General features: G+C 40.7%; 1 protein-coding gene across 1 annotated transcript; it reads right to left on the reverse strand.

Moving 5' to 3' along the window:
• Positions 1–7473: 7473 nt before the first annotated feature.
• Positions 7474–95141, reverse strand: DPYS (dihydropyrimidinase). The gene is made up of 10 exons (XM_025394391.1): positions 94755–95141; positions 79136–79294; positions 75230–75409; positions 72134–72323; positions 57054–57210; positions 55479–55620; positions 51756–51898; positions 20749–20956; positions 9227–9357; positions 7474–7878 (listed from the first exon to the last, which is right to left on the reverse strand). The coding sequence occupies exons 1-9, from the start codon at positions 95016–95018 to the stop codon at positions 9241–9243; spliced, it is 1560 nt and encodes a 519-aa protein (XP_025250176.1). The 5' UTR covers positions 95019–95141; the 3' UTR covers positions 7474–7878; positions 9227–9240.
• Between the last annotated feature and the right edge of the window lie 22250 nt (positions 95142–117391).

Genomic DNA, 117391 nt, shown 5'->3' on the forward strand with positions numbered 1-117391 from the left:
AGACTTCATCCAGCAAACAACTCTCTCTCTCTATTATAATACTAGTTTTGAGGAATAAACACTTTCAGTTTAAGTTTGGTTTTTGTGAAAACAAAGTTCCAAAACATTTATATCTTTAGAAGAGTGTTGCAGAAGTGTTTTATTCCAATGATTGTTGACATCTCATTCAGCAGTAATTAACTCAAATAATATATTTGGGGAGACTGGAAGTCTTATAGTTTAATTGGCTCATGAGAAAACTGGAAAAGAAAACAGCAAGGTCTATTTCTTAAGTGGTTTCATAAATTACCTGAGGAACAAGATTGTGCTTCGGTGCACCTCAATGGTTAAAATAAGAAATCACTCTTTTTTTTTTTTTTTGAGATGGAGTCTCGCTTTGTTGCCCAGGCTGGAGTGCAGTGGTGTGATTGTAGCTCTCTGCAGCTCTCAACACCACATCTAGCTAATTTTTGTATTTTTAGTAGAGATGGGGTTTTGCCATGTTGGCCAGGCTGGTCTCAAACTCCTGGCCTCAAGTAATTCACCTGCCTCAGCCTCTCAAAGTGCTGGGATTACAGGCATAAGCCACTGTGCCCAGGCAGAAATCACTCTTTAAGCCAGTGTATTAGTCCTTTCTCATGCTGCTAATAAAGACATACCCGAGACTGGGTAATTTATAAAGGAAAGAGATTTAATTGATTCACAGTTCTGCAGGGCTGGACAGGCCTCAGAAGACTTAGCAATCGTAGTGGAGGGAGAAACAAACACATACTTTTTCACATGGTGACAGCAAGGAGAAGTGCCAAGCAAAACGGGGGAAAGCCCCTTATAAGACCATCGGATTTCGTGAGAACTCACTCATTGTCATGAGAACAGCACGAGGGTAACCACCCCCATGATTCAATTACCTCCCACCACACATGGGGATTATGAGAACTACAATCCAAGATGAGATTTGGTGGGGACACAGTCAAACCATATCAATCAGGGAACCCACAAAAGTAAACAGGAGGGCAATAGTCTATCGCTATTGGCTGAAGAGTTTGTTTTGTCTTTCAGTTTTAGTGTTGTAATTGTAGTATTGAGCAGCAGTGGCCATCAGGTGTAACTCAGAGGAGACTGGAAGTTTCTAAGATGACATCAGATGGTTTCGTCCTGCTTTGATGTAGAGCAATAAGGCAGTCAAGCTCAAAGAAATAATAGTAGCTGTCATTGATTGAGGGCTCACTTCGTGGTCAGGGCAATGTTAATTGCTTAAGTCTTAGTTAATTCTCCCTCAAAACCAGGAGTAGGTATTATTATTGCCCCATTTTACAGATGAGACTCGTGAGGCTGAGCAAATTTAAGTAATTTGCCTAAGTTACACAAGTGGTAAGTGACAGAGGGAAGTTTTGAATCCAGTCAGTTTGATTCTAGATTTTGTGCTCTGCACCCTTCCCTACACCGCCAGTCGCACCTCCTCCCACGGAGGTGAAGACCGGGAAGCTGAGAGGGGAGCTGTAACTTGCACGAGCCCCACAGGCAAATGGTGCAGAGCCGGGGCTAATGCCGGGTTTCTGTAGTCAAGCCCACTCTGCATCATGGGAAGTGCCCCTGGCAGAGGCGCTGATGGGCATGGGACAGCCCAGGAACAGCGTGTCCTCATTGACTCTGCTTCAAGTTCAGTTTCCGGATGACTGAAGGGCCGGCGTGACCAGGCCCCCACTGGTCTGTAGCACTTTCTCGGCAGCCGAGCGACCCCCACCAGGAGAAGCAGCCCACTCAGAGGCCCTTGGCACCATGGGTCTCTCCCACCCACCGCTCGCCAGCCTCCGTTTCCCACCTGTGCTCTTGACTTTGGTTTCAAAAGGGAAAAACATCAAATTTGGATTCAATTCTCTTAAATAAGATGTTTAAAAGAAAACAAAACAACCAACCTTCAGGCTGCTCCAAGAGAGACGTCCGTACTGAATGCTAGATATCTCATAAGGAATCAAGTCTGAGTCCATGATAACTGCCACTGATTTCAGAAAATCATTTCTTATGCTTTGGCTTTTTATGTATTAGTAATTGGAGAAAGTTTTTAGCAAGACTGTAGAGATGAGATGATACACTTTAGTGATATTGGCTTGGAAACTGTTTACTGAAAAGACTTAATACAGCTTGGAAACTCCTTTCCGTGTCATCCTGTGTAGCCTGAAAAGTTACAGTTAAAGGACCTCTCCGTGCCTCAGTTTCACCATGTATAAAGTGAGAATAATCTCAGTGCTTGCCTCATGTTGTTGGTGGAAGGATCATGTGAACTAATGTTTGTAGAGGGTTTGGGGCTCATTAGGTGAGCCCTTAATAACTGTGAGTTCCTGATATTTTCTCCTGGGCTCTAATGATGTTCAGGTTCTTTTTTCTTCTGAGTTCTAATGATGTACATCATTCAGGAGAGGGTTATTTCCAAAGTCTTGACTAACAGATACATTAGAGGGGTGATGTAAAGTCAAATGGACCAGAATTCATCTCCTGGGCCACCCACTGACCTGCTGAGTGCCTCTGGGCAGTTACTCAACCTCTCTCAGCCTTCATTTTCTCATCTGTTAAATAATAATAATATAAAATAATAATAATTTGTTAATATTAATAAAATAATAATGATTATTAATAATATTGATGAAATAGTAATATAATATATAATAAACAATATAAACATAATATATAATATATAATAATATAATATATAATAAATAGAATAATAATATAATAAATAATATATACTATATTATTTATATTATATATAGTAATATATTATAATAATATATATTATTATATAATAAATAATATTGTATAATAATATATTAAATATTATATAATGTATAATAATATCATTTATATTATAATATAATATTTAATAATATTATATAATATATTATAATATATTAATAATTAGTTATATTATTATACAATATATAATTAATAATTATATTATATAATATATAAAATAGATAATAGATAATACAACACATTATATATATAAATATATAATAAAATAATAGTAATAATATTGCCCTCATAGAGCTGCAGAGACAATTAAATGATGGCATCTATACAGACCTTAGCACAAGTGTGGGCACCTAATAAGGGCCTAATAAATATTATCATTAAGACTCTATTGAGCACATTTATAAGTTTTATTAAAGAAAAAGCTAAGGTCCTATGTGCTTGTGAAGACTGCATCCTGTCAAAAGGCAAAAAAACCACAAAAACTGACAAACAAACAAAAATATAAACCACTGCTTGAAAACACCCTGAATGCTTTTTCACTCCCGCAGCTGGTTGTGCAAGCTCGCCTAAGCCCACAGTCTCAGAAGGCCACTCCCCAGTGCCATTTATATTTTTACAATCACCATTAACACTAGGATGGCTCTTAAGACAAATGGAGTCCTGACCCCTGGACACAAATAATGATTTGTAGTAGTGCTACTTTTCTTTCATGAATTATTCCTCTCCTCCTCCTCTGTCATCTTCTGTTCCCAAGGTTAATTCATTCCCTCATTAAGGATTTACTGAGCACTTCTCTGTGCCACTCCCTGTGCAAGGCATTTGAGGACCAGTGGCAGCCAAACTAAGGAGTTTGCTTCTGTGTTTTATAAACAGTTGGTGTTTAATAAATGATGGACGCTCTGTGTTTCTTTTTTTTTTTAATTTTAACTTGTCCACATATATTCTCCAAAACGAAGTAAAGGGAGAAAGTGCATTTGACAAAAATAAACCTAATTAAATATTTGCCTTCAGGGGGCTCTGTATTGGATACATGGGAATGAAAAGAGTGGCAGTCGTAGTAGGGCAAGAGAAGGAGACAAGGCTGAATCTGTGGGAGAGCTGGGGCTTTGCATGTGCCATCCCAATGTGTCCTTTCAACCATCCCGTGAAAAAGAGGTATGATTAATTACTCTTACTTTTTCAATAGAGAAACTGAGGCTCAGGAAGTTTGCCTATCTTGCTTAACTGGCTCTTGTGACTTTAAAGCCTCTGACAAGTTCTTAATCATTCCCCTGTAGGATACTGCACCATGTATAGAGAGAAAGGAGAGAAAACGGCCTGCTGTAGTTGGCCTGGATGCTGACACTGGGACCTGCTGCACCTGCACGGGTCACTTGAGAGTGAGGCTCTACCCATTCCCCTATTTCAGTCTGCACTCCTACTCAGACAGCTCACAATGCCAGCGCCTGGGACCAGGCCCACTGACCCTCTCCAGGCCCGCCTGACGCCCTCACCCTGTGCCTGGGCTCACTCATCCTTCCCATTCTTGGCTTCCGTGCTTCTGCAGCTGCCAAAGGAGTTGGAACTACAAAGCATGGTGAAATTCCCCACAGAAGGAGAACAGTTGACTTTGGCAGTCTCTGGGTAGCACATCATTTATTAACTCACTGCATGGTTGTTAACACAGTTATCATAGCTAGCACTGTTGACCATACAGTCTCGGCCTCATAATCTTCACGGCGTCCATGTGTATTGGGCAGATACCCTTATCATTCTCCTCTTACAAATGAAAAAATGGAGGCTTAGAAAGATCAATTAATTTACACAATGAAAAGGAGCTCAGCCTCATTAGCGCTCAGGAAATGCAAATTCAAACTTCAATAAGATCCCTTTTACATGGATCTGAATGGCAAAATTAGTAAATTGGACAATATCTGATATTGATGAGAATGTGGAGCAACAGAAACTTGTACACTCTCTTAATGAGGGCATAACTCACCACTTTGGAGGACAATTTGCCAGTATTTAAGTCAGGTGAGAAAGGGCCCACCTTAGGATTCACCAGTCCCACTCCCCTGTGCTAAAGGCATGTGCCCTGGAGGAGCTGTCACACATGTCCATGAGGAAATCTGCACAGAATTGCCTATGACAGTGTTGTTTGTGATAGCAAAGAATGGAAACAATCTAAATGTCTTTTAAACAAGAGAATGCCTAAATAGATTGCGGTGTGGTTATTACCATGCAATCCTACACAGCAATACAGTAAATAACCAGAACTAGGCCTATGAAAACAACTCCCAAACATGTTGACCACAAAAAAGCAGGAATCAAGACAATACATACTATGTTGTGCTTTTGTAAGATTTCACCACATGCAACAGCAGTCCCCAACCTTTTCAGCAACAGGGACTGGTTTCATGGAAGACAATTTTTCCACAGACTGGGGGTTGGGAGGGATGGTTTCTGGATAAAACTGTCCCACTTCAGATCATCGGGCATTAGATTCTCATAAGGAGCACATAACCTAGATTCTTGCAAGCACAGTTCACAATAGGGTTCGCCCTGTGAGAATCTAATGCTGCCGCTGATCTGACGGAGGTGGAGCTCAGGCAGCAATGCTTGTCCGCTGCTCACCTCCTGCTGTGCACCAGTTCATGGCCCAAGGGTTGGAGACCCCTGACATACAAAACAATGCTTAGAAATATGTACATACATAGCAAAGGTATAGGCTGGGTGCAGTGGCTTATGCCTGTAATCCCAGCACTTTGGGAGGCCAAGGCAGGCGGATCACTTGAGGTCAGGAGTTTGAGACCAGCCTGACCAACATGGTGAAATCCCATCTCTACTAAAAATACAAAAATTAGCTGGGTGTGTTGTGGGGAGCCTGTAGTCCCAGTTACTCAGGAGGCTGAGGCATGAGAATCACTTGAACCTAGGATGTGGAAGTTGCAGTGAGCTGAGATCAAGTCAGTGCACTCAAGCCTGGGTGACAGGGCGACTCTGTCTCAAAAAAAAGAAAAAGGTATAAATGATGGACACTGGAATAAAACAGCAGATCAGGACACTGGTTACCCTGGGGAAGGAAGGGGCAAACCATAGGGAGACAAACACAGGGGACTTCAACCGTATTGCTGAAGTTTTATTTTCCACACTGGGTGATAGGTTCAGAGATGTGGTTGTGTTAATTTTGATGCCTTTTGTATGTTTCAATAATCTCGTATTTCAGTTTTAAAAATTTCTCAAGGCCTCATCGTTAGTCAATAGAGGAGCCAAGTTTAGGGTCCACCATGAACACATGGTTCCCTCCCAATCCATCACAATACCTAGCGGAGGAGGGAGGCAATGGAAGGGGAATATGGAAAAGGAATGTTACTCATTCCACCTATTCTTTCTGCAGACCTTAAAAATGCAATTGGTTAATGACAAATCTTTCACTGCATAGTGAGGCAGCCTTGAAAACTATGGTATTAAATATTAATAGCTTGAATTATGTTTTTCTGTTGCTTTGTATTATTATTTAGACCTATCTTTGCATAAAAATATTGCAACAAAATCTAATAAAAGCAACAAAGGGATTTCCACATTCATTTCAAATGTCTTTATTGATGCAGAATCCTATAGCTATTTCATTCTCCCACACAGATCTATCAAATAGATAATGACCTGCGCTCTCCATTTAAAGCAGCCTTACACTAAAATGTTCTACAAAGTTTGTCCCTATTTTGTTGAGAGTTCTCACTAAATTTATGAATTTGAGAACTGAACAGGAACTCCTTCACTTCCTCCCTTATCTGAATATTAATAAATATCCATTGAATACCCATCAATTGCATGGTAGTCTGCTAGATGCTGCTGAAATAGTAGTGAGCCAGACAGGCCCTGTCCTGAAGAAGCTTTCAGTTTCCTAGAGGAGACAGACAAGTAGAACAGGTGTTATAAGGCAACAAGATAAGGCATGGTGATGGGTGTATGCTTGGCCTCCTACGGAGGAGCATGTCAGATCTGGGTAAGACTCTTAGTGGGGTGCTATTTCAGCTGAATACCAAAGGATGAGTGGGAATTGACTTCGGGGTAAGAAAGCAATTTATATATTCCTTTTGAGAGGATTCAGTAGTCTTATTGTAGACTTCCCATTGTCAACCGAAGTAGAAGAGAGAAATAAATATTTTAAAGTATCTCTTAACCTGAGAAAAAAGAGCTGTAGTTTGATTGAAACAGAAGGATTTTCTTCAGGTGCAGCTCACTGTCCTTTCTCTGTGTGCTCAAAACAAATCACAATTGGGTAAACTGAATTTCTACTACCCTTTGTTAAATGTACAAATATACTCCTAAGTGAGTATGTTGGGGGCAGATGCACCTGCAAGGAGAGCATAATCACCCCAATTTTATTCCCTGTTTTAAAAATCCTGCTTGACCTAGTTACCCAGGAGAAGAAATCTAATCTTAGCTTCTCTGCACACACAGAAGGATCATACCATAGACTAGGAAGTGTAGGGGAAGGAAGGTATTAACGTAGCATCTTTCAGCCATGCTGATTCCATTTAATTCCCTCAAATCCCACATTCATCATTGTGATTGGATAATTTGCCTTGGACTTATTTTAAACTTGAGCATCTAATTTGATTAGGTGGGATTTTCTGAGACTAGATTTCCAAAAGTTGCTGAAGAGACATGGCCAGGAACTCATGCTCTCAAATGAAAACCAACCTCCTAGAATCTCAATCCCACTAGATAGAAGGAGACACAAATAAATCAGATAAGATGTAAAACGAAGATCTCAATGTTTATTAATTACAATAAAAAGTAAAATCACAGAGCTTTTTTAAAACTAATGTAACCATTTTTTTAAAAATGAAACTATTTAAACAAGAAAATGATTTTTAAAAATTCTAAGAACTCTAGTACAAGCAAAGATGACATTTTAAAGTATCATCAATGAATTTCCACACAGCTTTTCCATCACAACAATATACATTTATACCTTCAATCTTATGCAGCAACAAAGACACAGTGAGAAAGACAGCAATTGCTTCTGAAAGAAAATCAAAGAAGTCTAGAGCGGTGATTTTTTTCTAAAGGATCCCAGGGAGTCGAATAAGGCCTGCTTCTCCATGGGTTGACAACGTTTGGCTGTGAAAGGAATGGCAGCCTCCTTTCCTCTGATTTTACCTTTGAAGAGAATGAAAGGAACTCACTGTAACATTCTCCCTCACAAAGAGATGCAGAATTCAAACCGAGCCCCCAAGAAATGCTATAATCAAAGTAAACACTAATCCTGCTCCTATAAATGTCATTAATAGCATGTTACAGCATTCAATCGCATTTCTTTCTCTTACTAATCTTTCCCTGAATTTTTAACAAAATCATCCTGGATTAGAAGAATAATTCTGGTAGTCTGAAAATGACAAAAAGGTTGAGACCTTGGGCTAGATAGTCTTGTTAAACACACACCGTTCAATAATGAAAGAACATGGCATGTAGCACAGACGGCTTTGCCATTCAAGCCCTCATTATCCAAATCCCTGCAGGAACAGGATTTATGCAGGGAACAAGAGGTTGTCAAAATGTGAAAAGGTGCAGTGCTTCAGTATGTAGAAAGCCAGACCGTTGTCAAACTGTGCCTCTCATTAACACAAATGTCTAACCAGGTCCATTAGGTCAACCTCTGGGGTTAAGTCTTGTGCAGATGGCCACATGTTGAAATGTCTGAAAACATATCACACATAAAAAAAAAAAAAAAAAATTAAGAGTCTAGCAAAATTGCAAAACTGGCAAAACATGTAGATTTCATGAAGTTAGTGGAAGTGATATTAGGGAGATGCTAAAATTACAGCAAAGCCACTGTTAAATGGGGATCTGAGAGAGCAGGACCAGAAGACAACTGAAGAAAGAAAATTGACAAGGATGATGATACTAGACACTTCAGAAAAGAAAGATCAGCCTGTCAAAAGACAGAGAAAACTGATGAAGTGCTCAAATACTTTTGCAAAAATGACTGTATCTGTAATATTATTTCCAGAACTAATTGTGAAATAATCAGATACTATCGAAGAATTTTCCTGGAGGATTATACCCCCTAAAGCAACATTTTATTCATTTTTCATTTATTCTAAATTGTAGAATACCGTTGTATTTACAATATGAATATTCGTTTCACCAGATAAGGTCCTAATCCATTTGTAAATTTTGACCATGAGATTGTACTCCCTGTCTTAAGTAGTTCCCTCTGTATGTTATCAGCCTCCTTACTGCATCTTGCTCATAGTTGATTCCCCAAGGCTGTATTGAATGTTTCCTAACATCTCAAAGAATGACTCTCTAGCAAGCCCAAGGCCTACTACAATCTGGAAACCTTATCTAAATGCTTTGCTTTGATCAGTCGTCCCTGGGCTCAATTGTCCTTGAGTCTTAGATCACTGTGAAGCATCTGACCTTGGTCTCTTCAACTCTTATGAGGAGAGATGCTAATTTCAAATGCTCTCATGCAGGAAGACTTTTCTTGTCCACAGTCCCTTACCAACAGCACACACTTCAGGGTTGGGCCTGTTTCCTGGTCTCCACTGTGGCATCTTTTTTTGTCACTCTGGATTTCAGTGTGGCGACTTCTCCCTTATAGGGTGCACGCTCCACGGGGGTAGGTGTGCAAGTCTGAAAAAGAACATTTCATTTCTCTTTTGTGGTTTATTTTCTTGAGTTCAAAGTTAAGTGTAGCTCCCTTTAATAATTGTGAGAGCAAAAAAACCATCTTGTAAATTTATCACATGCCTCCCCATCCCCTTGGCCTTTCAAAGAAATTCCTGGCAACCTTGAGAATCTGGATTGTACCACTTTTTGTGGGTACTAATCTGCAACAGACAGAGGCCCAGGGACACTCACTGGGGCCTCTGCCATATCCTCATGCCCTTCTGAGTCCCACAACTGTCTCCTACTGTCCTTTCCAACATCCGACCTTTTCTTCTAGCTCCAATCCTACTTGCCTGAGTTTGCAGTGCTTCTTTGTACCTCTCCTAACACTCAGAGCAGTTGCTTCAGGTTCTAGCAATTGTGTGTGCTTTCCCCTTTCCTGACTGTCTCTGTGCATTATGAATTGTCCACAGAATCTCACCTCGTTGGTGACCGACTATGCAGCAGAACCCTCTGCTAGATTCAGCTAGAGCTGTCAGTGCTTGAGCAGAGTTTTGAAATCACACACACACACACACACACACAGATAACAAATTACTGTGGGTCTCATCTTGACCACCAAAACTAATACATTGTAGTGATCAACAGTGTGACCTTTGAAGTGAGACAGATCTCAGTTAGAATTCTCCATTTGCCATTTACTACGTGTAGGAAACTGACAAGTTAATGAATGCCTCCAGGCCTACTTCCTCATCCATGAAATGGGGGAAATAAACCTATCTCTCAGATAGCTGAGAATTTCCAGAGCCAAGCATTTTCTTCATTCATTCCGCAGATATTCACTGAGCTCACACAGCCCCAGAGAGTATGCCAAACACCAAGGATCCAACACAGAACAAGGCCCTGCAGCCACAGAACTTGAAGCCCAGCACCAGGTGGGCAACTGAGTGCTCAGGAAATGGGGGAACCCCTGCCCTTCCCTCAACAGGCTGCCCACTTTCTGTATCTGTCTAAATGCTTTGCTGGACTTCCATTTTGGCTCACTAGCTACTCAGTCCTTGATCCCTGTCGTCATCTTGAGGAACACAGACACCAGGAAATGAAGCGCCACCCTCCCGTTTCTACCACCTTGGAGCACCACATCTGAAACCTTAAACTCACCTAATACCCCACTCTCTGGCCGCATCCTCCCTTTCAGGTCCTTGGTCCCTGTTTTTTTTTGTTTTTTTCCCTCTCCTGGCTTTACTTTCCAAGCCAGACTGCATGAATATCACTTAAACCTGGGGTGACTGTACAATTTATCATCCAAAGTAGGACACTTCTGAACATGAAAAGGGCACTAAACATAATTAACATAAGTATAATCCAGGCCCATCCGAGCAAACCAAGATTTATGTCCTTCTTTCAGCTCGTTCCTGCCTATCACCTAGAGGGCTTGCCTCCTCTATGCTCCTCTTGGCATTCATACTCAGCAAAGCCTATGGCATTCAAAGCCTATTGATTTCAGTTCAATCTTCAGGCTCTTCTGCAGTGAGCGCCTCTGGAGCATGTGACCTAAGTGAGCAGACTTTTGTGCTGCCTACTGTGTGCTGTATAGCCCTCCTCAGATCCCACTCCGTCTCCCTCTTCCTACACTACTTCCTTGAACCTACACTACTTGGGATTTTCAGCTGTTCATTTTTTGTCTGTCCTGGACTCCTTCTTGGGAACTGACTGCCCATGCCGGTGACTCAGGTGGGGCCATCACACACAGGGCCTGTCCTCTTCACTCAGGGCTGGGTTTGCTCTACAGGCTGCTCCATCACCTAGAGGATGCTTCCCCAGAACCCAGCTTGCAGGCTCTGGGAACATGCACCACCCACTCCAGGCACATCAGAATCCTTCCTGGTAGCTCCTGGTCAGGGCCATGCTTTTGCATGGGCTAGGCTGCCGCTCTCACTGTTGTGTAATTATCTGACTTCTCTTTTATTATTCAGCTCAGCTAATCATCAGTTTAGGAAACTTTGGCCCTCTGGGCCCTATGCACTATCTTGCTTACCCCAGGTTTCTGGAATAATCTGTACACTTGTCAGTCTCCCCCAGCAGACAGAGGGCTGGTGTGCTACTCTCCTTCTCCATAACAAGCACTCAATAGATATGGGTAGAAGGGATTTTGGGGGAGGGAGGTATGAAGGGGGCTTCCCATCTAAGCCTGCTTTCTTCTTTTTGTGGTTTGGCCTGGCCTGGGCTGACTCAGTTTCTGTCATGCTCTTTTGTTGTGCTGCATCATTTATCTGTTCTCCAGGCTGTACTCTTCTTTTCTTTCTTTTTTTTTTTTTTTCTGTTTTTGAGATAGAGTTTCACTCCGTCACCCAAGCTGGAGCACAGTGGCACGATCTCGGCTCACTACAAACTCCACCTCCTACATGCACACGATTCTTATATCTCAGTCTCCCAGGTAGCTGGAATTACAGGTGCACAGCACCACGGCCAGCTAATTTTTGTATTTTTAGTAGAGACAGGGTTTCGCCACTTTGGCCAGGCTGGTCTTGATGACTTGACCTCAAGTCATCCACTTGCCTCAGTCTCCCAAAGTGCTGGGATTACAGGCGTGAGCCACTGAGCCTGGCCTGGGCTGTAATTTTTCTGTGGCCGGCTGCCTACAAACTGCTTTCTGGCTGTTCAGTCATGGAGCCAGTCATGTCTGGCTTGTCACCCTGGTCACGCTGACCATCACACGTCTCTGACCCAACTGGCCGGGTCTAACCTGCATACCGTCTCTCTCTTGCCTGCCTCTGAGGCTCTGGGTGGGCCAGGTCTGCTTTCCTCTCAGAATAGCCGTGGATGGGAGCCACGCCTGCGTGCACGGCCACCTCCGAAACAAGCAGCCGCCTGTCAGGAGTCTTGTGCTGCCTCACACTCCACAGTCTTTCCCTTTGATAGATAAGTTAACAGAAATCAAAGACAACTTAAGTTCTAGTCTCAAGCCTCTCAGCCCTTTTAACCCTTTAATATTTGCTCATCCTTAGAAGTGGGTCACATAAGCTCTATGATGGCTAGATTCATGCCTTCTTCATCTTTGTGCTGTCTGTCGCTCCTGGCATTGTTCTCTGGGCATGTTTTAGGACATCACTAGATGTTCACTGTGACAAAATGGAAAAGTGATGGCACTCCTTCTGCAGAATCTGAAACCGTCACTGTTGTTATTCAAAAGTTCAGCTGCACATTTGTTTTCTAAGTAGACTTAACCTCCAACACTTAGCAATGCTTGTCTTATTCCTTCTCTAACGACAATGGCAAACCTCTGTCTGAAGTATGAACTGCCCAGCCTGACACAGACCCCAGCATATGGCAGAGCCATTGCTTAATGCATGTACTTGACACTAGCAGTCAGGGTAAAAATAAAGTGAGCCTCTTTCTCTGGCATCCTAGATGAGTATGGTGATAATAAAGACTCCATCGCTATTCTCCTGGCCAAAAGCATACCTAATTCTTAGAGGACATTTATGCAGCATAAAACACAGAAAAAAACCAGGATGAAGCAACAGAGTATTCTGGATTGAACAAAGACAGCAGGTTTCTCTTCTCGCCTTCTGGGACTCCATGTTCTCCTGATGGTCTTCCTGCCTCACTGGTCAGCCTTCTCAGGCTCCACTGATGCTTGCTCTTCTCCTCCACCTCTGAAGGTTGGTGGGCCCAGAGCTCTGTTGTAAGCCCACTTTCTTCTCTAATATAGTCTCCTTGGTGACCTTAGACTCGCGGTTTTAAATCTATATGTTATGATTCCCACATTTTATCTCCAGCTTTGATGTCTCTTGAGCTCCAGACTCCTTTATCTCCTTTGTGCTCATTGGCTACAGCACAAAGAGGTGTAAAATTGTCTCAAACACAACTAGAACATAAGCACCATGAACCACAGTTGAAACAAGTAGAATGTAAGCTCTTTGTGATCAGACTGGCTGTCTTATTAATGCCTATATCCTCAGGATCTGGAATAGTGGCTGGTGCTCCACAAACATTTGTTAAATGAAGGGAGATTTCTTGACTATAGGACCTCTTGAAATTTTTGATGATATTGGGCAATTGTATCACCTGAGGGTAACATAATCTAAAATTATTTGACAGCTTTCTCAAGGAATACTTCAAGAGACTCAAGTCCTGAGAACACACCATTGGAAGGCTAATCTGATTATGGGTTTTTTTTTTTCCCCCTAGTACATGCTGGTCAAGATTAGATGATCACACCTTGACAGCAATTCTTTCCATCTTGATGGTATCACAATCAAATAAAATGACTTGAGGGTAAAACCATGAGTGGCTGTTGCTGTGGTTTGAATGTTTGTCCCCTCTCAAACTCATGTTAAAATTGAATTGCCATTGTAACAGTATTAAGAGGTGAGACTTTTAATAGATGGTTAGGCCATGAGGATTCTGCCTTTATGAATGGATTAATGCTGTTATCTTGGGAGTGGATTCCTTATCAAATGACAAGTTTGGTCCCTTTGGCTCTCCCCCTTCTCCTCTCTTTGCCCTTCTGCCATGTGATGCCTTCCTCGGTGGGATGACACAGCAAGAAGGCCCTCTCTAGATGCCAGCTCCTCACTCTTGGACTTCACAGCCTCCTGAAATGTGAGCTAATAAATGTCTGTTCATTATAAATTAACCAGCCACAGATATTCTGTTATAGCAGCACGCACAAAATATAAGTAATACAGAAGACATAAGTGGCATCTCGCCTAGCAGGACATTGGTGGGTAAATGAGAATTGAACTTGAGTTCTCGGTATCTGATGATACTTGTCATTGTGACAAATTAATAGAGAGATGGAAATGATAATTATATAATTTGTGGTTCTATAAATAAACATTAATTCCAATTATCATTACACTTTCATAATTGCAGAAATGCTTTTTGGTTAGGTAAACAAGGAAAAACGAAGACATAAGTTGATAGTAAATTTAGTCATATTGGGCTCAGCATGATGTCTCACACCTCTAATCCCAGCACTTGGGAAGGCTGAGACGGGCTGATCACTTGAGGTCAGGAGTTCAAGACCAGCCTGGCCAACATGGTGAAACCCCATCTCTACTAAAAATACAAAAATTATCCAGGTGTGGTGGCCTACGCCTGTAGTCCCAGCTACTCGGGAGGCTAAGGCAGGAGAATTTCTTGAACTCAGGAGGTGAAGACTGCAGTGAGCCGAGATCATGCCACTGCACTCTAATCTGGGCAACTGAGTGAGACTCTGTCTAAAAAAAAAAAAGAAAAGAGAAAGTTAATCATATTGACTGCTGAGGATGGAATGTGCTGGGATGCTAGATTTTCTTTTTTTTTTTTTTCTTTTTTTTTTTTTTTTTGAGAAAGAGCCTCACTCTGTTACTCAGGCTAGAGTACAGTGGTGCAATCTCAGCTCACTATAACCTCCACCTTCTGGGTTCAAATGATTCTGCTGCCTCAGCCTCCCAAGAAGCTGGGATTACAGACATGCACCACCACTCCCGGCTAATTTCTGCATTTTTAGTTAGAGAGGGGGATTCACCATGTTGGCCAGGCTAGTCTTGAACTCCCGACCTCAGGTGATCCACCCACCTCAGCATCCCAAAGTGCTGGGATTACAGGCATGAGCCACCAGGCCCAGCTGGATGCTAGATTTTCTGAAAATAGCAAGATCAACAGAGAAGAATCCCAAAGGTATTAATTATTGAATGCTGTTCATAGAGGCTAAGATACTAAAATACCAATAAAAACAACAGAACTTCCAAATACCAAACAGCAGATGCTGGGTCAACAGCAAACAGACCAAATAAACAGTGACTCCCTGAGAATGAAATCCATGCCTGGCCTGGTGAATTTACAGGGTGCTCGGTACATATTGAACTGAGCTACCCAGGGCTCTGTGAATCACTAGTACATGAGGAAGCCATAGGTGCGACCGGTGATCTATAACAATGAAAAGTGACATTTTGATGATGTTTACAACTTACCAAATATCTCAATTTAATCCTTAAAATATCCTGGCTGGAGTGGGAGAGGGAAAGATTTGAAGCAATAAATAAATAAATAAATAAATAAATAAATAAATAAATAAATATGCTGTGAGCTACAAAGCTGGGCTGTCTCATTTCAGGGCTGGTTCCTCTGGTAAATTTGCCAGTCCAAGAGGAAGTGAACCCTCTGTGCAGAGGGGAGTCTGAGGGAGTGATATCCTGAGGATGGGGGAATGGGTGGCTATTTGTTTGAGTAGAGATTAAACTTTATGGTTAGGATACTGCAGTGATACAGGTTAAAGGGATTGGCTTTGGAGGTAGACAAACCTGGATTTGAGTCCCAACACTGTCACTTAGTAACTAGGTGAGCTCACTGAGCCTATATTTCTTAATCTATAAAATAGGAATATCACTACTTACCTCCAAGGGTTGTTGTAAGAATTAAAGTGTGCTTGGAACAGAATTGGTGGTCAATAAATATTTACTAAACGAATGTTGACTGATTAGATAAAGCATGAAAAAGAGTACTTAGAAAGGGTCTTGTGTATAGTGATGTGCTGGTAAATATTAACAACTATCTCTACCTTCCCTTTTCCTCAGCACCCTTCAAGTCCTAACTTAAAGCACCTGCCTATTTCTGTGGTGTAAATACTCCTTCCCTGGCTGATTTCAAGCTACCAAACTGACACCACTGAATGAAGAGATGGGCAGAGATGCATACATATGTCTCTTGTGTTACCTTGTATTGGTAGTAATTAATCTGAAGAAATTAGGATTATATGGAAAGTGATATGTCTTAAATTATTTTCTCTGAGCTACCACCTTGAGAAAGACATTGACAAATGGTTATTCCAGAAATGGAGAATACCCATCTCAAGGACTAAAGCAGCCATCCACTCGATTTTATCTTATCTACAAGGCAAATTATGCTTATCATTGCAAAGATACAACCCAGTTTAAAAGCTTTGGCAGCAGTATTCTGAAACCATACATTACTCCAAGCTATTCCTGTTACACTGTAAAATGCAATGTGACCCTGATTTTCCAGAAAAGGTTGGGGTTCCCTACCACTGAAAAAAAAGAGATGACTTAACAAATGTCTATACTTTCACATTTTGTTGGAACTTATAATACTCTAAACACACAAAAATTCAAGAAACATAACCCATTTTAACTTAAAGAACTATATATTTTGGTAAACAATAATACGTAATTTTGCTCAGTCAGAATTATCTTGAACATCCAAGTTGCTGTTACATTTTCCCCTCCCTCTTTCCCTTTACTTTCCTTTCCTTAAACAACTTTTATATGAAGTTGAAATATATTCTATTATGTTATATTTATCAAATAAAATTTGATGCCTCATCTTCTGATTCAATATTTTCCCTTAGGATCAGCTGTCTACATTTTAAAATAAATAAATTAACAATTCCCCAAAGCTGTCAAATCAGATAAAAATGTCTTTTCTTTCCTTTGAAATTTCCCAAAAGATCCAGTAACAGTAATAGCTGAATGGTATGATGCTGACAAATTTTATTATTATGTAATAAAATCATAGATAAGAATCAAGCTGTCATAGATAATCCCACTATTTGAAATAAGGCAGGGACAATCTGCTGGGTAAATTTAGTTAAATTTCCTTCTATGCACCTCTGAAACTATAGCCTTTGCTCCTTCTGTTTGCAGTTTATTCACTTACCAGATGCCTGCTATGTACCAAGTACTGGCAAAAAAGAGTAAGATGCTGCTCTGAAGGAATTAACACTCTAGCCAGGAGACCAGCTGAGTTCAGGGACTGGCAAATGCTGATGTGACTCTGTACTGTGTGCTTTGGGAGTCCAGAATAGGAAGTGATTAATTTTCTTGGTAGGGATAACAGATAAGCAAAGAAATAGCATTGGCTATTCCTGCTTGCCCTTAAACTCTTATCCTCACTCACAAAGAAATCTGAGTATTTGAAATGAAAACCAAAGCACAGACTTTGATAACCTCATGTGAGTTTAAAAATCCAGAGTTTTTATAATTCTTTTTCTTAACCTTTATGTGATATTTTTATCCTGTGAGTTGTCTTTGCCTAATGCCATAAGGAACCATCTCCAGAGAGTTCCCAAACCTCATTTAATTTTATCCATTTTATTTAATATCTTTTCCACACCAACATTTTTTTAATAAGGCATTTCTCTGTGATTTGGGTTTCATGACTATTTTCTTCCTTTTGTTTTTTTTGTCTCTACAGAGGTCCAGTAGTACAGTAGGAATCAAAAAGACCTTATCACAAATCCTGACTCTTAGGTTTACTTAATGCTTAACCTAGGGAGTTACTTAATCTTACTGAGACTCAGCTTTCTATTCTGTAAAATGGGAACAATAATACCTATCACTTGGCTTGTTGCATGGATTAAGTAAAATAATGAATATAAACCACTTAGTACAGAGCTTGGCAGATAGTGCTCAAAACAACACATGATAACTATCATGTATTGGTATTTTTAAAACAATGATGCACTAAAATGCCTAAAAATTTGATATTAGAAAAAAGTATTAAGAAACTAAAATAATTCACAGAATTGATAGTGAACTCATAAAAATTGCAGTTGGCATTAATTCTGCCAAAAAATCACAAAACAATTTGCAAAGGAGAACTGATGAAACCAGTGATTTGAGGACCTCTGCTGCCTCAAAACATTTTCTCTGCAAGAAGACTAACGCAAAGCCAAGCATTTAAATATGGTCCATCAGGGTTCCCTGTTAGTCTAGCGCCCCTGCTGGAAGCAACTGGAACTGAGGCCAAGATTGGCTCTGCCTTGGATCCACTTCAGGTGTCACATAATCTATCACCCAGTTCTATTGAACTACTTTATGATATCCTAAATCCACCCTCTCTGTTCATCTCCTAGATTACTGCTATAGTCTCATGAATGCACCAGCTGCCATCAGTGCCTCCAACTTAGATTAATGTTTTCCTTGAGAGATTTTTTTCCAAAACAAATGCTGAGTAACTTATCCTTCATTACTTCATTCAACTCAATGTTTATAATTTACAGTATCTATTATTACTTAAGGATAAAGTTTTTGGAATCAGATAAGCAGGGTTTATGTCCTGGCCCTGCCATATACTTGCTTATGTGACTTGGACAAATTTCTTAATTTCTTGAAGCTTCAGTTTTTTAACTTTTTTTTTTTTTTTTTTTTTTTAAGATGGAGTCTCACTCTGTCACCCAGGCTGGAGTGCAGTGGTGTGATCTTGGCTCACTGCAACCTCCACCTCCCAGGTTCAAGCTATTCTCGTGCCTCAGCCTTTGAAGTAGCTGGGACTACAGAAGTGCGCCACCACCCCTGGCTAATTTTTTGTATTTTTAGTAGAAATGGGGTTTTGCTATGTTGCCCAGACTGGTTTTGAACTACTGAGCTCAGGCAATCCATTTGCCTCAGCCTCCAAAACTGCTAGGATTACAGGTGTGAACCACCATGCCTGTCCAGTTCTTTAATTTTAAGTGAAAAAAATACCTCCCTCCCTCCCAGGGTTATTGTGGTGACAGAGACCTTAGCAGTGTGTCTTGCATTCAGTAAGCACTCACTAAATGTTAGTGCTGCTGTTATTTATCACATACATCTTCAGAAACACCTAGGATCCTAGGATTCTTATAGTTACCACCTACTTGTCACTCATTAGTGTTAACATTTATAAACTAACTCCCCAGAAATATTAACTGTAACCTTAAACCATCTATTTTGACTGAGCATATAAATACAGAATAAAAAGAGCTATAGCATTTCTGATAATTTAAAGCACGTGAGAACATTTGTTTACCTAATCAAAGCCTTAGGAAGTGTTTAAAAATGGATAAATCTTGCGTAATGGACTCTGAGAATCCACAAGTAAAAATTTTTCACAAGACATTAGAGGAGAAACCAAAGAGTCTACAAGATCCAAATGAACTGAATCAAAAAAACAGCCAGAGAGCTCTGGAAAAGCAGAGGTACATTTGAAAAATAGAAAGAAGAGGGAGAAGCCTTAGAACTAGTCCAAGGGTGGCAAACACTACCATCTACATGGCCAGGCAAGTAATGTGTGAAGCCTTCTGGGTGAAACCCAGAAATACCTCCTAGCTAGGGGCCTGCCATCTAGCTCTGGCCCATTGGACCCATGTGGGATTGAGGACACAGGTTTGCTTCCCCTGGCCCCCAAATCCAGAAATCTAGATTTTTAAAATCTAAAATTCTCAAATATTTTAGTGTATTTGGCATAGCAAAATTTTAAAATTATTTCAAACTCTGTGTGAACTAAACAAAACTTGTGTGAAAGCCCAAATATCTCTTTTATAATAACAGGGGTCTTTGATATAGATTTGTTCATCAAAAGGGGAAAGCAAAGAGACAAAAATGACATTTATTGACCTCCTACCAACCTGTTGCCCAGGCTGGAGTGCACTGGTGTGGCTGGCTAATTATCTTTTATTTTTAAATTTTTTGTAGAGATGGTGTCTCACTCTGTTGCCCAGGCTGTTCTCAAACTCCTGGCCTCAAGTGATTCTCCCACCTCTGCCTCCCAAAGGGCTGGGATTACAGGTGTGGTGAGCTACTGCTTTGGGCCATGCCTTTCATTTAAAAAACCCATTTGAGTGTCACAATTTGTTAGGAAGGAAACATTGTTGTCATTTTCCAGATGAGGGAATTGAGCCCAAGGAGGATGGAGAAACTTGCTCAAGGCTACACAGCTAGGAAATGGTGGCGAGGGCAAGACAGAATTTGTATTTAGGTCTTCTCCAGCCCAAAACTCCACCATTGCACTGGTGGTCATAAAAACGAACCTTGCAGATCTTCAACTGGGAGCACATTTTTTCAAGGGGCTGAGCTCTGAACTCTATTACACTAATGCACAGAGGTCACACCTCCCACAGTGGCTCTCAGCCAATGACTGGGCCTGGCCTGTAGCTGGGAGATCTGAGACATGGCTCTAGGACTCCCTGAAGGCCTTTCTCAGCCTCCCCTAGACTGTAGGGTATTCCAGGATGATCCTTTACCCATTTTCTCTCTTTCTTTTCTTCACTGGTTTCAGACTTAACTTAAAATCTGAGGGCTCTCCCAATCTTTTCCAGCCACCTCCTAGTTTCTTTCACGGGTGTTTCCCCTAATAAAACTCATACACCTTTATCCATCTGGGTGTCTGCCTCTTGGAGGACCCTGACTAACACAATTGCCAAAAGCCCCCACCAGATTCTCCCACAATCTGGAAATCTCGAACTGACCTATCAGTCTGCAAGGGGAAATGCATCCATCCAATAATGATCCTTTCTCTAAAACATGGCATCTCTAATCTCTCATATCAATCCTGACACCCCAGGAACACCTTAAACCAAGTGTAGTGTCAACACCACCACTACCAACCAGATATCCAGGAGCAGGAGACAGTCTGACCTGTAGCAGTATCCCACTGTGGCACACTCACCTGGTCTCGCTGCTTTATTCGTTTGTAAATATATTCAGCAAATGGTTTTCGAGGAATAAACTTCCCATCTCCTGCTGTGACACTGAACACTCCTGCTTCATACACCACTTTGCCTCTTGAAATAGTCACAAGGGGCACCCCGTGGCAAACCATGCCCTCGAAAATGTTGAAGTTAACAGCCTGATGATGAGTTTTTGCTGAGATAGTCCTATATTTGTGAAAACAACAAATAAGTTCCAGATCATCACCAGCTCACTTGATAAATATAAAATACTAAAAGAAGAATAACTTAGAAGAAAATTTAGCAACTCTATTAGGTCATAGCTTCATCACTGTAACAAGTGACTTTAAGAATAGAACAAAACATTAACATTTCATTACAAAGTAATTACATTTTTCTGAGAGAAAAACCCAAGAGATCACTCTTTAAGGTGATTAATGAGGGTAGAGTGGGTGGAAGGAGGGCATTGTCTTTTATGTTCAGATTTTAAAATTATTTGTATTTATATGTTAACATTTTTTCATTTTTAAATTATAAAATATTTTTAAACACAGATGACTGATGAACACACTGACCCTATATCCAGCTCTATGGAATTTTAACTTTTTGTAGATACAATGGAGGCTTCTTCAAAACCCCTTCCCAAATCCCATGCCTGCTCCTGCCTTCCCAAAGGAAATAGATATTTGATAGTTATCAACTGGATTTGGTAGTTATCAAGGAAAAGTATATATGTAATTTCTTTCATTGTCTGTAGCAAAACTAGAAATTTGAAGATAACAGAAATAACCAAATATGTTGGAATATAATCTCTTAGCATATTCTATGTCATACCTGTGTCATCATTCTCAGTAGTTTAATAATATTTTTCAATCTTACACAAAATGATTGATGACTTCCAGGCTAGGTATTTGAAAATGCTACATGCCTCCTTTCCTTAAATCTCATTAAATGGAAAAGAAAAAAATCTGGCAGCAGTGAATAATATGAGCATAATCTGAGTCCTTTTTTTCTTTAAAATTTTTTATTTCCATAGTTTTTGGGGAACAGGTGGTGTTTGGTTACATGAGTAAGTTCTTTAGTGATGATTTGTGAGATTTTGGTGCACCCATCACCCGAGCAGTGTATACTGAACCCAGTGTGTAGTCTTTTATCCCTCACCCCTTCCCACCCTTTCCCCCTGAGTCCCCAGAGTCCATGCTGCCATTCTTATGCCTTCGCATCCTCATAGCTTTGCTCCCACTTACGAATGAGAACATATGATGTTTGGTTTTCCATTCCTGAGTTACTTCACTTAGAATAATAGCATAATCTGAATTATGGTAGAAGGTTCTACAATCCCTCTCAGGAATGGATTAAAGAGATAAATTTTGCTAAAATCCTCAAGGCTGAGTGAGTCTAAGGAGGAGCAGCTCAAAGTTCCCCCAGCCTTATCTGGAAGGGCTGAGGAGGAAGCCCCAGCTGCTGTGTGTGTGCTGCAGTCCTAGAAATGAACAAGATAACACTGCCTGGTCCTTGGTCCAGCTGCTTACTTGGTTTCCAATCCCAACATGCCCAGACAGAATTCTTGACTTTTAATGCTGACCACAACCCACCCGCTCAAGTTTGCTCCTCCCTTGAGTTCTCATCTCAGTAAATGACATCACCATTTATCTTTCCTCACCCCTCAAGCCAGCATCAAGCTACTTTGTTCTACCTCCTCCCAAAATAAGACCCCTCTCCTCCTCTCCCCCTCTCCATGGCTCCCACTGGAGTCTACACCATCATCTCTCACCTGGACAACTCCAACAACTCTTACTGGCTTCTTTGTTTCAACTCTTACCACCCCCCCGCCCCCCGCATTCCTTACCACTCTCCACAAAGCTGCTCAAATTATCTTTTAAAAATGAAGATCAGATCATGTCACTTTCCTGCTTGAAACCCTCAGTGGCTCCAGGCTGCTACCTAAGAGCCAAATAGCTGTAAAAAAGCACAGTGATGATAATAATAAAAAAGAATCTGCTCCCAGTGAGAAACAGCTGCCACGGAAAGGAGAAAGAGGAGCATCTAGTATGTCATGGAGATGGTTTATAACATCTTATTTCATCTTTAGAACACCTCTCCAAGGTAGAGAGTATTTTCCACATTTTATAGGAAAAATAAATTGAGATTTAGAAAGGTTATATCATTTGCCAAAGGACATATGACTAGTTTGATGAAATTGGGATTTTTTTTTAAATTTTAATTTTAATTTTTTGAGATCGGGTCTTGCTCTTGTTGCCCAGGCTGGAAGTACAGTGGTGTGACCATAGCTCACTGCAATCTCTACCTCCTCAGTTCAAGTGATCCTCCCACCTCAGCCTCCCAAGTAGCTGGCACTACAGGCATGTGCCACCACACCTGGCTAATTTTTATATTGTTTTTGGTAGAGACAGGGTTTAGCCATGTTACCCAGAATGGTCTCGAACTCCAAGGCTCAAGCAATCCACCCAACTTGGCTTTCCAAAGTGCTGGGATTACAAGCATGAATCACTGCACCTGGCCTGGAAACTTGGATCTTTTTATATTTTTAAAATTTACAATAAAAATGATCTTTTGGTGTACATTTCTATGAATGTTTACACATATATAGATTTGTGTTGCCATCACAACAATTAAGACACAGAACAGTGCTACCACTACCCCAGACTCACACTATCCCTTTGTAGTCATGCCCTCCCCCAATCCCTAACACCTGGCAACCACTGATCCAGTCTTCATTACTATAGTTTTCTCTTTTCAAGACTGTCATATAAGTAGAATCAAAGAGTATGTAATCTTTCAAGACTGACTTCTTTAATTCCACATCAATCCTTGGAGATTCATCCAATTTGTTGTGTGTATGAATAGCTCCTTTTTTGTTGCTGCATAGTATTCCACTGTATGGACATACCACAGTGTGCTATACATTCACCCACTGAAGGTCATCTGAGTTGTTTCTAAATAGTTTCTTTGATGAATATGAATAGAGCTGTTATAAACATTGAGGTACCTGTTTTGCATGAATATTTCTCTAATGTAAATACCCAGGAGTGAAATTGCTGGGTCATATTTTAAGTGTATGCTGCAGCAAAAAAAAGAGCTTTCAGTGACCTTAGGAACCAACTTACTTATATAAAGAAATGTCAAGGAATCACCAAGAAGCAGGAGGCAGGTACAAATACAACAATAATTTCAAACATTAAGAAGGATGGAGGGGTATTAATCCAGTGGTAAATAACATCACTAAAACAGGAAAATGAAGAAAATATTTAAAGGAATACTAAGTATAGAATGAGTTATGATGAATTATGGTGATGCAAGATACAAACTCCAAGAAAATAAAGCTAGGAAACAATATAGAGGGGTTTCAGACTTTCAGGGTGAAAAGACTTTATATGGCCATTACAATCTGTCAAATATTTCCATAGCCTGGGCAGCTGAAATCCTAAGCATCACAGTTACATTGATGGGAGGGACTCTTGGTATTGTATTACAGCATACTATATAAAGAAGATTTTTGGACTGATGCATTAGTAAGGCTGCTATATGAAGAAAGTAAAATGAATTAAAAATTTGTGCTGAAATGGTTATTTAAAGTACATGAATGGGAGGAAAAAAGAAATTCTTAAGAGTTACTGAAGTTCTTAGGGAAAACATCTAACAGAAGAAATAATCTTTATACACAAAGATTGTCATTACAATGTTGCCTAAACTATTTAAAAACTGAAGCATAACTATTTTCCAAAGTCAGTTCTATAGAATATTAGGCATTTATGAAAGACTAGAATTAAAAATACTGTCAGAAGCAAAAACCCTGATAACTATGTAATATTAATGGAAAAACAGAGATTATATACATTATGTCTACCAGAAAAATATATATGCATGTGGGCAAATACAGGAGGGAATATACAAAGTAGCTTTTTCTGTGGGTTAAGAAAAGGAAGATGGCGGATTCCAAGTATCTTCAGCGTTCTTGTTATACTATTTCCTTGACGTAAGTTGTGATCTTAAAATGAGGTTGACACAGCAAAATATCAAATCGGATTTCTTTGCCTTGAAGGTCATTACCTTGACTTTCTCAGCCTTGGGGTTAGCAAGAGAAAGAGGACAATTAGACAACATCTAAGAGATACTTTATAATAAGTCATTATGTAAATGAAGTCAAATTAACACAAAATGTAAATTTGAGGCATTATCACCAGCAGCAAAAGGAATGTGCTTCCACTTTCACATTGGAAGGTGTCTGACAGGGTGTCATTTGGCACCCAACTTTTTCTTTCCAGCTTAAGCTGTAATTCTCCAATCTTAGGAGCTTTCCCACTTCTGAATCCTTGCACATGAGGTTATCTTTTCCCTAAATGCCCTCCTCACTTCTGCCCTTCTCCCTTCCCTAAAACTCCACCCAAGAATCCTGGTCCCTAGAAGCTGACCCTGATGACACGGGGTGAAACTGAACATTTTCCTCGGTCGTTTAGCATTATCTGAAAGTATCACAATGATCTCTTGACAAGGCTCTCTTTTCCTACTTGGTGCACGCTTTAAGAAAGAGACTAGGTTGGTTTAGCTTCAGCACATACTACGTGCTTTATAAATGTTTATGTGATGATCAAATAAAAAGATTGCATGATTATCTTCCTGTTTAGTCAGGTCAATTTAAATTCCTGCCTCCACTGTCCTCTGGGACATGACTGTGTTTTGGGAACAGAACACTGAAGTAAATGATAGGTAAACATCCAGTCCATTTCTGTTGGGTTTTCTAGCATGCTGTCCAGGTTAATTAGTAATGAATAAATATGTAAAATTGTTATAACTATCATTCTTAGTGGCATCTTAGCTTATATGAAATACTTGTTCACTAATACCTATAAATACTTGGCGATTCTAATATTACCAACTGTAATAAGCACACAGCTCAGTATTATTACTACCTTTCCAAGATGATAATGCTGAAATAGAGCTGTTTCAGAACTTGCACAAGGTTCATGTAGTTTAATATTGAATGAACTTGTGAGAGGCAGAAACCACTTTCAACTTTTGAGAATACTGTTATATTTGTAACCCTGCCATAAGAAAGTTTTAAAACTTGTGGTACAATTTAAATATTTAATTCTAGATAGTTTTAAACATAATAATACAAAACAATATCATCACATGATATATCAGATTACTACCAAACGGTATTTAAAATCTATGCATTTGTTGTGCAGTTTGGGAGATGTGGTCCATTATTGGAACAAATGCAAGTTCAGAGTCACACATCTTTGTAAGGACATCTGTCATTCCTTTGAACACACTTCCTCTGGGAATTCTCCCCATGGCAGAAGCCAAAAACATGTCTTCCCAGCCTTCTTTGCAGCTGGGGCCCAGGCATTTGACCTGGGCTCCTTCAAAATGATGCCCTAGCACCAGACTTTGCCTGGCAAGTTGGTGACACAGGAAGCAGCTACCACAGGAATCCTTGTGGAGGACAGAGATGGGTCAATCCTGGGTTTAGGGCCAGCTGTGACAGAGATTCTAGCAGTAGGATCTGAGCTCCACCACAGTGAGGTGATCTACAGTATCTGTGCCTAGGAGCAGGATCAGAGTTCTCTGATGCCCTGTGGGATGCCTGGGGCATCAGTCCTGGCTGTTCCGCCTCTCAGCTTGCTCCTCCAACCTTCCTGGAGTCTATGAGCCACCCAGTATCCTTCGATACACTCCCTTTTTGTTTAACTATTTAGAGTGGATTTCCCTTGATTACAGCTAAGAACCCTGCCTGACACAGTTTTTTCTTTCAATTCTTGCAATGTACCTATGGGACTTTTAGAAAAATCTGCTTTTGTGATAATTTGAAAAGCACAAATCTGAGGTCTTTCTTGAATGTGAAGGCTGAGCCCAACTGCCCTCCAGGCATTGCCCGTAAGAGAGGCCCTGGACAGAGGTGAGTGTTTAGCGCAGTATCTTAACACCCTTCTAGGGCCATTGTCATATAGCACATGGGAACAGACCCATCCTTTCAAAACTCACTCTGTGCCTTCCTTTCACTGTAATGAAACATCCCCCAGGTTCTTGTAATTTGCCCAAAGTGACTTCTCCTGAAGCAGCTGAGGTCCAGGTGTGAAGGTCAAAGTCAGACTCAATGACCTCCCCTGCAGAGCGGGTGGGCCTCATGTCATCCGACGAGCAGACAATGCTTTGAAGGCTGGGAGACAATCTTGGAAGAAAGCAAGAAAACAGGCCGGGCATGGTGGCTCACGCCTGTAATCCCAGCACTTTGGGAGGCCGAGGCAGGCAGATCACTTGAGGTCAGGAGTTTGAGACCAGCCTGGCCAACATGGTGAAACCCCGTCTCTACTAAAAATATAAAAGTTAGCGGGGCATGGTGGTACATGGCTGTAATCCCAGCTACTCAGGAGGCTGAAGCAGGAGAATCAGTTGAACCCGAGAGATGGAGGTTGCAGTGAGCCAAGATGGCACCACTGAACTCCAGCCTGGGCAACAGAGTGAGATTCCATCTCAAAAAAAAAAAAAAAGCAAGAAAACCCACATCCAGGCTCTGACTAACAGATTCAGCCAATGGACTAATACACAATTGTCATTGGGGTACAGTGACACTGTGAGATATTTGGAGCAGGCATCATGTATCTTTTGTAGTGTATCTAAGTTTTTAAGTGGGCCCCACACACTACCCCATCCTGAGACATGCAGAAGAACAAGAACTGTGGTTTGGTCCCTTGACGTCCATTCTCCCATCTTCTGGCGTCAGCACCCCAATTTTTCTTTAAGAAACTACTTTCCTGCTTTGGAGATAATCTGACAAGATCCTTAGGCATGGTTTTCTGCTTTTCCCTAACCAAGAGATGGGCAATTGCATTCTCTTTCCCAGTAATTTAGAATATTTTGCAGGGTGACAAAAATAATTAAAAGCGGTTGGAGGGTACACCCCTGAGCTCAGACCAATTCCTTCTGCAAGCTGCCTGGGGCTGCCCTGGGCTCCAACCATTCCAAGCCAGAGCAGGGACTGTGCCTTCCATCTGTGAGCTCCCCATGGCCTTCCCCCAGAGTGTGTTTTCACTGAAGTGAGCACAGGTTAGTTACCAGGGTTTGCAACCAAAGTCCCTGACTGATAGACACCTTGTTCTCTGGAGAATAATTCCCTTAATGAAGAACCCATGGATGTTTCTGAGGCAGAGTTCAAAAGGCCTGTGACTCAAAAAGAACCAAGAAGATATTTTCAACTATATCTTTCTGCAGAACAGATGCAGATGTGGGGCGATGTTCTCACTCCATTTGTAGGCAAAAGCAAAGAGCTGCAAGATTCATTACTAAACAGTTTTCAAAATTACCAAATGCAAAGCAGCTCAAGAGAGTGGCAATTGTGAGAAATACATTCTCTCTAATGATTGATTGGAGAGCTAGGATTTTGGCCTGCTCTGGCAGCAACAGGAAGGATACAGAATGATGAAAGGCTGACCATCTAGGGAGTGAGGCTGAGTTCCTGGCCGCTGACTCTTCATTAGCAGATTCACAGAAAGGGTATTGTCCATGGTCACTCTGCCCCTAGGCAAAAGCTACTCTTTGTTAAGCTCACTTTAAGCCTGTATGAAAGAGGCAAGTCTCGCTGCAGAGGGGTGTCAAGGCTGTCTGAGTCCCAATTATACACGTCTCCAAGGCAGAAGCAGATACGGAAGCAGAAGCCCTGAAAACATTAAGCTGTTTTTCAACTTAGCCAATAACTTTGATACCACTCACATCACAGCTGCAGAAAAACATTCTGTCCCTTTGCGAATAGCTTTCTGTCAAAGAGCCGCGTGCTCTTCCAGATGAGAAAATCACTGAAGCGGAGCCTGCAGAAGACAGCAACGCCACCCGTGTGCATTCGGGGGAACATTGTGGAGAGGAAGAGAATTGATTAGAGTAATGTGGGTCTCCCCAACCCCAGAGAAATGACTTGTTTTAGGTATTCTGTTCTATTCTGTCCCACTCAGGCACTTTGGCCTTGCAACAGATAGATTCTTACCAGGTTGCCATGAGAAACAACAAAAGTTAATAGAATCATGTCAGGATTATTAGTGGCATCTTTAAAAATATACCTCATCTCTCTACATTGTGTTGTGTGATGCCTTATATATTCAATGTGAAACAATAATAATCATGACATCTTCCTATGAGGTAGGTATTATTATTATTATTCCCATGGGCTAGATGAGGATGATGAGGCACAGAAAGATTAATAACATTCACCCCATGTTACATAGCTAGTAAATTCACGTAGCTGAGATATGAATATGATGTATGATACAAGCCTGGGCCTTTGGCTTCAGAGGTTATGCTCTTAACCACTAGACAATACTGCCCCTTGAAAGCTTTACGGGAAGCTACCTGGAAAGCATGCAGTTGATGAAAACATTCTTAATCCACCAGAAAATAAATAGGAAGCAGCTTGTTTCATACTCCATGATGTTTCTTGGTCTGTTTTCTGTTTAGCAGTAAAGGATTTAGGATGCTATTAAGAACTCCTTAAGCCAAAATTGACCAGTCATTCTTGATGTAATCACCATAGAAGATTTTTTTTTAAACGTGTGTTCTGTCTATTTCAAACTACCTCTTCTGTCAATTTCTTAGATGTGACAAGTTATATAAATGGGGAGCAAAGCAGCCACATCTCTGGAAATGCTAAATGGTGCTGCTTCAAGTACATTGTCATTATTAAGCAAAGTTGCCACTCACTGCACCCATCAATCTTCCACCCTCTATTTAGACTTCTACACCCGCCTCCTGCAGAAGAGAAAATGGGAATTGCCTCAGCCACATTATTAAATCTAAATTGGACAATAACTTGGAACTCTACCGGTGCTCAGTAGATGACAAAATACTTAATGCAGGTTTATAAAAATGCTCCCCAAACATTGACTTAAAGGAATAAATTTCACTCTGGTATTTTGTCCTTGGAGGTATGTAATATAGGTCATGGATGGTGATGTAGATCATGGTGAGATAAATTGGATTTAGACATGAGCAAGCTGACCTTGTATGTAGGTACCGTGTCCTTCACCTCCTATGCCTCACATAGTACTGAGCAAACAGAGGCATTTTATATATGTATTTGTTTATCTGCAAATAAGCTATTAGCAAATTTCTGGATTTCTACTTAGCATAAATATTCCATGTTCTATACGGTAGTTTTCAGGAAGTGGGAAACTAAAAATAATTTAGTGTCTTTAAGGAACAGGAACTGAATGTGAATCAGTCAACCTAGCATGATACTAGGATGTATGTCTTATGAATATTAAACAGATAAGTACTTATAGGTAAGGTATGATTATTAGCTTTTGGAAAGCCAGGCTATTGGCCTGACATACTGGTGAGAGTAAGAAATAACTTTCTGGGGTCACGTGTGAACTTGGTCTTATAATTTTATTGTCATCCTTCCCAGGAAGCTGTCTTGCCTCTGACAAGCTGACACTGCTTGACAGACTATAGGGACAACTTGAGCAGGAAAAGATGTCAGTTTCCTATATGGAAATACACTGGGTAAAACTCACATAACATCCTTCCTGAAAGTATACAATAGGCCAGGGACTTATTGGTATGTTTAGCTTTAGCTCCATATTTTAGGAAGAAAAAGGAATTGAGAGACAGGACTAGCCGGATTTCCTAGGTCGACTAAGAATCCCTGTGCCTAGCTGGGAAGGTGGCCGCATCCACCTTTAAACACGGGGCTTGCAACTTAGCTCACACCCGACCAATCAGGTAGTAAAGAGAGCTCACTAAAATGCAAATTAGGCAAAAACAGGAGGTAAAGAAATAGCCAATCATCCATCACCTGTGAGCACAGTGGGAGGGACAATGATCGGGATATAAACCCAGGCATTCAAGCCAGCAATGGCTACCCTCTTTGGGTCCCCTCCCTTTGTATGGGAGCTCTGGTTTCACTGTATTCACCTTGCAACTGCACTGTCTTCTGGTCCGTGTTTGTTACCGCTTGAGCTGAGCTTTCGCTCCCCGTCCACCACTGCTGTTTGCTGCAGTCACAGACATGCGGCTGACTGCCATCCCTCCAGATCTGACAGGGTGTCCGCTGTGCTCCTGATCCAGTGAGGTGTCCACTGCCGCTCCCGATGGGGGCTAAAGGCTTGCCATTGTTCCTGCATGGCTAAGCGCCTGGGTTCCTCCTAATAGAGCTGGACACTAGTCACTGGGTTCCACAGTTCTCTTCCATGACCCAGGCTTCTAATAGAGCTACAACACTCACTGCATGGCCCAAGATTCCATTCCTTGGAATCCGTGAGGCCAAGAACCCCAGGTCAGAGAACACGAGGCTTGCCACCATCTTGGAAGTGGCCTGCCGCCATTTTGCAAGCAGCCCACCACCATCTTGGGAGCTCTGGGAGCAAGTACCGGTCCTAACCTCCCCCAACAGAATGACTAGACTGTGAAGGGAAGACAGGAAGGAGGGCTGTCAATTTAAGGGATGGAAAAGAGAAGCTGGATAACAGAAATATCTGGGGGACTTACAAACTTTACTCTTTTTTTGAAAGGAAGATGATGACCTATTTTCCCTCCATCCCTACTGAGGGAAATGAAAAGAGTTAGTAAGCATAAATGCTGACAGATGAAATGTAGTTTGACACTGGAAAATAACTTCCTGACAACCAGGGAGTGAGGTATGTTAGTAAAAGAGAGAAGGAAAGTCTATGGTCAAGCCAGACAACCATGAAACCCAGAATGCTTGTGTGAAATCCACAAAAATGGGCTGCAGCACTCCTTTAAAGGTCAGGAGAACTTCAAGTTCTGCAATTCTAAGAATCAAGACTTGGCCTCCAACTTTCCTGAGAAGGTAACAAGGCAAACAGAAACATAAATGTCCTTGATTCTATTCCCACGTCACAGCTGAAGGGGCACTCAGAAACTCCAAAGCCATCACAAACATGTTCTTATAACAGGCATAACAAATATTTATGGCCTCTTTGCTCTGAGTTAGGCATTAAAAGCATTATCTTTAATCCCACGATAAACATATGATATCAATAGTAGTAGTATTATCCCTATTTTGTGGATGAGAACACTAAGGCTGAATAAGGTTGCCTAAGACACAGTTGGCACATGGAAAAACTAGATCTTGAACTCAGATTTGTGTGGTAAAAAGGGTTCCCAGCTTATTTGAACCTAATGCAGGGTCTGTAAGCTCTTTTGGAAGTGACCTGAGACAGACAGTAACCATGCAACGCTCACTGTACTAGTACCAAGCTTATATATTTCTGCCAAGGCTAGGAAGTTTTACCTAATGCTCACTGCTCAAAACCAGCCGTCGGTTTTGAATTGATGAAGTCACTTAAGATCTAAGTGTTTAAGTGGAATTTGTTTAGAATCTTCTAAACTTAAATGAGTAAACAAAATAAGAGTTGTGAATAACAAAGTAACTTCCTGCTTCACTGTCTGAAGACTGTGCTGTGGCAAAATAAGGCAAAAAGCCTTCCAGGCATCAAAGTCTCGTTGGTGTGAACTGGAGATCAGGATGTCCAACTGAAGAGATGACCTTGGATATTCAATGAGAGGAGTCTAAAATCTTCAAATCTCTAAACCAGAGGTTGGCAAACCATGGCCCACAGGCCAAATCCGGCCCACAGCCTGCATTGTAAATAAAGTTTTATTGAAACACAGTCACATTCATTTACATATTCATTACATATTATTTGTTGCTGCTTTTGCACTACAACAGCAGAGTTGAGTACTAGCAACACAGTCCATATGGCCTACAAAGCCAAAAAAAAAAAGTACTATATGACTCTTTACAAAAAGTTTGCTTTTCCCCTGCTCTGAATGTCTCCAGTGGCAAAAACAAACAAACAAACAAAAAGCAACAATAACAACACAAGGCTCCTGAAGAGTAATTGGAAGACCTAAAATTTGGTGTGACAGAGCCACAAATAAGAAAAAAAAATGACAGTCAAGGACCTAAAGGGAGCGAGAACAAAAGGGATGGGGGAAAAAAAAAGTAACCACTAAAAGTTACAGTGGCAGAGGGATACCAATGACTGTCCCCACAGCGTCAGGTGTGGCCACTATCCATGAAGCATCTCTGTATTCCAAGTACTTTCAGGTACATTGCCTCACTGAGTCTCTCAACAATCCACATTTGTATTTCCGTTTAACAGATGAGAAAACAGAGACTCAGAGAGCTTGAGTAACTTGTCCTGAGTCAGCAGAGCCAGAAATCAAACTTAGCAGGCTGACACTGACCCCACTCCATTCTCCTGCCCCAATACTCCAGCCATCAGTGTTCATCCCCTGCTTAAAGGATGAAAGCACTATACTCTTCACTCATTCAATTACCTGATACTGGAATTTTAACAGTAATTATCTACTTTACATCTGAGAACTTGGTGACAGCTAATCATCTCTTCCAGCGGTGGTGCATGCTAGCGTTTCATTGACACTCCTGAAATAGAGCATCTTGGAGGCTGTCAGAGCTAGAAGCTCAGCCTCAGGGTCCCAATTAGCAACTAAGTTGTATGGTTCGAGTTTTGGCCAATCTAAAAGGTGTCTACTTCCAGGAAGCACAGTCAGCTGGCACTTATGTAGTCACTGTAACATCACCTCTGTCGGCCTGGAACAGGCACAAGGCTAATCCAAGGTGGTGATGCTGAAAAGCTGCAGAACCGCAGACCTTGAAACTGACTCAGCTTCACCAGTGAGCATGCCTGAGGGCATCCATGCTGGAGGGGGTGGAGGGGAGCAGTGCGCAGGAGGGCACCATGAGCTGCCTGCCACAGCCAGATGCTCCAGGATTCGCTGACTTGCTCGGCCAAGTTCGTAGGGTGCTTAAAACTCTGGGCACTGTTGCAAAGAATTCACATGTATCAACTCTCAGCCTTTGATATGGGCATTATGATCATTCCCCTTTGACAGACAAGGAAATGGAAGCAAACCAAGGTGAAGTAACTCCCCCTGGGCTACACTGTCAATAAGTGGAGGGACAGATTACCAACCCGGGCAGTTGGGCTCCAGAGACCAAATATGAACCCCTGTGCTGTAAGTGCCCCTTCCTTGCCTGCCCTTCTAAGAGGCTGTAAGCTCTGCAGTGGTTAAGAGTCTAGATACTGCAGTCAAGCAGGCCTGCTTTGAATCCCAGCTCTGTCCTTTCCAGTGTGTGAACTGGGGCAAATGATTTAACCTCTCTGAACCTCCGTTGTTTTCTTCTTAAAATGGTTACCTGCATTGATAATGGCATCTACACCTAGAGCTCTGGTGGAGGGCAGAAGTGACACAGCAGCCATTTTGCACACATGATACCTGCTGACTCATCTTGTGGTGTGAGAATGTGGTCAGGTTTGCAATGCTCCACCTTCCCCCTGGATCCTCCTTCACCTGCTCCGACTCCTGGGCCAGGTGTGTGACTTTGGTCCCATGACCAAAGGCAGTCACCCACACCACATACCCAGGGCAAAGGCAACAAGAACAGGCTTAGGTCTCCATCTTTCCCTGTGGGGCTCCAGTTCCTGGTCGGGGTTCAACCTGGTCCTTGCTCTTCCCACTTCACCTCCATCTTCCCTTCCTGACCACTGGTCTGCAGGCTCCAGCATCAGACATGAAGGCAGCAGCCTTGCAGAGAGTCCAGCTCCTATGAGCGTGGAAGGTCAAGTCATACATATGCATGTCTATGTGTATATTTATGCATGTATATATGCACACATATGCATATGTATAATCACACACACACACAGACATCCAAGTGGATCTACTTTTCTGATTGAACCCTGACTAATATATCCTGGCTAGGTTATTCCTGGAATAGTTTCCTGATCGTTTTGCTTCCAACAGCATTCACCCTTGACATTTTCACTTTCTTTTCTTACATTTACTAATAGCACTTCAGTGGTTGGAAGCCATGGCCAAGGCCATCTATTATGAAAATGATGCTAATAAGGAAAAGTATTCAATTGGAGCTTCCATTTACTGCATGCTATTAAACACTATGTGAGAAGTTTTTCATACATTATTTTATTCAATCCTCATTATTTTATTTAACCCCATGGAAGCAGAGTTTTCTCATACTTATAAATGAAGCAATAGAGGCTCAGAGAAGCCAAGTAACTCACCTCAGAGCATAATATGAGTGTATATGACCCAAATACTATGTGCTTACCCACTGTATAATGTCTCTCACTATAAGCGATCCATCCAGAACACAAGTCTAGAGTCAAATGCACATTTATATAAAATTTTAACCCCTCTTCTTCCAGAAATACTAAAGCACTTCAAAAGGAAAACGTTAACAGGTGGTAGGATAATTAGGGATAAAAACAGAGCAGGAAAACATTAGAAAAAAAAGATGGTGCCACATACCTGTGGTAGTGGAATTTAGATCTACATAAGAGATTATACTCATTAGCATAAACTTCTATACAAAACCTTTCCCCAAAAATAGGCAACCAAAAAATGAATCCATTGAAGGCATGTTGTCATGTTTTCTTTTTGGCCATGCATTCAATTTGTTCTCATAGGTATCAGAAAAACAATAAATGAGGCATGAGAAGAGAAGAAAAGGTTTGCCATATTTTAGGAATTGGAAACACTGCTGTATTGAAAACAAAAGTACCACTTGGTCTTTTATCATTGTTGAAAATCATTCTTGAATCATTAAACTCTTCTTGTCTCTGGTTTCTCTCTTAAATGAGGGAGAATAGTATACTAATTAGGCTTTAAATGTTACCATAAAGAAAGTTAGGTTCTAAGAAATGGGTTTCCTATGTCCAGAATCTTAAGACCACTATTCCATAGCTCTAGCCCATGAACTATATACAACCCTATTCACTTCTGGCTTAAGACAGAAAAAAAAAAAAAAAAAAAAAGTCATCTTGATGGAAGAATGTAGAAACTCCCTACCATTCAATGGGTTTATCACATACTCATTCATTTTACATGCATTTATTAATCACCTACTCCATGCCAGCCATGGTTCTAGGTGCTCGGGATACAGCAGTGAACAAAGATAAAGATCTCTGCCCCCATGGAGCTCAGGCCTAGTCATGCTACTTCTGCATTTGGAAGAATCTCTTTGTTATAAATATGATTCTGACATACCTTAGTGAACAAAGTCAATGTTTCCATAATAGTAACATGCTTGTAGTACTTTACAGTTTATACAAAACACTTTCATGTAACTATAGCATTTATTTCTCAAAAGAGCCTTAGGGATTTTGCAAGAAATGTGACAGACCATTTAAATAAAGACACAAATAATATTATGTTATCAAAAGAAACATGAACAAAGGACATGAATAGATATTTCTTCATAAGAAAAAACCTCAATGACTAATAAACATGAAAAAGTGTTCAATTTCCTTAGTGCTCAAATGTATGTCATTCATAGCTAAAAGGTAACAATTTTTACTTGCAAAAGTAGCAAAAATAAAAGGAAAAGCAAGAGATTGTGCTTCAAAAGATTGTACCCTTTGAAACAGTAATTTTCTTTTAGTAATCCATTCAACAGAAAAATAAGAAATTTGGTTTTAAGTTTTCAAATAGCAAAAAATGTTAAAGCTTTAAGTTACCCATTACTATGAAATCTAAATTAAGGACCTAACATTAAAAAAATTAGGCCGGGCACGGTGGCTCAAGCCTGTAATCCCAGCACTTTGGGAGGCCGAGACGGGTGGATCACGAGGTCAGGAGATCGAGACTATCCTGGCTAACACGGTGAAACCCCCTCTCTACTAAAAAGTACAAAAAACTAGCCAGGCGAGGTGGCAGGCGCCTGTAGTCCCAGCTACTTGGGAGGCTGAGGCAGGAGAATGGCGTAAACCCGGGAGGCGGAGCTTGCAGTGAGCTGAGATCCGGCCACTGCACTCCAGCTTGGGCGACAGAGCGAGACTCCGTCTCAAAAAAAAAAAAAAAAAAAAATTATATAGAGGCCACTAGTCCATGCTGTCAGACAGAGTGCCTTTAAAAATCAAAGGATTCTAAAATATATTTGGATCCTCCAAACATGTGCTTTTGTTTTTATGAGATGGAGTTTCACTCTTGTTGCCCAGGCTGGAGTGCAATGGCATGATCTTGGCTCACTGCAACCTCTGCCTCCCAGGTTTAAATGATTCTCCTGCGTCAGCCTCCCAAGTAGCTGGGATTACAGGCGTCCACCACCACTCTCAGCTAATTTTTGTATTTTTAGTAGAGACGGGGTTTCTCCATGTTGGCCAGGCTAATTTCAAACTCCTGATCTCATGATCCTGAAGTGCTGGGATTATAGGCATGAGCCACTGCGCCCAGTCAAACATGTTTAATGGCACTGTGTAATTAAATGTCTAAGGGGCATTCTACTAAAATTGTGGTTACCACTGTGCCTCACCAACATGCCAATCACAAACTAAATGTACAGGGCCAGGCGTAGTGGCGCATGCCTGTAATCCCAGCACTTCGGGAGGCTGAGGTGGGTGGATCACTTGAGGTCAGGAGTTCAAGACCAGCCTGGCCAACATAGTGAAACCCTGTCTCTACTAAAAATGTGAAAATTAGCTGGGCATGGTGGTGCACACCTGTAATTCCAGCTACTCAGGAGGCTGAGGCAGGAGAATTGCTTGAAATAGGGAGGCAGAGGTTGCAGTGAGCCAAAATCATGCCACTGTACTCCAGCCTGGGTGACAGAGAAATTAATTAATTAATTAATTAAAATAAAAAATAAAAAAATCTTTTAAAAATACAAACTAAATATGCAGGAGAGGAAATGTATAAACAGGGGTGAAACTGTGATTGACCAAACAAACTGAAATTTGGGATAATTGTTGAATTTTTCTAAGCTTTTTCCTAGAATCCCACATTATAAAAGTCATTTACTTTGGTATCTCCCTAGTGATAACTCTCTTGATAACTCTCTAGTGCTTTATCACTTTATACGTGATCATGATATTAATGCTTTTTAAAGTTCTACTATATGCCAGGCACCATATTAAAGGTATTAACTCTTTTCAAAAAGCCCCAAAAGTTGCTACAATTATTATCATATCTACATTTTGCTGGGGAGGAAAGAGCCTTCAAGAGGGCAGTCACTTGCCCAAGGTCCTGCAGCCTGTATTGGTACAGTTCAGATTTAAATACAGTTGCCTAATTTGGCTCTAAATGGCATGTCCCTTAACTATTGGGCCTAATCTTTTACCTTGTATTATAGTGATTTGAGTTATTTGGGGTGTTTCTTATCTGTCTAATTAGATCCTAAGTTCCCTTAGGGTAATAATTTTTTCACTCAACTTTGAGTACAACGTATTGCATCCAGCTGGCACTCGATAAATGCTTGGTTCATGCATGAGCAAGGCTGCAGTTACTTTGAAGTCACTTCTGACTCCTCTCTTTCCATTTCCAATTTTTCACCAACCTAAATTAATTCCTTTTTATCCCCATTTTCCAGGCCTTGATTTTGTTTGCTCTCATCTTGACTTATTCCCTCAGGCCAGACTCCTACAATAGCCTCCTAACCATTCTCCCTGACTCCAATCCATCCTACACACTCATCACCCTAAAATACGATTTAGTCAGATTTCCCCAGCCGACAGGTCTAGACCCTCAGACCCTAGGGTGATCAGGTATGGGTAGAGCTTCTAGACCAACACCTTTGACCAAAAGCAACTTCCTAGAGTGACAATCACAGCTTAGGCTTAGACCGAGAGCGTTTCCAAGGACATGGGAGTTTCAGTGCTCAAACCGGGCAAGTCCCAGGCAAACCAGGGTGAGTTGGTTATGCTACATCCTCCTCCCCATCTCCAAAGTCCCTTCTCTTTACAGCCACGTACTCTACAAACAACACCATTTTCTACTGGTGCCAGGCAAATTGGGAAGCACAGATTTGGATCAACTCAAACCCTCACTCAAAGACATTCAATAGCTCATGCTCCCTCACATAAAATCTGCTATACTTCACCTAACATTCAAAGCCCTTGGTAGTCTGACCAGGACAAATCTCATCTTCAACTCCTTCCCATCCTGACCCTCTGCTCATTCTCCAGTTTTTATTACCCACAACTGTATCTTTCCCATTTTCCTCATTTGCCCCTGACTCCACCATCTGGATGACTTTACTGTCCCCATCCACCTATCCAGAGCCACCTTCAAGGATACGGTTAGTGCAAAGCCCCTTCCCAAGCCCAAACCAGTCATCTGGGAAGTCTTCTCCTTTGTCAAAGAGACCAGCACATGAGACCTCCTCCATCTCTAGTACTGATGTGTTGATCTGATATTTTCCTCTTCCAAAACTTAGTTATCCTTCACTATCTTTATAACTTTGTCTCACCAAAATGCAACCTCTCTGATGAGAGGTATTACACCTTATATTTATGTCTCCCACAGTACTCATAATTTCTCACATTTCTTACACACAATGAACATGCAATCAATATGTGTTTTCAGATAACTGATTAACATTGTCCTCACCCCCTCACCTCCACCATGTGAGGAATTCAGCAATCCTTCTACACAGATAAAGGCTCCGTTTGTTTTTCTTGTGGGTAAATTGCCTTCTCATTATTCTGTCTCCAGAAACTTAGCTCTCTTAAATAAACGCCTGGCAGGAGGACAGAACTGAGAGCAAAGTATGAACATTTCCCTTCCCGAGTGAGAAGAAGAGGGCACAATCATAGCACAGGATGATAGTGGGGGGCTCACAGGAAGAAAACATAACAAAAACATGAAGAAACCACCTTTAAGAAATTGTGGAGAGGGAAAGAGCATTGCAAATATACAAAATGATAGGAAAAACGTAGGGAGAAAAGGACTTCACAGGAAAGGAAAAGATAAAGCTATTTATTAGAAGACAGTCAGAGAAATGTGCTGAGAGCCCAGCACAAACGCTCAGCTCTACTCTGCGAGGGGCAGCCCCTGTGACCCCCTCCAGGAGGCACCTCCTCCATGCAGACAGCAGGCCTTGAGAGCACATCTGGGGAGCCCTCCCTTGCTCAGACAGATCGTGGCCCCAGTTACCGAACTAAAGGCAGGCATAGTGAACCAATGGAAAATTTCCTTCAGGCAACATAACCTCAGCATAAAAAAAACAGTATCGATCTATTTGCCTCCCAGCCAAAGAGAAATCAAGTTAGACAAAGGAAATTAGGCAATAAGTTTAATGTGATTCCAGCTGCAGCTGCGAAATAAACCTGATGTACTCTGACTCTCCTTCCCAAACGCTCTCTGGTTGGCACAGGTCACTTTTTTTGGGAGGGCACCAAGGAAGTGTTCTGCAGGTACATGAAATCTTTTAAACTTAGAAGTCAACCGCCTGCTGGTGTTCAAAGAAGCCCCGCCGCCAGAAGGACAGGCTTGGAACCGATGTCCAGGAGTGTTGGCAGATTTGCAGGGATGCAGGCCGTGCTCTTGCCAAGTGCACACTTGTAACCAAGGACAGAACGCGCAATCTGTTGCCCTGGAGCACAGAAAGAAAGCACTGACCTCAGATTCACAGATTTTAGCTTCTATGTGATGAGCTCAGGAAATCAAGGGCCAATGCGAATGTTTGTGGAAACTTGATGTGCATGTGTCTTGGGTGGGTGCCAATATTATATATTTCAAGCACTGTGTGTGCAGTTAGAATGATGAAATAGGTGCAGACTCAAGTCACCAAATAGGTGAATATTCGGCTGTGTTGTCTCAGGGGACTGGAAGGAGTCTGGAGTCTTGTCTCCACTTCCTCCCCCACTGACATTCCAGCTCCAGGCCCACCCCTGCTAGGGTTGCAGGGCCTACCAGCTTTGTTTCTGTGACTCTGGTGTGGTAGATCTGGCCAGAGAGCCCTCTGATTGGTAGGCTTACTCTGGCAGTGAGAGCTAGTACCTGGACCATCAGAATCACAATTCAAAAGACAACTGGGGCAAAAAGCAAAAGCCACCACTTCTCTGCTGGCCATGCCCTTTCCACCCTGGTAAAGAATGGGATTATGCCTAATCACTTTGTCTCCACCACCTACCATGTCTCTGGCACATGGCAAGGCCCAAGATACAGTTTGTAATGACTGAATAAATGAATGTGGAACAAGATAAAAGCATAATAGAGAGAAATGGGAATTTCTGCATTTAGTTGCAAAGACCCATACATTTATATGTTTCTATTGGAGAAAATGTGACAGTATTTCATGTAAAACAAATCAGGGGACAGATGAACACCCCAGAGAAACTCTCACAGATATATATAAGACATACAGTGTCTGAAATAGTGAAAAATTGCAAACAACCTGAGTGTCCACCAGCAAAAGAATATATCATCAATTATGGTATATTCATAAAGCAGAATAGTATAAAGCAGTGAAAATGAATAAAACAAACCTACAACATCTCAACATGGAAAGTCTAACAATTATAATATTAAGAAAGTTGAACAATACATACAGTACAATTCATATGAAGCTAAGAATACACAAAAATTATATATAATATGTATATTATATATTATGTAAATATATAGTCATGCCTTAGAAATGCATCTATACATAGTAAATAGAAAGAAATGCATGGAAATGATAAACACCAAATTAGGTAGTTGTTGAGATGAGGAAGGAGGCAGGCCTGGGAAGGTTAATACACAAGTGTTAGCTATAGTACTCTTTGTACCTTTTGTTTATATTAAAATTGTACTTTTTAAAAAAATTATGGACATTGTAAATTACTGTCTACTCAAAGAGACTTAAAAGTGTAACACCGAAAGCAACCATTTACTATAATCCTAGTCATTTTAACATAAACATCAGAGAAGACCCAATATGTTCTTAAGTTACTCACTGAATAAATGTGGTAAGATATTAAAACCTCATGCAGTTGCTCACAATTACTGTTTTGGATGTACAAGGTGCATTCAAGAAAAATGTTATTTTAAAAAATGCAAAGTTCTGCATTTAGTTATCAAACTAATCAGCCTCAGATATTCCTGCTCTGATGGTATTACCGGTAGGAACATGTCTAGTTCTGGGACTCACATGTTTGCAGGACATGGACAAGTGTGTGTCAAGAGAAGGGAGGGTACAGGAGCGGTCAGGTCATTGGGATTTTGCTACTCATGGGCCTAAGGATCTGGTGAAGAACCTGGGAATGCATATCTCATGATGGGAAGGCTTACTGGGAGCCAATAACTTCTTCAAACATTTGAATGAATAAATGAAAGGACTATCATATGAGAATGTAGATACATTCTGCATAATTCCAAAGGATAAACATGTGAAGGGCTAAGAGGAGATAATTTTTAATGCAACCAAAAGAAGAATGTCCTCATAATTACAGGCATCCCAGAAAGAAATGGACCATTTGGTTAGGTAGTAAGTTCCCTGAAACCAGCAGTAATCAAGCAAACCTATAACATCTGCATTATAGAGATACTATAGAGAACTCCATCTGGGGGTGCTAATTGGACTTTTTGAGTTCCAACGTCTTATCTAATTCTAGGACTCTAAACCAGTGTTTCTCAAACTTGAGTGTGTATCAGAAGTCCCTGGAGGGCTTTGAAAACCTAGATTGCTGGACCCAGCTCCTGGAGTTTTTGAGGCAGCAGCTGAGGTAGGGGCTGAGAGTTGGCATTTCTAAAAACTTCCCAGATGATGTTGATGTTGCTAGTCCAGAAACCATGCTTTGAGAAGGTCTGCTCTTTAAAAAAAAAAAAAAAAAAGTAAATCAGCTTAAGTTTTTTGGTGTTTCGGTCAGGCCACTAAAATGCAGGTCCTTCCTTGAATTACTCACTGCCTCCAAATAGACTTCCACTGTAGTCTTCTCGAGGGAGGGGACCATTTTTATAGATGACTTCTTCTAAGGCCTTTGTAGGAAGACAAGGCTCTTTGCTGTACAATAAGAATATAAGGACCCTGGGATTCTTTTCAGATACTGATATTAAATTTCTTTTGAACCATTTTCACTCTGTCCTCTGTTTCCTCCATAACTAATGGCCATAATTTTAAAATAACTGGCCGGAATTAGAGATGAGTCTGAGTCCAAAAAAGAGTTGTTTGACCCACAGAAGGATCTGACCTGGTGTAAACCATATGCATGGACAGGTCTGGTGACACAACTAGCCACTATCTCTGGGATGCATCTTTGTCAAGCACTGCTTTGGGAAAGAAGACAGAAGTGCTGAGTATTCTCTTCTTTTTAATTCAAAGGGGGAAAAATGTAAAACATGGCTCTTGAACCAGTTCCATGGGCAGATAAAGTTCAGACAAAAATGTTAAATCACACATTTGTCCATTAGTATCTGGTTTCTTCACTCAACAAATGACTATTGAGCTTCTATATATACCTGGAACTGTGCTGAAACCTAGGAATACAGTTGTAAATAATACAAGCAAATGTCAAAGATATAAAAACATAGAATCTATGTCAGGTAGGAAGAAAAATACAGCAGGTGCTTAGTTAGGAAAACCTATGTCTTTCACACAGACTCGCTTGGTGCTTATTTTTTGCCCAATGCTAATGCTGAAAATAAACTGCTTACTCTGGCCAAGCCAAATGATCAGTGATAGAATGGGTTACTGCGATTCATTCTAAGCTGCTTTTCTTTTATAATTTGGGGGAAAATGCAGCTATTAGTAGTAAAGTCCCCAGAAATCATTTCTAGTTCACTTGAAAGGTTCAGTTGCATAGAAATATGTTTAAATAAACAACTTGGAAAAAAGAGTGGTTAAAACTGTATGCATACGTAACCAGCAAAGCTAGCTTTTTTCATGCATAGCCCAAACTTTTTTTTTTTTTTTTTAAAGCAAATGTCTTCTGAAGGCCACAAAATGAATCTTAGGAGGTTTGTTTGAACAGTTTCACTGCTAATAATTTTTAAAAGGTGTCAGTTCTGGAGGCTCAGGCTCTCTTAACCAAAACAATCCATCTAAGCTTCTTAATTTTAGTCATTCTGAAATTTAGTGGTGAAAATTAAAGGTGTGCAAGAAACCTGGGAGACGGAGTTTTTATATGAAATATAATTCTAATATCTTTTGGTCCTGTCTGAATTAAGTCATTATACAAAGATTTCTGACTCACAGCTATAGCTAATAAGAGCTCCCACTCATTCCACAAACTGACCACCTACTACTATTATCTATTACCACTGACCACCTACTACATGCCAAGTGCTACTGAACACTGACTATGCACCAAGCATCTTATGACACGACCTTAAAGCTCACAACAAAGCTAGGAAATAAATAGCATTATCATGCCCATTTTACAAACAAAAAAATTGAAATTCAGAAAAATTAAATGACATACCCAAAGTCATACCCAGCTCATAAGTGGCAGACTAGGAATTTAACACCAAAGTCTTTCTCTTCACTCTATGGTACCGCTCCCCCAATAGCCCAGATGGCAGGTTTGATTTTGTGTGGATTAGCAAAAGACATTTGTTCCTCAAGGTGCTTTGCTATCATATGCTAGAAAACTGGCATAGTTACTACCTGTATCTATATCTAGCTATCTAACTATCCACATATATCCGTGGTAACGATGATGTGAAGAGTGCCCCTGTAACTGTGCAAAAGCACAACCTGAACCACATTAGGCAGCAGCCCTGACACCATGTTGCAGCCCTGACGTTGTGTTATAAGACATCACAGTGACAAATCATGGCATAAATCATATTCATTTCCACTTATGCACCCAGGACAAGACCCACACAATGCACACTGGGATGCTTGTGGGTGTGGGGAGTGGCAGGCGCATTAGTGACAGACACTCTCAGAAACAGGCGTGAAAAGCAGCATCTTCAGGCTGATCAACTGTTATAAGCAGGAACCCAGGCTGCTGTGCTGACGTGCATGTGAGTGTGTGTGTGCGCACGCTTTCTTTGAGAAAGAGGATTATAATGCACAAATGAGTCAGAGGATACACAATGTGCAACTTCAAGGGAAAATGCCTCATAGCTTCTGTGAGACAGTCACTGGTGATGTAGCTATCCTAATAAGCCATAACCATCACTCTTTGCCAAAGGGTACCTGATTCCTCCTTTCTTCTCCCTCCCCACGCCCTACAATCCCTACCACCCAAGGATGACAGTTATTCTTCCCCCGCTTTATTTCACACAAAAGGCCCCCTCTAGAATCCAGAAGGGCACCATCATAAGCTGCAAGCCATTACTCTTCACTGAATATAAAGTTAAATTCATTTATCTCCATCTTCAATGAGAAAGGGAAGGAAATTAAGCAGGAAAGATGGCACAATGCCTTCAAGAATGGTGTATTCAAGGTCAAAGCCTGCCATAATTGAGTTAAAAAATAATAAATGAAAACATGTCTGCTCTGCAGAATACGGTCCAGCTAGAAGTCTTCATTAAATGTTCCAGTACACACAATGTGTTAGCTGTGTGTTTGTGTGCTTGAGATTCTGTGAGATACCCTGTAGCTCATAAATACTGAAAAGGGACAGTTACCATAGTGACTAAGTGCTATTTAATGAATACTAAAGAACTGAAGCTCCGAGGATAGTTTTAAATTGCCAGAACATGAGTTACTGCTGCAGCTATGGGCTTGCAAGTAACTGACATGCCACTCTCTCTAATAAGATTTTTAACAAGTTGGCCAATTTGCCTGATCTCCGTCTTGACCACATGACACCACAAGATTCTGTTTTAACATCACAAAGCATGTTCCTGATTTCTTCCCCTGACTCCAGGTATCAAGATCTTCTACAGAAATGGGTCAAACATTCAGAAACTGAAAATGTCCTTAAATTTGAAGCTTTGACCCAAGTAGTGAAGCAGTAGGACACATACTTCCATCATAAGCAATAGACACCAGCTCAATGAGCCGTCAAGCTGAATACAGCAGGCTCTTTTATTTCCGAAAAAGGTGAATGCTCCCTTTACACTAAATGCAGTTTGTTCTTTATTGTGCAATGACACAGAAGAGCTATTGCAGTTGATTTTTGCAGGAACTTTTTACAGGCTAGTGACGTCTTAGGTAATCTTTCATCAGGATGTCCAAACCTTCCCTACTACGCCCACTCCCAATTCTCTCTTGCCATCCATCACCATATGTCAAATTCCTCACCTTGGAATCATCTCGCTTTTTACAGATTTAAAAGGAAAAAATAAGCATGGCTGCCCTGCTTTTCTTTCCACTGGTCTCCCCTGGTAACTCTAACGTGGTCCATTTTTAAGGCTACAGATTGTGTGGCAAGCACACTTACGTCTACATGCCATTAATAAGTAACAAGAATGTTAAAAACGAAAACATCTGTGTACCATGAAGCCAAAAATCATTAGCAAATGCATCCGTTCTCCAGGGGCTGGCTTGTTCTTGCATAACCAGCAGCTCGAATGCCCTGGTTGGAGCCAGCCGAGCTCAGTGTGGGCTGTGGGCGCCCCCTTCAGCATCTAGGGTACAATGCATGTTGCTTTCCTGTTAGATACTAATGAGTCGGCTGGGCAGTTATTTTTGCTAAAACCGTTTGAGGAAATTTTGTAGGAAAATTTGGGCCAATATCTAATGCTGTGGTGAGACAAAAAGCCTGCACATTACCAGCCTGCATTTAATGTTAAAATCAGGCAGGTAAAATTTAAAAGGGAGGCCTTTATTACAAGAAGAAAAAAAAAACCCTATAGATATATTCATTTATTCATTTGATTAAATAACACTTCTCTACAAGGTGAACTCTATTTAAAATTGCCTCTGTCTGTGATAAACACAATTGAAAGTGGAGACAGCCACAACCTCTTCACCTTCTCATTTCCTTCTACAGCCTGAACCTGTTCTCTCTGTGGTGCAATCCCCAGCCTTAACTGCTTCCTCCTGAAACCCCCTATCAATGCCTTGGTTTATCTCACCTCCATGTTTAGTCTTGAGTCACAGAGCCACGTTATCTACTCACCTTTCTCGTACGATTTCATGTCGATGACTGCTCTAACTCCACAAGGATCTTTCTTCTTTGAACTTCTAAGGCATCTTGTTTCTGCCTCTCGTGTGATATTCTTAACCCATCCCTTCTTAGGCTGAGAATATTTGACTTTACATCTCCTCTCCTCTCCTAGACTGTCAGCTTCTTAAAGGCAGGGCGTGGCTGTTGTATAAGCTTGACCCTCAGCCTGCAGCTTGCCGAGGTGCTCCTGTGCAGAGGGAATTTGTGAATGAAGGAGCACACAAAGGTAACTCTTTTGACTTCATTTCTTCTAAGAGCTCTGCTTAACAAACTCATTGCTCCCAACCTAAACTATGAAGGGGCACTTAAAGAAAATAAGACCAGTGAGACAGTTCTTCCTCCTCTCCTTGGTAATAAATCTTTTCTACTTAAATTCATCTTTATCTATTCATTCTTTCAACACAGTCATGTATTGATCACATGCAGTAAGTAAAAAGCATGAAATGGGAAGATGCTATTCTTACTTTTCCTCTCACCATAGCTGGTGCTGAATAAAATCTTTCTAATTTTCATTTATGCTATTTCTTAGTCCTGCCAATCTTCCATGCAGTGTGGAAGACTGCATCCTTCTCATTCACCTGTTCAACATTTATTGTGCTTCTTCTCTATGCTGAACCAAGCTAGGCCTACGTCATATAGGATCAATTAAAACAAAAATCGAGAGCGTAACTCCTCACTCCTTAAGTATGGACTGTACATGGTAACTTCCTTCCAGAAAATACAACATGGAAAGGGGTGGGGGAAACAGCTGTATGGTGGAGAAACCTGGAAAATACCACCTCAGCCAGTTCCTCCAGGTAAACACCAGTAGTGGTAAGTTGTGCTCACAGTATGTCTTTTGATATGATGTGATGACAATGGTTCTTTACTTCTGTGATCTTCCTCCCCCAAACCCACAACCAGAGGCTTATAATGAGAAAAACATCAGGAAAATTACAACAGAGGCCATTCTACAAAATACCTGATCGATAGTCCTCAAAACTGTCAAGGTCATCAAAAACAAAGTCAGAGAAATTGTCACAAGTCAGGGGAGCCTAAGGACACAGGACCACTAAATGCAATATTGGATCCCGGAAGGGGAAAAAGGCAAAAACTAAGGAAATATGATAAAGTATGGATTCCAGTTAATAATAACATATCAGTATTGGTTCATTAATTGTGACAAGTGTACCATACTAATGTAAGATAATAATAGTGGCAACCAGTATGGGGTACATAGGAACTGTCTTGTACTATCTTTGCAACTTTTCTGTAAATCTAAAATATTCTAAAATAAAACATTTATTTTAAAAAATGGAACTAGACCTCAAGAATATTAATGAGAAAGAAAAGGAAGACAGATTGTGGTACAGGATTGTAAGTGGGTTTGCGGGATTCAGTAGAACTGAGGCTGCAAGGTGAGAAGAAGCAGACGGTGACGATGGTAGGGGTAGTGTCTAAGGACAGTGGAAAGCTATGGATGATTCATGGACAGTTAGAAAAGTCTAAAAATATTATTGCACTTCAGAAAGGTCCTAGTTGAGGTCATCAGCATAAATTTTGGTCGGGAACAGCCAGCCCAGATGAGCAACTTTCTCATAACAACCAGGCCAAGAATAGAGAAAGCTGGTGCTATGATCGACCCAGATAAGGGCTCAGCAGTTTCTGCAACAATCTCTCTCCCTTAACGTGAACGACAACAAACGTGTTTTCTCCTTGAATTCTTCCAGATTCATTATTCTATGAAGCCTCCTCTTCAACAGCCCCCTTCTCTCCTTTTTCCCACATTCTGCAATTGAAAAAAAATGAATAATGATAGTGCAAAACTATTCTGATGATGGTTTAGAGGAAAATGTTAAATTAAAGGATTAAAGAAGCAAGATATAGAATAAGTCAAATATGTCAAAGAAATCCAAAGGAGGCTCAATCAATTCAATATACCCTGAGATTTTTCCGCTTTTCAAAAAAACAATACAACAAGAAAAGAAAAACAAAAAGGTCACCAGCTTTTTAAAAGGATCTGGAGTCAGAGAAATAGAACCCCATGGTTCATCTGCCTTCCGATCACCACAGGCAAAATAGCTGAGAACACCTAAAAATGAAAATGTCCTGCAAAGAATGAAACTAGTCAAACTAGAGAAATAGAAAATAACCGTAATAATACATATCTTGTCTTTGTGTAACACGTTCTTAGTTGACAAAGCATTTTCACATGTATCTCATGTGATTCTAACCAAAACTTTATGAGGTAGGCATAACAATTCTCAATGATCCCATTTTACACATGAGAGAGTGGATTTTCAGAGACTTTAAATGGCCTTTGATGGGTCTGGGATCAGAACCTACACATTAGGCTCTGGGGCTATGCTGGTTTTCCTTATGTCTGGCACCGAGGTGTACACAATCAGCACACACAGATAAAGAAGCTTCATGCTAGTAAGATAATGCAGAATATGTATCTTTCTCCCAAAAGACACATCTACAAAAACGTTAATATTTAATTTTGTTATCATTATCGTGATAAATATATTTGATCATTAATGCGATAAATAATGTCCTTCATAAAGTGAAGGATGGAAATCATACAAAAAATGTGAAAGAACTTACAAGAGAAAGCGATGGAAAGAAATGTAAAAACATAGGAGCTTTTTAGTTTGACCTTAAGTTAGTTATTCTTAGACTAGAAACGAGGGAAATTAAGCAGGTAATATATATAGACCTTTAAAAAAAATCTACACATCTGGATCATTATGTGCTATTCTGAAACAACTGAATAGGAAAAGAAGGGTAAGACAATGTTATAGAAATCAGTAGCAAAACTTGTGAGAAAGCGGTCTAAATTTATATAGTCTAAAAACATGACTCAAAGAGACATAATCGCAGCCTATAAATATCCTCCAAGCAGCAATAGGTGGTAAATAAAGTGAATTATTCACAACCTTGGGTTCAGGTCATCTCTCTTTGTCCAGTTGTCTAGGGAAGACAGTGCTCTACCCCTGAGCTGGTGTCATCCCTAGAAATTAAAACGGCAGATGAGGGCTCGCCAGGCTGGGCCCTGTTGGAGATACTCAGGTGGAGGATTCAAAAGAAGAAGCACATCGAATGGCCTCCTGAGATTCTCCATATTATTAAGAATTAGAGTGGAGAGTCTCACCACATAATAAAGTGTTTTCATTTTTTCCCTCACCTTTGATAAAGAATGACAGAGAATGAAATCAAATCCAAAAATGCTTTTAGTTATTGGCCCACCTGACTGGAAGACAAAATGGAATATGAAAAATCAAGAACATTATAAAGTGCTCTGCTTTGCTATCAGCAGACAACATGGTACTGAATCTCATGAAAAATCACCCAAGTTTATGAAGTCGAAGTCACTAGGTCAGGGTTCTCATAGCAAACCTGTCACTTACGCTGTTGCACAGCTCCAGTTTTCTCATTGTCATAAGGTCATCAGTAGCTGTCTCTCCTGGTAAAATCACATTTAAGACACCAAAACATTTAAAAAACCCACTGAGAGCTGTGACATACAGATTATTACTGATGATTAACATTAGTATGATGTTCCCTGATGTTATGCTTCAAAAACATCATTTTCCACAAATATTTCTTTCACAGAATAGTTTTCTCCCTTTTGAAAATTTCTAGGTTTTCAGATTAAAGCTCACGATCTCCTTAAGCCACAAGTTATTTCAAAAGGTCTGCCTGAGCCCAGCCCTTGAAGCAGCCTAAATGGTTTGAATTACAGCCAAGATGGCCCTGGGCAGGCCCCTGCTGGGTGTACAGCAGCTCTCTGTAGAGTGATACTTTAAATATCAAGAGTTCTCTAAACACAGCATGCTCATTTCAGCCACAGAGCAATCAAAATCCAAGCAATTTTTTTCCCATTGCCTTTCCAAGCACAATTTTTCTAGCCTTGTAGAGAAGCTGACTACATTTGGTTTTGCTTGTCTTCATTTTGCATGTAACTATTTTGTATGCAACCAGATATTTAGTCCTTAAATGGGCAATAGTTCCTTATTAACATAAGAAAGACCTTGAACCGTGTCTTGTTGTTATCTTAAGATATTTATGTAAATAAGATGTGTATACCACCCTTTAGGGCATTGCATGGATCTTAACCAGCGATGAGGTGATATGCTGAAGTGTTTAACTGAAGGCTGCTTGCTTGCTATGACTACGGCCTGCCAGCCATGTGAACTGGTCCCTGAGTGCGAAAAGTGGGTGCCCAGAGAGTGTCAAGTGGAAAAAAACAAGGATTTTCTGTAGGAATATCTGCGGCTTGTTTTCAGGCTTACAGTGATGGTACCTTAGTGCTTCAAATGATCATTGTTTTCCCAAAGGTAACCCAGGAGCACTTCAATTGAAGCTGGGCCTTTGTGACAATATTAGCCCAAGAAACTGTAGACTTTTTTTTCTTACTACAATAAAAACCCTAATAGACTTTGAATAAATGCCTGTACAAGGAGGCAGAAGTCCATGCGAGCGCACATACATACAGACTATTAAAGCATTTAATGGGATTTTCTCCACTACAACTGCAAAGTACATGAAAAACACAAATTAGGCTGCAGGTGTTGCCTGTGCTAACGTCCTATAAGGAGACAATAACAGAGCTCCAGCCTCTATTGACTGCTTTCCTGAGTTGGTGGAATTTGCCAGACCTGCAATATTAACATAGAATTATGGAAATTGGAAACAAAAAGCTGGAATCTACTAGGAATGACAGGCTGAAGATGAACTCAACTGGAAAATTTGGCTAACTGAAAGTGACATCCTTTGTGCTGGAATTTTTCTATCTGAAAGCTTTAAAAAGGCTGTAATTATTTTGAGTTTTCAATTCAACCCTTTTCAAACTAAGCCTTTTATTTCCTTCGTCACTCTGTACCTTTCTTCCATGTGAACTCGGGCATTTGCCAGGCACTGAAATGGTAAATTCATATTGGTTTTATATACAGATCCATTGTCAGAGAATGCAACACAATTTCTGTATCCTCTATGCCAAGAAAAACAAAGGAATATTTGCACATCAAAACCTTTATCTTGTGTACAGGCTCAAAGTACCTGAGCACAGCTAAAGAAGTCATCTAAGGAGAAATGGCTGATTAATGCCAAAGCATTATTTCTTTGCAGGTTAGTGCATTTTCTCCATGATGAAGCCAAGGAATACAAGAACTTAGACTTACCTTGTGGCTTTTGGGTCCCAAATAACAATGTCAGCATCTGATCCTACAGCTGTTCTTCCTTTTCTTGGATAGAGGTTAAAGATTTTGGCTGCATTTGTGCTGGTAACTGCCACAAATCTGTTTTCATCCATTTTACCACTGTGCTGTAAAGCAATTCAAAGAATCATTCTAATGATCAAATACTAAAAAGTATCCTATCAATAAAATGACAAGACATGCATCTCTTAAACAAACAGAACTACACCTAATTTCTTATATCGTGGAGCATCTGAGGATGCTGATAAGTATTAAACAGTCATAATGCTAATGATGGAGACGATGGGGTAACATATGGAAGCCTGAAGATGACTTTTCAAAAACCCCATTAATTAGCATTCACACTAATTCTTCCCATTCATCCTAGAATCACAAAAATTGGTATAGGTGACAGCTAGATTTTGGTAATGGTATTTTCGATTCTTATTTAAAGTTTGACAATACCACATTTATGATCTGGCTTATTTATTACAGACCTAAGATTTATGAGATAATCATGTAGACATTAGATAGAATATTATAGAGTGAGAATAGGTGATAATTTTTTTTTTTTTTTTTTGGAGACGGAATTTCACTGTCATTGCCCAGGCTGGAGTGCAATGGTGCGATCTTGGCTCACTGCAACCTCCATCTCCCAGGTTCAAGTGATTCTCCTGCCTCAGCCTCCCAAGTAGCTGGGATTACAGGCATGCACCACCACACATGGCTAATTTTTTGTATTTAGTAGAGATGGGTTTCACCATGTTGGCCAGGCTGGTCTCCAACTCCTGACCACAGGTGATCCACCCTCCTTGGCCTCCCAAAGTGTTGGGATTACAGGCGTGAGCCACTGCACCTGGCTGACAACATTTTTAAATCAGTTGGCAATGCTTTTATTATTTTTTAAAGAATATTATAGAGTGAGGATAGGGGCCAACACTTCTGAATCAGGTGACAATCCTTTTTTTTTCATTTTTTGTTTTGAGACATGGTCTCACTCTGTTGCCCAGGCTGGAATGCAGTGGCGTGATCATGGCTCACTGCAGCTTTAACCTCCCTTGGCTTAGGTGATCCTCCCCCTTCTGCCTCCCAAGCATTAGGTTGGTGCAAAAGTAATCACAGTTTTGCCATCACTTTTAATGGCAAAAACTGCAATTACTTTTGCACCAACCTAATAGCTGGGACTACATGGTATGGTATGCCTCACCATGCCTGGCTAATTTTTTGTAGAGATGGGGTTTCACCATGTTGCCCAGGCTGATCTGGAACTGTAATCCTAACACTTCAGGAGGCCGAGGCAACCCACCTGCCTTAGCCTCCCCAAAGTGTTAGGATTACAGGCATAAGCCACCACACCCAGATGCAATCCTTTTGAAAAGATAAAAAAATCAACTCAAGAGGTTCAATTTTATGCAATTGAAGTTTTGCATGAACCAACAATTATGGATAGTCTATTGCAAGAGATTTTAATATGGACAGAATTCAGAGGGATGTGGCTCCTCTAAAATAAAATTTAAAAGTGTTAGGGGTTTATCCCTATTTACATGGTAAGAGGGTACTTAAGGTTTATTTAATTACCAAAGAGTGCTTGCCTTAAAAATCACTAAGAACCATGCCCTGAAAGTAATATTTCCATAAGTAAACCATACTAATGTTTCATAAAATCACATGGTTTTCTATATATTATGAAGAACTATTCAGTCACTGTAAAGCCATTTATATACCAGGGAACTATATGGATGATGAAAACCTGCTATAATAAAGATATTCATTGTAATAACAGAAGTTCAAGTGGAGAGAAGTCGTCGGGGATGGTTAGAGTTGGGGTGGAGGAAGAGGGGGTAAGGAAAATAATCAGCAGAAGATGGGGCTATAGAGATGCTTTGAAGATCTAATTGTAAGTTAATGATTCGACTATCATCCACTAAGTAATGGAGACAAGTAAAGGGTTTTTAAGAGAACAATAGCACAAACAGAACTTTATTTTTGAATGAGAACTCCCATTCGAAACCTATCCTCCCTCTATAATACTGTAAAAATAATAATAAAAGCATTGTCAGCTGTTCTCAGTACAGAACAAGAGTTCTTGTACTGGAGTAAAGAATACATTGTAGCAAGTGAGACCCTAGAGATGGGGACCAGCTGTGAGATTACTGCAAAGGTCCAAACAAAATATGAGCCTCCAACTAGAATGGCAGCAATGAAGAAAGAAATAAGGAGACACTTTGGAAATAAAATTGACAAGACTTGGTGAATAATTCATTAGAGTTAGAAGTAGGTGGTATGTGTAGGGTAAAGGCAATTGAAGAGGATTCTGAAGTGTGAGATGTAATTAATGTGTCATTCAAGGGAGGCATCCTAGGAGATGGGTGAGAAGGGCATGACACTGGGGACCAGAAATCTAACCAGGCAAGTCCCCTCTGCTGGTCTTCACAGCTCCACATGTCAACTGGCTGGCCAAGTTAACACACAGACATTTAGTTATGTGATTCTTCTCCATCCTTAGGGAGAAATTTTCTAGTCATAAGCATTTACATTTTGTTTCCAGACTTTAAATTATTACTTTTGTGACTTCATACAGCAATTTAAAAATATGATATCCAAGGGTCCTTTAAGAAGTGACATCAGGCTGGGCATGGTGGCTCATGCCTGTCAATCCCAACACTTTGGGAGGCCGAGGCGGGTGGATCACTTAAGGTCAGGAATTTGAAACCAGCCTGGCCAACATGGTGAAACCCCCTCTCTATTAAACATACAAAAATTTGCTGGTCATGGTGGCGCACATCTGTAATCCCAGCTACTTGGGAGGCTGAGGCAGGAGAATCACTTGAACCTGGGAGTCAGAGGTTACAGTGAGCTGAGAACACACCACTGCACTCCAGCCTGGCAACAGAGTGAGACTCCGTCAAAAAACAAAAAAAAAAAAAACAAAAAAAAAAACAACTGACATCGACAAAGATTTCATGACAAGGAGGTATAAGCATAATGAATACCTTTCGTGTATTTTCGTGTGTGTGTGTGTGTGATGGAATCTCACTCACTCTGTTGCCCCAGGTTGAAGTGCAATGGTGCCATCTTGACTCACCACAACCTCTGCCTCACGAATTCAAGCGATTCTCCTGTCTCAGCCTCCTGAGTAGCTGGGATTACAGGCTCGTGCCACCATGCCCAGCTAACTTTCGTATTTTTAGTAGAGACAGGGTTTCACCGTGTTAGCAGGTTGGTCTTGAACTCCTGACCTCAAGTGATCCACCCGCCTTGGCCTACCAAAGTGCTGGGATTAAAGGTGTGAGCCACCGCACCCAACCCCTTTGTGTATTTTTTATCATTTCAAGTATTTGTGCCAATGACACATGAGGCATTGGAATTCAAGAGCATGAGAAATCAAGCAGAAGGGCTATGCCTTTTCAGAGAATTCAAGAATAACCCTCTTTGTATGCAATCTTAATTCATCTCCTAATGTCTCTGCAAAATGGTGCGATGCATCCTCTAAACTAAAATAAACTATGCAGAGAAGATTATTTCTTTGCTGATGCTATACTGAGGGATGGAATGGTGGCGGAGGTGATAGTACTGCATTCCTCGTATCCTCCCTAGTAAAAACAATCAAAAAGTTTGTTTATGAAAATTTGTGCCACTCTGGTCCTCAAATGGGCAGGATCCTGGCTGAAGAACTAGGCAAAGCAAGGCTGGAACGTTTGAACCCACCACGCCTTTTTCCCATATTACTGACATCCGATCTTCAACACCATTCACCCCATTGGGGATCTTGGTAAAATCATCCTTCCCAAGAGCTTTCTGGCAGGTGTTGAAAGTGCAGTTATCAGTCCCTGTTGTGGTTAGATCATCACTGTAAAAGAAAAAAACACGAGAGTGATGGGGTGAGTATACAGAACACGTTAGGAGGAAACTGCCATAACCTTTACTAATCTCCTGGCTCCCTTCTCAATTGAAGTCAGAAAAATGCAATGGAGAATGAACAGTTTTTTCAAGAACATATTTCATCCGTCTCCTGTCTCTATTCTAGGAAGCACCTTCAGACGACGCACTGATAGGAAGCGTGGTGCAAGACAGGTTAGGAAACCTGGCTTCTAAGCTCAGCTCCGTCACTTACTAGCTCTGTGATATGAGCTTGTCCGAGACTCTGTTTCTCATCTAGAAATGAATAGTTATATGTACTTGATGAAGATAACTTCAGAATCACCAGCAAATATGTAAGAGAAAACTCCTTGTGAGCAGAATACTCCACAAAGACATCACCATGGTGATCCTCATGAATGGAGGGCAGGTCCTCCGGGGCAGTCCCGAGCCACACGGCCCACTGGAATGAACAGAGGGTGAGATTGGCTGAGGATGCTGATATTACCAGGGACAGGAATCCTGCTTTGACTCGTGAGTAATCTTGCGGATGTTGAATCATGAAGGAGGAAGGAAGCTGTAAAGAACAGGTAAGTAAACTCTTGTAAGGTCTGTCATGAAAAACTCTTAGCTTGAGACTGAGTATCTGTGAATAGGGAGTGTCGGGATGTCCATGAAGGGTAGAATTTTCTTTTTTCTTTTCTTTTTTTCTTTTTTTTGAGACAGAGTCTTGCTGTGTCACCCAGGTTGGAGTGCAATGGCACTATCTCTGCTCACTGCAACCTCTGCCTCCTGGGTTCAAGTGATTCTCATGCCTCAGCCTCCCAAGTAACTGGGATTACAGTCATGAGCCACCATGCCTGGCCAATTTTTGTATTTTTAGTAGAGATGGGGATTTGCCATGTTCACCAGGCTGATCTCAAACTCCTGACCTCATGTGATCCGCCCACTTCAGCCTCCCAGAGTGCTGGGATTACAGGCATGAGCCACTGCATCTGGCCCAAGAATAGTAGAATTTTCAAGAAAAATGATCATACCTTCTCAGAAAGTAACAGGGTCACCTACACAACAACCTAGTTCCCAGATTATATCAGCATAGAAAAAAATTCAACAATATTCTGATAAAAAGTAAAGCGTAATGAAGAGCCCTGGGTTTAGGCAACAAGAGATGAAAAAAGTCAGAAAAGAGTAAAGTTTCAGTGAAAGTGATCTGATTTCTGTGAGTCTAGGAAAGGCTTTAGCAACATATCATAGCATAACTAAGTCGATGTTTTTTGTTCTGCAGGTGAGGGTACCCAGGGCCTGTCAGGTCAAGTAGAAGAGAATACTGGGAGGTTAATGGAAGGTCCAGATGGGAGGACGAGCTCCCCTCCACCCAAACCTTCTTTTGGCAATACACTTCCCAGTCATCTGCAAAATGATTACTTAGCCAGTAGATTCATAAGGAAGTCGGGTGTTGAGGGGTCTGGTCGCAAAGGTGGACCCATGACATGGTGGGCGGCATGGTGCCATTCTTTATTCCAGTAGTGTGTGCCATCTGTGCCAAGACTGGCCGCTATGGGTTCGCCATAGACCACCTTCCCTGGAAAGATTAAAAGAAGCATTCATCACTTTAATTTATTCTTAAGAGGACCATATGACAAACACATAAATATTAATCTTTTCTGCCCTAGCAGAGGGTAATAGCTACAGTTTAGCAGAATCCCAAACTATAATTTACTTTTGTGGACAGGATTTAAAAATCCATGATGAACATAAATATGAATGAGAAACAAACCTCTGTAAGTGTAAGCTATTCATATTTTAGATCCGTTTTTACGGCCATATAACTTAGCAAAAGCTGGCCGGTACAAGAGCCGTTCTAATGAAACCTTCTCCAAAACCCTACCAGATAAATGCTATTGTTATCTCCATCAAAGGATGAGAATAAAGCTATGGAGTAATAACTTCTCCACTCCATATGTACACTCCACTTACATACACTCCATGTGGTGTGGAGATGGTAGAATTTGAACCCAGGCATATTGACTCCAGTGGTCCTAACTTTTATGCTTTATTACCCTGATGACAGATAATTATTAGTTAGGTCATATGGAATTCAACCACAGCATATTTCTGCTGCAAATCAATTGATAATCTTTTCATGCCCTTGAAAAAAAGAACTCCTCAAAAAACTTGTATTAAATGAAAGAACACTCAGATAATAAATTCTTAGCCAGAAATGCATATTTTAAAAATCATGCAAATGAGGCCATCAAAAAAAGCATACAATGTTAGAAAAGTTAATAGTGAATTTGAATTTAAAATCAATCAGAATCCTATCTCTGATTAGCATTTGTCAGAATAATAGTTCTGCTGGCATCAACCTGATCATATTCAGGCAATCATTAAGGAGAGTGCACAGTAGAGAGATGCTGGCATACCAAATTAGTTCACTCTGGTTCATTAGATGCTGAGTTTTAGTTAAAATCCTGATATATGACTGAAATTAACAGATTTCCTCAGAGAGTACTGACAGTAGATGGCCACCAGTTGACTGAGTCATATCAAATTGGAACACAGCACCCTATTATTTCATAGATCCTTCTCCAAACTAGCCATCTTCCACTAGCTAGGTTAGGAATTTGGAAAACCATGAAAGCAAGGCTTACTGAAGCCTAAGAACTTCAATTCTTAAGTAACCAATTATCAATAAAAGTTATCTCCCAGGGACTCAGCCATGGCTAAGTTACTTTGCTTCCATGACGTACCCTACTAGATGAATCCCGTCCCCATTTGGATTCTTACTGCCCTATCCCCAGAAAAGGAGAAACACCATTAGCAATTCTTTCTAAATATAGAATAAGCAGCAATCGTTTTCAGTGAATGAAGAGGTAATGTACTATCTACGGGAGAACTGGGAAGATGGACACGATATTTTATTTGCAAATATGAAGAGACCTTCCTATTCCAAGGGAACGTCTTACAGATGCTTGGACAAGGAAAACTCAGAGACTTGATCTGCAATCGCTTTACAAGTTGCTGACTGAGGATTTTCCATGGTGCTTTATCATCGAGGAAAGATCCTTATCACATGTTCTATTCAATCACTTGGCCCATCAAGGTGATATGGGAATATGGTTCCAAAAGTCCTATAATTTTAACAGCACTCAGGAAAAATTAAAAGTGTCAGCATCTACCGGGAGTCTGCCAGGACTGTTTTGAAACCAGATGACAGGTAATTTCCTTGGAAGGGCTTAGCTCCTTTAAAATGTGACAGGCCACTTTAGTATATACAGCAAGCTCTTCGTTAACTGGGCTGTTTTCTACTTTCTCCCCATTTAGTATCTGTTAATATCCAAAATAAAATTTAAAAAGTGAAAATTCCTAACTGCATATTCTCTCTATTTTCTATTTCATTATTCCTAAGGCATTTTCAAAGGACTAAAAAGCATGCAAGAACTAAAAAGGGGAAGGAAAACAGGAGGCCTGGATAATCCATAAATTGGATACTCAAACTGGATAATTCAGCATAATTATGGGTTCTGTTAAATTTGGGCTAAAAATAAAATAACAATAAAAATAGCTAACACATGCATACCATTCTATAGTTTGCAAGGCTCCCAAATACAATCTCATTTGACCTTCATAGTTGCCTTCATGCTGGTTTGACAGATGAAGAAATTGATGCTCCATGAGATTAATGTGCCCAGCACACACTGGCACTAAGTGGTACAGCCAGAATTAGAGTCATAGTATTATAATATCATATCATATGCACTATGTTACTAGGAAAAGTGCCATTTTTTATTTCTTGGGAAAGAGCATGTATTTCTAAATATTTAAGTCAACCACAGGCTATTTATGGATGTGGCTGAGCATTTTTCCAATCTCACTTACTGGTTTCATTTACTACACTTAGTTGGTTGGCAGTGAAGAGTGCTCTATCTGTCTTGAGCCTGGTACTATCCTGATTACATTCACAACTGGAGGGTTTCAACAACTCTTAGGAGATAGGAACATCTTCATCATTAATCTCCTCCCACTGTCTTAGCAAGCTTTACATTAGGTTGTATCTTGTCTACCCATAGATGTTCTCTCCTTAGTTCTCCATTTTTTGGCTCAAACCCAAACAAAGAAAAGCCTCTGCCCTTTATGATGTAACCTCCCGCTTAAACGAGTTTCACCATTTGAGAGATATTCAAGATTTCCCAGTAATGAGCAGGTCAAATCAATCCAAACTCTCCACTGACCAGATGACCCATTTATTAGATGACGGTGTTAGAGCAGATGTTAACACCTTGTCTGGATCTGCCAGCAATGCTTCCTATTGAGTCCTGAGATCTGCTAGAGAAGGTTGAAAAATGCAGAGAAAAAGCATAGGCATCCAGGAGCAAAAGCCCTGGCAACAAAATAGGAGGCCAAACATATTTATAGAAATCAGTCTTCCTAGCCAAAAGCATAGAGCCAAACTTTCCTGGACTTTATTTTGATTCCAAACATTACATTTACAAAGGAAGAAAAGAATTGAGAAGGAAAACACGTAGAAGCAGCTTGGTAGAATGGATCATACAAATTTAGGTTCAAATCCTGCTTTTGCTACTTTTTAGCTAGTGACATTGTACGAGGTAAGTCATTGCTCTTAGTCTGTTTTTCTCATCTGTGAAATGGGATCACAATGTCCCTCTAGTGTGGCAATTTTGTGAAAGTCAAATAAATTAATGTTTATGAAAGTACCCAGAATCTTCCTGGGACCCTGGAGACATTCCATGTTATGGGCTGAATTGTGTCCTCTGTACAAATCCACATGTTGAAGTCCTAACCCCTGGTACCTCAGAATGTAACTGTATTTGGAAAAAGGATCTTTATGGAGGTAGTAAATTTAAAGTGAGGTCATTAGGGTGGGCCCTAATTCAATAAGACTGTGGTTCTTATCTGAAGAGGAAATTTGGACACATATAGGGGAAGGTAACGTGAAGACACAGGAAGAAGGTGGCCATCCACAAGCCAAGGAGAAAAGCCTGGAACACATCCTTCCTCCACAGCTCTCAGAAGGAGCCAACCCTGCTCAACCCTGTTGTCACCTTGGTTTTGGACTTCAAAACTCCAGAACTGTGAGAAAATAAATTCCTGTTGTTTAAGCGGCCCAGTCTGTAACACTTTGTTACAGCAGCCGTAGAAAACTCATACACTCCACAAATGTTAGTTTCCTGATAGCCACACAATTCTATTTTTTTAATGGCCAGCTTTTAACTGCTATGCAATTTGATGTAATATAAATCATCTTGTTCTAAATTTAAGGGACAATGGAGTGTTCTGATGTTCATATGCAAGAAAGAAGAAAGGCAGCCTGGCCAACATGGTGAAACCCTATCTCTACTAAAAATACACAAAATTATCCAGGTATGGTGGTGCACACCTATAGCCCCAGCTACTTGGGAGGCTGAGGCATGAGAATCACTTGAACCCAAAAGGTAGAGGTTGCAGTAAGCCAAGGTCATGCCACTGAACTCCAGCCTGGGCAACAGAGTGAGACTCTTTTTCAAAAAAAAAAAAAAAAAAGAGAAGAAAGGAAACTTGAGACTGAAAATCACCTTGACCCAGTGGCACATTGATTCTGCCTACAGCACTAGTGCCTAAACATCAGTTCATTGCATGCAAGTAAATGAAACTTGGTGTATTCTTGTTCAACACTGCCAAGCAGCACTCAGCGTGACAACTTGGGAAGAGAGGGGCCACTGTGTGGATTTTTCTCCCCATCTTTTAAAACACAAGAGGAATATATGGGAGTTTACATAAAGAGTTTACATAAAATGGAAAATAGGAATACCAAAGCCTCTGTTGACAAAAAGAGTCAAACTCTGTAAAATACTTGAAGAGATTTATTCTAAGGCAAATTTGAGTAACCAATGGCCTACGACACAGCCCTCAGGAGATCCTGAGAACATGTGCCCAAGGTGGCTGGGACACAGTCTAGTTTTATACATTTTAAGGAGACATGAGACATCAATCAAATACATGTAAGCATACATTGCTCTGGTCCAGAAAGGCAGGACAGCTCAAAGTGGGGGCTTCCTGGTTATAGGTAGATGTAAAAATTTTCTGATTGTCAATTGGTTGAAAAAGTTATTATCAATAGAAAGAAATGTTTGGATTATGATAAGGGGCTGTGGAGACCAAAGTTTTATCATGCAGATGAAGCCTCCAGGTAGCAGGCTTCAGAGAGAACAGATTGTAAATGGTTTTTATTAGACTTAAGGTCTGTGTTGATGTTAAATGCTGATCAGCTTTTCCTGAATTCCAAAAGGGAGAAGGACATAATGAGGCATGTCCAACCCTCCCTTCCCAGCATGGCCTGAACCAGTTTTTCAGGTTAACTTTGAAACACCTTGACTGAGAGGAGAGGTCCATTCAGATGGTTAACGGGTCTTAGAATTTTATTTTTGGTTTACACCTCTCTGCAAGAGAACTTTTTATTTTACAAAGACACGCCTATTAAGTAAAACTTTCTATTATAAGCAAAAATAAAGCCAAACGAAATCAAATCAAATAAACAACAATCAAATATACAAACACATTAAACAACCACAATCTAGCCCAGTTTACTGTGAGCTGCTTGAAATCTGAAATTGTCTTAATCATCTTAGCAAAGCTAATGCCTAGAGCACAGTACCTAGCATGCACTTGGCATCCAAGAACTTTGTTGTTTATGAAAAACATAAAGAAAATATTTGTTCAGTTCAAATGAGCATCATATTTTTACCCTAAATACAGGAACATGGATATAAAATAGAGGTAAACTTTATTAAGACAAGCTAAAACAAGTTTAACTGTAAACCAAAACAACAGCAAATCAGTGCATTGACAATTTCAGTCATAAATGGGAAACAAATAATGCCAGATACATAGCAAGTGGGGCATCAAGTTAAATTGCTGTGAGAAATTGCCACCATTCTAAACAAATCACAGAAAGGTAGTGAATTCATGAGCCTACAGGTTCTACTGGGAAGTACGAAGGTGAAGTGAACAAAGTATTTCCTAAAAAGCCATTAATGATCCCATATGCCAATACTGTGGCAGAAAAAGAACATGTATAGCTACTCAGACCAAAATTTTAAAAGGGTCTCTGAAGCCAATGACACACATTGACACATACATTCTTCGGACAAAAACTAGACTGTAGTGGGTTATAGAAGTCAGAGACTGGCAGACTGGACTGTCCACATGAAACACAATGACAGCTTGTTTTTCCAACTTCACACTTGGGCTATGGAGCAAGGGAGACAAACTCTGCTTCTGGAAGAAAAGGATAATGCTTTAGGGAGAAACACCTGATTCCCTTGCCTCATCTTTGCAAAAGCATCTTCTCACAAGAAGGGTGGATGAGAACTAACCTAGTTCTATTAGGCTGGTGCAAAAGTAACTGTGGTTTTTCCCATTGAAAGTAATGGCAAAAACTGCAATTACTTTTGCACCAGCCTAATAGTTACTTAAGTTGGACAAAAAAAGACTTAACCATGAAATGGGCATTCTTTGCAAACTGTCAAAGGTGACACCACTTTCGATGGCTTGGACTTGAAAGTTTTCTTCTTTCTGTAACTTGCTTTTCACTTTTTATTGCAGAATGCTAAAAGAAAATATCAAGGCATGAGCAAAAAGAAACCTCAGGCTTTGGATGCACTGAACATTCCCCACCTCTTCTTTCCCAGTTCACATAAAAATCCTGGTGAAGACAGACAAAAGGGAAAGAATCCAGAGCTGCAATGGGGTTGAAAGAAGGATCATGGCTGACTAGGGTTTTGGTAGATTTTAGGAATGTGGAAAGCAGATGGGATAGCAATAATTCATAAAGAAAAGTTAGGTGGAGTGACAGCTTGACCTGAAGGAGTAGAAGGAGTCAAGAAGAGCTTTCCTCCTGGAGCAGAAAGGGCAGTGAAGGGGAGGGGAGGAGGAGGTCTGGGTCTCTCAACACTCACCCTCACCTCTGCTGGGAAATGAAGCTTCTTAGGGTGGTGTTGATGCTAGACTGAGGTCCCCACACCTTAAACTGAAGCTGTCCAGTGACTATGTCCCATTTGCATTCACACAGCAAGTTCAGGAAACAGACATGCTTAGTGGAAGAGAAATCCCATGCCCACTCCCACACTGACCAACTGAACTGTCCTGTCCACATATGGACAGCCAAGGATGACCAGACTTTTGAAGAAAACACAAACAGCACATGCACACACAAAAAGGAAGACCAGGAGTTTTAAAAACTGAAAAACTGGCCGGGCACAGTGGCTCACGCCTGTAATCCCAGCACTTTGGGAGGCAGAGGTGGGCAGATCACCTGAGGTCAGGAGTTAAAGACCAGCCTGGCCAACATGGCGAAACCCTGTCTCAACTAAAAATACAAAAATTAGCCAGGCATGGTAGTGGACACCTGTAATCCCAGCTACTCGGGAGGCTGAGGCAGGAGAATCACTTGAACCTGGGAGGAGGAGGTTACAGTGAGCCGAGATCATGCCAGCCTGGGCAACAGAGCAAGACTCCATCTAAAAACAAACAAACAACAACAACAACAACAACAACAAAAACCCTGAAAAATTGAACTAGAAAGAAACAGAGTAACCCAGGAAACAGAAGAGAATTTAAAAAAAAAAAATCTTCATTAGTATTCTTAGATTAAGAAGGTAGGCTGGGCCCAATGGTTCATGCCTGTAATCCCAACACTTTGGGAAGCCAAGGCGGAAGAATCGCTTGAGCCCAGGAGTTCAAGACCAGCCTGGGTAACATAGTAAGACTATGTCTTTATATAAAAATAAATAAATAAACAAATAAAGTACAAAATTTTTTTCAAAAAGGAAGATCATGCATCTATCGAAAGAAAAACATTAAAAAGAATAAGCAACCATGGAAAAAAAGAGCACTTAAAAAACTAGAACGTTTTCTTGGAAATAAAGGTGTGATTACCAAGACACAAGTTTATTAGAAGGGCAGGAAAACAAAAGTATTTCCTAAATTGTAGAGCAAAAATTCAAATATTTTTTTAAAAGGTGAAACTAGTTAAAGGACATGGAGGACTATGATGGAGTCCCAGGAAAAGAAAACAGAGGAAATGAATATGGAGGAAAACACAGAAGAAATTTTCAGAATCAAAGCTCAGTTGTCAGATTGATAAAGGCCTCTGAACATGAAGGTAAATTTTTTAAAGGCCTACTACTAAATATAGCCTTGTCAGAGGTGTTCCAACCAGAGCGACTCCATCTTGAAGAGGGGCTGGGTAACATGAGGCTGAAACCTCCTGGGCTGCAGAACAGGATGCGGTAAAGAAGCTGGCCAAAGCCCACCAAAACCAAAATGACAATGAGAGTGACCTCTGGTCACGCTCGCTGCTCATTACACACTAATTATAATGTATTAGCTATAATGTATTAGCTAAAAGACACTCCCACCAATGCCATGACAGTTTACAAATGCCATGCCAACATCTGGAAGTTACACAATATGGTCTAAAAAAGGAGGAACTCTCAGTTGCAGGAATTCCCTGCCCCTTTCCTGAAAAACTCATGAATAATCCACCCCTTATTTAGCAGATATTCAAGAATTAATATTAAAAATACCCAATCAGCAGCCCCTGGGGCTGCTCTGTCTATGGAGTAGCCATGCTTTTGTTTCTTTACTTCCGTAATAAACTTGCTTTCACTGTACTTTATGGACTCACACGAAATTATTTCTTGAGCAAGATCCGAGAACCCTCTCTAGGGGTCTGGATTGGAACCCCTTCCCAGTAATAGTCTTAATGAAATCTCTGGACATCTAAAATGAAGAGAAAGTATAAAAATCTTACAGATAATGAAAAGTTTGTGATAAGAAGACAAGAAATTGTATAGGGATTTGCCTGTTCCTCAGTAACACTGGATGCCAGTAGAGAAGGAAACTGTGCCTTCGTAATTCAGAAGGAAATATTTCGGAATCAAGAATTCCACGCCCATTCAAATCACCCAACAAGCCTGAAGACAAGGAATCAGAAAATTCACCTTTTACACACTTTTCCTTAAAATTACCTGAAAATCTTCAAAGTAATTCAAGAAAAGGGGAGATATGGAAACCGGGAATCAGTATATCCAACCTCATTATCCCAGAATGACATCTCTACTGCAGGCTTAGCAAGCAGCTACAAAAAATGAAAGTGAAAGTCAGCAGATTCTCCTCCCACAAAGAATCTCTGCACGTAGAGCTGATTCTATTCAATAGAAAGTGTGATGAAGAAGCTAGAACTCTTCATGATATGGTAAAGAAGGCACATATTTCTTTTCTCAACCTATTTTAAAAAGAGCTAATTGGAAAAATGTCAGGAGAAACAAGAAACTTTACAAGACAATAATGGTCTAAATATGTAGCAAACTAAAATAAGGCATGCTTTTGAGTCCTATTGGAATGAAGAAAACTCACTTGACCTTGACACTTGGAAATAGCTTCTCTGAGAATTAATTTGAATAACACTAACTTGTACTCCAAGTTAGTGCTATAAATTTCTCTGAAGTTCTTTTCTCACTAATAGTTTCTACAGAGAAGAATATTTCCATAATTTTACCCTGCGACAGTTCTAAATTTTAGACTTAACCTATAGAGAAAGCATGGAAGACGTAATCAGAGTTACAGAGTCTGTGTAAAGATAATAATACAGCTGGTAGACATCTGGAGGAGGCAGAGAGAGAGAGCACTTAGGGCCTCTAAGTTTCTTCTTCAGCCTATAGAGAAGAGATGTCAGGCTGGATGCGGTGGCTCACACCTGTAATCCCAGCTCTGTGGGAGGCCATGGTGGGAGGTTAGCCTGAGACCAGCCTGGGCAACATGGTAAAACACCGACTCTTACGAGAAATTTAAACATTAGCCATGTACAGCGGTGCATGCCTATAGTCTCAGTCACCCTGAAGGCTGAGGCAGGAAGATTGCTTGAGCCCAGGAAATCGAGGCTACAGTGACCTGCGTTCTTGCCACTGTACTCCAGCTCTTGTGAGATCCTGCCTCTAAAAAAAAAAAGGAATAGCTAAAACACGTAAAATAAAACACGTAAAATTAAATATATTATTTGAATTGACATTTATTACTGACAAAACTCAGGAGGTGAGAAGTTCACAGGAACTAAATTACTCATTTTTCATAGTTGAGAGTCAAGCGATACTGTCAAAAATTACAAATCACTACAAACTTATAGTTTAGGATTTTAGAGGTAACCACCAAAAACTAAAGATAGATAAGTTTAAAATCACTGGCTCTAAAGAATGAGCTGAAAGAGATAGAAGATATTTACTTTCCATTTAATACTTCATCATTTCCGCCCCCAAAATTAATCTTTTAATGATAAAGATAGCGAAATGATGATAATGTCTTAAATAAGAAATTTAAATGTAATGCCAAAAACCAAAACCAATTACAATTACAAATTTTTTTTTTTTTTTTTTTTTTTTTTTGAGACGGAGTCTCGCTCTGCGGCCCAGGCTGGAGTGCAGTGGCCGGCTCTCGGCTCACTGCAAGCTCCGCCTCCCGGGTTTAGGCCATTCTCCTGCCTCAGCCTCCCGAGTAGCTGAGACTACAGGCGCCCGCCACCTCGCCCGGCTAGTTTTTTGTATTTTTTTAGTAGAGACGGGGTTTCACCGGGTTAGCCAGGATGGTCTCGATCTCCTGACCTCGTGATCCGCCCGTCTCGGCCTCCCAAAGTGCTGGGATTACAGGCTTGAGCCACCGCGCCCGGCCAACAATTACAAATTTTAAAACACCAAAACCAGCAAGGTGTGGTGGCTCACTCCTGTAATCCCAGTGCTGTGGGAAGCTGAGGCAGGAAGATCACCTGAGGCCAGGACCAGCTTGAACAACAAAGGGAGACTTCATTTCTACAAAAAATTTTAAAAATTGGCTGGGTGTGCTGGCATACATGAGTAGTTGCGGCTACTTGGGATGCTGAGGTTGGGAGGATCATCTGAGCACAGGAACTTGAGGCCGCAGTTAGCTAAGATTGTGCTACTGCACTCCAGCCTGGGTGACAGAGAGACCCTATCTCTAAAAATAAATAAATAAACCCCAAGCCCATTAAATACAAACTTGATATCCAGGTCTTCCCAACTTCAGATCAATTTCTCCTTTAACAGAGTGGAGAGTGACAGAAAAAGTTTGGTCTCTGGGGACACATAGACTTGGACTTGAATTCCAAGTTTAGCACTTACTAATAAAGTGATCTTTGGCTCAATTCACCAATCTCTCCCAAGCCTCAATTTCATCAATCACAAAAGAGTGGTAAAATTGAGCATGAGGCATTATTATGACAATTTTTTAAAAGACAATGTGTACTAAAACACACTGATAAGATAAGAATATAGTAAAACCTGAAATGAGATAAAAGAGATTAAAATACTACTATGTGCCAGGCACATATTAAGCACTCAGCAAGCTGTTAGTTGTTATCATTACTATCCCGCTCTTCTGGGTATAGAGCTGGCGATTGAACAATAAAATCAAATTTAATAGCATTATATTTCTAGGCTACCACAATGAAGCAATCAATAATTGGATCTCCTTTGTGCCTCCTGGAGCCGTGATTCTCAGGCTTTCATATCCATATGAATCACCTGGGGTTCTAGTTATAAGTGCACTTTCTGATTCAGGGAATCTGGATGGGCACCAAGGCTCTGAGTGTCCAAGGAGCTGCAAGGCAGTGTGGAGGCTGCACTCTAGGGACCACACTGTGAGAGTCAAGGCCCTTGAAGATAGAATGGGCTCCTGACGTCAGGTGATCCACCCGCCTCGGCCTCCCAAAGTGCTGAGGTTACAGGCATGAGCCACCTCGACCAGTCTGGCCAACATGGTGAAACCCTGTCTCTACTGAAAATACAAAAAAATCAGCTGGGCATAGTAGTGGGAGCCTGTAATCACACCTACTCGAGAGGCTGAGGCAGGAGAAGCACATGAATCCGGGAGGTGGAGGTTGCAGTGAGCCACGATCACGCCACTGCACTCCAGCCTGGGTGACAAAGTGAGACTCTGTCTCAAAAAAAATAATAAAAATAAATAAAAAACAAAAAAGAATGGGCTGGCAATGGTATTTACAGATGGGAGATTTTCATAGTATAAATATGTAAAACCGAACGATTTCTTATTTACATCTATCTTGCTCTTTTACATTTAGAAATGATGTGAGATAATAAATGAGTGCAGACAGGGTAGATGCATCTTCTGTAAGAGGTCAGTGTGGTCCAACAGCTCTTGTCCCACTGTACCCGCAGGGATCTGTCCTTTGGTTTGCTGATGCAGTCACCATGTGAACAGCTGGGCACAGTTTATGTCCACCCCTTCCTCTTTGGGCCCCTGCTTGATCCCGTGCCTTGGTCACATGCATGGGGTAGGGAATCTTTCAAACTAGTTTATTCTGAAGCAATGTCGCCTCTTTGACAATTGCGCATGAGGGTATTTTCACAAGTATTATACTGTCACAGTAAGTCTGACTCAACTACAATGTTTAGGGTGGTATTTTAAATATTTCGTGTTTATAATTCCTTGGGGAAAATATGAGCAATGTCCCAAAAATTACATATGCAATTTCAACCAGCAATCCCACTTCTAGGAATCTACCCTCAAGATACCCATTTTGTGGTGGGCAGAAAGATGGAGCCCAACAGATGTCCACATCTTAATCCCCATATCCTGTGAATATGTTACTTTACACGGCAAAGGGATTAATAGATATGATTAAATTAAGGCCCTTGAAATGGGGGAAATTATCCTGAATTAATCAGGTAGGCTTAATATAAGACACCCTTAAAGTGAAAGAGAGAGGCAAAAAGGTCAAAATAATGTGATGTGAGAAGGTCTCAACCATTGTGGCTGGTGCTGAAGATGGAGGAAGGGGCCACAAGCCAAGTAATGCGATGGGCCTCACAAGGGCTGGCAAGGCAAGGGCTTCCTAGGACGTCAGAAAGGGATGCAGCCCTGCAGACACCTTGACTGTAGCCTGGTGAGACCCATTTCAGGCTTCTGACCTCCAGAACGAATGTGTCTTTCACAAATTGAAATGGCATATGCAAAAGGTCATCACTGTGGTTTCTCTTGAAACAGCTAAAGATCAGAAACAACCCAGATGTCCATCCAAGGGGACTCATTGAATAAATACAGTAGCATACTCTGTACTTACAAAAAAGAATGAGGAAAATTTCTGTGTCTAATGTGGGCTGACCTTCAGAACATATTTTCAAGTGGAAAACAAAGCAATGTGTAGACAAGGTGTACAGTATGCTACCTTTTATGTAGGAAAGAAGAACTATATTCTTATTTGGTAAAGAGAAACATGGTAAAGATAGGCCAGAAATAAATTAATAAAAATCATTACTTATACTGTATGGGAAGAAGGAGCTAGAGAAGGCAAGTAAAACTTCATTGAACATTTTTAGATATAATTTTGACTCTTGGACCATGCAAATGTTTTACAGATTCAAGAAATAATATTGAATTTTAAAATAATTTACAATAAAATTAAAATATCTGTATTTACTAGTTTTCTGCCTATGATCTGTATTCTAAAACCCTCTCTAGACTTTTACTTTGCTCCTAATGGAATTCTATCTCAATGAAACACAAATACCCAAGATCAAGAAACTGCTTCCTGACAGAACTGTCAAAATTGGAGCTTGAAGATGGGTTAGAAGTGAAAATTTCTGCTGATTTCACTGTTCCTTAAATAATATTCTGACATTACGGACCCGGTACACGACTTAACAAAGCAAATAATTACAGACCAACTCATCTCATAGAGTTGGCAACAGCACCATCTGGTGGGAAAAACCTATAACTTTAAAATTGCAGTACTTATATTTTCTTTTTTAAGGGGTGAAATTCTTTTACATACCGAGAGTAGCAATCAGAAATGGTTGGTTAATAAGACATTATTAACTCCTATGTGAAATAAGCCTACTCTTAACACAAAATATTGATGGATTACATTTTAAAAGTGCACACAGCTTGCACAAATCATTACTGAACCTTAATGCAACAAGAAGAAATTTTGACAAAATTTATTTTGGTATCAATTATATACATGCCAAAACCATGCAGTGGGTCATGCTTGTAATCCCAACATTTTGGGAGGCTAAGGTGAGAGGATTGCTTGAGCCCAGGAGTTCGAGACTAACCTGGGCAACATGGCGAAACCCTGTCTCTACGAACAATTTAAAAATTAGCTGGGCATAGTGGCGCATGCCTGTGGTCCCAGCTACTTGGGAGACTGAGATGGGAGGATCACTTGGAAGTTAGAGGCTGCAGTGAGCCGTGATTTTACCACTGCACTCCAGCCTGGGCAACAGAGTGAGACCCATTATTTTTATAATGAATCTTATAAAAATACAGCCTGTTTTAATTAAAAAAAAAAAAAAAAGCAGCAAGGTTGAATTATAAGACTGTCTCTGATTATCTGTATTCCTAAAATTGAGAGGACAGAAGCTACCATGGGCCTAAAGTCATTGAGTAAAATGCACCTTATTTGTTTTTCGTCCTTTCTCTACCAGTATTGGCAAAAGAATGAAATCATTTATTTGCCCAATGCTTATCAAAAATAGGAGATTTTCTCTTTCCTTTAAGATGAATATTTACATGCTAGACTGAACTAGAGAACTGAGGCAATTAGGCAATTTGGGGTAAAAATAACTTAGGTTTTAAATACTTAAAATAACTATCATAAAAACACCATTTGGATAATTGCTTCAATTGCTCCAACACCCAAGTGGCTGTCAGATGAATCAAATCAATTCAAAAGAAATTTATTGAGCATGTACTAGGTGCCTTGCACTGCCCTGATTTAGGTAGAGGGAAGGGTAGTGGAGCTGCCTAAGAGATAGGGAAGCTTCTTCAAAATTAATGAAAGAGGGCTAGGCATGGTGGCTCACACCTGTAATCCCAGCACTTTGGGAGGCCAAGGCGGGCAGATGATTAGAGGTCAGGAGTTTGAGACGAGCCTGGCCAACATGGTGAAACCCCGCCTCTACTAAAAATATAAAATTTAGCTGGGTGTGGTGGTGCTCACCTGTAATTCTAGCTACTCAGGAGGCTGAGGCAGGAGAATCGCTTGAACCCAGAAGGCGGAGGTTGCAGTGAGCCGAGATCACGCCACTGAACTCCAGCCTGGGCGACAAAGCGAGACTCCATCACAAAAACAAACAAAAACCTGAGAGGTTTGCATTTAACTATCGTATTTAAAAGTGGCTGCTAGTGGCATTGAGTGTGGGGGCATGTGGCTAAAGGAAATGTCCTGGGGTCCCAAGGATGGAGAAGAAATAACAAATGAAACCTGAAGGTAGAGAGGCAAGGATGAAGATGAACAAAAGTGGGGGAAAACAGACACACATAAAGATAAACGAAACCAGGAGGCTAATAAAAAGGGAGGAAGAAAAGTTGTGAAAATCCATGCACTCTCTCCTAAACTGAAGCAGAGGCCACAGACATGGACTTTCCTCTTCAGCTAACACTGAGTTCTAAGTGAGGTTACATTCAGGAATTACCATCTCTCCTTGCATCCGCTATCACCTTAGCTGCAGACTTGCTCATCACATGCACAATGTAGAGAGGACAGTTCACAGCGCTGGCTATGGTGATGGCTCTCAGCGTGGCCTCTGCCTCCACTGCCTCTGGGCGGCACAACTCGTGACCCTCAGGGCCTGTTATCCCCAGAGCCAACATCTTCTTTGCTCCCTAAAAAGACAGCAGGAATGTGCATATGTGCAAGGAAGGTTTACTAATGACAGATATCATTATTTTATCATAAATTAAATGCAATGCCAGGCTTTTGATCTGTTAGGTATAGGGGTGTGTGTGTGCGTGTGTGTGTGCATGTGTGTGTGTGTGTGTGTGAACATGTTCGTGTGGGTGTATATATACAACATGTATATTTGGTAAGAATAAATTTGATATTCTAATCATATAAGTTAATTTTCCATATGCATATTTTACCATCACTTTTTTTTTATTGAAAAGGGGAAAAAACAAGCACAGGCAACCAAAGCAAAAATGGACTAATGGGATCACATCAAGTTAAAAAGCTTCCGCATAGCAGAGGAAACAATCAACAAAGTGAAGAAACAACCCATGAAATGGGAAAAAATATTTGCAAACTACCCATCTGACAAGGGATTAATAACCAGAATATATACAAAACTAAAACAACTCTACAGGAAAAAAATTAATAATCTGATTTAAAAATGGGCAAAAGATTTGAATAGAGATTTCTCCAAAGAAGACATACAAATGGCAAACAGGCATAGAAAAGGTGCTCAATATCACTGATCATCAGAGAAATGCAAATCAAAACTACAATGAAATATCATCTCACCCCAGTTAAAATGGCTTATATTAAAAAGACAGGCAATAACAACTGCTGGTAAGGATTGGAGAAAAGGGAACCTATGTACACTGTTGGTGGGAATGTAAATTAGTAAAACTGCTATGGAGAATAGTTTGGAAGTTCTTCAAAAAACTAAAAATAAAGCCTACCATATGATCCAGCAATCCCACTGCTGGACATATATGCAAAAGAAAGGAGATCAGTATATCGAAGAGATATACCTGCATTGCCATGTTTGTTGCTGCACTGTTCACCACAGCCAAGATTTGGAAGCAACCTAATTTGGAATTTGGAACCTGATTTGGAATCAACAGATGAATAGATAAAGAAAATGTGGTACATATATGCAAGGGAGTACTATTCTGCCATAAAAAGAATGAGATCCAGTCATTTGCAACAACATGGATGGAACTGGAAGTCATTATGTACGTGAAATAAGCCAGACACAGAAAGACAAACATCACATGTTCTCACTTATTTGTGGGATCTAAAAATTAAAACAATTAAACACATGGAGATACAGAATAGAAGTATGGTTACCAGAGGCTGGGAAGGTTAGTGGGGAGGGATGGCTGTGGGGCGAGGGGGAAGGTGGGGATGGTTCGTGTGTTTTTAAAAAAAAAAGTTAGAAAGAATGAATAAGATCTAGTACTTGATAACACAACAGGGGCACTATAATCAATAACTGCACCTTTTGGCCAGGGCGCATGGCTCACACCTGTAATCCCAGCACTTTTGGAGGTGGAGGTGGGCAGATCACGAGGTCAGGAGATTGCGACCATCTTGGCTAACATGGTGAAAACCCGTCTCTACTAAAAATACAAAAAAGTAGCTGGGCGTGGTGGCGGGCACCTGTAGTCCCAGCTACTCAGGAGGATGAGGCAGGAGAATGGCGTGAACCTGGGAGGCAGAGCTGGCAGTGAGCAGATATCATGCCACTGCACTCCAGCCTAGGCAATAGAGCGAGACTCCATCTCAAAAAATAATAATAATAATAAATAAAAAATAATTGCACCTTTTAAAATAAAAGAGTATAATTGGATTGTTTGTAACACAAAGGGTAAATGCTTGAGGGGATGGATCCCCAATTTTCCATGGTGATTCTTATGCATTGCAAGCTTGTATCAAAATATCTCATGTACCTCATAAATATATACATCTACTAGGTACCCCACAAAAATAAAAAGAAATTAAAAAATAAAAGGTGAAAAAGATATGAAGTTATTTCTAATCACAATCTTTGAAAAGCAATATCTATATTTAAGATTTAATATTGATTCTGACAAACAAAATAAAAATACTATGGATCCTTGTTGAAGTGACTCCCTGTCATACTATGTAATCAGTTTTACTTTTCTTGTGGAATAATCCTCTTCACTTGCTCCCCAACCCAACCCACTAAATGGTATTGGACCTGTTCTCTTTCTTCTTCAAAATGTTATTTCTTCCTTACAAAAAGGGCATGAAGTCCAGACTCAGAGTGGTAAAAAGACTTCCTGATGTCACGAAACTATAAAGCAGAAGAGTCCAATTTAAACCCTGGTCTGTTTTTTGTTTTGTTTTGTTTTGTTTTTACAGCTCATGCTCTCATCTCATTATTCCTCTCTGCCTTGTGGCCACTGAGCCTCTATCTCACTCACTTTAATGGGAGCTGAGCCTAGGGAGTTTAAAAAAAAAAAGTCAGCTAATATAAAGGGCAAGAGACAGCTCTTTAAATCTTGCAGACGGTGTACCCTTCAGGCATTAATAATGGGACTAACATGAGAAATAAATATCATCTAGATTCTTCCAGAGTACATTTTAATATCCAGTTTCTGAAAAGAGCAGGGCTTTAAACAGCTACCTAATACACTGCTTAAGTCATCAGATGACACTGATGTTGTCCACGCTTTGGTATTCTGAACCAGCAGCCTGAGCTTCTGAAAAACAACAAAGCCAAAACTGTGCTGGAGAACACAAAGAAAAGTATTTGTGTTTTCATAACAGCACATGTTTGAGATCTAAGAGCTAGTTTGCAGGGGGAAGTCGTCATTCTAGTGCATATACCACCTGCATAAAGCTGAGAGCAGGGACTCGAGTAAATGGAGTCGGGAGTTTCTGAGTCACAGAAAATCCGTTTCTGAGCCACAGAAAATCCATTTCTGGATTTCTCATGTTCCAATGCATTAAATGAGTTTACCTATGTAGTCCCAATCATCTTCACCTTAAATTATGGCTGCTGTCATTTCTATAGAAGCTTTGGAATGCAAATGCGTACCTCTGCAATTAAGTCTCCATTTTCTGCATGGACCTGGGCAATTGCTCCAATTTCCTTGCATTGAGAGAAGGCTGCGTACAGCTCCAGGTCTCTCACCATGTACAGATCTTTATAGGCCATAAACATCTTGAAAGAGTTAACACCTTTATCTTGCACAAGGATTTTCATTTCTTCTTTAACCTAAAAGGAAGCAGCAACCACAACAACAATATGTTACTCTAATTTAAATGATAATTTCAACATTCTCTAAAACGTTGCATTTGGAAGAGAACTAAGTAAAATAAGGACAACAGTTTAGTTCCACAAAAATGCAATCAAGGCCTTGATCTTTCTCCAAGGTTATACCCCATTTCATCTGATAAACTGCTGCTGCTCTCATACTTTTAAATCACGAAAAAGTGAATAGCTTTTTCCAAAATACTTTATTTCTGTACTTGGATATAAAATTCTCTGCATCTATCTCCCAATTCGAGAAAATTATTCTAGAAAATGACCTTGAAGCCAGGTTGGCAGCAACAGAAGCAATCATGGATCCAGCAGGAATGAACATTAATGTGAGGTAAAGATTCAGGTTCAAATCTGAAAGCCATAGGTGGAGTTCTTAGAAGGAGGAAGTAGAAGATGCAGATGGACCCAGGCATGCCCGAGAAAGCACGAGCTCAGGGTGTAGCTGTAGAGCCAGCCGTGGCGGGCATGGGACCCATTGGCAGCTCCTAGGAGGTGAGAGCTGGAGACTCGACTCTGGACCTGTTGGAAGCTCAGAGGCCTTCAGGGTTGCCAGGGGTCAGGGGCAAGTTAATATCAAAGCTATCTCAATAATTGCTCCTTTTTTTCTTTTCTTTTCTTTTCTTTTTTTTTTTTTTTTTTTTTTTTGAGACAGAGTCTTGCTTTGTTGCCTAGGCTGGAGTGCAGTGGCATAATCCTGGTTCACTGCAACCTCTCCTCCCAGGTTCAAGTGATTCTCCTGCCTCAGCCTCCTGAGTAGCTGAGATTACAGGCATGCACCACCATGCCCAGCTAATTTTTGTATTTTTAATAGGGATAGGGTTTTGCCATGTTGGCCAGGCTGGTCTTGAATTCCTGACCTCAAGTGATCTGCCCACCTTGGCCTCCCAAAGTGCTGGAATTATAGGTGTGAGCCACCGCACCCGGCCTCAATAATTGCTTTTGTAGGTCAGATTCAAGTCTCAATAAGGATCAAAAATTTGAAAGGAAAAACTCATAGATTGGACCAAATAAGACTGTTTGAACTTCTATATGTTAAAACACACCCACACCCACCCACCCACACATACACACACAATGAAAAACGTAACGAGCATAGAATTATTGCTCTTAGCTAATAAAAGTTCTTTTAATTTGATAAGAAAAACATGTTGAAAAATGTTGCCAACCATTCATGGAGTAATAAAATGACTAATAACACATGCAAGAAATAAACTTCCTAGTAACTAAAAAGTGCAAAATAAAGCAGTGTAATTCTATTGAGTCAGCAAAGTTTAAGAATGATATTACACGTGAATTTACTCATTGCTATCACTGTTTATTCCCTTGGAAATGTCCCTCCCTTTTCTTGATGGTGCTTATCCCCCAGCAAAGCAGTAAGGACTGATCACCTGTCTACCCCACTAGGATTTCAGCCCCATGAGAGAAGGGGCCTTGTGAGGCTTGTCCACTGACGTGTCCTGGAACAGTGCCTGGTGCATAGTGTCCACTCAATAACTATTTATTGAATAAATTAATTACTACTTAATTAATATAGAAAAAAGCACTAAAATATTGAGAGTGGACAAGCGATGGAATGTGCTCCAAGTTAGATTGGGAGGGACAGAACATGGGACAGTGCACCTCATTTTTTTCCCCCAACAGTTTCTAATTTTTTACAATGAGTACATTAGTTTTATAGTCAGAAAAAAAAATGCTTAAAACATTGTTAGCATATTCACATGATGGGCTTCCAAAGGGGATTATGATCTGCACTGCTTACATGAAATATCTTTTGCTCTCTGAGTAGAAGAGCCCTCATTAATCATCCCTGCCATCCACGTCCATGCAAGAGTCTCATTATACAACTTGCAAGGATATTAGCTTCAGCCTTGCTCCTCCAAAAGTGTGGCACCTGAACCAGCAGCAGCAGCGTCACCTGGTTGCTTGCTAGAAATGCAGAATCTCGGGTCCCATCTGCCCCTAACCTACTGCTATGGGTTGACTTGTGTGACCCCAAAATTCATATGTTGAAGTCCTAACCCCTTGTTTGGAAATAGAGTCTGTGCAGATGTAACTAGTTAAGATGAGGACATGAGCACATGGGCTTTATTCAGTGTAACTGGTGCCCTTATATCAAGTGGAAACTGGGATGCAGACCTGCCACGGGGAGAACATCATAGGAAGATGAAGGCAGAGATTGGGGTGATGCTTCGACAAGACAAGGAATGCCAAAGGTTATCAGCAAACTACCAGAAGTTAGGAGAGAGGAACGGAACAGGTTCTCCCTCAGAGCCCTCAGGCGGAACCAACCCTGCTGACCCCTAAATCTCAGGCTTCTGGCCTCCACAACTGGGAGGCCGTCAATGTCTGTTGTTTCAGCCATTCTGTTTGTCGTACATTCTGTTCGCTAGGGTTACAGCAGCCCTAGCAAACGAATAACCCCCCTGAACAGAATCTACAATCTGCATTTTAGCAAGGTTTACCAGGTGACTCTTTGCATACTAAAGTGTGAGAAGCACTGATAAGGACAAACACCATCACCTTTGCTCCATCTTTAAAATAGGAGAATAGGAAAATGAAGACAGGGAAGGAAGGGAGGGAGGAAAGAGAAGAAGACAGAAGGAAGAGAAGAAGGGAGGTAGGGAGGGAGGTAAAAGAAGAGAAGGGAGGGGAGGGGAGGGGAGGGGAGGGAAGGGAATGGGGATGATCCTAAAAGCATAAGAGTTCAGATGCATCACTAAAAAGGCATAAGAAAAACTAACTTTAGCTGTGGACTATAAACCTTGCTATTATGTTTGCTGAACTACCTGTTAAAGATTGATATTTGTTTTTGATTAACTTGCGGTCTAAAGCCCGAGTTTGTGGGGGACGTGAGACTATGTCCTAATGGTGAACTCTTTCTGGTAAAAAGATTGCTGAATTAAGGGAAATGTGGAAAAACATGTTGCAATTTAAATTTCAAGTAAAAATTTCTTCCAAAATTCACACACAAATTTATGTGGGAGGAAATCAACATATTTTAACATCTCTCAAACTTTCTTTTCTATCTAAATCATGTTATTTCTGCCATGCCCTGGGCAATTAGTGGGCATGGAAGGTTGCTTTAAGCTTTATTATGAAATGGTCTGACCAGGTAGTAACATTAGCAGAGCAGGAAGATCACTCGGTCAAGATACCGCTAGGAGAAGACTCTGGAAACAGTCCAGGTCTGTCCCTTCCTCTCTAAAGAAGGCTCATGAGTGGGAAGGCAGGCTTCTAGTTCTAGAGAATTCTAAATTTAGAATTTCCTTGATTTTTTTTTGAGAAATTAAACATTTTTTATTGAAGTTCTAACCTGTGGGAAAATACTGTTTAAAAGATTCTGGGGATATTGAATTTAAGAAAAAGAGAAATCAGTATATTAAACACTACACTTAAAGCATTGATGATTCATCAATTAAATATTAAGAGAAGCTGTTATGAATGAGTGTAAAAGATTTATCCTATTGTCTTTATACGATTTTTAAATTTAGTTTTTAAAATTGATAATACTTTGCAGAATTAAAAATTCAAAAGATACAAAAGAATATGCAATGAAAAGTCTTCCTGCCAATTCTGTCCTCCAGTTATCTAGGAAGCAGTCAACATCACCAGGTTCTTGCTCTTGTGCACATGAGGACAAGAGGACAATGGGAACACATCGAAATTCAGGTGATTTACCTGGTCACTCCACCACGTCACTGCCACGTGAAGGCTGTAGTCACAGCAAACTTTGGGATCAGCCCAGCTTCGCCAGGTCTCGAAGGCCTCAATGAGGGAGCCACCTTTCTGAGGAATGGCGAAATCAATAATCATGGTGGTGCCTCCTGCGAGAGCAGCCTGGAATCATAAGAGGTTTTCAACAAATTAGCTATCAATTTCCTAGTTAAGTCATTTATCATCTTGAACAATGTGCATTTGTAAGCACTTGGGCAAACTCGATGGGTCCAGGAAATTGCAAAAAGATGCTGCCTGTTTAAATGACCCAGAAGGGCACGAATAGACTTTTCATAAATTAAGTTTAAACTATTAAACCTGCTGGAATTGCTTCTGCAAAAAGAATGTCATATCTGATAAGACGAAAATGGCTTTGACTCAAAGAAAACAGAGTGAGGATTGTAAAGAAAAATCAAAATGGAAAAGTGGAAAAAATGCACACATTTTTGTTCTTGAGAAGCGATATTCATTATTATAAAATTCCATTTTATTAGAATCCATCCTGATGAACTGTATCTCTAACTGTCCTGTGGTCCTCTCAGAATCCTGGGAGACTTACATGGTTCTGGTCTTGCCTCCATTCGCAGAAACCAACTGGTGACCCCTTTATCTTAGATTTGCACCTGTCCCTCTGTCCACTGCTACCGCCCTGGTCTTAGTTCAGATCCTTCTCATTCCTCACCTTAACTATTGTAAGAGTCCTGATTGATCTTCATCTCCCATTCCCTCCAATACAAACCCCTCATTGCAACGAGAGAGATATTTCCAAAGCACAAATGTGATCACTGGATTCCAAAGATGAAAACTGAGTGCTTCTCCCTGCCTCTGCACAAACTGGAATCTTCATAACATGGTCTATAAATCCCCGCATTCTGCCTCAACTTGCAATATACCCCTTAGCACATTATATTACATTACATCACTGCTAATTTAAAAACTGTTACTAAATCACATGCCTTTGACGAATTATTTAAATTGATTTCAATTAAGCTAAAATCACAAGATGGTTCATTGTTTTTAATTGTTGTATTCAGACACTGTAGGTGAAGAAAACATAGACAGGAGGGATGCTGGCACAGTGGCTTAGACCATGGACCTGGGAGGCTCACGGGCACCAGGGCACAAAGCTCAGCATCAACACTTATTCACTGTGGTCATCTGAGCAATTTCTTAACCTCCGTGTGCCTTTAATTCGCCATCTGCAAAGTGAGGACAATTGTACCTAAACCATAGGCTTGATAGGAGGATTAAACTGAGGTAATGTATACAGAATGCTTAGGTCCAGGCGCCTTGGCTCATGCCTGTAATCTCAGCGCTCTAGGAGGCTGAGGTGGGAGGAGAGCTTGAGCCCAGAAGTTCAAGACTAGCCTGGGCAACACGGTGAAAACCCCATCTCTACAAAAATGAAAAATTAGCCAGGCATAGTGACACACGCCTGCAGTCCTAGCTACTTGGTAGACTGAGATGAAAGGATCACTTGAGCCTGGGAGTTCGAGGATGCAGTGAGCTGTGATTGTACCACTGCATGCAAGCCTGGGCAGCAGAGAGAGACCCTGTCTCAAAAATAAACAAATAAATAAAAATAAAGTGCTTAGTACAGAGTTTGATTCATGGTAAGTGCTTTATGAATTGAGCACTACTATTTCAGGATTAGGAATTTTTCCATCTTGCCTATATTGTGTTATCTCATCACCAGAAATGTGGTCATGTTATAACACAGGAAGGGGCAGTGCCTCTGCCTCTCTTTCCAGCCCCCGCCACCCTCCCCCAGTGGCCTCCAGACATACCGGATGCCCCCATGTCCTACCTGATATGCCAACTCTATTCTACCCCCACTTTTCTTGCTTACTTCAATAGATTTTTATTTTTCCTTAAGTTACCTGACCCCACTCCAATTCTTTTTGCTCTCAAAAATTTCACTTTTCGTACAGGATCTGGTACATTGTCTCCACCTTTAAATAACACTGCCTTATCTGTGGCAAAATCATACATATTTGCATTTCTTAAGAAAACCCTATTGATGTAATGAAAATACTAGGAAAAAAAATCCTCAGACTTTGTATTTTTATTTGAATACAGATTAATCTTCTTACCTTCTTCCTTCTTAAAGTGTCTTCCCAGTATGACAAGACATCCCTTGAGGATGAAGGATATTTTTCTAATAGAATCTGCTGTTAATTAAAGCGTTAGAAGAAAGTCCTCTTTTAGCATCTACTGAACTAGAAAATCAAGCTTAAAGAACTATTCTTTCTATTCTTTCCCTATTAAAATCTGCCATACACAGGATGTGGAGAAACTAGATAAACAGCTGGTGGGAACGTAAAATGGTACAGCCACTTTGGAAAACAGTTTGGAGCTCCTCTCACAGTTAAAGATAGAGTTACCATAGGACCAAGCAATTCCACTCCTAGGCCTATAGCCAAGAGAAATGAAAACATGTTCTCGTAAAAACTTGCACACAAATATTCACAGCAGCATGATCCATGATAGCCAAAAAGTAGAAACTATACAAGCAAAACAATACAATATCCATCGACTCATGAATGGATAAATAAAATCTAATATATTCATACAATGGGATAGTATTTTACCATAAAAGAAAATGAAGTACTGACATACACTATGACATGGGTGAAGTTTGAAAATATGATGCTAAGTGAAAGAAGCCAGTCACAAAGGTTATATATTGTGTGATTCTACTTATATGAAATGTCCAGAAGAGGCAAATCCATAGAGCAAGTGGAACAGTGGTTGTCTGGGACTGGGTGGAATGAGGAGAGTCCAAGGTGATAGCTAAAGGGTATGGTGTGTCTTTTGGGAGTATCAAAAGTGTTCTGGCCAGGCACGGTGGCTCATGCCTGTAATCCCAGCACTTTGGGAGGCTGAGGTAGGTGGATCACCTGAGGTCAGGAGTTTGAGACAAGCCTGGCCAACATGGTGAAACCCCATCTCTACTAAAAATACAAAAATTAGCTGGGCATGGTGGTGGGTGCCTATAATCCCAGCTACTAGGGAGGCTGAGGCAGGAAAATTGCTTGAACCTGGGAGGCAGAGGTTGCAGTGAGCCGAGAAAGTGCCACTGCACTCCAGCCTGGGTGACAAGAGCAAAACTCCATCTCAAAACAAACAAACAAACCAAAAGATATTCTACAATTGATTATGGTGATGCTTGCACAACTCTGTGAATACACTAAAAGCCATTGTCCTATACGCTTTAAATGGCCGAATTGTATTGTAGGTGGATTCTATCTCCATAAAACCAGAAAAGGTCTACACATCCAAGCCATTATATGTAGCGAAGGAAGTGGTAGATTACACAAATAATTAGGCAATGATTCTGCCCTCAGGGTGTTTATAGGATAAGCAGAAATATTGTAATAACAGGTAGCAAGTATACTCTTATAATAAACAGCAGTATAAACAGTAGTATAAAAATTGCTAAAGGGAGGTAAAATTCGCTAAGTTCCCTAGAAGGGGTACAGAGAAAAGATGACTGGGAATTCAGAGGAGAGAAACATCAACTCAGATCAGAGATGGCTTGGATTTCAATCAGGATTAGGACATACACGTGGAAGTTTCCAATTAAGTGTAATAATATCTGACTCACAGCAAGTGCTGTGATGCTGTTTTTGTGCACCATGATGCTCTAGGAACTACTCCAATGTTTTGCATATTTTAACCATCTCAAGAGCTCTACAGTAGGTGCTATGGTTAACTCCATTTTAGAGTGGTGAAAACTGAATACAGAAAACCTAGATGATGGGTTGATGGGTGCAGCAAACCACCATGGCACATGTATACTTATGTAACAAACCTGCACATTATACACATGTATCCCAGAACTTAAAGTAAAATAAAGAAAAAATAAACTGAATACAGAACCATCAATAACCTGGCCAAAGTCTCATAGCCAGCAAGGAACAATGGCAGGGTTAGAACCTGAGTCATCAGGCCCTAGAGCCTGAGCCTCCAGGAAATGTGAACTGCATGAGGAGGAGCTCTGAGGAAGAAGATCTGGGGGGAAGAGGTAGCAGCTCAGCAGAAAGTGTTAAAGGGCAGAATTAAGGTGACTGGGGACCATATAAAGTGGTGGTCCCAGAGGAGAAAGACAGGGCAATGACTGTTTTTAGTTGTGAAGGGAGTCAGGTGAGGCGATTTGACTACGATGAGTGAGAAGATGGCAGGCAAGTGGACAGAGGAGGAGCATGATCTGCACTTAGGAGGGATGTGAATGAAGTGCAGAACATTCTGAGAGTGAGGTGCCTGGGGACGTGTCCACCTGGTGGCATCTGCAGACAGGAAGACATACAGACCTGTTTCCAAAGAGCATACAAGACTAGGAGAAAATGTAGGAGTGACCTGGTAGAAGATGCCACAGGGGTCCCGAGATTGGCCGGAATGGTCAGGGAGACAGAAGCCAGACATGACAACATGAGCCACAATAACATGCTTTGGAACATACCAATACTCAGCACGAACACAAAACCACACTGAGCCAAGATAAAATGTTTACAGTGGCTGGTTCTGGGTGGTATAATTCCAGGCCATTTAAATTTTCCCCTACTTAAAATTTATTTTCAATATTTTCTAAACTTTCTATTAAAATAAGAATTTTTATATGAAAAACAAATATCTTACATATAAATATATGACACAAGGCATATATATGTACAGTCATGTACCATAATGGTGTTTTGATCAATGACAGGACCACATATATGATGGTGGCCTCATAAGATCACAGTACCATATTTCTACTGTACCTTTTTTATGTTTAGCAATGTTTAAATACACATTTATTATTGTGATTGCCTATGGTATTCAGTAGAGTAACTACTGAACAGGTTTGTAGCCTATAAGCCACAGGTCATAGCATATAGCCTAGGTGTGTAGTAGGCTCTACCATCTAGGTTTGTGTAAGTACACTCTATGATGGTCTCACAACCACACATTTGCCTAATGGCACATTTCTCAGAATGTATTCCTGCTATTAAGTGACACATGACCATATATGGTGTATAAATTAAATAGACAGAGCTGTTGATGGTCTTCTTACCAGATTGAAGATATGATAGTCAAAGGGCCACTCTTCTAACACTAAAGCAAATGAAAATTTTTGGGGCTACAATTTGAAAGCTCTTAAATGAGGGTTGATCACAAATGTTCCACCTTCCTAATTAACTAGGAGCAGGAAAGAGAGAGGAGAGGAACAGCCACTTATCTTTTGCTTCTTCTTGTTCTGTTTCTTATCCCCATTTTTATCTCCCTCTTCTCAACCCCAGACTGGGAATGAGTTTGGAGAAGCTGTATTGAATCGGAAAGGATGGCTGGGGCCGAATTTCTCTCAAATAGCTACACGAAGCCTAGTTATTTCCTTTGCTTTTATTCCTAATTGACTTCTTTCCATTTTTATTTGTCAGTTAGCCAAACAAAATGGATTTAGCTTTTCTAATCTTGGCTCACAAATCAATTATTTCAGCTCCTAATTACTTTTGCTGTTCTTCCTTGTAAACCTTCCAATTTATTTAAAAAACTCTTTTAGGGGACAGGGGAGCCCATGCTGCTTCCAGAAGAAATGCAGTGGAACAGAAATTGAGATAAACTCTAACAGTGGGTCATAATGTTACACAAGATTTTGTTTAAGAATATTCCATCATAAATTATTACTGAAAGTACAGTAGTTATCTCTTATCCAAGAGGGATACATTCCAAGACCCCCACTGGATGCCTGAAACTGAGGATAGTATTGAACCCTACATATGCTATGTTTTTTCCTATATGTACATACCTATGATAAAGTTTAATTTATCATTGGGCACAGTAAGAGATTAACAGCAATAACTAATAAAAAATAGAACAAATAACCAGCATTGCTCTTGCACTTTGGGGCCATTATGAAGTAAAATAAGGGTGACTTGTGGGTGGCCACAAGCACTGCAATACTGTGACAGTTGACCTGATAACTGAGCCAACTACTAAGTGAGAGATGGGCAGAGAGCATCTACAGCATGAATGCACTGGACAAAGGGAGGACTCACGTCCCAGTCCCAGGTAGGATGGAGCAGGATGTCTTGAGATTTCATCACACTACTCAGGATGTTGTACAATTTAAAACTCATGATTGTTTATTTCTGGAATTTTCTGCTTAAGATTTTTGGACTATAGTTGACCTCAAGTAACTGCAGAAATTGAAACTGTGATTCAGGGTACACCACTGGATTCAAATGCATTTTCTCCCCTTTTATGGTGCCACCAAATTTTTATTTCTAAGCTTATCCTAAAACAAGTGACTTTGTTTCACTAAAATCCATCACAGAACCCGCACTACCCAAGTAAAACAAAAAGAAACCCAACAGTACGTTTGAGCCTTAGGGAGAAAAGTTCGTGGCTGAATTTCCAACTCTCTCGCAATCATTGAAACCTATGAAAACAAGTTTCATGATCCCAACGTCTGTCCGAAATCCAGAAGCACACTCAGCTTTGTAAAGATGTCTTGCACATTCCTGTCCACGCTTGGCTTCTTGCCTCCCTAAGTTTGGAATATTAACCACACTATCATCCATCCCACCAGAAACTTAAGAGTTACACTTGACACCCTCTTTTCTTCCCTGTATCCCCAAATCCAATCTATCAACAAGACCCTGGAGGCTGTCTCCTATGAACTCCAGGAGCCGCTCCACTCCTGCATCTTCACCTCTACTGCCTGGTGCCACCATCATCTTCCCACGGGGCTAGCACAGTGAAGAAAGGAGAAGGGAGGGAAAACAGAAAGGAAGAGGGCCATAAAGAGGGTGTGTTAATGAGTAGGTTACCACTGTGAGCAACCAGAGTTCAGTCCCCAGAAAATCCTCAGAGCAACAATGTGAACACAACTCCAAGGTAGGAGGTATACCTACTATATGTCTGCCCAGCCATATCTGCCACTTCCCATCTTTTACTGAGTTCTCTTTGCTCTGAAGATGGAGAAAAAGCAATTGTTGCTCAACCCATAAGATCCTGCATGACCTGAACTTTAGCTTTCTGCAAAGCTCTCTATTGAGTTGTTCCCTCTCAACTCATTCACTCCGCTCCACTGACTCTGTCCCTGCCTCTCTTAGGAGACCTGAGTTCTTTCCCATTTCAGAGAGAGACATCATTCATGTTCTTCCCTCCTCTACCCATTCCTGTGCTGAGTCCAAGCAATTCTTAACCCTGGATCATGCTGGAATAATACAGAAAGCATTTACTCCATTCCCCAGAGATTCTGATTTAATCAATGTTGTTTCATCTCTGTATGTTCTGTGCCCATTGCAGTACCTGGCACATGAATATTCTCTAAATGTTTGAAGGGGAAAGGAAGAGAAGGACCAGTGAATTTCCCCAAAAGTTAAGAGATGGAATAATTATGATGGTTCACTTTTCCAATAGCAAACTGGGAACCCTGTGTAAGTTGCGTGTTAGTGTGAAATGTCATTTCCCAAAAATATTGCTAGTCCTGGCCCCGGAGTTTCCTAGATCCTTCTATGAAAATGTTAATATGGAATGTCAATGCAGACCACATCTGAAGGCTGAATGCTCAGTTTTTCCAAAGTTCGCTACCAAATCAGTGTTAACTAGGACTTTTAACAAATACAATTTTAATTTATTTCTGTATCTACGCCTCAAATAACTTCTTGACTTCTAAAAAAGATTACATTTTGTTTTACTTTCAGGTGAATTTTAAGGTCTTTGCTTTTATGTGTGAAAAACAGATCCTCAGGCTCAGGAACTCATCCATGACTATCACTATATAATGCAGTTTCCCTGTTAGGTGCAATGAAACATAACAGAAAAATTGAAGTGTCCTTTCTCAACTTGTTACTTGACATGTGAGAAGAAAGCACAAAGCAGTGTTGAGGTATAGATGCTGGGCAGTTGCCCAGGCTCACTTGTCAGCCAAGTAAGCAGCTCAGAAACACAACCAGGTGATGCAGGCCACTGTGACTGATGACTCAGCAAAGGGGAAAATGCCAGATGTCACTGACCTCACATGTTTACTAAAAAATTGTCACAATCATCAAAGCACAGTCTATAAAGTTCAAACTTACTATATAAAATTTCTTATCAAAGTCCAGACAGATTAGAGACCCATATGCCTCTAGTCTGTTTACCACTGAGAACAAATACCATGGTTTTCATCTCCATAACCTCTGCACCAGCCACAATGCCTGGCACTTAGTGGGTTTCCAAGAAATACCTGTTGACTAAATTAATGGAACCTAACAGCCAACTTGAAAAATCCTTAGTTTGGGATTATTCCATAGTAGATGGCAGTTGAGGCTCTAGAATATGCCACTGTAGCATAAAGATTATTTTGAGCTCCAGATATTTGAGAATAGGTGTTGTTTTTTGTTTGTTTTCCCTAAGTCCCAAATCTGCTATAAAGCAAAGCCTCCCCAAAGACCTCAATTATCATAAATTCCCTCTCCAGGGGTTTCATACCAGGGATGATTGACTTATCACTAGAGACTTGAAAGCTGACACCATACCTAAATAGACATTGTCAGAAAACTATCATATGTCCCATATCTCCTTCTAAGGGCCTATTTATCTTTTCTAAAAGTCATTTGTTTTCCTGTGTGTCTTTTCTCCCCGTGACCGTCCCCTATTAAGAAGTTGTTTGTTTTTTTGCAAGTGCCTGCTCCGCCTTCCCTTATTCTGTTAAGATGGTGTAAAACCCCCAAAATCTAGCCTCCTCCTTGAGTCATATTTTGTCCGGGCGCAGTGGCTCACACCTGTAATCCCAACACTTTGGGAGGCCGAGGTGGGCAGATCACAAGGTCAGGAGATCAAGACTATCCTGGCTAACACGGTGAAACCCTATCTCTACTAAAAATACAAAAAAATTAGCCAGGTGTGGTGGCAGGTGCCTGTAGTCCTAGCTACTTGGGAGGCTGAGGCAGGAGAATGGCATGAACCTGGGAGGCGGAGGTTGCAGTGAGCTGAGACTGCGCCACTGCATTCCAGCCTGGGTGACAGAGTGAGACTCTGTCTCAAAAAAAAAAAAAAAAAGATAGTGTATAATCCCCAAAATCTAGCCCCCTCCTTGAGTCACATTTTTCTGTGAATTCCTACATATGTATGTGAATTTTTTTAATTAGACTTTTCTTTTGTGAATCTCTCTTTTGTCAGTTTAATTTGCAGGCCCCCAATTACTAAACATAAGAGGGTCAAGGAAAAGATTTTCCTCCCTGACAGAAGCATCATGGAAACCTTGATTTCTAGACTACCTCTCTCAGACATTGGTATCGTCTGGCTCTGTGTCCCCAACCAAATCTCATGTTGAATTATAATCCCCAATGTTGGGGGAGGGACCATGTGGGAGGTGATTGAATCACGGGGGCATATTTCCCTCTTGTTGATCTCATGAGTGAGTTCTCATGAGCTTCCAGAGGCCTCCCCGGTCATGCCTCCTGTACATCCTGTGAAACTGTGAGTCAATTGAACCTCTTTTCTTTAAATATTACCCTGTCTCAAATAGTTCTTTATAGCAGTGTGAGAACAGACTAATACAGACATTGAAAACACCCAGACCAGACATGTGAGAGAGAAAACAAGGGGTGGAGGTGAATAGCATGCCAATGGAATATCAAAGCTGAAAGAAGGCAAGTTGTGGAATCTAAGTTCAGTGAAAGGATTCCTAACACACAACACCCTTAACAGAACCAAAACTTTAGTTAGCATCAAGTGGTTTCAGTTAATCTTTGAGATTTTTTTGTGCTTCTTCTGATTAGTCTGAAGGTTAAGTTTGTAATCATTAAATAGCCATTCAAGGAAACCACGGAATTACAAACCCTCGAAGCTGCAGCATCTAAACTACTAATACAACATGAATGTTCAAAGTTCAGCCTCACCAGTTATTAAAGAGATGATCTTTTAAAGACAGTAAGGAGTGCTACGTTTTTCCTCTGAAATTAACATAGATTTTTTAAAAACTCCTTATCCAGGCTAGGCACAGTGGCTCACAGCTGTTAATTCCAGCACTTCGGGAGGCTGAGGTGAGTAGATCACTTGAGCTCAGGAGTTTGAGATCAGCCTGGGCAGCATAGTGAGACCCTGTCTCTACAAAAAAAAAAAAAAAAATACATTAGCTGGGCATGGTGGCATGCACCTACAGTCCCTGCTACTCGGGAGGTTGAAGTGGGAGGATTGCTTGAGCCTGGGAGATTGAGGCTGCTGTGAGCTGAGATTGCACCACTGCATTCCAGCCCAGGTGAGAGAATGAGACCACCGTCTCAATAAAATAAAATAAAATAAAATAATGTCATTATCCAATATCGACCAGAATGCAGTGAAATGGGGATGATAATGGGCACATACACTGAAGAGCAGTTTGAACGAATGTACTAAACTCCTTTAAGATGTGTCTAATACTCATTGGCCCAGGCATTTTACTCTAAGGGATGATTTCTGAGGCAATCATCAAGAATATGAACAATAATTTACATATAAGGATGTCTGTCACAGCATTGCGATATAGTGGAAAAAAACTGGAGATCACCAAAATGTTCATCATGGAGAAGATGAGAGCTGAACCATCAAAGTTTGGGGAAACAGGAAGAAAAATGAGTTTAAAACTTGGAGGAGAGGTCACGTTTGGTTTGGAACATGCTGAGTTTTGAGGTGCTTCTGGGATATCCAGGTTGTGATATCTAGAGACAGGCAGATATTGAGGCCTGATGTTTAAGGAATATGGAGGCTGGAGAGAGAGATCTGAGACTCAGCCTCAGAGAGGATAATGCGGCCACAAAATCACATTATCCAGTGGTATTTAAGGACGGGGGAAATGTTTAATGAACAAGGCTGACTCCAATCAGTATGCCCAATTTGGTAGAAGGAAACAAATGTTTGTTTATATGTCCCCCCCAAAAAAGAAATATCTAGAAGGATAGGGAGCCAAATGTTAAAATTATAGGTGATTTAAATATTATTTTTCTTTATACTCGTCTGCATTTTTCCTTTTTAAAAAAGCAGTTAATTCATTTAACTAATGCATATTGAGTGACTACAATGTGCCAGCATTTTCTTAAGGTCTGGATGATAAGTATATATTGTTTTTATAACTTAAAAAACTCTTTTTGAATTGCTCATCTAACCAATGCCTCATTTCACAGATAAGAAAATGCTGACAATCCTGAGAGAGGAAGTTACTTGCCCAAGGTCACAAAATCAGCCCATGCAGCTCCTGAAGCCCAGCCTGGAGCTCTGGAAAGCTATAGAAAAGGGGATTTGATTTGCAACCAAGGTTTTTGAAGCACAGCTCTTCCACAAGTTGCAGAAGCTCTATAAATACAACTGTAAATGCGTGGTGTGCTTAATCACATGCCTTACACTGCCTTGTAAGTAATCACCACAATGGCATTTTACCAAAAAGTTTCAAAGCAAAATAATGTAATTTCCTTTCTCAATAATTTTGAGAACTTTTTGTCCTTTACAATAAAGAAAAAAGAAAAGAGAAAAAGAGAAGTGTGTTGCACGGTTTCCCAATATTTAAAAAGATGTTCCTCCTGCCAGCTGCTGACACTACTGGGTTTTTAATGCAACTCCACCCACTCCGACCTGCATACACCTCTGAATATAAATTTATGTATATTTGAAAACTTGCCAAACTCTTATACTTCATTCTCTTATAACAGAATGTAATAAAAGCAAAGTCACAATTCTTTCAAATTTATTGAATTCATACTACCTATTGAATAAAAAATTCCATTGTCCTTCCTCATAGATATTGAATTATCTGAAGACCACTGTACATCTGGTATAGACCAACAAAATGAAATATGATTTCTTTAAAGCAGAACATTATTTCCATTAGTTACTTCAGAAAGCTTTTACCTGTAATTAAGCTAATCAATTACAGGCTTTAAACCAATCTCTGACATGAATTAGATTTACGAAATAAATAACCTTTAGTTAATGTATATTCGTTTTTAAAATTGAGTCCCATCACAATCTAGTGATCGATAAATAGAGTACCAGAAACAATATCCTTTTCTATTTGTCAGGTATTATAAATGATCAGCCTGCTGGATGTAGAATGCAAACAGCTATTGGTCTAACCTTTAGGGGCCCATCTCCTGAAAGCATAATATATCATTTTTACTTTATGTTTTTTCTGTACTTAAGGTCCATTTCTGCAGCCTTACAGATGATGTGGCTATAAATGCATGTATTATACAAATGCCTTATAAACCGAATACCTGCAGTGTATATTTATTTTGATAACCTTAACTGCCTCTAGCTTTAGGAAAGTGAAGAGCTACTGTCTTTTCTATGGATGACTCTGCTCTATTTTCGAGAAAAGATGCTTCGCATTAACATGCAACTTATGCGGCTTTGTCATCTATCACTTGCCACCCTGACAAATCTGAACATTAGATGTTTTTTCAAAGGAACAGACATTAATAGGTAACAGCTTTAGCGATGGGTCAGGCAGTACTGAATTTGAAGACTCACTCGATCAGTTACAGCCCTAGGTGTACAACCTTAGACCTTAGGCAAGTAACTTAGGCTTCAGTTTCCTCAATTGTAAAAAAGTAGACAATGACATCTGGGATTTTTGGAAGATAATGCATAATTTATGACATTGCCTGGTATGCGCTTGATAAAATAGATGGTACTTAAAGGTATAAATAAGAAGATGTTTTTCAAGTTTAACATATCATACAACCAGTATTTACAAAAGGCCTATCTTTGTCTCTAGCTCCCCAAAACAAACACCCACCAACGTTGCTTTGGGGATTATTGTGAAGGCCAGGAAAGAAGACAGAATAACTCTATAATGCCCTTCTTCCAGAATTCAGGCCAATACTGTAATGTTCATGTTTATCTATACTTCCCCATCTGGTTCACTTTATGAAGCCTCAGTTGTTTCTGGGGGTGGCAGTGGTTACCTCTTGGGATCCAACCAACTGACTCTGAAGTAGGCTATTGCAACACAGCCCCTTTGTGAGTACTGTTTAATATTCAACAGGAATTTGGTATTTGCTAAACCTTTGACCTTAGTATCTCTGACCATATCGTTTTCTGCTTAAGATCCTAAACTCATGAAGAACATGTTTTTGTTTAATGTTTTCACAACTTTTAAGTACAGAAATGCTTAGAGGATCGGCTGGTGGATAAATCCTTTGAGATGTTGACAACAACATACTATACCCCATAAGGACCTACATTCTCAGTTAAGAATTGTAAATCTCTCTAAACTAGAGAATCCCAGAATGGCTAAGGAACAGATAGAAGACCAGGAAGACCCCACTTTCCAGGATCTTGGAGCACGTAAAGATAATCTTGAGAAAGAGAGGGAATGCCCCCTGCCCACAGCATTCCAGTTGTCTTCTTTGCTGCTTCATCTGGACAGCAGAAAGAGAATGAAAGTTACTGCTCAGCTGTAAGAGGGAGAATGATGCTAGTGGTCAGAAATAGCAGCTCCCCACCTTGCAGATGGGAGTGTTCAATGGGATGCCCTGCCATCAGCAAAGGACTTTGTTAACGATAAGTCTATGACAACAGAAAGGGCTTGCGCTATGACTGCAAGTTCTGACATTTTAAATACAGGTGTACACACACAGACACATGAACCATATGATCTGAATTTTGTAAAATACAGCATATTAAAACATGTAAAGGCAATGCACCAAAACATTGGCTGTCACTGAGAGGGAGTGTATTATTAATGTTTTTCTTCTTTTTACTTTCCTATTATTTTTCCATTTGTTTCCTATAATCACATATTGTTTTGATAGCTAAAAAATTCATTAAAATGTAAAAATAAGTTCATTCAAATTCAGTGCATATTACTTTTTAGCAAAAGGGAAAAATGAATACACAAAACAAAGTTTGCCAATTTTTAAAGCAGACAATGATCTGTCCTACAAAAGACTTTATTGACATAATGATAAAGGTTGATAATTAGTAATCAGGGAGAAGCTTTCCAAATGGCGATTTGAGCAGCTTGCCCAGATCCTTCTCTCTGGGTCAAATCTACCTGCCTTCCTTTTTTTCTGTTAAACATTCCCATCAATCATAGAGGATTGGGGAACTTGGAGAGGGGGAAGAGTAAGGAGAGCAAAACTGTCAGAAATCAGTATATGAATGAAGTAGCTATCACCAAAACTGCTTTGAAAGACCGTCAGCCTGTCCACAGTAACATGGGAAGAGAAAGACAGAGAGGGGTTGAGGGGGTGGGGGGAGAAGGAAGGGAGGGAGCGATGGAGAGAGGGAGGGAGGAAGGAAGGAAGCCTACTATACACTGGACTTAATAGTCCAATTTGTTTCACACAAGGTGTGGTCCAAGTGAAAAGCCAAGGCCTTTAGTGTATCAATACACCTTCACTTTGGAAGAAGCCATTTCTCCCAAGGCAGCTCAAAACACAGGACTCAAGGAGGGTGTGGGTTTTACTTTAGCCCAAGTGCTGAGAGTAGAATTTTCACTCTATGTTCCTGTAAAGCTGCTCTGTTAGTCTCTTGATCTTGCGTTGAGGAGGTTTGGGGAAATGTTGCAGGGGTGTCCAATCTTTGGCTTCCCTTGTCTTGGGCCACACACAAAATACATTAACACTAACGACAGCTGATGAACTAAGAAAAAAAATTGCAAAAGAAAAAAAATCTCATAATGTTTTAAGAAAGTTTATGAATGTGTGTTGGGCCACATTCAAAGCCATCCTGGGCTGCATGCTGCCTGCAGGTTGGACAAGTTTGGTTTAAGTTTCCCTTTCATTGACCCAAACTTCTAGGCCTTTGTATCTAGAGAAACCCAAGCCTACCTCCACCTGGGGAGTGGTGATCTGACTGCTCTCCTGCAACATCAGTAAAACTATGGGTACTCCAGCAGCAAGAATGTTGTGTCCCCAGAGCAAGTGGGATGGAGAAGAGAGCCTGTGAGGCTGCGTTGGTGTGTGTGAGTGCTGCGAGATCGTTTCCGGAATACTTTTTCTTCTAAACCCTGGTCGGGGCTATATTTTTTTTCTACTGGGGGTGGGAGTGGGGGCAGAGGGTAGGGGACGGGAACGTGAACACAGTGGGCATCTAGCCCACTCAGACACATCACCCGCTACACTGCTCACTTTGAGTCAAGGCTGTAACTACCAGGTGAATGGATTTTTCATTTGGTTTTGGCTGGGGATAAAGGATGGGTCGAAATGGTTGGAAGAAATGACTGGGACTGCCTACTTTAAAAAAAGATTCTAAAGAAGGTATGGAAGATTTCCGACTGCCACAGAACACCAATCAAAATGGGGTGGCGGGGGGATTTGGGGAGTAAGCGGTATAGAGAAATGAGGTTAAGGGGATGGCCTTAAACTCATCAAATTAACCAAAGGGAGGAGTCGAGGGCGTCTGGTTGAGCCAAGGCTGCTGGGCTGCTGCCCAGAAGGGGCGCCTGGAAAGGACCCCAGCGAAGAGAATCTGAGTCCCCTCTGACACCCGCCGGGGCCGCGCTCCTTCCCGCCCACCCAGCCCCTCGGCACCGCGCTGCGCGAGGTGGCCCTGCTGGGGACCCCGGGACGGCTGGAGAGGCTGCCCGAGGCTCCGTGGGTACCGCGGGGCGGGGGCGCGGCGGGGCGGGTACCTTGGTGCCCTGGTGGAAGTCGTCGATGGACCGCGAGCCCATGAAGGGGAACTCCATGTGCGTGTGTGTGTCGATGCCTCCCGGCAAGACGAGCTTGCCGGCGGCGTCGAGGACCCGCAGCCCCACAGGAGCGCCACCGGGAGGCAGCAGATCGCGCCCAAGCGCCCGCACCACGCCGTCCTCCACCAGCACGTCGGCCACCTCGGAGAAGTCGTCGTTGACCACGCGACCCCCGCGGATTAAGAGCCGCGAGGGCGCCGCCATGCCAAGGGGCGCGCCGGGTCCTACCCGGCCCGGGATGCGCGCAGGGGCTGGGCTGGGCTGGCCGGGCTGGGGGTGCCCTCCTGCAAGGTTCCCACCCACAGCCCCCGAGCTCTGGCTCGGGCCGCAAATCCGGAGGACGGCGGCCTGGCAGATTTATGACTTGGCCGCACATGCGGCTCCTCCCCCGGGAAGGCTGGGCTGGAGCCCAAAGGCCGGGATTGAAAAGGTCCGCATGGTCCTTGCACACTCAGATCCCAAGTGTTCTGCGCCCTGAGTCGAGGTATCCACCCAGGCTTCGGAGTCATTGGAAGGGAAAGATCTTGGAGTTTTAAGAGAAAGGGACATGCGTTTTTCATCGTAAGATTAGGCGCCTGAGGGAAAGAAATCCACCTCATTCTTCCCTTGGTTGGGGGTGTGTTTGTACCAAAAGACAGATCCAGAGGGAGAAGGAAAGCAAGAACCATCACCAGAAGTAGCAACAAAAATACCCAAACACACCCAAGCCAGAACAAAGCCACTCGATCTGGGTTTCCTTTTAAATGTTCTTAAGCCAGGAGCAAATTATCATATAATCCCAGTAATTGGCAGACACAGGCAAAGATCAGAGTAAAATATTTAATCTATTTGAAATAAAACGACTTGGTGCCAACTATTCTCCACATTTTAATGATACAACACATATCAGCAAGTGTTTCTTGGAAAATAACTGGTACTGTAACTCTAAAGATTTCGATTTCTACTCCCAGCTTTTCCACAAAACCAGTTTAGAGATCTTCAGTTAAATCTTTTATTCTCTTGGTTCCTCAGTTTTCTCATATATAAAACTGAGTAATACTTGTTCTTGCCTTCCAGATTTGCTTTGAGAAGCAAATATGATGATGGCTGTGAATACACCTTAATAAAGTGGGAAGCACCATGCAAATTCACTTAAATATTGGTTTTGTAAGGACTACAAAGCTGACTAGGGGGATTGGTTAGAGGGCTAAGTGAGAAAGATAAACCACATTTCCACCCTCAAGTAGCCAACAGCCAACAGTGACACACATACATATTTCAATATATAAAGCAGAACATTATATATTTGAGAAGGGATAAAGATAAGAATTTAGAGGAAAGAGTGAGTTTATTTCTGGCTTAAAGAAATCAGATATGGAAGATTTGTGAAGAGATATTTGAACTAGGATACAGAGAATGTGAACACGCAGAGATGAGTGGTGGAAAGAGGACATGGTACTCCAGGTAGAGTGAACACAGTGTGTAAAGGCACAGAGAGGATGAAGGAATGCACTCCCTGTGATTAAGCTACGAGGGATAGTCTTACACTGAATCCTGGACCATCCCTTTGCTTATAGGGGAGAAGGAGGAAGAAGAGACAGAGTGGTCAGAGAGAAGGGAGACCACAGGTCTATGTGATGGAAGACAGGAATGCAGAATTTTAAGAAAGGCAACAGGATGGAATCTTGCAGAAGGGTTATGAAAGGTTGTGGGGAGGTGGGGTGGACATCTGCTGACCAGACATGTATTCTCATCCTTATTTTGTTAATAGTCACTGGCATTTCTGTGGTGGGAAATCCTCTGCCTGAAGTCTCAGAACACTTGTTTTGGAGAAACTGATGATGAGACACAGGACTAGCTGGATTTCCTAGGCTGACTAAAAATTCCTAAGCCTACTTGGGGAAGGTGATCGCACCTACCTTTAAACACAGGGCTTGTATCTTAGCTCACACCCGACCAGTCAGGTAGTAAAGAGGGCTCACTAAAATACAAATTAGGCTAAAAGCCGGAGGTAAAGAAATAGTCAAATCATATATCGCCTGAGAGCACAGGGGGCGGGGCAATGATCAGGATATAACCCCAGGCATTCCAGCAGGGAGCGGCAACCTCCTTCGGGTCCCCTCCTATTGTATGAGAGCTCTGTTTTCACGCTATTAAATCTGCAACTGACTGCACAGGCTTCTGGTCTGTGTTTGTTACCGCTCCACCTGAGCTTTTGCTCACCGTCCACCACTGCTGTTTGCTGCCATCTCAGACCCACCGCTGACTTCCACCCCTCCGGATCCAGCACGGTGTCCGCTGCGCTCCTGATCCAGCGAGGTGCCCATTGCTGCTTAGCTCAGGCTGGAGACTCACCATTGTTCCTGCATGGCTAAGTGCCCGGGTTTGTCCTAATCGAGCGGAACACTAGTCGTTAGGTTCCATGGTTCTCTTCCGTGTCCCATGTTTTCTAATAGAGCTATAACACTCACTGCGTGGCTGAAGGTTCCATTCTTTGGACTCTATGAGGCCAAGAATCCCAGGTCAGAGAACAAAAGGCTTGCCGCCATCTTGGGAGCGGCCCACCACCATCTTGGGAGCTCTGAGAACAAAGACCCACCCATAACAATGGGACCTCTAGCTCTGCGACTGAGCTCTCACCTAGACTCTTCCAATCAAGGCAGGGAATCCTCAAGCCACAGTGATGATACAGGGATGGGCACACGCTCCAAGCTGACTTCTCATGCCCACGAAGTGAGTGCAGATCCCAAGACTTCTTATTTTTAGGTTGAGCAGACAAGAGGCTTGTTCTTTCCTCATGGACTTGAATCCTAGGGAGTGTAAACAAGGGGCTTCTGGGAGCCTTCTAGACAACACAGAGAAATAGCCCTTCTGTGAACAGAGCCAACCTCAAGAACAGGAAGGAGAGATGGAGAGAGGCTGGCTTCTCATGACACTGAGTTCCTGAATCCCACCATGCCTAAAGCCCCCTCCCCTAGACTTTCCACTTTTTGCTTAAGCTGATTTGAGTCTTTTGTCACTTGCAGGTTCCACTGACAGACACTGGGAAGATACCTTCTTCATGTTTCGAGACAAGGTGGTCACATGTGACCTCAGAGATGGCATTTTCAATAGCGGAATGTGAGGTATTATTATTGCCAAATCTCCTAAAGCTTCAGCTTACACAAACCTCAAAATAATTAGAAATTAGAAAGCATCAATAATTTAAAGTTCCATAGATTTGGCTGTCAAGCCAGGAACAAGAAACTCAAGGAGGTTATGCAATTATTGTCAAGGGACCTTTGTGTAAGGGTGAAAGGGGTAATTATAAACATAATGAAATTTCTACAAGCTGTACAAGTAAGCCCCACCTTAGGAAAATAAGATTGGATGTCAGTGCAGTTGTGCCATCCTTTCTGAAACTGTCCAGATTAATGATTTCAAAGGTTTCTTTTATCTTAGACAGTTTACATCATGAAATGCCCTGTAACATAACACAAAACAAACTTCCCACATTTAATTAACTCAAACTTTCATCAGAAAAGGGGGATTGTAGAATGCCACCGAAGCAGGAGGAAATGGCTCACTGAGATTCACTGACAGCAATAAAAGAGAGGTAGTTTTAGGGAGATATGTTAACTCACAGAACAGAAGGGACTTTGCCCCTTTCTGGCCATCATTCCCACACACTAGCTTGCAGGGCAGGTGGCTGAGCCTGGACAAACCTGTTCAGTGGGGGAAACTTGTTCTCAGCACACACTCACCTTCATTTTCTTTGTCCTACCGTACCTCCTCCTTACCCAGACACTCCAGGCCCTCCATGGGCAGTAAACAAGAATCAGGGGACACAATGTTGGCATTGGGATAAAGGTGGGATGCAGAGCTCCTGCTGTTCTTCATTTTTGTTGCTGGGGAGAGAGTCAGTTGCATTGATGAACATATCAAGGATGTCTGAGAATACATTACTCCTCAAAGGAATCATTTTAAAGAAGCATTTTACATGACGGTTACAAAGACTGTCAATGCTTAACCCATGAAAACACATCTATCTGGAAGTGTAGGTGAGGGTGATTTGGCAAGAAGAGCCTCCCATCCGTTCTTGATGGTCTACAGGAGAGAAAGCCTGGAGAAGCAAGCAGGCTTCTCCTTCACTGAATGGTTGAGATTTTGAGAAACAAGTCCACCAGGGTCAGTTGTATTTCAGTCTTTGACTATCCTGGAGGTGCCAAGTTTGCTTTCTCTTTGCTCCTGACCCTATCCACTCCTACTACAGGCTCTTGTGAGCTAGGAGAGGTTTTTAGGCTGTTGTTTCCACCGAATGGAAGAGTCCTCTGGGGCACAGGGAAGGAATGGTGAGGGTGGATGAGTGAGACTGAGCAAGGAGAGTTGGGCATCTCAAAGCAGTGCACATGCACCAGCATCTGTGGAAACTCCAGTTCCCTGGACCACTGAGGGATAGAATTCCCTGGCAGGGTAATGTATTTATACTTGAATCAGTGATGAAAGTGGGAGTTGGGAAAGGTAGATGGCATGGAAAGGGTGGAAGAAAATTTAATGAGGAAATAGTAATCTAATCTAATAGTAATCTGATGCTTCTGCAGAGAGCTTGGTCAAGTCACTTAACAGCTCAGGGTCTCTGCCTCCTCCACAGCTAGGTTGGCAAAAGCTTGTAAGACCCACCCTTCCCACTTTTATAATTTTACAATTCTCTGAATGGAGAGTGCCTGGTATAGTCTTAGAATCACACTCTTCCCAGATTCAGATGAGTGAATTGGGAACCAAGGAAAACTTGCCTTCTAGATTCACAACTATTTTATTCCTGGTCCTTCCACTGGGGCCAAGTGAATCCCCTTGGAAAGGAGCTACATGGAGTGTAAAACCTACAGTCCTGGGGATGGGGCGGTGATGCTTGGTGGGACTGGTTTTAAAGTCCTCATACTGAAGAGCAGGTATGACATTTTAATCACTGCTTTAACACGCACGATAGGCAGGGATGGTCTCCCCTGACTCTGGGGGGCCGTGGAGAGAGCTGGCCCACTACACAACTCCAGCGGATACTGTCCCTGAAGCACCACTCCTGGGCAGAAGGAGAAAAGAGGTAATCCACATAACAGTACCAGTGACAGTAGCTGAGATTTGTCCATTACTAACATCAAGTTAGTACTGGGCCAAGTTTTTTCATATGCATTATTTTACTTAATCCTCAGAATTCTTTGAGCTAAGTACTGTTTTACCTTTAACAGATGAGCCTTTTCAGGTCAAACGATTTGCCCAAGATCACATGGCAGTCAATGTTGGAGGCAAGGCTTTCCTTCTGGAAGCTGTAATTTACCCATTATGCAACTCCACGCTCCAAAGCCGCGTCCAAATCCTGGCTACACCCGGGCCTCAGATTAAGTATGTGAATCAATGATGATCCCAGAATGAAATCTGACATCGTGGACATTACCTTCAGACCTTGCTCACTTCTGTCTGCTGCTTCCAGGCTGGTTCATTCAGTCATCTCAATATTGTATAGCCAGTCGATGTGTTCGCTCAGGTGATCAGTGTCATCAGTGTTCAAAAAACCTATAGTTTATAACTTTATAACTGTAGTTTGTAACTTTATAACTGTAGTTATAAAGCAGTCCTTTTGTAATAAATTAACAAATTTGGTGGGAGCAGATTCAACACACTAACATTGAACTGCCTGGGGGAAGAACTTTCGGATATGCTATTGTGTAACTCCAAGAAATTCAAGGAATTACTTATTCAAAAGTTCCTATTTCCAATATTGTCTGGTATTACATGGTGGTGGTGTTTTTTGGTTGTTTGCTTGTTTTTTGTTAAAGATATTCTGATGCTAAACAGGCAGTTTCAAGGATATCCTGGAGAAGCTGGCTCTTACAGTGTACAGTGAGTCCTCCCTAATCCTCAGGGGACACACTGTGGATAGTATGAAACTGCAGATAGTCCCAAACTCGATTGCCATCAACTGGAACACGTTTCTTTTCATATCTTCCACAAACTTAACGCCTCTTCCATCTTAACTAAGCACTCGTCCACCACACACCATGGCGGTAACTCTTGTAGTCTGAGGAGCAACAGCAAAACTAGCACTAATTTCTTTTTTCCTTGTTCACAATTTCATGCATAGAAGTTTTGTTCTCACCGTAGATCTCAGCAACCTCAGTATATGATTTTTTCTCTTTCCTTATTAAGTGGAGAACTTTTACCATTTCACTTAAAGAAAACACTTTTCTGCTTCTCTTTAGTGTATCAGAATTGCCGGCATCACTATTCTTGTGCTTTGGGGCCAGTATGAAGTAAAATAATGGTGACTTGAACACGAGCACTACGATATTGGAACAGCCAGTCTGATAACTGAAATGGCTACTGAGTGACTAGTGGGTGGGGAACCTCTACAGCGTGGGTATGCTAGACAAAGGGAGGAGTCCCGTTTTCAGACCCAGGTTAACTGTGGGCAACGAAACCTTGGAAAGTGAAATCAGGGATAAGTGGGAGGACTAAGTATATTAGTTTTATGGCTGCTGTAACAATTTATCACAAACTTGGTGGCTGGAAAGAACACAGACTTATTTGCTTACATTGATGGATGCCAGAAGTTCAAAATTAGCTTCAGTGGGCTAAAGTCAAGGTGTTAGCAGGGCCGATTCCTTCTGGAGGCTCTGAATGGAAGAATCTGTTTCCTTGGCTCTTCCAGCTGTTGGTGGCTGCTGGCATTTATTGGCGGTGGCCACATCGCTTCATTCTTCCATAATCACATAACGGATGCTTCTGTAATCATATTGTCTTCTCTTCTGTGTCAAATCTCCCTCAATCTCCTTCTTCTAAGGATGCATGTAATTGCATTTAGGGCCCACCTGGATAATCCAGGATAATCTCTCTATTTAAAAAATCCTTATCTTAATCACATCTTGGAAGTCCCTTTTGCCATATAAGGCAACATTCACAGGTTCCAGGGATTAGGATCTGGATATATTTGGGGGCTATAATTTAGCCTATCATGGTGCCTAACATTGTTCCCCTTGAACAAAAGGATTCTGCCTTCTTAAGAAATGACAAAGAAACACCAGGCTCTGCTCAAAAGTTTGTCCACCCATCCTGCCAACAGCACTCACTTGTACCCACAGAAACCCTCCTACTCCTTTAACTCACTCATATTGTGTCATAATTTCCAAGTTATTTTGAGTTTTTTAGCAAAATATATTCCAGTAATATAATAAACTTTAGGGGAATAATGAAAGTGTTCCTTTGATTAGAAAAAATATAATAAAGCAAAATAAAATTAGTAAATAGGCTTGTACTTGGGAGCCAGACTGATCTGGAAGTGAACTCTGACTTCATTATCTGTTATCTGTGATTTTTTTTTTTTTTTGAGACGGAGTCTCGCTCTGTCGCCCAGGCTGGAGTGCAGTGGCCGGATCTCAGCTCACTGCAAGCTCCGCCTCCCGGGTTCCCGCCATTCTCCTGCCTCAGCCTCCCAAGTAGCTGGGACTACAGGCGCCCGCCACCTCGCCCGGCTAGTTTTTTGTATTTTTTTAGTAGAGACGGGGTTTCACTGTGTTAGCCAGGATGGTCTTGATCTCCTGACCTCGTGATCCGCCCGTCTCGGCCTCCCAAAGTGCTGGGATTACAGGCTTGAGCCGCCGCACCTGGCCATCTGTGATTCTTTGATAAGTTTCTTAACTACTCTTAAGCTCTTGTTTTCCCCCTATTGGTGCTTCCCATCCACAGGGTGGTTGTAAACTTTAAAAGAGATATTCATTTAAAGCCCACAGCACAGTGCTTGCTATATATTATTAGCAAAACCAACTATGTTACTCCCATATTTCAGCAACTTCCTTTTCATTAGTAGTTATAACTTTTAAATATGAGATACACAAGCTTATGAAATGCTTCTTCTGATCTTGAGAATTAAGAAGCAAGATTATTTAACATTAACGAAATACTTGGAATTTTGCTACATAGATCAAACAGAGTTTGAATATTATATATTCTACTTTTTAATAAAAATAGACTAAAATACATGGAGTAAAAGTCATCTTTAAGAAGCATAGAGTTCTATGAATCTTGACAAAAAAAAATTATGTAACCACCACCATAATTAAGGTAGAGAACATTTCCATGACCCCAAAATAGTTTCTTTGTGCCCTGCTTAGTCAATCCTCTCCCCCACAAATCCTGGTCCCTGGCAACTAACTACACATCTATTATTTGTATTTTATTTTGTTTAAAAAGAAAATTTAACCTTAGACTTGGATATAAAGCAAGCTGCGGGATATCTGCAGATGAAGAGATCACCTACTTTGGTTTTAAATGTTGTCTGCGAGTTGGCAGCACTGTTTCTGTCTCCTACATATAAAACAAAAATTCTCAATGACGTCAAGGTCTAAAGTGCAAGGTGCACCTCACTGGGATTCACTGCAACTTTTTCAGGAGCCCTGGGAGGCCCTAGGCCAGAATCACAGCTAGGGCTGGAGCAGGGAGAGCAGGCACTGTTCCAGAACCCTCACAACACTGCGTTTAAGTTATGTAGACAAGACGCTGGTGAGGCTCTGATGACCCAGATGTTGGAGGAATTGGTGTAAGCAAGACTTTGAGATACAGAGAGAGGCAGTCATGGTGTGCCCCTTTTTACCTGCACTTCTTCCCACTCTCCTTGAAGTTAGAACGTTTCTACCTCTGCATCACTGTCTATGCAATTTCATTTCACTACACTTGTGTTTCTCGAATATAAATGGAAGGTAATGGAGTTACCTTCCTTTTTCATGAAAAACGTGATTGACATTATACAAATACTTCTTGAGAGGAAATTATTTTTGCTGTAAGAGATATTCATTTAGAACCATACATGGGAAACACGGTAAATATGTTGTTGCGGGTCGAGAATAACACCTGACTGCCCACCTGTTACATAACCATGTACTTTAGGGCACTAATCAGTGAACTTCTGGGAAACAAAACTATATCATATATTTTTGTATGGTAAAACAGCAGTGCAAAAAGAGTAATTCACTAACTTTTCATTTTTGCCTTATCAACATTCCAATATGGGGCTCTGTGATGGGATTTTAGCATTTGGTCTGTATTAATAAGGACACAGATCAGATTTTTCTCTTATTCCTTTTTTTTTTTTTGAGACAGAGTCTCACTGTGTCTCCCAGGCTGGAGTGCAGGCTCACTGCAGCCTCAACCTCTCAGGTTCAAGAGATCCTCCCACCTTAGCCTCCCGAGTAGCAGGGACTACAGGTGTGTGCCACCACCTTCATTCAATTTTTAAATTATTTGTATAGGCGAGGTTTCCCTATGTTGCCCAGGCTGTCTTGAAATCCTGGGCTCAAGTGATTCTCTGACCTCAGCCTCCCAAAGTGCTGGGATTACAGGTGTAAGCCACTGCGCTTGGCCCAAGAGTCTTTTTTTAAACTCCTTTGGAACTTCAAACGCAGCTTTAGTATCATTCACTTTTCATTTCAAGAAAGTTCAACTGAGTGATAGAAAAAACAAGTTATTCAACAAATTGTGTTGCAAAATACGTAAGGGTAAGGCTGGAATAAACCACTAGATGGCTTCATGAAAAGACTATTTCTTTGGCTTGTTCAGCAACTTGTCATCAACAAAGTGTCACTACTGATGATTTTGCATCTATATGGACATATAGTTATTACCCTTTCTTCAAAATTGGAAAGGAAAGTAGCTTCTTTGGTCCCTTTGAATATGACTGCTGCATCCTTTTGTGCACACTAAGTTGTGAGTCCAGTTTTATAAAAGTGTAAGTTTTTAGATTTATACAATGTATTCTTCACATCAAGCAAAATTTTCACATCATGAGTAAAAGAAAATACAGATCGAGCATATAATTAACTTCAAAAAAGGTTTACTAATGGGAGTTCCTCAAGTAATAAGCTTCCATCTTATATTTCCAATATTATGTAGTTCACATACACTTGATTTACATATTCCTATTCAGGCATTTAACTCTCACATCGATTATACCTGAATACATTGATTATACCTGATGTATGCAGACTTGAACATTTGGGGAAATATCAAAATGTTAGTGACACATACAATAAGGAAATAACCACCTTTATTTAGAGATAGAGAAAGAGAAAGAATAACGTTAGTCCATCAGTCTCTAACTATGAAATATCTTTAAAATTCTTCTTTCATTCCTCCATCCCACATTTTCCCCCCTTTCCTTAACATCTATTTATTCCTATCTACATTTCCCTCTGGGAAAAGATTATGGTACATAGGGAATTTGCATAAATGACTTTTTAAAAATAAGGCATTTTTATTCTTATAAAAGAATAAAATCTTTTTCTTATAAAAAGATTATTCTTATAAAGTCTTATTCTTATAAAAAAGTATTTCATGGGAACAAGAAAAAATATAAATTAGAAATGAAGTGACAATGCATAATTACTACAGGCAATAATTCTTCATTTATTTTAGTTCAAGTCAAGCAGTCTTCAAGGGGAAAGAAACTTTCAGGGCCATAGCTTTGTGCTTGGAGCTAAATGGGCTTGGGCTTTAAGAGAAAAGCAAAAAGTTAAATGCAGTTTAACTTTTTTCTTCCAGTTGGCAGAAATAATTCAGTGTTTTAAATAATATTCATATTTGTTTTGAATATTGTCTTATCACTAGTGCCAGAACCTGTCTTGCCCCTAATATTTGCAGTGCTCAGGGCAAGAATATGCATGGCAAACACTTGTCCCTTTTCTTCCTATCCCAGGCCCCTGTCCTGCACTGTAAGAGGCCTTGTGCTCGTGCATGTGGACACTGCAGCCCACCTGGCCACAGTCCGTCCACAGCTCCTTACTCCCCTGGTGCCTGGGATATTCATGCTAGCAGCTCCATCTAGCCCCAGGACGATAGATCCCAGGAAGACACCAGGGAGGTCCCACATGTGGACTTAGGACATTTGGATGGGAAAATCTGGGATTCTGGGTACCAAGAGTGTGGTCTAGAAGTGGAGGGAGAAAGAGCAGCACTCATGTCCCCATAACTCTGTGAATTCCTTGCCTCTTAGGGAGGCATGTGGTGCAGAGAGCCAGGGAGGGGTGCTGTCAAGCAGGCCTGCGGTGCTTGAGGTCAAGAGTAGTACTCATCAGAACAATGCCTGGCATGTAGCATTCCCCCATCAATGTTCATGGAATAGTCAGTTATTGAATTTGAACATGCTTGGCACTGGACTATACAGCCTTTTGCATAAATGATTTTATCACTACAGAAACTCCATGAGGTAGGAAATATTACCTCAATCTTACAGATGTACAAGCTATGGCTCAGAGAGGTTAAGTGCCAAAGTAAATTACTTTGATCAGATTTTAATGTCAATGGTACCTACAACCACTACACTCACTACGTTATGGGTGTTTTTTTTTTTTTTGAAATGCAGTTTAGCTCTTGTTGCCCAGGCTGGAGTGCAATGGCACAATCTCTGCTCGCCGCAAACTCTGCCTTGTGGGTTCAAGTGATTCTCCTGCCTCAGGCTCCCGAGTAGCTGGGATTACAGGCATGCGCCACCATGCCCGGCTATTTTGTATTTTTAGTAGAGATGGGGTTTCTCTATGTTGGTCAGGCTGGTCTGGAACTCCCGAGCTCAGGTGATCTACCTGCCTCGGCCTCCCAAAGTGCTGGGATTACAGGCGTGAGCCAGCTAGCTCAGCCCTATTTTTTTTTTTTTTTTGAGGCGGAGTCTTGCTCTGTTGTCCAGGCTGGAGTGCAGTGGCGCGATCTCGGCTCACTGCAAGCTCCGCCTCCCGGGTTCACGCCATTCTCCTGCCTAAGCCTCCTGAGTAGCTGGGACTAAAGGCATCTGCCACCACGTCTGGCTAATTTTTTTTTTATTTTTAGTAGAGACGAGATTTCACCATGTTAGCCAGGATGGTCTTGATCTCCTGACCTTGTGATCCTCCTGCCTCGGCCTCCCAAAGTGCTGGGATTACAGGCATGAGCCACCGCGCCAGGCCAGCCCTAGGAATGGCAGATGAATGGTATTTTCTGCAACTCTATTTATTTATTTATTTATTTTTGAGACAGAGTCTGCAGTGATCTTGGCTCACTGCAACCTCCGCCTCCCGGGTTTAAGCAATTCTTTTGCCTCAGCCTCCCAGGTAGCTGGGACTACAGGCGCATGCCACCACACCCAGCTAATTTTTGTATTTTTAGTAGAGACAGGGTTTTGCCATGTTGGCCGGGCTGGTCTCGAACTCCTGACCTCAGGTGATCCACTCAGCTTGGCCTCCCAAAGTGCTGAGATTATAGGCGTGAGCCACCATGCCTGGCCGGTATTTTTGTAACTTTAGTTTCATAAAGCAACTACTTGTTTCCTGCAGAATAAGCAAGGTTATTTATGGTGGAATAGCTAGATCTAATTCTAAAAGCAAACAGAAAAAAAGGGATATTATTTGTATTTTTGTTCTCTGATCTTTTAAACACAGCTTTATTGAGCTATAATTTACATACCATAAAGCTGACCCATTTAGGGTGTACAATTTAATGGGTTTTAGTACATTTACAGAGTTTTACAACATTCATTTGATCTAATTTTAGAACATTTTCATCATATCAAAAATAAACCTTGTATCCGTTGGCCAAGACAGCATTAGTATTCCCCTCAGGTAGACTAGCCTATAGACAAGTTCCTTCCTGATTACAGGTCCCTCACCTCCCTTTTCTTAGAGCATTTACTTTAGAAAACTTGTCATTGAAAATTCTTTGCCCCTTTGAAATGAAGATAGATCCTCTTCCAGCTTCATGCCAGTTTAATAACCCAAGTATCTCTTTCTCAAGGACCTGGAGTCATTCCTTCAAATGTAATCAAGTTAGCTTGTGCCCCTGTCTCCCAGTCTCTGTGGAAGGGTAGGAGCCTAACTTCCCTAAGTACAAATTAGCAAGCATAATTGGCCTAATTACACTGACCAACCTCCCCTTCTACGTCCTCCAGGACTTTTCCACTAGCTCACCTTAGCACTTCCAAACCTGCTCACCTTTTGTTTCAGCAGACTTGAGTTTGATCTCTCCCCTTATGGTAATAGTCTTAGAAAAGTCTTCCTTGCCTGTTTTAACTGTGTAGCAGTTTTCCTCTGACATCCACCTCCTTCCAAATTCCTTTCGCCTTCCTCTAGCCCTGAGCAACTATTGATCTACTTTTTGTCTCCATAGATTTGCCTCTTCTGAACATTTCATATAAATGGGATTATATAATTTGTGTTTTTTTGTAACTGGCTTTTTTCATGTAGAGTGTTTTTGAAGTTCATCATGTATCAGCACTTCAGCACAGGATTCCTTTTTGTTGCCAAATAATATTCCATTGCATGAATGTATCACGTTTTGTTTGTTCATTTATCAGGTGATGGCCATTTGCCTTGTTTCCACTTTTCAACGCTCATGAATAAGGCTGTCATGAACGTTTGTGCACAAGTTTTTGTGTGGATACGTTTTTATTTCTCTTGGGTATATACCTGGGAGTGGGATTTCTGGGTCTTATGGTAAGTCTACATTTAGCTTTTGAGACACTGCCAGACTGTTTTCAGAGGAGCTGCACGGTTTTACATTCCTGCCAGCAGTGGATGAGGGTTCCAGTTTCTCCACATCCTCACCAACACTTGTTATTCCCTGTCTTTTTTATTACAGCCATCCTAGTAATTGCAAAGTGGTTGTTTTCTAATATTTTTATATTTTTTGTAAAGCAAATATTATTCCAAAATAAAACATAAACCCTTACAATGAGACTATAACATTTAAAATAGAAAATTAAATCCCTCAATTATTCTATAAGTGAAATACAATAAAGAATTAGTTCAACTTCCAAGAGCTATACTGCTTCCAATCCCAATGATGGAGGTAGTTATTGATGCTTCTTCTGCTGCTATTTGTGTGGGTAAGAACACCCATCCCATATTTGTTCTGGGGATTAGAAACAAAACACATAAGGCATCTAGCATGAGGGTTGGTATTCAGGAAGTACCAATAAATGATTATGTTTATTCAAAAGCAAGGAATTGGTTACAAGCAGTTGCTTTGCACACTTGAGTAACAACTCTTTTAATTAAAACAATTTTTTTAGAGACAAGGCTTTGCTCTGTCGCCCAGGCTGGAGTGCAAGGATGCTATCGTAGCTTACTGCCGCCTAGACTTCCTGGGCTCAATCGATCCTCCCACCTCAGCCTCCCAAGTAGCTGGGATTAAAGGCACTTGCTATTATGCCTGCTTAGCTAATTTATTTTATTTTATTTTATACATATCTCACTGTGTTGCTCATGTTGGTCTCAAACTCCTGGCCTCAAGCAATCCTCCCTCTTCGGCCTCAGCCTCTCAATGTGTTGGGATTACAGGTGTGAGCCACCAAGGCCAGCCTTTGACTAATTACTCTAATGGCAACATGAGATAGAGAAATGGAAATTAGGTTATATGGTAAAATCTCAGTAAAAAATGTCAATGTGCAAAGTACCACCAAAGGAAATAGGAACAGGATGCAGCTAAAACTCACAAAATGAAAATCCCCCCATGGATAAGGGGGGATACCTGTCAAGACCCCCAGTGGATGCCTAAACTGAGGCTAGTACCAAACCCTATACATACTATGCATAAACTTTTTTCCTTCTTCACAATTTCACACATAGATTTGTTCTTATCATAGACCTTAGCAACCTCAGCCTACAATTTTTTTTCTTTCATTATTAAGTGGAGAACTTCCAATGTTTAACTTAAAGAACACATTTTCCGGCTTCTCTTTGGCATATCCAACTAGCCAACATCATTACTCTCGTGTTTTGGGGTCAATAGGAATAGTAAAATAAAAGTGAATTGAATTCAAGCACTGTGATACCACAACAATTGATCTGATAACCAAGACTACTATTAAGTGACCAGGGGCATGCAATGTCTACAGTGTGGAGAAGCTGGACAAAGGGAGGATTCACATCCCGCATGGAATGAAGCTGGATGGCATGAGATGTCATCACGCTACTCAGAACAGCACACAATTTCAACCTTATGAATTATCGACTTCTGGAATTTTCCATTTAATATTTTCAGACCAAGCTTGACTGTGGGTAACTGAAACCACAGAAAGTGAAACCTCGGACAAGGTGGGGACTGTTGTACAAAATTTATATTTAAGGTAACTCAGACTTTGGAAAACTAAATCTACAAGGGATTTCCAGGGTCACTTGAAATCAGAGCTCAGTAGTAATATAGAAATATCTTAAAAAGCTGCTCCCATTGTAATGCAATTGAGAATATTCCATTGAATATTGTTAATATGTTGCTTTTTATCATAATTTGTAATTATTACGAGCTCAACATATGTTACTAAGTCCACAGGAAGTAGCCACGTCTTTTCTGTTCTGGGGCTCCGTGGAAGTTCTTCATTTTGGCTTCTGTAAATAATAAAACGGAGTGTGCCAAGACATCACTCTACCTTCGTTTAGTGAATTTAGTTTTTCATTGAGATATAGCCACAAGTTGCCCTGTAACCAAGAAAACAGGACAGTGGCTATTATAAGAAACCTGCTCTTTCAGAAAACTCTAGTAATACACAAAATGCTTAATACATGGTATAGGGGAGCTCTTTTAAAAGACTTTTATTTTGGAAAGTGAATCTATGATATGACAATTAAAATTTGTTTTCAATCTCTTATGTAAAGCTCCAGGAAAGGCTTCTGTATAATTTGTTTCTTGCTTTTTTAAAAATTTGATCTTTTCACTAGTAACCCTTAAGGGTAGGTGTGATCCCATATGAGACAAGACAATCCAGTGATTTATTCAGTTACAAAACTCTTTAGTAGTGGACACAGAATTCAAATGGTGATGTGCCTGATTCCAAAGCCCATACTTTTCCATCTCACTGTACTCTATTACTTCTCCTTAGTAAAGCTTCCAAGTTACTTTTTGGGGGATATTAAGCTTTTTGGGGTTTGAGCTTCCTTCCAACATATGGAAAAACCTGCCCTAATTGACACCTCAGTATCCTTACTGGAAAACACTCTAAGCAAATTCTCATTTCATTCTCAGTAAACCAGGTGTGTCCTAGGTAGGCAGAAGGCGACTTGGTCCTGTGATGTTCTAACACTAGTTTTCAAATTGTATTAATCCTTAAAACCCTTTGTTCAAATGAAATCTTGCAGGGAAGTCCAACATATAAATAGAATTGCTGTTAGGAGAACACAAGGATGAGGAGCTTATTGAGATAACCCATCAACTGGAGCTACATTGACAGAGCACCCACATTCATTGAACTCATTGATTGAGCTCCATTGACACATGCCTCCTCATCACTGTTCTGCTGCATTCACATCATCTCATTTAATCCTCTACTCCACCGTTACTATTCCTAATTTAAGAACCAGTAGATTGGTTAAGAAGGTTACTCCATGGGTAATTGAGAAGCCTACCAGTTTCTTAAATACATACAGGTTTATTTTTTTCATGGAACTAGAAGTCCAGAGATAGCCAGGCCAAGATTGATGCAATTGCTCAGTGAAATCAGGCTTTTTCTCTTCCTTTTCCATCACCCTTAAAATGAGGCTTTTCTTTTCATGGATACTGGGTATGCAATTAGCAGTGTCTGCTACAAGGTAACTACGTGATCTGAGAAACATTCGGATCTAGGAGTTCTGTAAAGACCTCGCTTTAGTTCCCTGTCACTAAGGTAACTTCCTTGGGCTGCCTGAACTCTGCAGGATCCTTTCATCTGTGTCTGCTTGGTCTTGGAATTCTATTAACTTATCACAAGGGGGCTATTATCCTTTCTTCTCCCCTGCTCTCTTATTGACCTTTGTTCTGCGTTGCAGTTCACTTTCATGATCCCAGGAATAAGCACACATAAGAAATGGAAAATGATCTGTTTCCATTTCTCTTCAGAAACCACTATTATTTTAGAACTTTTCATGTACAATAGCTTATTTAAATGTATGCTTCAGAGATTTTGAGACAGATTCTCGCTGTGTCACCCAGGCTGGAGTGCAGTGGTGTGATCTCGGATCACTGCAACCTCCACCTCCTGGGTTCAAGCAATCCTCCCACCTCAGCCTCCCAAGTAGCTGGGATTACAGGCATGTACCACCACACCTGGCTAATTTTTGTATTCTTAATAGAGACAGGGTTTCACCATGTTGGCCAGGCTGGTCTTAAACTCCTGACCTCAGGTGATCTGCCCACCTGGCCTGTCAAAGTGCTGGGATTACAGGCATGAGCCACCGTAAGATGTTTTAACATTTAAACAATGACAATAATAGCAAACAGTTACACAGCACCTACTATGAGCCAAGAGCTGCTATATATATATTACAATGCTGTTCCAAGAGCATTATGTATATTAATTTGTTTGATCTTCCAGTAGCCCTATTATCCCCATTTTACAGATGAAGAATGGAAGTACAGGGTGATTAAGTGACTTCCTGAAGGGCACATGCCAATAAGGAGTTGGACAGAAATTAGAATCCAGGCAATCTGACTCCAGACTTTTACCCACTATACTGTTGCCTCTAAGCAATTTAAAAATAAAAATTTTATAGGTTATAACATGTTGAAATATTAATACAAATTATTTTAAATGTGGAGAAATAACTGCTAATCTTTAAATTTTACCAACTGCCTAAATATGTTTATTTAAAATTGCATCAGTGCTGTGATTTCTGACTGAACATGCTAAGGCAAGTTGTTTTATCCTTGTATTTGTAATAAACAGATATGAGATACACATACATGCCTGACATGACAGTGGAGGTGAGTTAATATTATATCCTTTTAGCAAATAAATTTCTAAGGCTGTAAAACTTTTTCTACGTAAAATATTAATAATGGCAACTTAATGTTTCTTGCTATGTATTAGGTACTGTGTTGGGGTAAAGATGGCATGACTTATCTGCTATTCCTTTTATTTAGAGGTGAGTCTATTTCTTTTCCTACTGAATCTGGGTTGGCCAGTGATTTGATAAATAGAATATGGCAGAAGTATTACGTTGGTGCAAAAGTAATTGCCGGTTTTGCCATTGAAAGTAATGGTAAAACTCGCAATTACTTTTGCATCAACCTAATAACATTCTAGGATGTCTGAGACTCGGTCACAAGAGCCTTGCAGCTTCTGCAGAGGTGTACTGAAACATTCATTCTTGGGTCCAGCTTCCATGCACTAAGGAAACAGAAGCAGCCTTGAGGAGACTCTTATGAAGAGGATCCCAGGCTCCTGGCTGAGCACCCAGCCAACAGGCAGCACAAACCTGCCAGCCATTCAGGTGAGCTCTTTGGGGAATATATTCTCCAACTCCAGCAGAGGCCAAGAGGAGCAGAATCAGCCAATACCACTGAGCTCTGCCCACAGTGATCTGTGAGAAAACAGAATGATTGGCCGGGCGCGGTGGCTCAAGCCTGTAATCCCAGCACTTTGGGAGGCCGAGACGGGCGGATCACGAGGTCAGGAGATCGAGACCATCCTGGCTAACACGGTGAAACCCCGTCTCTACTAAAAAAAATACAAAAAACTAGCCGGGCGAGGTGGCGGGCACCTGTAGTCCCAGCTACTCGGGAGGCTGAGGCAGGAGAATGGCGTAAACCCAGGAGGCGGAGCTTGCAGTGAGCTGAGATCCGGCCACTGCACTCCAGCCTGGGCCACAGAGCGAGACTCCGTCTCAAAAAAAAAAAAAAAAAAAAAAGAAAACAGAATGATTGTAGTTGCTTTCAGCACAAAGTTTGGGGGTAGTTTTTTATGCAGCAATAGATGGACAGAACAAGTGCTGAGGCCTTTACAAATGTTATCTTTATTCCTCACAATGATCTTATGAAGAAGCTATTATCCTTACCTCCGGATGACAAAGCTGAGGCTCAGTGAGTTGGCATAATAATCCAGGTCTGTCAACTCCAACTTGATAGATATTTCTCCTGATAAATCTTACTTCACTTTATGATCCATCCTATTCACAGCTGTTGAGTCAGGCATGACTAAGGTTAAATCTTAGTTCTGCCCTTATTGGCTATATGCCCTTGGATAAATAGAACATAAGTTTGTTACTTCACAGGACTGTGACGATTCCAAGGACACATATAAAGAAATTGGCAGGTGATAGGCACTTAATAATGGGCAAATATTATTGCTTTGAAAATTCCTATAATGCAGAAGCAGCTAGTGGTAAAAGGCTCGCAGAATAGCATTTGATGGTGTGAACATGGGATAGACACATTTAGGAGTAGGCATGTGCAGAAATGTCAGAATGGCCTGACTTCTAATAGGAATAAACCTTGTGACATCACATGATGGTAAACCATGTGTGTATACATGGCCTATGTTTACCTGTGTGTATAATATGGGTATATAATAGATTTCTTTGAAGTCTAGAAAATTCCTGACTAAACAGCTATGTCTGTTACTTCCTCATTTTAAGATTCCTTCCAGCTCTAAAATTCTGTGAATTTTACTTAGCCTCCTTTGACTACCTTGAATGTTGATTACCTTAGGAAAAAAATGCAATCACAGCCAACTGTCAGCTCATGCCAATAACTATATACAATTTGCAATTTGTATGCTATTCCTTAACAAGAGAAAAGGCCTTTCTCTCTACTGCCTGCTTCTACCAATTTTTAAACAGGGACCTTCCTGAGTAAAGCAGGTCCTATCAAGTTGCTGTCATCTTCTCCCTTGGAATTTGGGGAAAAGGTGTGAGGGAAATGGTGGAGCAGGTGAAAGGAGGGCTGTAAACTGCTGTGAACGTTGCTGGATCTGTTGTAGGTGCTCAATTAACACTTAGAAAATTGAATGAACTTGTTCTTCCTTTATCCCATTTAGTCTGTCTTACCCACTTATTTCCAGATTAACAGTGGATGACAGTGGTAAGCAGTAGTAAGAACTAAAACCTCAACAGCTTATCGAAAGACCCCTTCATCCTGTGCTTGTATGTTCTTAGTGCTAGTGTATGACATGAGCCAAGAACTGGGCGTCTGGCCCATAGATCCCTTCTGATACAGCTCCTTTTTTTTCCATTCTCTTCCCTACTAATATTGGTGCTCTGACTGACAAGACAAAGGACTGTATCCTGTTGAGAAGACCTAAAATCTGAGTAATCCCTACTAAAATCTGTATCCTGTGAAGAAGTAACACACTTTTTAAAAGTGCTCTTGGGACATTTAAAAATTGAAAGACAATAACCGCCCCCCCCCAACACATACACTCTTAACATTCTGTTTTTGATGCCATAAAATGAAAAGAATCAGAAAACAGAACTACCACGCACACCAAAAAATTCTCATTATCTAGGAAAAAAAGCAAAGAAAAGAAATCCTCTTTTATACAACTTTTGGATTAAAGAAGGTATCAAAACTGAAACTTAAGAACATTTGGAAAATAACAGTAATGACATTAATGCAGCCAAATGATTCACCTTAAGCAGTGCTCACACTTAAGTCCGTGTCTTAATCTCTTAAGAATTAAGAAGTAAAAATAAGTAAGTTACATGCTAACTAAACGAGTTAGAAAAAAATAAATAAATAAATAAACCAAGGAAAGCAAAAGGTAGAAAACTTATGAAAGTGGAAATAAACTAATTAGAAAGAAAAAAAATTACAGAATAGAGACATCCAAGCAGTTTGGGGAAAATAAAAAAATACATAATTTAAAAAATAGGTAAACTGTTAGCTACCTTCATCAAGAAAATAAGGGAGGAACTTTGGGAGGCAGAGGCAGGTGGACCACAAGGTCAGGAGACCCAGACCATCCTGGCTAACATGGTGAAACCCCGTCTCTACTAAAAATACAAAAAAATTAGCCAGGCATGATGGTGGGCGCCTGTAGTCCCAGCTACACGGGAGATTGAGGCAGGAGAATGGAGTGAACCCGGGAGGCGGAGCTTGCAGTGAGCAAAGATCGTGCCACTATACCTGGGCGACAGCGAGACTCTGTCTCAAAAAAAAAAAAAAAAAAAAAGAAAATAAGGGAGAAAGCATAATACAAACTAAGGGGCAACATCCACACGCAAACAAGAGGAAGAGTTTCCTCAACTAGGCAAATAAATTTGAAAACTTGGATTAAATGGATGGTTCCTGATCCAGATAGGATTAAAAAAATCTACATGGATTAATTACTTAGATGATACCAACAAAGTTGTCAAAAAGCTGCTTGCCAAACATCTACTAAACCCGGATAATTTCACTGAAAATTTTAAGAAACAGAAAATTCCAATCCTATTTAAACTGTTCTAGGGCATGTAAAAGAAGGGAAGTTTCCAAATCCACAAGCATAAAATACTACTTCTCAAAGTGACCACATGTGTATGCACACACATACAAACTATAGACTACTGATTAATACAAGTGCAAATATCCTAAATAAAATATGAAGTGCAGTCTAGCAACAGATTAAAAAAATACACATGGCCAAAAAGAATTTATTTAAAGAATGTAATGATAGTGCAAAATTACAAAACATATTAGTAAAATTCATCTTAAAGGATCAAAGGAAAAAAAATCATGATCATCTCCGCAGATGTTGAAAAGGCATGTGATAAAATTAAACATGCAGTTTTTAAAATAGGGATTAGTTGATACTCCTTAATATGATTAAATCTATCTCAACCCAATTCATTATAGCCAGTTATTAAACATTATTTTAGAAGTACTAGACAATGCAATTAACATACAAAGAGGAATGCAAAATGTAACAATGGTTACATTATCAGTGTTTGCTGATGACAGGACTGTGTAGTTGGAAAACACAAAATAATTAAGTGAAATACTATTACAAACAACAAAAAAATGGAATCAGCTAGCCAGGCAGAAAATTAACATAAATAATTAGCCTTTATATGTACTAAAATTAGGCAAAATTATTAATAGGATTTCATTAATAAAGGCAATAAAATGTAAAAAATTTAAAAAATAAACTCTTAAAAATGTATGAGATCTCTGTAAAGTGTAAAATTCATCTGAAGGACACAACAAAAAACTAATGGGCATGATTTTTAGATAGTGCACCACGGTTTAGATAAAAAGCTTTAACTCATATGATAATGATGTCAAATTCCCCTAAATTAATCTATACAATTAAAACTGTCTAAAAAAAAAAGTACCCATGGATGTTCTGTGGAACTCAACAAATTCTGTCATTCAAATGGAAATATAAATAAGAATATTTGAAACATTTAAAAATCAGTTATTAAAACAATAAAGGATTGGTATAAAAAGAGAAAAGCAGATCAACAGAAGAAAATAGAGTCTAGAAACATACCCAAATAATATGGAAATGTACTATATAAGTTCCATTTCAAATTAGTAAGGAAAGGATCTATTATTTAATAATAATTTTGTGAAAACTAGGTAGTTATCTGGGGGGAAAAAAAAAGTGAAGCCCTAAATTCAGGAGAGATCAATGATTTAAATGTAAAAACACAAGTAACAGCAATGCTTGATTTTACTTTTAATATTCAAACTCTAATGATGTATTTTCTCCCTTTGAGAAAAAGTACAGAAAATGTATGCATAGTATGTTACAATTTGCAATACTAAAATATGGCATTGATATGCCTATGTACATATATGGTTATTTCTAGAGAGATATACAAGGATCTGGTACTGGTATGTGTCTCTTTCAAGGGAACTGAAAGATGGGTGTTGGGATAGAA

This window comes from Theropithecus gelada, chromosome 8, assembly GCF_003255815.1.
Source record: "Theropithecus gelada isolate Dixy chromosome 8, Tgel_1.0, whole genome shotgun sequence".
Classification (NCBI taxonomy): domain Eukaryota; kingdom Metazoa; phylum Chordata; class Mammalia; order Primates; family Cercopithecidae; genus Theropithecus; species Theropithecus gelada.

Bases quoted from the DNA above. Each gene is read 5' to 3' on its own strand.
- DPYS (XM_025394391.1), bottom strand. From the start codon at position 95,018: ATGGCGGCGCCCTCGCGGCTCTTAATCCGCGGGGGTCGCGTGGTCAAC. The intron at 72,324-75,229 runs GTACGCATTTGC...CTGTCTTTTTAG, and splicing joins ATGGAGACTTAATTGCAGAG to GGAGCAAAGAAGATGTTGGC. The intron at 55,621-57,053 runs GTAATCATTTTG...TTTCTTTTACAG, and splicing joins CTTATGAATCTACTGGCTAA to TGATGATCTAACCACAACAG.